This window comes from Nyctereutes procyonoides, unplaced genomic scaffold (assembly GCF_905146905.1).
Source record: "Nyctereutes procyonoides isolate TBG_1078 unplaced genomic scaffold, NYPRO_anot_genome, whole genome shotgun sequence".
In the NCBI taxonomy this organism is placed as follows: Eukaryota; Metazoa; Chordata; class Mammalia; order Carnivora; family Canidae; genus Nyctereutes; species Nyctereutes procyonoides.
In genome coordinates this window covers 36,088,495-36,210,390 of record NW_026575048.1, presented here as the reverse complement: position 1 = coordinate 36,210,390, position 121,896 = coordinate 36,088,495, and the positions used below count along the sequence as shown (strand labels likewise).

Sequence of the window (121,896 nt, the reverse complement as noted above, 5' to 3'; positions counted from 1 at the left end):
CCACTCAGCCACACACATCTCCTGACAGGTGGTGCAGAGAGACCATGCCTTACAGTAGTCTACCTCGGGGAGAGGAAAAGGAAATTTATATGACTGGCTCCTTCCAGCCTTGTTCCCACTGATCAATTTGCCTTGATCAAAATTTGCTCCCTGTATCAGGCCAGGGAAGTCTGGGGATTTTTTGGTTTCAAGCAAATGACTATAGTGAAAGGCAAGTCTACTGAAACTTCTGAAAGTCTCTGGCTTAGTCCATTGGGGTTGTCATAACTAAAATACCATAAACTGCCTGGCGTATAAACAGCAAACTTTTATTTCTCATAGTTCTGGAGTCTGGGATGCCCAAGATTAGGGTGCTGGCAGGTTCCGTGTCTGGTGACACCTGCTGTCTAGTTCATTGATAGCTGTTTTTTGCTGGGTTCTCACTTGGTGGCAGGGGCCAGGGAGTTCTGTGGGGTCTCTTTTAGAAGTACACTAATCCCACTCATGAAGGCTCCACCATTATGATCTAAGCACCTCCTAAAGACCTCATTTCCTAATACCATCCCATGGGGCATTAAGTTTCAATATACGAATTTTGCTGGGACACAAACATTCAGTCCTCAGCAGCCTCTTTCCTGTTGGAGCGAAGGCTTCTGAGAAAAGGCATTTGAGCTAAACCCTGAAGGCTGACATTCCCAATAAAAGGAAGAGAATGAACCAAGATACCAGGGCCACGAAGTGCAAAACGTGTTTAGGGAATCCCAGAGGACATAAAGTTCCAGCCAACTTTACATTTCTGGTTAAAGAACTTAAACTTTATTTTTTAGGCAATAGGATGCCTAACAATACTTTTAACCTGGAGATACCATGCAATGGGAGATTATAGCTCAAGCAAATTTTCTAGTTTTTGTTAAGTGTGGTATGGTACAGCTGCATCCACAGACACAGAGTGCGGGATAAAGCTGGCTTCTTAACCTGGATCTATGAATCACATGGGGGAAGTGTGTATGAAGCTCAAAAAGTCACGCTACGTTTTAGTAGGAGCCTCCCTAACTTCAACTTTTCAAAGGCTCCGGAACCCAAAAAGTTAAAGTGCACTGGCCTCTAGAGAAAAATCAGCACATCCCTTTCTGCCCCAAGCCTGGAAGTACCTCCTTCCAGTTTGGGGGTCAGGAGGCTGAAGTGAAAGAGGCAGTTCACGCTTGTAATGACACCACCTGGAGAAGATCTGGACGCCAGGAGGGACCCATCACGGTACACACTGCAGCAGAGACGGGAGCCTTCGGAGCTGCGCGCGGCGGCGCCGCGGGAGGTTGCAGCGCCCTGGAAAGCCCGCCCCGCACTCTCTCCCCGCGGCTGCGCAGGCGCTAGGACCGAGGTACTACCGCCGCGCGCCTCCCGCGACGCCCCGCCCCTCCCCTCCCCGCCCCGCCCCGCCCCCGCCCCCGCGCGAGGCAGGACGGGAAGGCTAAGATGGACGCGTTCATTTGAACATCTCGCCTGGGTGGCTTCTCCGCACGCCTGCCTGTCGTTCGCTGTCGCGCCGGCGGCCGCAGTCCATTCTTCCTCCGGAATAGAGGAGGGAGAGGGAATGAGAAGCTGCGGCGGCCGAGGCGTCCCCGTGACCGGCCCTGCCGCTGCCCTCGGGCCCCCTCGGCCCCGCGCCTCCGGGGAGCAGCCGGGGCTCGCCGCGCCTGACGCGTCCCGAGTCACACAGGTGCGGGCCGGGCCCGCAGCGGCCGGTGGTTCCCCGCGTGTCGCGTGATCCGCGCAGCGGCGCCGAGGTGGACCTCCGTGCGGTGACTAGATGGCTGGGAGCCCGGGGGCAGGCCCTGAGCACGCGTTTGCGCCTGGTGGTCCCTGGCCTGCGGACCGGGCTTCCCGGGGGCGGGGGGGCACCTGCCGCGCCGCGCCGCGCCTCGCCGACTTCCTTCCTGAGCCGGACGCGGTGTCCCGTGGGGGCCTCAGCTTCTCGGACAGGATTCTCCGAGGTCCGGGGGCTAGCTTGTTGGTTTCACCCAACCCTAAGGAGGCTGAGGAAGCTCTGCCTTTTTGCGGAGACTCCACGCAAGATGCCTTTCCTGTGCACTTGGGTCTCTCTCTCTCTCTCTCTTTTTTTTTTAAGATTTTATTTATTTATTCATGAGAGAGAGAGAGAGAGTAGCAGAGACACAGGCAGAAGGAGAAGCAGGCTCCATGCAGGGAGCCCAACACGGGACTCGATCCTGGGTCTCCACGATCAATGGGTCTCTTGAAGCAATTTGGTGGTTACTTTGGGCAGGGTCGTTTTTGTTTCTAGTAAACGATGCTGATAACTTGATTTATAGCCTACTTAATGTAATATAGTACTTTTATGTGTAGCTTTTTAATGTTGCCCCTAATAAGTAAACACAAAAATTTGGGGCTGCTATGAAACTCTTTAAAAAAAAATATATTTACTTATTTATTTATTCATGAGAGACATGGAGACAGAGAGAGAGGCAGAGACACAGGCGGAGGGAGAAGCAGGCTCCATGCAGGGAGCCCAACACGGGACTCGATCCTGGGTCTTCTCCAGGATCACACCCCGGGCCTAAGGCAGCGCTAAACCGCTGAGCCCCCCGGGCTGCCCTATGAAAGTCTTCAGTATGTTTTAATCGTACAGAAGAATATTGCGCTGTTAAAATAATCACATAATAATGTAATTTTCTCAAAGTTTTAATAGAATAACATTTCGAAATTGCACAACTGAAGTTGGATAAAGTCGCAAGTTTAATGCTGGCTCTCTTGTTGACTAGGAAATAGGAAGACCAGCAGAGTTTTGTTGTTTTCCTGTAAGTTTTATAAGGCACGTTATTAGTTATGTCCTAAATTCACCTGTTCTCAATTCTGAATTTTAGCAGGAGGAAGTAAGTGCCACCATTTTGACATAACAGTAATCTCAGGAATAATGTTAATTCACAGCAAAATAGCTTCGCAATTCTGGTTGCTGTATAGGAACTTGCTTGGGAACTACAGATGCTTAGAGAGTGCAGCAAGGAAAATGGATGCCAAAATCCCTCACATGAGAAATCACAGTCAAATTTAATTAAACTCTTGTCTGTAGTGCTGATACCAAATGTTTGTTTTGATTTCCATGTTCGAGGATTGCAGTTTAAATGTGATGCCACAAAGCCTATTTCTAATGTAGGTATTGTCTCAGACACAGAACCAGCATCCACCTTATATATCATACGGCAGAGCATCAGAATTTTATTAGCTGTCGATTACTGTATATAGAAATGTTTTGGAGATAAAGGAGCATTTTTCCACCCATAGCTCATCTACTAATGAACTGTATCTTCATAGATTGTACTAATGTAAAGCTAGCAGTCTTTTTTTTTTTTTTTTTTTTTTTTAAAGCTAGCAATCTTAAATTTACTGCCAGCATGACTATTCTGTGGCCAGGGTTATTCATGCATTGGTTCTGGTTTGACCAAAAATTTGGAATTGGTTGTAATTATATGTTTAAATGAATTGAAGTGTCAGAACTGCTGATGACATTTAATGGATTATTCGGTCTTTTGTGGACGGGTCAACTAAAAGCAGTACTCAACTACTGATGAATTAGAAGTAATATTTTTTTGTTTCATTCCAATATGCCATTGATCCTTTAGATATGCTTTTCATGGAATCTGGAATGCCCTTTGATACTATGATTACTTGTATACCTACAATATGATGGAATTATTTGACACTCATCTAAGGATTAATGACTTCTGTAAACTTTTATGATATTTTTATTCTGGTTTTGACTTTAGAAGCTGACCAGAATGTGTTTGAATTCATGCAGAAATAATGTTGATATTTGGAACCCATGTCGAACTTCTATGAAGAAAGGGCAACGATGATTGCAGCCGGGGATTTGCAGGAATTTGTTCCTTTCGGTCGAGACCACTGCAAGCACCACCCTAATGCTTTGAACCTTCAGCTTCGCCAGCTGCAGCCAGCCTCTGAGTTATGGTCTTCTGATGGTGCTGCTGGCTTGGTGGGATCCCTTCAGGAGGTTACAATCCACGAGAAACAGAAGGTTCCATTAAGTTTCCCAGTACATTTTTTGGAACGTAGAGTGATGTGATTTGTTTATAATTTAAGGCTACTCAGATGCATCTGAGAAATGAGTATGATGCAACTTGTAGAGTCAAGATTCTTATTTGGTAATTTCAATCAAGGAAGTAATAACATTGTATTATAGTGTCATAGTTATTTATTTTAGACATGTGTAACTCATGGTGTCATAGTAAGAGTCCAGTTTGGTAGTATGATTATGGTATATTTTAAATCTCCTTCTCTTCATTTAGTATGTAGAGTCCAGATTTCATGTTTTGGGGAGTAGGTGGTAGAGTTAGAAATAGTCCCCGCTGCAAAAGATCTGCATGTTTCTAGAGGAGAAAAAAAATTCTGCACAAGTAGGTAGAGTAGTAATTCTTAAATAGAGGAATGAGATGTAAGTGTGTATCAGAATATCAGTCTTCTTTCCTGCCTTATTCCTTTCTTGTATCCCTTTGGGTTACCAAAATCTCAGGGAAGGGAGGTTCATGTAGTTAGAAATCTAAACCTTTCTTGTTCTCATTCATTTAATGGGTAGGACAAGTGAAGGAAGGTGAATGTACATGCAGTTGTGAAATGGGGAAGTCTGCATTATTACCAGTCATTCCTGCGTATACCTCACTACTCCTTTTCCATCACCCTCACATATACTTAATATACCTTTTTAGTGTCCCGAGTATGTTGGTTTCATTTTTGTATCTATAGATAAGTATAATTTTTGTTTATATTTTCGGCAGAATAATATAGTAACATAAGGCAGTTAATACAGAATTTTTGAGTAAATTCTCGTTCATGAAACCTGTAAGATTTATAATACACACCCACTGTCCGTTAATCAGTGGCACCAAACTTTCTGAGAGTTAGGTTTGGATTGAGTCTTACTCCATAGGCAGAGAGAGAGTAGGAGACTTGTATCTGGATGACTCTTTTACTTAATTAATAAATCTTGTTCCATACTATTGAAAAAGAGAGTGCTTTAACATGTCTTACATATATTAATTTTTAAGGAAAGCTGGCAGTTAAGGAAAGGCGTCAGTGAAATTGGAGAAGAAGTGGATTATGATGAGGAACTCTATGTGGCTGGAAATATGGTGATCTGGAGCAAAGGAAGTAAAAGCCAGGCATTGGCTGTTTATAAAGCGTTTACAGTTGACAGTCCTGTTCAACAGGTGAGTTGGTTTGAATTTTAGCATTTAGTTGACTGTTTAACACTTTTTATAAAAAAAAAGCTTTTGTCTTAGAATTTAACAGAAATGCTGCCTTTAGCCCAGGGTGTGATCCTGGAGACCTGGGATCCAGTCCCATGTCTGGCTCCTTGCATGGAGCCTGCTTCTCCCTCGGCCTGTGTCTCTGCCTCTCTCTCTCCTTGTGTCTCTCATGAATAAGTAAGTAAAATCTTTGGGAAAAAAAAAAAGAAGATAGAACTAACAAGTTAAAAAAAAAATAAACCTAACTCTGTTCTGAAATTGGTAATTAAAGGGAAAAATTAAGCATTTGCCATGCGGTTTTGGAAGATGTGCAGTTCATCTCCAGTTGTAGATGAAACAAGAATGGCCAAAGTTTAATAATTATTGAAACTGGTGGATGAGAATTCATTGCTATTCTGTTTACTTAATATTACATTTGAGATATCTCATAATAAAAAGTTTAAAGAAAAAAACACCATGAGAAAACAATTAGGGGGACAGTCTACGTTCTGGTCTCTTTAAAATGTCAGGGAGAAAGAAAGAAAAGGTGAGGACTGTTGTAGATTAAAAGACTAAAAGGGCATTACCAAATGTAATATTTTTTTGAAACTTGTTAAATGAACTTTGATTGAATCTTGGTTCTAGAAAGTCAGCTAAAAAAGACTTTTTTGGGGGGATATTTGAAAAACTTGCAAATGGACTAGATATTAAGTGATGTTAGAAAGTTATTTTTTTCGGGACACCTGGGTGGCTCAGTGGTTGAGTACCTGCCTTCGGCTCAGGGTGTGATCCTGGAGTCCCAGGATCAAGTCTCACATCGGGCTCTCTGCATGGAGCCTACTTCTCCCTCTGCCTCTCTCTGTGTCTCTCATGAGTAAATAGGTAAAATCTTTTTTTTTTTTTAATTTTTATTTATTTATGATAGTCCTACAGAGAGAGAGAGAGACAGAGACACAGGCAGAGGGAGAAGCAGGCTCCATGCACCGGGAGCCCCACGTGGGACTCGATCCTGGGTCTCCAGGATCGCGCCCTGGGCCAAAGGCAGGCGCCAAACCGCTGCGCCACCCAGGGATCCCTAAATAAGTAAAATCTTAAAAAAAAAAAAAAGTTATTTTTTTCTTAGGATGACAGTTTTGTGGCTATATAGGAAAACATCTTTATTTGCATGATGAAGTGGCTAGGGGTAAAGTGTCATGATAATGTAATTCAAATAGTGCCCCCTCAACCCCACATGTACATAAAATGCATGCACATAAACAGATTGGGAGATTATTAATAACTTAGATTTAGGTGAGACAGATATTAGTGTACTACTTCAACTTTTCTTACTGAGAATTTTCAGAAATGAAAAGTTGAGGGGAAAAAGGAATACATTTATAGTAGTTGAATTAATTGTTAGGCTGTTTACAGGAGATTTTGGAGGCTTTTTGGCTAATGTTAAATTTCTTATTGGGGAACACTGAAATCTTTGTATCTGGACACTGCTTATTATTATTTTTCCATTAACTTTCCTGATGAGCAATATACTCTTTTAACAATTTATTGGGAAAGATAAACTGAATTATTCCAAAACCTGAGGGCATGTGTGAAAGTGTTTCTGTTCAGAAGTGTTAAAGTCACTGATCTCTCTTTTATTTTTTATTTTTTTGGTAAGATTTTATTTATGTATTTGAGAAAGAGAAAGAGCGCAGGCACTTGTGCAAGCTGGGGGAGGGGCAAAGGGAGAGGGAGAGAGAATCTGAAGCAGACTCCATGCTCAGCATGGAGCCCTACATGGGGCTCCGTCTCACGACTCTAACCCTAACCTGAGCTGAAATCAAGAGTTGGACGGACGTTCAACCAGTTGAGCCACCCAGGAACCCTGCCAGTGATCTTTTTGATGATAATTTTTCCATATATAATCCATATGGTTAGTGTAGACGTGAAAAATGGATTTGATGATGTCCAAATAATTCTTTGTTTTGTGTTTCCATCTTAATTTCTCCCAAGAATGTTTGCCTGTTTATTAGATTCCATAGATATGTGGTTAGACATTTTATCTCTTTTCTCTTACCTTCTTTTAAGATTGCTTGTAAATAGGGGTGCCTGGGTGATTCGGTCAGTGAAACATCTGACTTTCAATTTCTACTCAGGTTATGATCTCAGGGTCAACTTGGGAGTTGGGGTCTGCACTGGGTGTGGAGCCTGTTTAAGATTCCCTCCCTCCCTCCCTCTCTTTCTCTCTCTCTCTCTCTCTCTGACCTTCCTCTCCTGCTCTCTTAAAAAAAAGGAAAGAAAAAATAGTTAAAGTGGTAAGTTTTATGTTACATATATTTTACCATAATTTAGAGAAACAGAAATGCCAGTAAATAATTTCAATAAGTAATTGTCAAGCATGCGGATTGAAGTCTAATAACTTTTCCTAGTTTTTATTTTATGAGAGGGGGGCCTTTAAGAAAGGAAAATGTTAGCTTTTCTAAAGTTTTTTTTCTAATGTGAGTCTAATAGTCTGAGAATGATAAGATCATTAGGTAAGTCTGGAGATTATAAAATAGCTTGGTAGTTTTGAACACTTCTGATAACTCTTTAGCTTTCTAAAACTTATTTGCAAACATAGTTTGTCTCTCCTTACAATATTTATTAATTAGTCTAATTTTATTTTATGTTACTCTTTTTTGTTCCCATGGTATGATAAGGAGGTATGGGTATTACCTAGGTGTCATTGTTATTAGTCAGATGCCACTAGTGAATAGGTTATTATTTAGATAAAATTTTCTCAGGTAAATATTTTGTTTTGATTTTAGGCATTGTGGTGTGACTTCATTATATCACAGGATAAGTCTGAGAAGGCCTACAGTAAGTTTTTTTTTTTAATTTTATTTCATCTTACTCCAGATGTTTATCTCTTTGGATTTTGTTGTTGTTCAAAATAAGTAGCCACTAATAATAGTGATTTAGCCTAAGCAGTTTTTTTATGGTACATTAAAGAATTTGTGCTGTTGGGAATTGCAGTTTGTGATTGTTGAAAAATTCTTTTTTTGAAAAAAGAAACAAAAAACCATAAATCTTGTTGTATCCTTTCTTTTCAGGTAGCAATGAAGTAGAAAAATGCATATGTATATTGCAAAGCTCATGTATTAACATGCATAGCATAGAAGGAAAAGATTACATAGCTTCTTTACCTTTTCAGGTAAATTGAGTGTTTTACTGTTTTTGTGTTTAGTTGTATAATATTCTTGAATTAATTGGTTGCAGAAGTATTGCTATCCTTATGCTTTGTAGTAATCAATAATGTCATTTTTATTCAGATAAAGTAACCAAATTTTAACAGCTTTAATTCTTACTGTTTTTCCATCCTTTGCATAAAAAATAAATTTTTTAATGAAGCGAATTATGGAGTTTTTTTTATGAGAGATTTTTTTTTATAAAAAATAAAAAGAAATTGTAATATTAAAGCACAAGACCAAGATTAGTCTTTTTCCTGTTTCTCATCATCTTTTTTATACCTAGTGTTATATTAAAATTTTATCACATTGTCATTTTGGTACTGTTACTAGCCAGTGGCAGGAATTTCTGATTGAATTCTTTCTTAGGTTTGATTTTGTCTTGGACTTTAAAAAAATACAGTTAATGATCACATTGTTTTGTAAAGCTTATTAAATTGGAACAAAATCTAATGTTTTATAGTTTCCTAAGCACATGTTATATAGAGTAATTTCTTTTACTTCTGTTTTTTCTTGTCCTTTACCTGATAGGTTGCAAATGTTTGGCCCACCAAATATGGATTATTGTTTGAACGAAGCAGTTCTACACATGAGGTACCTCCAGGTCCACCCAGGTATTCGTTTTACTCAGTTCAGTATATTATTTGGGCTTTTTTTTGGTGTTGGTTTTGAGGTAAAATTACCTAAAAGTTCAGGATGATGGGGGCATCTGGGCGGCTCAGTGGTTGAGGGTCTGCCTTTGGCTCAGGTCGTGATCCCAGGGTCCTGGGATGGAGATCTGCACTGGGCTCCCTGCGGGGAGCCTGCTATTCCCTCTGCCTATGTCTCTGCTGCTCTCTCTATATCTCTCATGAATAAATAAAAATCTTAAAAAAAAAAAAAAGTTCAAGGTGATGATAATTTCCATGCTAACAGCATAGATAAATGCCTTTTTCTCTTATCTTAATATTGTATATTTATGAGCTCTACTTCTGTTTTGGCATTTAATTATCTACTGCTTCCTTCTCCCTTCCATAGTAAAATTAAACCAGCACATACTGAAGGATAAAAAAGACTCTGTTATTAAAACTGTCATTGTTTCATTGTGTTATTTTGGGCAAGTTATTAGAGCTTTCTTAGCTTTAGTTTCCTTATCTGTTACAAAAGTACTATCATTAACTTCTTGGATTTATGCAAAGATTAAATGAGCTAATGCACATAATCTTTGATGTAGGACTTAGTACATATCAGGTGCACAATAAATGGTAGATGCTTATTGGTGGCATGTTTACCTTGTCTCCCTAATAAATTGTGAGCTTACTGAAGGGCAGTAACATACATTACCTGTCATAGTCTGCTGCAAGTAGTAGACACTGGTTTTAAAAATTTGCTTATAGATTTTAATCTTTCTGTGTTTAGGTAGAAGACCTATTTTTTTCTCCTTTTTAATCATTCCTTAAAAAAAATGCAGCTTTTTTATTTACTTGAAGTTTTTCTTCCTTTTTTGGGGGTGGGGCACTTTGTAAATGGAGGTAGGACACTAAATTTCTTTCTTAGCTGCCAAAGACACACTGCCACTAAGAGAGGTTTAAAAAAAAGAAAAAAAAGACTGCCTTATGCTTATTACTCCGTTGGTTCTGTAATGTGATGACTGCTGTTTGTAGAGATTTCCTGGGCTATATTGATTTCCTTGTGTGTGTGCATGCATGGAATTACCATGTACAAGAAGAGCGATTTCCAGGAATGAAATAGAAGATACTGTAAAACATTTAGAGGCTTACTTTGTGAGATGGTAGGTTTCTAGTTGCTTGTATATTCCGGAGAAGATACTTCTTTGCAGGAAAAAAGTGCATAATTTGCACACAAGTGGAATGATTCTGTGTTGGTGATCACTGATTGTTTGTTTATTACTAGAGAACCTTTACCCACTATGTTCAGCATGCTGCATCCACTAGATGAAATAACCCCACTTGTTTGTAAATCTGGAAGTAAGTGTATTTTTATAAATTCTTTCATATAAGTTCTTTTTTTTTTTTTGAGTTTAGGAGATGGGAGGAAATGAAGGAGCTTTTTGAAAATTGAGTTGTTTTTTTTTTTAATTGGCTTGTTTTATAGAATAATGTAGTTTGAACATTTTTACTAAAGCAAGAAGTTACTGAATACCAACTATTGAAACAGTATTAACTGTTTTAATAGTTATTCTTTTATTAAAAATAGGGCCTATAATCAATCAGGAATATTGATAGATTTGCTAACTTATCTGTAGATGACTCTTGACTCTATTCCTCAGTAATTTCTTAATAAGTAAATGAATAATACTTAGATGAACTAAAATTGTTTTTTGTTGTTGTTGGAGAAAAAAAGTATAGGTTCATAGACTTCTGTGTAAATTTTAATAATTTTTGCTGTTCATAATAAACTAATTTGCTGAGATGCAGAACTTTTAGTATTAAAAAAACAACAACAACAAAAAAAAAGAACTTTTAGTATTTCCTATGAGTATTTCTAGATGCTTATCTTAAAAAATTTAAATGTGGCCAAATATGATAGGTAATTATAAATAATGAGGACTTGGAAACTGAAAAAAATACTTCTATATATATATTATTATTATTATTATTTTTTACTGGTTTCACTTGTAGAACTTTATTGTAAGCACATATTCTGAAATTCCACTGAGATTTTAATCTTCTGTATCAGGGCTTGGCAAACTGCAGCCCATGGGCTAAATCCAGCCAACAGCTTGTTTTTGTAAGGCTTATGAGCTAAGAATGGTATTTATCTTTTTAAAGAGTTGTAGAAAAAAACATTATGCAACAGTCAGTATGTGGTTCACAAAGCTAAGCTATTTATTCTCTGGCCTTTTACAAAAATGTTTGTTGATAATTCTATATTACATTGGTAATGATTACAGACTACCTAATTACATATGTTAGAGCCTGTGACTGAATGGTGTGAAGCCATTATTGATCATGCTTTTGAATAATAATGATCTCAGGAATTGCTTATTCATAATGTTAAGTAGAATATAAAACTGAATACAGTGTGATTCTAATTTTGTAAAAGCATAAAAAGTATGTATATGTGTAGGAAAAAAACACTACAAGGAATACTCCCTAATATAGTGGATATTTTGAGATGGTTGAATTACAAGTGATTTTTATTCATTTCTTTATAAAATACCTCTCATTTTATAAAATAATTATTGAAAATTAAAAAGTATTTTAACAGACGGAAGCATTTAGGAAGCTGTGAAATAAGGTTATAGATAGAAATCATTTCACGGTACTATAGAAGTAAAAGTTAAACTCATTAGGGAAAACTTATTTTGCATGTATGCTCAGTAAAAGATGTACTGTTCAGCTGTGTTTAAATAGTTATTATAGGGATCCCTGGGTGGCGCAGCGGTTTAGCGCCTGCCTTTGGCCCAGGGCGCGATCCTGGAGACCCGGGATCGAATCCCACGTCAGGCTCCCGGTGCATGGAGCCTGCTTCTCCCTCTGCCTGTGTCTCTGCCTCTCTCTCTCTCTCTCTCTCTCACTGTGTGCCTATCATAAATAAATAAAATTAAAAAAAAATAAATAGTCATTATAGAGGACAGATTCCATAGAGAAGAAAACAGTCAAGAGGTCAAACTTGGCAGAATAGTTGATTGCAGTTTACAGGTCAGCTGTTGGGTAGTCACGGACCTTCTGCCTGTGGCCGATGGGACATTGAGTGAGCATACATCTTTAACATGTAATTGCATGTGTGTGAGATTGAAACTGGTAATGTATTTTTATCTTTATTGTTACGTATCTTGAGGAAGTTGATGCCCAAAGTAAATTTAAAAATTCAGGGTAATTCTATGTTAATGGATTTTGTGTCTTAATTGGCTGAATTTCTCTTTAGGAATTACAGGAAGTCACTTCATAAAGAACTGTTTTAGAAAGTTCATTGTTCAATACCTGATCATTTCTGTTTTATCTTTAAAGGTCTTTTTGGTTCATCAAGGGTGCAATATGTTGTAGATCATGCAATGAAAATTGTTTTTCTCAACACTGACCCCTCCATTATAATGACCTATGACACTGTTCAAAGTTTGCATTCTGTGTGGGCTCTCCGGAGAGTCAAAACAGAGGTAAGGATAAAGGCAAGTCACATCTTAGTAGGAAAGGATAGCTAACACTGAAAACTTTCACATGTGTTTGGGAGAATCATTTGTGAAATGCATTGAGCTTTATAGGAAAAAGGAAATATTGTGTCTTTAATAACTGGCTTCTACCCTGAATTCTCACCAGGAAATTACCCTTTTAATCTAATTATTGCCTTTTTTTCCCCCCTTCTCATCATTTTGACTTAAGGAAGAGAATGTTGTCTTAAAGTTCTCTGAACAGGGGGGAACCCCACAGAATGTGGCCAGTAGTAGCTCCCTCACAGCACACCTCAGAAGCCTCTCCAAAGGAGATTCTCCCGTGGCTTCACCTTTCCAGAATTACTCCTCCATTCACAGTCAGAGTCGCTCGACCTCCTCACCCAGTCTACACTCTCGTTCACCTTCTATTTCCAACATGGCAGCTCTAAGGTGGGAATTAAGTGTGGAAGTGTTTCCTTGTTTTAACAGGATCTCCCAAGAAAGAAATACCTTCTTTTCAAACTTTCTCTTATTGTTACGAAAGATTTATGATCTCTGTTGACAGCTCTTGGGTATTTTTTTACAGAAAATAGCAATTATCCCAGTTGTGTTACTTTTACTAAGTAAAAGCTAGTTTTTTTTTTTTTTTTTAAATGAGTCCTATTTAGAAGCTGGCTGTGCTTGCTGTAAGATTGGTTGCCTCATTACCACTAAATGGCAGCAGTTTGATGAATATTAATTGCAAAAATATTTTGGTTTTTCTTTTCTTCTTTCTTTCTTTCTTTCTTTCTTTCTTTCTTTCTTTCTTTCTTTCTTTTTTATTTGCATTAGCTTTTTCATTTTTATTAGTGTATACCTGGTAATATGGGGACATAGTTTTATTGGTATGTATGTATCTGGATATATAAGAATATAGTTTGGACCTTTTGGAATAATAAAAACAATTCATGTTCTGAGGCAGAAAATGAACTAATTTTCAGTTTTAAAAGTAAAGGATGAATTCTAACAACAATTTTAAATCTTTGGAACGTAATAAAGCACATTAGCGTGAACCATTTAAGTAGTTTTTCCCTTAAAAAAAAATACTTCTGACTGGGATTATGCCATGAATGCACTTGGTACCTAGAGTTTTAGAAATTGTGATTGCAAAATATGTTCCATCAGTCTGCCTTGTTAATTGTGATGCCCTTTCTCTGTTTGTTTTGCAGTCGTGCTCATTCTCCTGCCTTAGGAGTGCACTCTTTTTCAGGGGTGCAGAGGTTCAACCTTTCAAGCCATAATCAGTCTCCAAAGAGACATAGTATTTCCCACTCTCCAAATAGCTCTAATGGCTCCTTCCTTGCACCAGAAACAGAGCCAATTGTTCCTGAACTTTGTATTGACCATTTATGGACAGAAACGATTACTAATATAAGGTTTGGGATATATATTTTTATATTCGAAGAAAAATGTGGGTAAAAGTCTTAGAAAATATTTAGTGTTTTACTTAAGGTTTCCTTTTAATCTTTTAATATAACTGATTATATAAAAACATAAATATTAAGGCTACCTTAGTTTCAATAGAGGATATTAATGATATTAAAGTGATTATAAAAGTATTCTCTTATCATTTCTTATTTCTTCCTTAGTAGTAAAAATCTCTCAGATTTGAGGTGTTTGATGTTTTAGGGAGAAACAACTAATTTCTGTATATTAAGAAACTTGGGATTTTATAGTATTTTTAAAAAGTTTTATCTTTATGTTAGTTGAGTGTCAGCTGTTTTTGGGAAATGCAGCTCAGATCTCTGTTCTGTGTGGCCTTTCTCCTATTATTTTCTCTTTGATCATTCATTAATTCAGCCAATTCCAGTGTGTGTGCTAGTGGCTGTGGGTTAATAGGTGTTCCTCTCCTGAAAAAGAGACAGCTGAAGGATGGTGACACAGAGGCACTGCCTACTTTACTGATAGGGCCTTGGGAAGATGAATAGGTATTTGTTGGGGAATAAAGGGAAGAAGGGCACAGTGGGCAGGGCGATCAGAAGTTCAGAAGTATGAGTATGTAATATGTGCAAATACTCTCTGCTTATGCTGGAAGGAAGGGCAAGGTTTGAGAAAGGGGAGGCTTGAGAGAAAGATTGCCCTTTAGGGCTGCTGTATATGATAAGGGTTGTTAAGAAGGTGCTTTATATGTATGGGTCATAAATTCAGAGGAAAGAGCAGAGCAATAAATGTGGGAGTTGTTGGCTTATAAGTGGTGATTTGGGCAAGAGAGGTAGATTGGAAGTCAAAGAGTGTGTAGATGTTGGTTTCCTGGAAGGCCTCTGGATGAGTTTGCAGTTGGCAGAGGTTCCAGTAACGTAGCATTATATAGTAATCATGTGCACGTGTGATGTATAGGACTTTTCCTAAGGAGAGGGTTTTAACATTCATTAGATTCTCATAGGGGATCTGAGTCCTCCAAATAATTGATCTGGTGGTTGTGAGTCAGAAGAGTGCTAGAGACTAAAGTCTTGGAAACTTACGATTTTGGGGGTAAAAAGGGAAAAAGAGACAAAGCTGGAGAGGTCAAGTGGGAGAAGCAACAGAAGTGTCATGGAACACTGGAAAAGAGAGCCTTTCAAAAAGAAAGCTGCCAGTATTACCAGGTGCTGATGGGGGTGGCACTAAGCGATGAGCTCAGGGAGGTGGTACGTAGGTGGCAGTGAGTTCACTGGTGACCTTGGCCAGAGCACTTGGAGAGGGGCTGTGAAGTGGAATGGGGTGGAAGAAGTGAATGGGGGAATGAGGAAGTGAACATTGACATACAGATTATCTTAAGGATTGCCTTTGAATGGGGATGAGGAAACAAACTAGAGGGAGTCTCAGGGTCAAGGGAGAATTTTCTTGCTGAATTACATTAGAGAAAATTAGTCTTTGAGACTAAATATCTTGGCATGTATCTCTAAAATGTAAGAACATCTTACTAACCACAAGGCCATTTTTATACCTAGCCAGTTAACAGTACTTTATATCATTTATTATTCATCTTCATATTTTAAGATTTTTATCTTAATATGAGAGAGTAGGCTGCAAGGACTATATCCAAAGTAGGGAAAGCATTGAAAATACAGGAGAAAGGAAATGACTGATAGAACCAGGAACCAGAAAGGAGCACAAGTGGAGAAATTAGCCTTGGGGAGAAAGATGAAAGGCAGTGATGGTTATTAGATACATAGGGAAGAGGTTGGGCTCAAGTCCAGTTTTCTCTGTGATGCAGAAAGCAAATGTATGTTGTTAGGGGATAGGTATAGTTGGAGGAAAGTAAAGCTGTGAATACAGTGTTGAAGTAGCTTCTCTGTTTTTGTTCTCATAAATAAAAATTACCTATATTTAAAAATCATTTGTCTTTAAATATTTCTTGCTAAATTGAATATATTGCAGATCCTTATTTTACAGAATTATTGTCTTCTGTACCACTCCAGAAGGAAATCTTTGGAAATTAGAGATATGATTTCCAAAAAGAGGGATGAAGTAGAGCCTAATCTGAGAGAGAGACGTTGGTTAGGTTAGGGTGGAGGTGATGTTATAAGAAATGTGACCCCTTACACCCTTTAAGGGATAGGAATTCAGGTTTGCAGCTTTAGCGGTAGGTAACTTTAATTATATGGAATTAAAAAGATCATTGATAATGATTAAACTTATAATATATTCCCAGAAAAGCTGTGAAATGGACTCAGAATCAAAGAACTAGAAGGAATCTTAGAGATCAGGAAGTCCCAATCTTAGAAGTGTTGTGGGGTCTTCAGTGTTACTGCTTGGCCCAAGTAGTTTTAAGATTTCTTGCAAGATATTTTCATCAGTAGTTAACGATGGCAGATTTTGGAACCAATGTTGACAGTTATTTTATTAATGTATCTACTACAGAGAGAAAAATTCACAGGCCTCAAAAGTGTTTATTACATCTGACCTATGTGGGCAGAAGTTTTTGTGCTTTTTAGTGGAGTCTGAACTCCAGTTACGGTAAGTGCGTGCATATACTTCCCCTGATTCTTTGTAAATAAACTTAGGGCTGCTTATTCTTTTTTTCTTTTTTTGACTTAAGTAGCTTTATTGAAGTAATTTACATACCAAAAAATTAACATGTTTTAAGTGTATAGTTAAATGATTTTAGTAAAATTACAGAGTTAATGCAACCATCAGTACAATCTGGTTTTATAACTTTTCTATCCTAAAAAGATCCCTTGTGTTTGATTTACAGTCAGTCTCTCTTCTGATTTCCAGCCTCAGGTAGCCACTCTGTAGGTTTTCTGCATAGTATATTTGCCTTTTCTGGTGGTTTTATGGAATCATACAAAATGTAGTTTTTTTGTGGCTAGTTTCTTTCACTTAGCATAATGTTTTTTTAGGATCCACCATGTTGTAACATGTATGAATATTTTATTTCTCTTGCAGTGTAGTAGTCCATTATGTAGATACATACATCACTTTATATGTTTATCCATTCATCTGTTGATGGACATTTGGTTTATTTCCACTTTTTGACTATTGTGAATTATGGCCCTGTGAACACTGGAGCAGAAGTCTTTTGTCTGAATATACATGATTACTTTTTTCTTGAGATATCTGGTAGTGGAATTGTTGTGTTGAACACTAAATTCATGTTTAATTTTTTAAGAAATTGCCAAACTTTTCCAAATAGGCTGCATCCTTTTATATTCCCACCAGAAATCTGTGAGGGTTCCAGTTTCTTTATTGTGTTGTCATCTCTTTGTAGCTATTTCTAGTGGATATGAATTTGCATTTCCCTAATGATTAAGATGTTGAGCATCTTTTCATGTTTTTATTGGCCATTTATCTTTTTAGGTAAAAATGTGAATTAAGATCTTTTGTCCACTTATTTACCTTTTTATTTTGAAATAATTTTAAAACATAGGCAGTTGCAAAATAGTGGGGGGGGGGAGTCCTTTGTACCATGCACTGTTTATCCCCCGAGGTAACATCTTATATAATTATAGTACATTATCAAAACATGGAAATTGACATAAGTAGAATCCACATACCTTATTCAGATTTCATCAGTTTTACGTGTACTCATTTGTGTTTTTATATGATTCTATGAGGTTTTCTCACATGTAGATTTCTGCTAACATAATAGTCAAGATACAGAACTTCTTTATTACCTCAAAGATGTCCCTCATGCTACTCCTTTGTAGTTCTATACATACATACCTACCCACCCTCATCCCTAACCCCTAGCGACCACTAATCTGTTCTCCATTTCTATGATTTTGTCATTTGAAAATGTTACATAAATGGAATCATAACAGGATGTAACCTTTCAAAATTGGCTTTTCCCAGTCAGCATAATACCTTTGAGATCACTGTAAGTTGTTGCACATATCAGTAGTTTGTTTCTCTTTTTATTTTAAAATTTAGCTGTGTAAAGTTTCAAGAGAGTAATGATAAAACTCAGCTCATCTTTGGCTCCATCACCAATATACATGCAAAGGATGCAGCGCCAGTGGAGGTAAATGCAAGCATATTTCTTGAAAAGTTGAAAATTACTATGTTTTATGATTTGCACAGATTGGCAAATAAAATTTTTGTTACTCTCAGAAAATAGATACCATGCTGGTCCTTGAAGGCAGTGGAAACCTGGTGCTGTACACAGGAGTGGTTCGGGTAAGTAACAAATAGCATTTCATCCTTTTGTAGGACCACTTCCTTGATGATTATTTTTTAATGTTAATTTAGTTTAATATTAGTGACCACCTGGCTGTAGGATTTAGCAGATTTCTCTAAGAGTTGAAAATGAAGTCTCCAATTAAGGTTGGTCCCAATGTGGAAACCTAAGACACACCGCTATTATGGATTGGTGCTATGAATCTGGCACAGATGGGGAACCATAATGAGTATAGGTAGATTATTAAAAAAAAAAAGATTAAAAATAATTTAACCTGAAGTTTTATAAATAATGTAGTTTTGAAATTGATGTATGGGTAGCTTTGTTAGGTCTCCAAAAGTTGTAAAATTTCATTAAATGTGTAATATATTGGCCATATATATATATATATATATTTCTTTTTTTTTTAAGATTTATTTATTTGTTTAGGATAGACATAGAGAGAGAGAGAGGCAGAGACACAGGAGGAGGGAGAAGCAGGCTTCATGCTGGGAGCCCGATGCGGGACTTGATCCTGGGACTCCAGGGTTGCGCCCTGGGCCAAAGGCAGGCGCTAAACTGCTGAGACACCCAGGGATCCCCAGCCATATATATTTTTTAACAGTTGTGAAATTTGCATACATAATTACGTAAATTTTAAAGATTTAAACTATGAAATTTAAATACACACATACGCACACATAATTTGAAGGCTAATGGAGTGCCCCTTCCTATGACTACTGTCCAGATTAAGACCTAGAACATTGCCAGTGTCTTTATAGTCTGCAGAGTGTTGTTTCCTTACTGCATCCTCATCTCCTTGCCTCCCCCTGGATAGACACAATTCTGACTTTTTTTGCAGTAAATCTTTTTTGCAATGTACAACATGTTTTACTGAGAAGTAAATTGTTTAGTTTTCCTTAAATTTGAATTTTTATATAAAGGAAATCATACCATCTAGTCTTTTCCAGATGTCATTATTTTCTTCAACATTATTACTATTTTTAGATTTACCTATGTCCACATGTAGCTGTTTACTCATTCACTGTTATACAGTAGTCTATTGTATGGTTATACCAAACTTTTACTGTTTTGTCATCACTGGGGGTATGTATTTTGCTTCTGGTATTTCCTCTAGTAACACTTTAAAAAAAATTCTTACACGTGTCTCTTAACCTTCAGAGTATATGCATATTCAACTTGGCCATGGGCCAAATTGTCCTCCAAGGTGTAGGTTGTACCAGTTTACAATATCTCCCCTTACTCCTTATCTCCAGCAGAGTATGAGAGTTCTGAGTACTGCTTTACATTCTTGTGAATCTATATTACTATTTATTTTTTCTTCTTTTTCTCCCCCCAAATTGGTGCCTCTTTAAAGCCAGGTGAGAATGGAATTCTAGGCACCCCACTTGGCCTTTGCTGACATGACTGAGAGATGGGACACAGTTGTTCCCATGGTGTTTGTCTGGAGTAGGTTGCTTACTGATCAAAGTTTTTTATCTTGTTAGGCTATTCCTTTCCTGACTTTTTTGGCCAAGGAGAGCAGTATTTCTGGGGCCTATTTTTTTTTTTTTTGTTTGTTTTTTTGTCTGCTCTCTTAATGAGATTGTGGTCTGACCCAACTTTTGTGCTACCCAGAGGCCAGCCTGAGAACTGAATGGTGTTACAGATCAGTATTTAGTTCTCAGATCTTTTACTGTGTCATTGTTGGTCAGTTTCACACATGGCTCACTCAGAGGCCTGCCCAGGATTTTTTTTTTTTTTTAAATTTTTATTTATTTATGATAGTCCCACAGAGAGAGAGAGGCGCAGAGACACAGGCAGAGGGAGAAGCAGGCTCCATGCACCGGGAGCCCGACGTGGGATTCGATCCCGGGTCTCCAGGATCACGCCCTAGGCCAAAGGCAGGCGCCAAACCGCTGCGCCACCCAGGGATCCCTGCCCAGGATTTTATACACATATTTAAGAAATCCTTTTCTCTACTTACTTCCTTTCTATTCTTCATCTCACTCCCTAAATGGGACAGGGAGGGCTTACTGCCTTGTTATTGCATGGTGGGGGTGGAACACAGTACTCCACCAATAATTTCTGTAGAGGTTAGAAGGGGAGAGGTATGCTGCCTTATTGTTGTAGAGTAAGGATGAAAGACAGTGTTCCTCCCCCTTCATAGTTTTTGTACACCATTGGGAGGTTTAGAGGCACTGCCTCTTGGCAATGAAAACAGCAACACTCTGTCCATAGTCTTTGTACCTGCAGTGCCTGATGAGGGGAGGAGATACCACCTAGTTACTGCAGGGCAGCTGTGCAAAACAAGCTTGGCCCACAGTCCCTATGCTCAGGGAGGGATGCCACCTACTTCTCAAAAGGGGAATGATAGAACTCTGTCTGTAGTTTCCAGACTATAGCTCCAGAGGAAACTGAGGACTATGGCTTTTTTTTTCTTAGTGTTTCCTGGAATGGGGCAGGTATGGTGAAGATGTCTGTCTTGCTTGGTTCCTCTTTTTCTGACACTTTGTCTAAAAAGAACAAGGTTTCCGGGGCATCTGAGTGGCTCAGTTGGTTAAGTGCCTGCCTTTGGCTCAGATCATGATCTCAGGGCCCTGGGATCAAGCCCTGCATCAGGCTCCCTCCTCCTCAGGGAGCCTGCTTCTCTCTCTCTCCTGGCTGCTGCTCTCCCTGTTTGTGCTTATGTGCACACGTGCACACATTTTCCCTCTCTTTCTCTGTCAAAGAAAAAAAGAAGAGCAGAGTTTCTCTTGGTTTGTACCTGTGGCCATTTCTGGGTTGCAGGCCCTTTGAGAGCTCAAGGCCTGTTACGGAAAAGTGAAAGAAACAAAAAGACCTAGGGAATTCATCATAGGTTCATTCTTGGTTCTCGTGTCCCTAGCCAGTGTCTTCTTTTCCTCACCTTTCAGAGTCTTGCATTGCATTATAAAATCTGTACAGATTCTATTGTAAATAGTGGGAGGAATAGAATGAGATGTATTTACTCCATATTTTTGTTAACTGGAGGTCTCTAGCTTTTTAAGAACTTTATATATACTGGTTTTCTCTCTCATTTTGTTTTCTTTCTTTTTTAATTTTTTTAAATTATTTATTTATGATAGTCACACACAGAGAGAGAGAGAGAGGCAGAGACAAGGCAGAGACATAGGCAGAGGGAGAAGCAGGCTCCATGCACTGGGAGCCCGACGTGGGATTCGATCCCGGGTCTCCAGGATCGCGCCCTGGGCCAAAGGCAGGCGCCAAACCGCTGCGCCACCCAGGGATCCCCTCATTTTGTTTTCTAATCCTGAGGATTTTATTTGGGTACCTTTTGTAATTTTATTAGCTTTTGGGTAGTATATGGACATAAATATGGATTTTGTTAGAATTTCACTTGAGTTCTGAGTATTTCCTTTGAGTCTTCTCGGGAGTTTTCAGCTTGTGTGGGTGTGAACCTTTGTTGTGTTTCTCCTGAAAACCCCACAGATAGCCAAAATAAGGGGTGGTTAGCATGGGTTGTCAACTCACTCTTTTTATTTTTTTTATTTTTTTTTTTAATTTTTTTGATTTTTTATTTATTTATGATAGTCACAGAGAGAGAGAGAGAGAGAGAGAGAGAGAGAGAGAGAGAGAGGCAGAGACACAGGCAGAGGGAGAAGCAGGCTCCATGCACCGGGAGCCCGATGTGGGATTCGATCCCGGGTCTCCAGGATCGCGCCCTGGGCCAAAGGCAGGCGCCAAACCGCTCTGCCACCCAGGGATCCCTCAACTCACTCTTTTAATGAAGAATTTATATAAAGTTTCTTGAGGAAGAAATATTTGAGAGTTTATGAGGGAAGAAGGCAGATTATAAGCTCAAGAGTAGTTTGGATTATATTGGGATTTAATTTCTGGAGCATCAGTCAGTCTCATTTATTTTTTTTTTTTTTAGCCCCGTGAAGGTAATTGATGTTCATTCTCTCTGGAGATATTGTTAACAAGATTGTTGCTTATAGTCTCTGAAAGCTTAATGTCTCTGCTGTTTATACCACTAATATGGTAGGAAAACGCATGATACATGGAATTTTGTGACTGTATTAGCATTCACCTACTTTCCTGCCAGAAATAAGTCTTTAGTAATGAAGAGAAGGAATCAAACCAAGAGAAATTATACCAAGACATTTGTAGTTGGATGGTTGGAATTAATAAAATGTTAATTCTTTTCGTTTTTTAGATGTGTTTGGAATATTTCAAAGCTTATTTAAAATTTGGAATATCAAAAGAAATTAATGCTTATGTGCTATAACATTTTATTTAAGGTTATGATGTATTAAAGCCAATATTTTTTTTCTGCATCTTTGTATTGCTTAAAGGTGGGAAAGGTTTTTATTCCTGGACTGCCAGCTCCTTCCCTGACAATGTCTAACACGATGCCTCGGCCCAGCACTCCACTTGACAGTGTCAGTACTCCTAAACCTCTTAGTAAACTACTTGGATCCTTGGATGAGGTGAGTAATGAATTAGGTATTGTCAAAAAAATTAGAGACTCTTTTTTTTTTTAATTTTTTTTAGATTTTATTTATTTGAGATAGCAAGCAAGAGGATAGAGAACATGAGCAGTGGGGAGGGGCAGAGCAAGAAGCAGGCTCTCCATTGAACCAGGAGGCCAATGTGGGGCTCCATCCCAGGACCCTGGGATCATGACCCGAGCCGAAGGCAGACCTTAATCAACTAAGCCATCAGGGGACCCCAAAATTAGAGACTCTTTTTTTTTTTTTTTTTTAAAGAAAGATTTTATTTATTCACTAGAGACACAGAGAGAAAGAGGCAGAGACACAGGCAGAGGGAGAAGCAGGCTCCACACAGGAAGCCCGATGTGGGACTCTATCTCGGGTTTCCAGGATCATGTTCTGGGCTGAAGGTGGCACTAAACCACTGAGCCACCCAGGCTGCCCCTAGAAACTCTTAAGCATAGGAAACAAAAGGAAGATTGGTGGAGGGGAGGGGGGTTGGGGTGGTTGGGAACCTGGGTGATGGACTTAAAGAGGGCACATAATATAATGAGCACTGGGTATTATATAAGATTGATGAATCACTAAACTCTTTCTGAAATTAATAATGTATTATATGTTAATTTAATTTAAATAAAGAAATAAAAAATAAAGTAAGTAAAATTTTAAAAATGTACTAGTGTTTTAAAGAAGTTTGGTTCAAATATTAGTTCTTCCCATGGTTAACTCTTTTCTGTTTTAAAAATGACAGAGTTGGGGGATTGCTGGGTGGCTCAGCGGTTTGGTGCCTGCCTTTGGCCCAGGGTGTGATCCTGGGGTTCCGGGATCGAGTCCCATGTTGGGCTCCCGGCATGGAGCCTGCTTCTCCCTCCTCCTGTGTCTCTGCCTCTCTCTCTGTCTATAATAAACAAACAAATAAATAAATATTAAAAAAATTACAGAGTTGGAAGTTAGCTAATACTTGTAGGGTATACATATTTTCAAAACAAATAGTTCAGTGAACGTATTGACCTCCCTTGTGATGCGTAAGGTATTACAGAGATGAGAATGATACATTCTTTTTCATCTAGGAACTTCCTAATTGATTTGGGTGGAACAGATGTATTGTCTACATGAGAAGTTATAATTTAAGATAGACTATTAAGACTTACGAATGAGGAACAGAGAGTACCACAGCAGATCCACTGATAGGAAGATATATCCTGATGGGTTGATGTAGCAGAACCAGAGGCTCATGTCTGAAGGGCTTGTCTGACTTGGTGTAGACCTTCAGGATAGTAGGCTGTCTGTAGATAGAAAGGGGGATTTGGGGCAGAGAGGAATCACATGGGAAATAGGTGTGAAAGCAGGTAAGTACAGAACATTTCTTACACATATTTATATTTCCATTTTGTAGCATATAAGACTCAAGGTTGTGGAGTGAATGAACGCTTGTAAAAGTACAAGTAGCCTGTTGGGTGGGACAGGGCAGGGAATCGGTGACAATATCTTGTTTTTGAATGTTTTCTATGTGCTAGGCACTATTCCAAGTGTTTCATTTGTATTAACTCATTTAATCCCTTAGAATGGCTTTGTTGGGAAGATACTGCTTCCCATTTTATGAATGGGTACATGGAGGTATAAGAAGGTTGCTTGTATAAAGTCATATAGCTAGTAAGTGTTAGAGCTGGGATTTATACTCTTACTAACATGTTCTTAAAGGCAGAGAGGATGAAAAGGTTTTTATTCTAAATGCTATCAACAGAACATTACAGGATTTTGAGGTTGGAGTTACAAATGGTAGGCTCTGTGTTTTATTTATTTTTTAAAGATTTATTTATTTATTCATGAGAGACACAGAGAGAAAGAGAGGCAGAGACACAGGCAGAGGGAGAAGCAGGCTCCATGCAGGGAGCTTGACATGGGACTTGATCCCGGGTCCCCAGGATCACACCTCAGGCTGCAGGTGGCGCTAATAAGCCGCTGTGCCACCGGGGCCGCTCAGGCTCTGTGTTTTAGATGTATATCTTGGGACTTAGACCTAAGAGATTCCAAGTGTTTTCTGTGTTAATTCAAGAGATGCGAAGGGGATCTGAGTTATGGCAACAAATTGGAAAGGAGGGGAATGACACGAGAGGTCTGGAGAATTGGAAATGGCAGAGTCTGTAGCTGATTGGTTTTGTGCTGTGCTGGGAGAAAGAAGTGTGGGTAACAAGGCTCAGAGTTCTCTGAGCAAGCTAGGTGGATACCCATGCATACCAAGTTAGGAATCCTGGAGAAAAGAGTTCTGTATTTGAGACATTTGAATGCAGATGTTGAGGGGAAGTTGAAAGTGGAGATTGGTGCAAGCAGTTGATTGTATTGATCAATGTCTAGGCCCTGGTTTTATTTTTTAAATATGTGCAGCATTGAGTTCTTTCCCTTTAAGTCAGGACATTTGAAGAACTTTCAAATGGGAGCTGGAGAAGTGTCAGGGTTTTGTGTAATTTGGAAGAATTTTTGTGCTTTAAAATGGAAAATGGAAAAAAAAAAAGTAAAATGGTTCCTAACTTTTTTAGAATTCCATTAACCCAGGACTGGTAGCCACGGGATCACAAGATTATAGTATTACACATTGGCCAGTGGCTTTCTATGCTTCTGGTTGATTATGCAACTAAGATTCAGGACCAGTGGAGCTCAGTTTTTTGTGGCATCTGTGGGAGGAGAAGCTAAAACATAATAAATAATCTTATACTTGATGGGCTGGCAATGTCGACAAGATATTTACTTAAGAGATGCCCTATAATTTGAATTTGGGAATACAGAAAGAGTCAGTGGTTAGGACTGGATCTAAAACTGGAAGCATCTACATGTAAATAGTAACTAAGACCATTTAAGTTTTTTGTTTGCATATCTACAGTCAAGCACGTAAATGTTCTCATGTTTTCAGAACATAACAATTGCCTATAGGGGAAATACCACTATGTGCTTATCTTAATCTTGTTTCTTTTCTTTCTCATTACTCTCCTTTCTCTGGGGTCTTAAGATCCTTGAGTCATCTCTACCTTGGCTGCCTCAAGTTATAGTTTATGTGTCTAGCTCTGTAAGATTGCCGGAAGTCTTCTTCTTCTTAACGGTGGCTTTCCTTGTACACTCAGTGTATCCGTGTTCCCTTCCAAATCCCCATCAAATATTGCACATGCCAAGACCAGGAAAAGCAGTGTAAGAATTTCCGGCCACCTCCCTATGACGCCCTTCTTTCTTTCCTAGATCTTGGCCCCTCGGGTTTAGGTTGTTCCATGGCTTTCCAGTGCTATTGATCAGAGGTTTTGCTATATTACTGGCCTCTTCTAGTTGCTTTAGGTGAGGGTCTTGGTCTGCTGTAAGGTACTTCATCACATCCAGAGAAGAATGATTAAATCATTACGTACAGTTGTTAGATTATGTACAAAAAGAGATTTCTTTAACCATAATTCATCAAAAAATATTTCATATGTGTTGTATATATGACTTTTTACAGGTGGTTCTGTTCTCCCCAGTTCCAGAACTGAGGGATTCTTCAAAACTTCATGATTCTCTCTATAATGAGGATTGTACCTTTCAGCAGCTTGGAACTTATATTCATTCTATAAGAGACCCTGTCTGTAACAGAGTAACTCTGGTACGTATATTTATTTTTAAAAGATAAGGTAGTTCTCTAAGAAATATGACTATCAAATTTGTCAGAAAGCAGAATTTTGTCTGAAAAATGAAAAATAGTTTTCATGATGTTTAAAATCTCTTGCAATGTGTCATTTTTTGGGTACTATTTTACTTTAGAAAAATTTTTAAAAAGATTTTATTAATTTGAGAGAGAGAGCAGCGTGCCAGCACAAACAAAAGGGAAGGGTAGAGGGAAAGGGAGAAGCAAGCTCCCTGCTGAACAGAGTCCAACATGGAGCTCCATCCCAGGACCCCGGGACTATGACTTGAGCCAAAGCAGATGCTTAACTGGCTGAGCCACCTAGGCGCCCCCTAATTCTGCTTAACTTTTCTACAGTTGCTTTATTATTAAAAAATTACTGAAAACAAATCTTGTTACAGTTGAATTTCATATTGACAGGATTTTTGTCTTTTCATTAGAAGTTGATCTTTTTTTAGTGCTGGTGACTCTTCGTGTCTGTATGAAAATTAGACATTCATTAAAACAACTTCTGGAAATTTTTTTTAAATAAGCACATTTATAGTTTCTGAAATTTGAAAGTATTTACTTCCAGTTGAAAAATAATTGTTTTTCATTTATTTTATTGAATTTTGCTTTGACAGTCTTGTAAAGCATAGCCATTTTTAAGACATTCAAAGACTTAAAATGCACAAATTCTGTTTACTTGCTCTTGTTTATTTCCATTCTTTTCCTTAGGAATTGAGTAATGGGTCCATGGTTAGGATCACTATTCCTGAAATTGCCACCTCTGAATTAGGTATGATTGAGGTCAGACCTCACTTCCATTTATTCTCAGATTGTTAAGATTTGTGCTATTTGCTGATTTACAGTAGTAATTGGGATTTTAAAAAATCTGTTGTATTTGAAGCCATGGGATTGCAGAGAGGCTGTGAAGAGCTGGGGAGCTCTTTTTATTGTCTACTCCATGTGTGCTCAAAGGCTAGGGGTATACTTGGAAGATATGCTAGTTCTGTTTCCCTGAGATATCTTATGTTGAAGAATGCTGTGCGGTGAGATCATAATATATGGACATGCCTCTTGCAAGAAAATCTGAGAAACAAGGAAGCCTACGCAACTAAAATAGTTTTTGGCATATGTGATGGGTTTTAATCATACAATGAATCTCTCAATTGTTAGATAAATTGAGAAATTAACATAATTGCCTTAATTGAATAAAACTTAATATTGCAGCCAAAATACAATCAGGTGTATTTCAATAAAATTAGAGTCTGCTGAAATTATTGAAACAATTTGGGAAATACTAGGTGGAAAATATTTCTGAATAGAGAATAGTAAAGAAAACTTTAATTTGAAAAGATTTGTCAACAATTGTAGTAAGTTAAGAATGTATAAGGAAATTCACAAATCTATTTGTTTCAAAATCTAAGTGGCAAAGCAAAGCATTGGTAGATTATGTGATTTCTGGAATTTGATAAGTAGGGTAGAATGACTTTTCCATTTTAGGAAATATCTTTCTTGGTGTGGTAAAATGATGCTGTGAGTAGGTATAGAGATACCTTGCTTTTCTAAAAGGTGTTTAGCCAATAATTTCAAAGCCATGTACCTTAGAAGTATAAGCCTGAACAAAATATATAAAAACAAATAATGGATTAAATAAAATAAATGAAAACGGAAAAAAGTCTTACTCTCATCAAATAGAAGTCACATAAATTTCTGTCCTTTATGTATAAAGCATTCCTCGGCCCCTCAAGCAGTATCTGGTTTACACTTATTTTGGATTCAATCATGACAAACTTGGTTTTTTAGTTTTCTAACATTTATTCTATTTGACTCTAATCTTTGCTATATGTGTACACACATAGCAAATTGATGAGAGAAAGGATGTGCTGCTGAGGATGGGCCTGGTGACAGTGGCAGTGGGAAGGGAAGAAGAGAATCCTCCAAAGAGAAGATGTGAGAATACAAAAACATTTTAGTTTGGGACCACTTACTATAAAAAGCAGACCCAGGCCTCTTTAGGACAGTAGCCTGACAGTGTAGCTCTGTGACTGCTATTTCTACAATGGCACTGAGTCATTAAGGAAGGTAACAGTTATGTAGTATTGGCTGATCCATTTGAGACAAGAGCATGTAAAACATTTATATGGTGTCAGAAATAAGAAGTGAATGGTGTCAGAAATAAAAAGTGAATGGTGTCAGAAATAAAAGTTGTAAAATTTTAGTTAACAGGAATGTTAACTCACTGAGAACATCTTTTAGCAATAGTTAAGCATTTGCTATTTGAGGTTGCATATATTGAATATTACATATTTACTGAAGTATTTCAGCAGTATTTTGTATGAATTTATTCATGTAGGCATTGTATATTTTTGATAGAATGACCTTTAGTTTATTGTCCAAACTAGAATATTTTTGAGAGTAAAATGGGATGCTAATAGTAATTGCTGGAGCAGTGGGTATAAATCAGTTCTATCTCAGGTAAGGTGGACTATGGGTTGTCTTATTTCTGATCCAGAATCAATGAGTGGAAACCTGCCTGAGACCTCCTACAAGCCGTGTTGAATTCAGTAGTGGTTTAAGTTTCAAATGATCGGCAGGGAATGCTTGCATCCTCCTGGCTCCGTAATGATAGTTCTCTTTTCAGAGTAAATGGCCTTTACACAGAAGTTAGAAAATCTTTCTTATTAAAAGGGGAAAAATGGAAATATGGGAAGCATACTAAAATTAATCTTTGCTTTTAATAGTGCAAACATGTTTGCAAGCAATTAAGTTTATCCTGCCAAAGGAAATAGCTGTTCAGATGCTTGTTAAGTGGTACAGTGTCCACAGTGCTCCAGGAGGACCCAGTTATCATTCCGAATGGAATTTATTTGTGACTTGTCTCATGAACATGATGGGTTATAACACAGACCGCTTAGCATGGACCCGAAATGTAAGTACATATAATTTCTTTTTTCTGAGTTATTCTTGTGTTACCAATGTAATGTTTGCATAATTGGTAGTACAGTATTTAGAGTATATAATGGATCAGTTTACTGAAAGGTATACCTTAATCAACAAAATGATACAATACTAAGGCTTATTCTATCTCTATGGTAAATCACATGTCATTTAATATTTAATAATAACATTTTACTACTAATTATAATAATTGAGTTTTATAACATGGGAAAGCATGTTTTGATTATAATTTCTCATTTCATCTTTGTAAAATGACTGCAGGTTATGCTAGGATTAGTAGTAATCATCTTGGTTTTATTAATGAAGAAAATGAGTCACAGAGAGATCACAGACTGGTAACTTGCTCAAAACAGGGCCTAGACTAGGTCTTCTGATTGATGGCTTACTGTTGTTCTCTTCAGCCCAGACTGTTTTCGCACACAAATTACTTGGTCTGTGGGGAGGAAGGTTTGATTTGAGGGCGATTTAGAGGGCTTTAGCCTAAGTATCTACTCTGCTAATGATGCAGAGGTATATTCCTAACCCTCCACTCCAGAAGCTTTCTTAGAGGTCCTTAACAAGTGATTTACAAAACCAGCAGAGTAGTGTCTTAAGTATTGGTGATTCCTTTTGGCTCTAGAGATGACTCCCAGGGCAACCTTGCTTGGGTCACTCTGAAGAAATTCCTCTAGAATACACTTAACGTTTGTCTGGGTAATTCAGCTGTACCTGTCTGTACATTTTAGTCTTATACTAGCAAATCCATTTAAAAAATCATTTTTTTCTTCATTATGAACATACGTGCTTACCGTGGAAAATCTTGAAAATGGAAGAATTAAGAAGAAAATACTACTACTCAGATAACCACTCTGAGCATCTTTATATTGCCTTTTAGATTAACACGATGTAAATGAAAAGTTCCAATATTACTAAAAATTCTTAGGAAAAAACCCCTCATTTTATCATCTTCATAATAGGCTGTCATGTGATTTTATCATTAACCAACTGCTAATAATAGACCATTATTATTATATATTATATAAAAATGTTAAATCACTCTCACTTTTTCTAATTAGGAATAACTTGAAGGAAGGCTCTAGTCATTTCCTAAGAATATAACCTTAGAAGAGGTATTATTAGGTCAAGTAATTTTCAGAAAGGGTTTCCTGTTGACATTCTCACCGGCTTCATTTAGAAGTGCCCACTTCACTACAATGTTAATTTGTGGTTTGGTGAACCTTTGGAAATTAGACATTTTTCTTTTCTTTTTTTTTTTTTTTTAAGATTTTATTTATTCATGAGAGACACAAGAGATAGAGAGGCAGAGAGAGACACAGGCAGAGGGAGAAGCAGGCTCTATGCAGGGAGCCTGATGTGGGACTTGATTCCGGGAATCCAGGATCACACCCTGCGCCAAAGGCAGATGCTCGACCACTGAGCCATCCAGGCGTCTCATTTTTTCTTATTCCTAAGTAAATGGGAGCGGTTTTTTCATATTCTCATTGTTTGTTTGTTTATTTATGTACGTATGTACGTATGTAGGCAGGCTCCATACCCAACATAGGGCTTGAACTCATGACCCTGAGATTAAGAGTTGGATGCTCTACTGAATGAGTGAGTCAGGAGCCCCACTCGTTGGTCATTTATAGTTGCTATTTTTTGACTTGCATTTCCTGTCCTTGTCTATGTTTCATTCTTTTCTCTGCCAGCAACCAAAGTAATCCTGTCTGACAAAGTCAGATCATGTCTCTGTTCAGAGTCCTCCAGTATCTTCCCTTCCCAGAGTAAAAGCCAGAAACCTGCAAGGTGCCATGTGACCCATCCCTGTCTTACCTTTCTCATCTTATCTCCTCATCCCTGCCTTGCTCACATTGTTCCTAGCTGTCCTCCTTCCGTTTCTCTTCTAGGAACACACCAGGCATGTTCCTGCCTCAGGGTCTTTGCACTTGCTATTTATTAACTCTGGAGGAAAAGCCTTCCCCTAGATAAGAGAAGCTTAGGCCTTTTTCAGATAGCACCTCAGTGCAGCATGCACTGTTCATTCCAGTGGAATTGTTACCTCTTCCCATGCTTTTTATCCCCTTTACCTGTTTTATTTTTCTTTTTGTGTAATTAAATATACAGCATTATATCTAAGCATGAATTTTTGTTTAGTTTTGTTTTCTATCCCTAGGCCCTACAGTAGTGCTTGGCATAGATGGATGTTCAGTGAATTTGTTGAATGAACACCCTTTTGCATCTGAATGAGATATTATTTTAAGAATTTGTGTTGATCATATGAAAGCATTTCCCTCTGAAATTTCCTTGAGAAAAACCTTCCTGGGAAAATAGAGATAATTTTATAAAATTTTAAACAGTTGCATGAAAGCTACTTTATTCCATATTTTCCCATTCTTCATTTAAATATGAAGAAATTGAGCCTTATTAGAAACTAAGGATTTCTATAATGCTTCAGCTTTTTGCAGTTTGTGTGTTATTCTGCTGTGGAACTTGCTGATGAATACAGGTTGTTGTGCTCCATTCTCTAGCAGAGATCCAGGGCCCTCTTAGGTTTTCATATTATGGGGAAGACTGAGCAGCCACCATTTTTTCTTTTGTAAAATGTGGCTCTCTTACTTATTTATTGGATAATAGTTTTAAAAGAAGGAATGAGGAAATCAGTCCTGAGGCTGAGTTGCTTTTACATTTATTTATAGAACTGCATAATAAATCTCTTGCTATACTTTGGTTCCTACATCAAAGCTCAGGATGAAATGGTCTTCAGTGGCAAATGATTTTCATTTTGTTTTCTTCAAATATATCCTTTTTTGGTTTTCATTTAAATGGGTAGAGAGGGCGCCTGGGTGGCTCAGTGGTTGAGTGTCTGCCTTTGGCTCAGGTCATGATCCTGGGGTCTTGGGATCAAGTCCCACATTGGGCTCAAGTCCCACACAGGTGTGTGATGCCAGGCTTTTCAGATTTGCATCAGGCAGGGTAGTTTCTCTCACGGAATTGACAGTCTCAGGAGAAGGCAGGTAAGTATTTTATATCAGGTTGTGATAAAGGTCAGGGATCTACAAAAGCATATAAGAGGGTTGGGTAGCTTGCAGAATATTAAAATAATGAAAATAAGATAGATCCATATATGCCACAAAGAGTATCTGTATCAGATAATTTCTGTTGTTTTTCGTAACTCCAGGTCTTATAAATGTGATAGCCATAGCAGGAACATTCTTTATGACATTTAGAATGTGTGTGAGAGAGAATGTGTATATATAGGCATGTTAGCATGTGCTAAATTTTGGTTGAAGGTAAAATAGCTAACAAATGGATTTGTTGCTTTGATTGTACTCTTGTCATTTTCTTTTTTGATAGTATTGTGTGTGAACTGGACTGTGTTTTCTTTGAATGCTTCACAAGAAAACCTTTTCTCTTGATCAGTTTTAAAATTACTCAGTTCTAAAAACTACTTTATTCCATTTTACATTTAATATTTAAATATGACATTTAAATATTCAGCACATTAAAATTACTTTTTTGCTATGTTTACTTTTTTTTTTTTTAAAGATTTTATTTATTTATTCATGAGAGAGAAAGAGAAGCAGAGACACAGGCAGAAGGAGAAGCAGGCTCCATGCAGGGAGCCCGACGTGGGACTTGATCCCGGGTCTCTAGGATCATGCCCTGGGCCAAGGCAGTGCTAAACCGCCGAGCCACCCGGGCTGCCCTATGTTTAGTTTTTATATAGAAATCAACTTTCTTTTTTTTTTTTTTTAATTTTTAAAAATTATTTATTCATGATAGTCATAGAGAGAGGAGAGAGAGGTAGAGACACAGGCAGAGGGAGAAGCGGGCTCCGTGCCGGGAGCCCAATGCGGGACTCGATCCTGGGACTCCGGGATTGCGCCCTGGGCCAAAGGCAGGCGCTAAACCGCTGAGCCACCCAGGCATCCCAGAAATCAACTTTCATATGAGTGAGATTGATTGATAAATATGTAAGTTTTATAAAAACTTTATTATATTATAAATAAAGCGTAGGAAAGTAGCCATTGCCATTCATGGACTTATGGTTGATTAATTGTTAGTTTAGTGCCCATGTGAAGTAGCAGAGGCGGCAAAGGTGATGCAGGGGGAAACTGAATAAGATTAGTTAGGATAGGCTAATTATAATGGAAAATCCTCAAAAGATGTAATGACTCACACAATAAAAATGTAGGTCTTCCTCATGTAACAGTACTTAGGAGGTAAACAGGCTGCACAGTTATTACAGATCCAGGCTGATGGAGCATCTGCCATCTTCAACATGAGGCTTCAAAGATTACCCTGGGGTTGACTCCATCCAGTCAGGTACAAAGGAGAAAGAGATTGAAGGAGCACACACATGAGTTTTTCATGAACAGGGCATGGAAGTGGTAACATCTACTTTCATTTATAGTCACACTGTCATAGAGCCGTACATAACTCAGAGGGAGGCAGGGATATAAAGCCTGGCTGTGGGTCCAGGAGAAAGAGGAGAACTCTTTGAAGAGTAGCTATCGGTCTCTGTCATAGAATTGTTAGCCTGTCTACTAGAGTCTATTATGTAAACTCTACATAAATGTCTACTTGGTTCTGACATTTGGCTAACATTGGGTTGTACTTAGTGTATTTGGGATATGGCTAATGGTTCTTGTTTTACTAAAGTAGTGGCGATCTGTGTCATCACAGAAGTCAGGAAGGAAAGGAAACCACCATTCCAGTGCCTGTGAGCCAAGGCACTGTACTAGGTGCTTTCCATATATGATTTCATTTCTTCTTCACAGTGACCTGAGAAGAAAAGTATTCCTACCATATTTTCCAGATGAAAAAATGAGTGTTGGTGACTTACCTTAGTTTCGGTAATTGATGGAACTGATACCTGAATTCTTTAAGTTGACCAGTTGACTGATAAATTTATATGATTTTGTCTTTTTTGGGATTGTCTTTCAGTTTGACTTTGAGGGATCACTTTCCCCAGTCATTGCACCCAAAAAAGCGAGGCCTTCTGAGACAGGATCTGATGATGTAAGCATTATTATTTCTTGCTACTATAAATTAATTTGTGGTGCTTGTACTAGAGTCTGCAGAAGTGGTACCCTTGTTGATTTGTATTTCTAACATCCTTTATTTTAATACTGAATAGTATTTATTTTGAAAGTTGGATGTGTTATGTTTTTTGTGGTTATTTATTTACTTTTGTCTTTAATAATCATTTAAAAATTACTGAATATACATAATGCTGCATGATTTGAGTTTGGATGATAGATGTTTTATTGCTAATTAATCCTCTGGTTTTAGGTTCTCAATCATATTAGATTCTATGGGTATATTCTTAAGGAGTTCAAAGAAATTTTTAAAAATTGAGGTATAATTTACATAAATGAAATGCTCAAGATCTGAAGTTTATAGTTTGATCAAACACTTAGGTAACCCACACCCCAAAACACAAAACCTATCCATTATTCCATAAAATTTCCACGTGCCATTTTTAATCATTTCTTCCTTCCCTTCCTCTGTTCTTGAAGCAGTCATTGATTTCAGTTCTATAACTATATGTTATTTTTGCCTGTTGTAGAACTTGTTATATATGAAATAATGTGGTACAGAATTGTTCGTATAAGGTTTCTTTGATTTAGCTTGTTTTTGAGATTCATCCCAGGCATTGCAGATGTCAGCAGTTTGTGCCTTTTATTGCTGAGTAGGATGAATATACTATAGTTTGTTTATACATTTTTCTGCTGATGGATACGATACCTATGCCATTTCCATTATTTTACTATTATGAATAAAGCTGCCATCCGTATTCAGTGACAAGTGTTTGTGGACATATATTTTCATTTGCGTAAATACCTAGCAGTGAAATTGTTAGGTCATTGCTGGTTCACAAACTCATTGTACTACCTTACACTCTGACCAGTGATATATGAGAGTTCCTCTTGTTCATTTTGGCCAGCATTAGCTGTTGTCAATCTTTTTCATTTAAATCATTTGAGTTTGTATAAAGTAGTTACTCTTAGGTTTTAATTTGCCTTTTCCTCATGACTAATGATATTAGACACTTCTTTATGTGCTTATTAGCTACTTACGTATCTTTTTGTCAAGTTTCTGCTCAAACCTTTTACAGTTTTTTATTTTTATTTAATTTTTATTTTTATATTTTTTAAAGATTTTATTTATTTATTCATGAGAGACACACACACACACACAGAGAGAGAGGCAGAAACACAGGCAGAGGGAGAAGCAGGCTCCATGCAGGGAGCCTGACGTGGGACTCAATCCCGGGTCTCCAGGATCACACCCTGGGCTGAAGGCGGTGCTAAACTGCTGAGCCACCCGGGCTGCCCACCTTTTACAATTTTTTAATTGGATTTTTAAAAATACTCCTTGAACTACAGAAGTTCTTTATATACTCTGAGTATGAGTTCTTTGTTGTATGTTTTCTCTTAGTATATGGCTTAATAGTCTCTTGATGAACAGATTTTTAAAAATTTTAGTTACTCTTCTTGCCAATGTTTTATGGTTTGTTTTTTCTTTATCTGTTCCAAGAGATTTTAAGTTAGAATAACACACTAGTAAACCTTTCAAAAGTGTTAGAAAATTCCAAGACCTGAAAATAGCGTAAACCATATTCTCTCAATACAATACAGTAAATCAAAACAGAAGCCAAAACAGACTCAATACTTGGAAAATGGAGGACAATCAGTGTGAATATAAAATTCAGTTGATGATTAGATTGTAATTGCTAGCCCCAGCATCTTATAAACATAGATAAATGTACTAACTAGATACAAGTAGACTTTTCTCCTTACCAAAACACAGATAAATATATTAGTCACTAAACTTGCCCATCTATACTTATGACCTGTTATTCTTTACTTTTGGCTTAATAAGATATCACCTAGGATAATTTTAGTTTTCTTTCTCATTCTCTCTATAAGTAGTTGGATTCTTCCCCCAATCTTTTTCCTAATAGGGCATAAGTAAAATTTTTCAAATGGGTTTTGAAGTGGTTTATCTTAGTGTCTATTGTTGGCATCTGGAAATTGCCTAGCTAATTTGATATGGGGATCTGATTTTTAGGTATTGTGATTGTTTTTTCAACTTAATGTGAAAATGAAACTTAAATTGTTCTAATGATGACATTACAAGGGGGCATTATTTAAAAAATTAATATCTTCTTTATTTTTCTCAGGACTGGGAGTATTTACTAAATTCAGACTACCACCAGAATGTTGAGTCTCATCTTTTGAATAGATCTTTATGTTTAAGTCCTTTGGAAGTTTCACAAATGAAGGATGAGGATTTTTCACAGAATCTCATTCTGGATTCTTCTACACTTCTTTTTACTCATATACCTGCAATATTTTTTGTTCTTCACCTTATCTATGAGGAGCTTAAGTTGAATACTCTAATGGGAGAAGGAATTCGTTCACTTGTTGGCCTTCTTGTTCAGTTGGCAAGGTAAATCTTGTTTGTAGACTAGTAACTACCAAGAAGTCCTTAGATGACCTGATCTCAGCCATGAATATCATATAGGAACCTTGTAAATAAATTTATGAACTCTACCTTTTCAGAAAATCAGAATATTTTCTATAAATCACAGAAATGTTTGAAGGTACTGGCTATATAAAGGCCTTGTGGGCTGTTATGGGGTTCTTAATCTTTGTCCTAAGATCAGTGGGAAGTCACAGAAGTGTGTTAAACAACGGTGGTGACCAACCTTCTCAGCTCTTCATTTTGACAAGGTGACTTGGCTGTGCTATTGCGAAAGTTCTGTAACACCTACTGTTTTGCAGTAATACCTAAATTCAAAGAGGAGGTATAGTTAACATAATCATAGTTTACATATATGAATTGTAGCTATTATGATCCCTGTATTAATGATGATGAAACTTATCTAAGTTTGTTTCTATGAACATGAGTAGTATTTGCTAGCTGAGGATTCTTTTTGCTGTGTTTTTGTTGTCTCAATCTGTCGTTGTCTCTGCCTTTGAGGCTTTTTTAGTGTATCCAGAGTAAGAATCTGTTTGGCCCTGAATTCTGAAGGTCATATTTAGGTGTTGTTTCAGCCTTTATTGAGCCTTAGTGATAAAGAAAATTGAATTTGAATTAAAATGTCAACCACTGAATTAAGATTGTAGAACATTTTCTAATTTCTGTGATCTTCCTCAAGACTTAAATTCTCTTCTGAGGTGTGACCATTTTAATTGATGATCAGTTTCTCTTATGACAAATCATTACTGTCATGAAAATTCTTTTGTTACGAAATGACTTCCAAACTCTAATCATTATGGCTTTCTGAAATTCCATTTTTTAGGTATTTTTTTAGGTATTACGTGTTTTAAGGTATTAACACATATATCTTATTTAATTTTTAAAACTTCTGAGTGAGTGAATAGAAATTTTCCTATTTTCTAGAAGAAAATACTGAGGTTCATAGAGATAACTTGCTGAAGATCACAAAACTAACAAATAATAGAGGAGAAACTAGTTTTAACCCCATAAAATTTATCTAGCAAAAGGAGTTTGGGTTGCCCAATAGGGCACTTCAAGGTCCAAAAATAGAATAAAAAGATTCTAGATTTGATGATCTTTTTTCTTAAAAGTTTAAATTGAAAAATTGAACCGATGAATCCTAATTTTGTGAGGGAAATGCTTTAATACTTACGATTTCTTTTTTATATGCTCTTACTGTTTTAGGGATTTAAAATTGGAACCTTACGTAGATCATTACTATAGAGATTTCCCAACACTTGTCAGAACTACTGGACAAGTGTGCACAATTGATCAAGGTACGTGTTTGTGCCATTAAAAATTTTCTTTTTCTTTTTCTTTTTCTTTAAGATTTCATTTATTCATGAGAGACACAGATAGAGAGGGCAGTGACATAGGCAGAGGGAGAAGCAGGCTCCCTGTGGGGAGCCCGATGTGGGACTCAATCCTAGGACCTCAGGATCACGACCTGAGCCAAAGGCAAATGCTCAACCACTGAGCTACCCATGCTGTCCATTAAAGATTTTCTAAACAGTGAGTGACATTTGGTTGTATCTTTCTTGGTGAATAGCACTGTATTTCTTACCTTTAGTCTCTAAGTTGGAAGTGGTTTCTTTCCACCGGTAGATTTCAGTTTGTAGTGTTTGCTCTCTGACTTATAGTAAGAGATAACATTAACTTCTTCAGTGTGTGGGAAAAATTTTACCCATCCCCAAGTGCTAAGGATGCTTTCTTCTAGACCTGTCTGATAGTAGCTAACAACTATGTATTATTTAAATTAATTTATATAGAAAATTCAAGTTTACATTTCAGGTAGTAAATAGCCACATGGGGCAGTAGTTGCCATATTGGATAGTTCAGGTATAGAACATTTCGATCACCACTCTACGGCCTTAGACCTTGAGCTACAGGAACTCAGGGTCAGGGCCCAATGGTTAGAGGAGAGTCCTAGATGTCTCTTGTTTTCTTGCCTTTAGGATTAGGGCAGTATTTTGGTTAGATTCTTTATATGGCTTGAGTACAAGAATTTGCTAAATTTCCATCCAGGATGGATAAAATAGTAGTCATTTAGATGCTACATATTATAATATAGTTTGTTATTTTCTGTGGCAAAAAACATGAAGCATTTTGAAGAAAAATGTTACTCTGATTGTTTCCAAATGGTAGACAATGATCATTTTCCCTTTAGAATAAAATGGCATTGCGGGATGCCTGTGTGGCTCAGTTGAGCATTCAACTCTTGATCTTAGCTCAGGTCTTGAGCTCATGATCATGAGTTCAAGCCCCATGGTGGGCTCTGTGCTGGTCATGGAGCCTACTTAAAAAAAAAAGATTAAAACAGTAGTATCTTAATGTATTCTTGTGTTTTTATAAATGTGTATCTAATTCTAAAGGTCAAACAGGATTTATGCATCATCCATCATTTTTTACTCCTGAGCCACCAAGTATTTATCAGTGGGTGAGTTCTTGTCTGAAGGGTGAAGGAATGCCGCCCTATCCTTACCTTCCTGGAATCTGTGAAAGAAGCAGACTTGTAGTATTGGTATGTATTGTCTACCTTGTTTATTTTTTTCTTTTTAAAGCTTCATTTTAAAAATTCTGCCAAAAAATTAACTTCGTTTTGTGTACATTTCTGTGAATTTCAACAAATGTATAGATTCATGTAATTACCACCATAATTAGGCCACAGAACAGTTCCATCCCCCCACAAGCTTTTGTGATTCTTACAGATTGTTGCCTGTGTCAGCAGTTTGTTGTATTTAATTGCCGAGGGCTAGTCAGTTATGGGGATGTTTCATATTGGTTACCCATTCACCCTTTGAAGATATTTGGACTCATTCCAGTTTTTAGCAATTATCAATACAGCCCCTATAAACATTCATGCCCTAGGTTTTTGTGTGAATGTAAATTTCATTTCTCAATGGTAGATACTCAGAGGTGAGATTGATGGTCATGTAAGTATTTTTCAGAGCGGCCATACCATTTTACATTCTCACAATCACTTGTGAGAGTTCTGATTTCTCTACATCCTTTCAGTGTTTGGTGTGGTCATGGTTTTTAATTTTTGCCATTTCTGTTAGATATGTAGTATCTTGCGGTTTTAATTTGCATTTCTTTAATGGCCAATGAGTTCTAGATAGGAGGTTTTGTCAGCTATGTGGATTGTAAATATTTTCTTCTGGTTTGTAGCTGTCATGTCTCATTCTCTTAATATTTCTTCTGCAGAACAAAAATGTTTAATTTTGTTGAAGCCAGTTTATCCATTTTTTCCTTTATGCATAGTACTTTTGGTGTCTAGGAATTCATTAACTTCAGGTCACAATTAGGGTCTCCTCTGTTTTTTCACAGAAGTTTTATAGTTTTTGCTTTATACTTAGATGTATAATCTATTTGTGTGTGTATATGTATACACATATGTATAATACATTGTATATATATAAATATATATATATTTATAAGATGTGAGGTTTAGGTTGAGGTTCTTACTGTATTTGGATGTCCAGTTCTTTTAACACCATTTGTGAGAAGACTCTCCTTTCTCTCTTGCTTTTGCACTTTTCTCAAAAATTAATTTGCCACATTTTTGCGGGCCTATTTCTAGACTATTGTAGTACATTAATCCATATTGCTGTCCATACTGTGTTGATTACTGTAGCTGTATAGTAAGTCTTAAAATTGGTTAGTGTGATGACTCCTTTTGTTACTCTTCATTTTCAAAATTGTTTTAGCTATTTTGGTTCCTTTGCCTTTTCATTTAAATTTTATAATCAGCATGTCTATAGCTACAAAAAAATTCTTCTTGAAATTTTTTCCCTAAAGAAACACATCTTTCTTATTTTAAAAAATTAGTTAATTTTGAATAGTTAATACGTGTCTGAGGTCAAGACTTCAAATAGAACCAAAGGACTTTGGTAAAGGTGAGTTCCTTCATGCTCCCATTTCTTGGTCCCTTCTCCCAGGAGCAGGCAGCTTACAGGTCCTTTGTGTATCTTTCCAGAGATGAGGCCTTCCCAGGCTTATCGGAGAACCTCATGCTTTTATCTCCTCCACAAATATCATTGGATTGTAAATATGTTTATAACCACATGTCTTTTCCTTTATTATGTATTCTGCTTTGCTTCATGTTGAGAAAGGTTTCAGAGTCCCCTGTGGCTCTGAAACAGATATGTAGAATAGTCATTCTGCTTTTTTAAAAAAAATGATGGTAAAATATGCATAATATTATTTTAACTATTTTTAAGAATACAGTTAATTCAGTGGCATTAAATACATTCACAAAAATATCAAGAGCAGGTTTGTCCCAGAATATTCACATCCCTTGATGCTTGTGTCGAAACATTTAAGTGAAATCACCTAGTATATTGGTCCTGCCCTACTCTGCTTGGGGGTTGGGATCGGGAGAGACTTGGTGTAGTATCTAGCCACACGGAGGAATCAGAAATATGAATATACCAAGTTGGTCAGCCTCCCAACTTAAATTTTATTAGTCAACTTGTAGATATTCATATTATGACTTTTCTTAGTTAGATATGATGTCAGCTAGGTTCAGGAGTATGTCATTTGTTATATTGGTTTGGAATTTAGGATTTTTAAGATGCTCCAGCATAGTAAAATTTTAATAGAATCGTTTTACCTTCTTAAAAAAAAAAAAAAAAAGCTACTGCAGGGTCAGCTCTTGGTAGTAGTAGCAAGGAGCAAATATTCAAATGAGAACTTTGAGGGGAGAAAGGTGTGAGTTAGGGTTCACCTAACCAGATACAATCCAAGTGTCTATCAGTTTATGAATAGAGAGAGTTTGGTACATCTGTGTAATGGAATACTACTCAGAAATAAAGAGAAACAAATCACTGATACATGCCGTAAGGTGAATGAGTCTCAGAGGCTTGCTGAGTTAAACAAGTAGGACACAGAAGATTACATATTTTAAGATTCCATTTATTTGACATTGTAGTATAGGCAAAACTATGGGGAAAGAAAATAGGTGGGTTGTTTCCTGTGCTAGGTGAAGGAGGAGTGGGGTGACTACAGAGGGTATCAGGGAACTTTTTGGTATGATGGAAGTGTTCTATATCATGATTGTAGTAGTGGTTATATTATTATATGATCTTTGTCAAAACTCAGAGCTGTACATGTAAAATGGATGAATTTTCCTATATGTAATTATGTCTCATTTGTTTAAAAAATAATGTTAATTTTCTTCTTTTGCAGAGTATTGCACTCTACATACTTGGTAATGAGAGCTCTGTTTCTGAGGAATCCTCACAGTATTTATCAAGAATAACTATAGGTAAGTGAGTGTAATAATGTTAGGTTTCCCAAAACAATTTTTTTCCCCCAAAACAAATTTTTATGAATGTTGATATCAGAATTGAAATTAAAAAATGAAAAATTTCCTAAGAGTTTGCTTTAGAGGCCATGTCTTGCCTCATTTTAGAGGTTACCTTTTGTACTGTTACAGGCTGTAGTCCGTAGCTGATTTTCAGAGACCAGTACTTCAGATCTAACAAATTTTATTTTTCATTGTATGTAAAAGGACTATTTTATAGCCTCAGGGAAGTTATTACACTTTCCAGCCTACCAGAGGACTGCTTATTTTGTTTTTTAGGAGTTGTTCGTTAATGAATTTTTATTTCCAAATGTCTTCTACATGTGATATGTTTTCTTTGTGAAGATAACTATTAAAATAAAATTTCATAAAAAAAATAAATAAAATTTCATTTTGTTGCCTTTTAGCCCCCCAAAAGTCACAAGCAGAACAAGAAGAAAACAGGTGACTTTTATTCAGATTGCGCTTGTATATTAAAAATATAAAACACTATTATGTTTACTGTTTCATAACTTCATGTTTTATTCCCTCATAGGTTCAGTTTCAGGCATTCTACATCAGTTTCTAGTCTAGCTGAACGATTAGTTGTCTGGATGACGAATGTAGGTAAGATAGTCCTTGTTACTTTTTTCGTGTCTTTGAGATGCTGGTGAGAACCACCTGCTTCGTCCATTGGTCCTGTTTCCTCACAGTCAGCTAGAACAGAGAGGCAGAAAAGGAGCTCTCACTCTGTGAAAGGTCCTGCAGGACCAAGATCATGGCCCATCAAGCCACACTTCCTTTCCCTGTCACACCTTCCATATCATAATGCTGGCATACCAGCTTTTTATCTCTTGGCAGGTAAGAAATGTTTATTTGCTCTGCAGACTGGCCTCTTCAAAATGGAGACCTATAATCACTCCATGTTCAAACTTGAAGCCATTGTAATACTTCGGTATCAGAAGGGAGTATGGCTGGCAAAATCTAAAAGTAATTATACAGACCCTTCAGGGAATGCTTTTGAAGGATCTAAGCTAGTGATTTAGACTCCAAGATGAGGATGTAGCTGGGAAAGGGGAAGGGGAGGAGGAAAGGAGTTCCTTATTCTTTTGCCAAAGCCAGTGCTTTTAGGCTTTAAACGGAGTAAGACACTAAAGACTATTTTTTTTTTTGAAAGTAAAAGACTAAAAAATTTTTTTTTAAATTTTGGATATGAAGATACAAAAAATGATAGTATTATGTAATAGTATGTTACAAAGTAATAGTTTGATGAATGTGGTGTAATGAATGGTATAATGAATTTGGATTTCCAAATTCTTATTTAAGGAATATTCTAAATGATTTAGTTTTTTGCTTTTTTTTTTATATGCTCCCTTGAAAATTACAATAATTGTCATATAGTATTGCAGGTAGGACACTTCTGCTGAAAAATATTAGATGAGTTCTGTCCATTGGTATGTCATATAATATTTAATAAAAGTGTTATTCTCATATAAGGAAATGTTTTTACCTCAATAATTCATCAACTTTCGATATTAAATAATAGAAAATCATTATAGGAAAATAAATTTTAATTTATTTGAGATTTGAAAAATTTTAAATATGAAGTATGGTATAATACAACATAATGTATAAAATATATGTTTAGAGAATAATAATAAAGTGAAACATTTTTGTGTACTAGTCACCTACCATTAGTAATAGAACATTTCTAGTGTACTAGAAGGCTCTGCATCTCTGCTCCGGGTGATAATCTTCCTCTCATATACCGTATTGCTACAGGTACTCTTGGCCCTACCTAAATTTTGTATTATCTCCTTTCTTTCGTAGTTTTATCATCTTCATATATTGGTTGGTGTTATATGTCTTTGAACTTCATATAAATGGATATAGATATAAATTATTTTTTTCACTCCATCCATGTTGATTCCTCTAGCAGTAGGTTATTCATTTTCAGTGCTGCATACTCCATTGTTTGACTACAGCACCATTTATTTATCCATTCTATTTGATGATAGCAGTGGGGCTGCTTCCTCCCTTCCCTTTTTGTCATAGTGAAAATATTCACTACTGAATATTTTAATACTTATGTCCTGGTGCACATGTGCACAAGTTTCTGTGTGGCCATTAATGGGCCACAGAGGGGGACCTATCTGTACATGTCACATGTTTTCCAAAGTGATGATACTACCACCAGCTGTGGGTGGGGATTACTGTTGCTCCATTTAGTTGCCAACATCTGCTATTGATTTGCTTTAATATTTATCAAGTGAGTGTGAAATTATATTTTTAGTAGTTTTAATTTGAACTTTCATAATCACTTTTCATATGTTTATTGCCCATTTGTGTTTCCACTTTGGGAAATGTCTTTTTGTCCCTCCTGTCTTTACAATTGGGTCGTTTCCCTTTTTCTTAAGGTTTTTAGGAATTCTTTTAAAGGGGCCTTTTATACTAATGCTTGATGGCAAGACACTAGTCTGGTAGTAAGATGAATAAAATTGATTTCTTTTTTGTCAGGATAGATGTCGATTAACTTTAGTTAGGATAATTGGGACAGTGGCAGGTCTGAATGAGAAATTTTCTCCCTTTCATTACAAGGTTTCACTTTAAGAGACTTGGAAACTCTCCCCTTTGGAATTGCTCTTCCTATCAGAGATGCAATTTACCACTGTCGAGAACAGCCTGCTTCAGACTGGCCAGAAGCTGTCTGTCTCCTGATAGGACGTCAAGATCTTTCCAAGCAGGCCTGCGAAGGAAACTTACCCAAAGGGAAATCTGTGAGTGTCAACATAGAAAGTTCAAAGTTTAGCTTTAGTCTCAAAATCAAAGTAGAACTACTCGTTTTTCTCTTGTCTTTTTACAAGTATATATGTTTGTCTTTTGTATGCCATATGGAGTTTATAATTGTGCAGGTCTTCTCCTTCATAAGTTGAACATGGGAACAAGGTTTGTGAAGGCTCTGCCTTGCTTAGATTTCTTTCTTTGAGTCAGGATAAGTGCTGAGTCAGTAGATCCACTACCATGACTCTTTCTCTACTTGTATCATATTGGTAATTAACTACTTTGTAACTATTACATAGAAAAAAGGAGAGTACATACATCCTCAATTTGAATATCTAGCTCTATTCTCTTTTATACATTTTTGATGTGTTGAATTTCTTGAATTTAACTTTTTTTTTTTTTTTAAGATTTTATTTATTTATTCATGAGAGACACACACAGAGAGAGGCAAAGACACAGGCAGAGGGAGAAGCAGGGAGCCTGATGTGGGACTCGATCCCCAGATCCGGAATCATGCCCTGAGCTGAAGGCAGACGCTCAACCGCTGAGCCACCCAGACTGCCCGAATTTAACTTTTTAAATAGGTATAGATATATTTGTTTAATCATAGAAAACTAAAGCCCCAGGAAAGAATTTTTTTTGGGAACTGGAATGGGGGATACTAAAGCTGTTTAGAAGATGTCTTAGGGGGCAGCCTGGGTGGCTCAGTGGTTTAACGCTGCCTTCAGCCCAGGGCGTGATCCTGGAGACCCGGGATTGAGTTCCATGTCAGGCTCCCTGCATGGAGCCTGCTGCTCCCTCTGCCTGTGTCTCTGCGTATCTCTCTCTCTCTCTCTCTGTCACTCATAAATAAATAAATAAAATCTTAAAAAAAAAAAAAAACAGATGTCTTAGGTTATTTGTCCTGAAATTCTATCCTTTGCCAGTCTTCCTCTGCTTTTATGAAGAATGGGTTCTAAGAAGCCTACAAATAGAAAATGAAATGCATCATTATTCTCTAATTATCTCTCTTTTAATATTAGCCTCTTTTAAAACTTAAAAATGGAGTTTTAACTACTTTTTCTAGAACTGTTTAACTTAAAAAAATATAAATGGTAGCACTGCATTACTGTAAGGATCATAGAGGATTCAGGGATGACTTTCCCACTCCTAGTGACTCTTGTACTTTTTTTGAGAGCAAGCCAGCAGGGGTGGGGGTGGGGTGAGCAGGAAGAGAGGGAGAGAGAGAGAGAGAAAATCCTGAACAAGCTCTGCCCAATACGATGAAGCTGATCTCACAACCCTGAGGTCATGACTTGAGCCTAAATCAAGAGTTGGATGCCTAGCCAACTGAGCCACCCAGGTGCCCTGCTTGTGGTTAGTTTTTATATTCCCCAAGAGAACAGCACAAATTTGCCTTATCTCATATCAGCTTTGAACCAACACATATCAATCAAAATATTGTAACTTTGTAATCCATATTAGGATTTAGGCTATTAATGCTTCTTCGGAGCTCCAAAGTCTATATCAAAATTTTATTCCTAACATCATAATTGCCTACTGGATCTGTGAGAGAAGCAGTTTCCGTGGGACCTCATCTCCAGCAGGATTGGCCCAGCACATCTCTCTTAACCCATACTCATATAATAGTTGAATTAGTGTTTGTCCTACTTTAAACAGAAAACCTTTTTTTTAATGCTAATAATATGATTATACTTTGCTTTACCAAGATAAATTTTAGCATGTAGACCTCATTTCTTACAATGAGTGAGAGCAGTTGAACATTAGCACTAAAACCAAATGGTATTGATAATCTTTGATCTGTATTTATTTATTTATTTTTTAAGATATTTATTTATTCATGGGAGGTATAGAGAGAGAGGCAGAGACACAGGCAGAGGGAGAAGCAGGCTCCATGCAGGAAGCCCAATGTGGGACTCGATCCTGGACTCCAGGACCATGCCTTGGGCCGAGGGCAGGGGCTAAACCCCTGAGCCACACAGGGATCCCATTTGATCTGTATTTAGATGTCATTTTAAGTAATTCTAATCTAAATTCAGTTTGTTCAGTTGTTTGAGGCTACCATTTAATTTTATTTAAGGCTACCTTTTATGACTCATCTAAATTCAGTTTATCAGCTATTTGGATCTATACTTTATAGCTAACTCATACGGGAGAATAGTTTCTTTTAAAGTTAGATATTCCATAGGAACCATATGAATATTTATGAACTAAATAAGAGGGTAAGTCATTATCTGCTATCATTATTTTTAGGCTTCTACATTATGTTATGAAACTTTGGCGTTTTAATCTTTTGTTAAAGGAGTGTAAAATTCTTTCCAGGGTGCCTGGATGGCTCAGTCAGGTAAGAATCTGCCTTCAGCTCAGGTCATGATCTCAGTGTCTTGGGACTGAGTCCCACATAGGGCTCCCTGCTCCAGTCTGCTTCTCCTTCTGCTTCTCCCCCCACTTGTTCTCAGTCTCTTTCTCACATAAATAAAACCTATAAAAAAAAGAGTATAAAGTTCTTGAGGAAATGAGAAGATTTCATGCTACTCACATCTAGGTTGCAGTGTGATTGAATTATTTGGATGGGGAAAGCTCATAGAAAACACATGTTGAGCTTCTGAGGACAATGATAATCAAGGGATTAAACCTCTTAATTTGTTTTGCTGCAGTTGCTTTCTGATTAAGAAATTTTTAAGACATCTTTATTTAAAAACAAGGTGAAAATTGATCATGGTCCATTTAAAGTATTAAAGGAAGAAAATATTGTTCAACTTCCTCCAATCTGTGACATATATCCTTCCAGGTTGTTTTTTTTATGCTTATATTGATCGAATATAATATTTATGTTTGTGTAGGTTCTTTAGTGATAGTGAATGGGTTTCATATTCTGCTTGCAGTTATTTGTTACCTTTTTATGATATTTAGGATACAGTTAGATTTTTATAATTTATTTAGAATGTTTCTCTCAATGGAATCAGCTTTCTGATTATTGTTCTGAATTTAATGTTTTTCCGTTGGCTCAGTAATTTTCCCAAGTGGGCAATATAATTGTACTTTTAAAAAAGACTTCTAGATTAGAGTCCTAGGATACACTGTGAACCTGAAACAGCCTTGCTTTAGAATACATATATTCTCTGTATGATAGAGTCACAGTACATCATCCTGTATATTCTACTGATCAATAAGTGCGTGGTGATTGGTTTTTAAATTATTATTACAACCAAGTCTGTTACTCAGGTGCTCTCATCAGATGTTCCTTCAGGAACAGAAACTGAGGAGGAAGATGATGGAATGAATGACATGAATCAGGAGGTTATGTCGTTAATATGGAGTGAAGATTTAAGAGTGCAGGACGTGCGAAGGCTTCTTCAAAGTGCACATCCCGTCCGTGTCAATGTTGTACAGTACCCAGAACTTAGTGACCATGAGTTCATTGAGGAAAAAGAAAACAGGTGAAGGAAACACGTTGTTGTCTCTTGTCAGTGTTTTTTAACTCTAAAAACCCTAAAAAAGTAGTACAGAGTTAAAAGTACCATGTATTTTAAGTTTTTATCCAACCTCAGTAAACCATACTTTTTTTTCATAATGTTTTGGCATTTGATAACTTAAGAGTATCTGATGACATAAGTGACCCTACTCCTCTTGAATTACAGTTGTGTGCTATTTAGAAAATATGACTCAGACTATTTTGCTTAGTTACCTTAAGAATTTACATCAAAGCAAAACACTGAGCTCATTCTTCTGTATTTTGATGAGGAAAAAAATGTGTGTATATATATATAAATGTTTTAGTATAGTTTCAACTTGATATCAGTATTTTTTTCTGATATTATAGGGAATACACTATAAGTCTTCTCTATTACCACTTTCTAACATATGTTATATCCCTTGATAATTGTAATATTCAGTAGTAACCATCTCATGAGATTCTAGAGTTGTTGTCTTAGGACAGTTCAATTTATATTTGAAAATTCTCTCCTGTCCTGTTACCTGTCTTGTCTCTGTCACCTGTTACTTTCCACTACTATTTTCTGGTTCTCCTTGCTTTGCTCACAGTAGTCCTGCTTTAAGAGGAAGGAGCATCCACACATAGACACAGGGTGCCGAAGATCTGAGTTAGTCCTAATCTGCCTCACTGTTTCCTCTTCCATGTGTACCTAGGTGTTTGTCACCTATAGCTGAGGAGGCTGAGGGACAGAGAAGTTGTGTGGGAGCATAGTGGCTAGCATGGGCTCTGGAGCCTTTCTTGGCCACTGGATGTCTTGGGATGAATTACTTAACTTCTTGCTGCCTCAGTTGTCTCAACTATAACAATAGGCATAATTATAGCATTCATACCTCATATGGTTGCTCTGTGTGTAGAGTGAGTTATATCTATCTAGTGTTTAGGCCACTGCCCAGTACGTAGTAAAGCTCAGTGCATTAGCCATGATCATTAACTGAGCTTATCGATTCTATGATGCTAGTTTAGTTTTTCTGTTTTGTTTTTATCTTTATAATCATTGATGTCTCAGATAGAAGGGATTACAGTATTATTGTTTTCAACAGTTTTGTGGATTATGTTTAAAGTTTCTGCTTAAAAGTTCTTTGGGATGTGGCCTTGGATTTTTTCTGATTCTAAATTAACATGGGGCAGTGTTCCTGAAGAATCTTGGGACAGCAGATTTTTCTCACCAAAAAAACTAGAAAAGCAGCTGTATGTATAGTTAGGGAGAGAATGTGCTTATAAATAGTTTTGTCTGCAGAGAAAATGTTAGCCTCTGATGGGATATTTCTGTGTCTTCAGGCATAAATTCTGTTAAGTGTTTTCCTGATTTTAACTGCCCCTATTTCTACAATTTGTTTGATTTTGCTTTAAGTGGCTACATGGAATGTGATTTAACATAGAAAAAAGTTAAGAGTAGTGTACTAGTTTCAAAATATGGCCCATAGAAGCCATTTTAACCCTGAATATAGCAACTTATTGTATTATTAATCCTATAAATCTTAGTTATTATGTAAGTGAAACTAATTATTTTTCCCCTGGAGATACCAGGAACTTGTCACCTCCAGTATAGGGACTTACTTTCCTTTCTTGTGTACAGGTCACATAGGTGGCACTCCTGAGACAAAATGAGGAAATGTAAACGTAGTTATTTTCCTTTGAGCCTGTTAGCATCAGAATGGAATTTTTTTTTTAAGATTTATTTATTTATTTTTATTTGTGATAGACAGAGAGAGAGAGAGAGAAAGAGGCAGAGACACAGGAGGAGGGAGAAGCAGGCTCCATGCCGGGAGCCCGACTCAGGACTCAATCCCGGGACTCCAGGATTGCGCCCTGGGCCAAAGGCAGGCGCCAAACTGCTGAGCCACCCAGGGATGGCTCTGGGGGGCCAGAATGGAATTTTAGATTTTTTCTTTTTGGTTGCCAAGGGAAAATTAGCTTGGTTTATAGACCAGTTGGTTTTCACTCAAAGCAAATATGAAACAAAAGAAAGGAAATGTATCTCTCCCTTAGAGTTTCTAAGGGGAACAAGAATAAAAGTGAGAATAACCATGTTTGGATGATTCATCCACATCTTTGTGTGAATTTACTCTGATGTGATTTCATCTTACATAGAAGTTCTTCTTTTGGAATACTTAACTATGGATTGCATTCCAGTTTTTCTTTTGCTTACAAATTTTTTACATGTTGGTTTTGATTTTAATTATAGATTGCTCCAGTTGTGTCAGCGAACTATGGCCCTCCCAGTAGGACGAGGAATGTTTACCCTATTTTCATACCATCCTGTTCCAACGGAACCACTGCCTATTCCTAAATTGAATTTGACTGGTATGTTAAATTCTGGTCTCAGTGAGAAAGGAAAATGATTAAGTATATTTTTAGTGAAGTTATTGAATTAGCTAAAGCCAAAGAAATGTTCTTTCTATCCCCAGTGATTTCACATATCAACCACTCTAGCAGTTGTCAAAGCTCAAATAGCAAATCAAACTAAATATTGTGGGAAATAGCATGTAGCCCATTACTAAATTTGCTTATAATGAGACCATTTCATGATATGGAAAGGCACTTGGGAAAGTTTAGAAAGATATTGATGATGGTGAGATTACTGAACTTTAGTCTTAAAGTATAATATGTAAAAATTTTGTATCTTAATGTGTCTTGTTATATGTTATTACTATCATCCTCATTCAGAAACAAAAAAAAACTAAGCATAAAGAAAAAATGCTCATGTATAATATAGTAGTCCTGTTTGCTAGAGTGTTAGCGTTTTGGTATATATGGTTCTCAGTTTTATTTTTCTAGTTTGTAATATTATATATTCTCAGGAAAATTAAATCTGTTTTAGACATTGTTTTTAAATTTACTGTAGAGTGAGCATCCTTTCATATCTAGTACACATAGATACACAATTATATTATGTATATGTGTAGGTAGGTATTGTGTACAGATATTTTTATCCAATAACTTAATTTTTTTTTGATGTATTTTACACAAATAATTGTAAAATAGTTTATGTAAAGAATCTGATTTTGTTGGAAATTATCAGTTTTTTTGCTATTATAACCATGCTGTCAGAGTATAGTTATTTAGGTTAGTTGCTTTAGAACTCCTAGGACAGCAAGATTTTAAGACTTTGATGTAACATACATTCATATTACCTTTCTGATTGGTTGTGTGGATTTTTACTTCTGTGAGATCTAAGTGTGCTCATTTCCTAGTATTGATTTCAATGGGTTTTATAGTGCATGTTCACCTGATGCTTGTGTGAATATGTTCTAAAGGTGACAGTTGTGTGCAATTGAAATTATTGAAAATCCCTGAAGTATAATATGTGTGGTTTTACTTGTACGAAATGTACATATCATACACACAGTCATGTATAGTAGAATATAATATATCAGTATAATTCCACAATGTCTTAAGTTTCATAATTTAAAAAAATCCAGGGTCCCACTCAGGTATGTGGAGAGCATATACTTTTAATAACATATGGAAAATGAGATCACATTTCATCTCCAAATTATACCTATTCTGGAGCACTAATCTTATTTAGAGACAGAAGAAGCAGAGTTACCTTCAGTATTTGAATGGTTCTCTCCCAGAGATGAAGCAGTGTGGCAAATCTGAATAATAACTGAGTCTTCATGGTGAAAGGGGCATAGAGGTGTTCATTCTGTTAGTCTTTCAACTGTTAAAAGGTTTTTGTTTAAAGAATTTGAGTTAAAAAGAAAAGAACCTCATGTAAAACTGGCAAATGTTAAAATGTATTAAGTTTGGGCAGTGATACGTGGATGGGTATTAAATATATATGAATCACTTTTTTTTCCTTGAATACATTTAGTTAAATTTGCATATTCAGAATGTGTTTCTGACATGAGTCCAAACTTTTATTCTTTTAGCCATTCTGGTAAGCTCCCCTCCAAAAAACTGTTATTATCTTATTTTAATAATAAATTAATTTAGGACAAGATACTTTCTTAAAATAGCTCCTTAACTTGCACTGGTATTAGTACTTTTGTATGTTATTCTTATTGAAGAAAATTTGCTTTACCCTTTGCCAGTCATTTTCTCTTGTGTAAATACTCTTGTTTTATGCATATGATGAATTGTTTTAGAAAGTTCACTTGTTCTTTCATTATTAATTTCTGCCTTTTTAGAAGTTAAAAGTACACCTCATGAACTTGTCACCCAGTGTGACGTTGTCATATACCAGCATTTGAGTTAGCTCGTAGGTACACAAAGCATATGGTAAAAGCAAATATATTTTACTTTGTGTGTGAGTATGTGCATACACACTCTAATTAAGACATTGTGGATCTATCTGAAATTTATTTTACATAATTTCAGAACTCCTTTAAAACCATATTTTCAAAATAAAATAAAATAAAATAAAACCATATTTTCAAACTTGTGAACTGTATAATTTTATGCAATATTTATAGAATAGTTATTTTAATATTCATCTATGACCTGATATAGTTAATACAGAGCATTAAAAATATAAAAAGAATTTGGTAGTTGCCTGTACACAGTGGAGATCCAAAAGAGAACTAAAAGACTCGGGAAAAGGAATTCACAGAGCATGTAGAATCATGAACATTTAATTAACAGTGTTCTGACAGAAGTTGACCATAAAACTTAATTTAGCAAATACTCTTTATGGTTCACTGGGTAACTCAGGTCTATAAAATGATGCCTTTTTTTTTTAATAGGGTTTTCTGAATGCAATTTGGCATTTTTAACAAGGGCATATAAGTACTTATACAGAGGGAGAAACACATATAGTAAGAGAGCAAATTTATAAAGGTCCTCATCTCATTTTACAGTGTATTTTTCATTAATGTCCAGAGACAACTGTAGGATGGCATTTATGAAATTCACATCAGTGTCATCAGTTACAGGTTGAAATTTATTATTCATATAGTTTAACTGTGATGTTAATCTTCACTTTATATTAATAAGCTTACTTCTGTGTGAAAGAAAGGTTTCGAAGTAGTGGGTATCCTAGTCAGATCTGTATAAAGTTAAATTAGTATCAGTTATCTTATAGCCCCATGTATTTTAGCAAAAAGGAAAATGAATTATTTTATCTTAAAATTTTTTTTATTTTAACATTTTATTTGATTATTGTTGATGTACAACGTTACATTAGTTTCAGGTATACAGCATAGTGATTCAGTAACTCTGCATGTTATGCTCACCACAAGTATAGCTACTGTCTGTCACCATGCAGTGACTGTATTTCTAGTGCTGTACCTTTTATTTCTATAACTAACTTGTTCCATAACTGGAAGCCCGTATTTCCCACTCTCCTTTATCCATCACCTTACTCTTTCTTTTCTCTGGTGATCATCAGCTTATTCTCTGCATTCCTAGGCCTGATACTGTTCTTTGTTTACTCTTTTCTTTTGTTTATTAGATTCTACATATAAATGGGATCATATGATAATTGTCTTTCTCTGACTTATTTCACTTAGCATAACATCCTCTAGGTTCATCCACGTTGTTTTAAATGGCAAGATCTCATCATTTCTAGCAACTGAATAATATTCCTGTGTGTGTGTTTGCGTGCGCGCGTGCGCACACTACATCGTTATTCATTCAGCTGTTGATGAATGTTTGGGCTGTTTTCCTATAGGCTCTTGTAAATAATGGTACAGTAAACATAGAGTGAATGTATCTTTTCAAATTAATGCTTTTGTTTTTGGAGGGTAAATAACCAGTAGTGGAATTATTGGATCAACTGGTATTTCTGTTTTTAAAATTTTGAGGATCCTCCATACTGTTTTCTACAGTGACTGTACCAATTTATATTCTCACCAACAATACGAGGGTTACTTTTTTCCCCCACATCTTCACTAACATTAGTTAATTCTTGTCTTATTGATTCTAGCCATTCTGACAGGTATAAGGTGGTATTTCATTGTGATTTTGATTTGCATTTCCCTAATGATGAGTGATGTTGAGCATCTTCTCATATCTGTTAGCTATCTGTATGTCTTCTTTGGAAAAATGTCTATTCAGGTCCTCTTCCCGTTTATAATTAGGATTTTTTTTAATGTTCAGTCATATAAATTCTTTATATATTTCGGATATTAATCCCTTATTAGATATATGATTTTCAGATATCTTCTCCCATTCAACAGGTTTCTTTTTTGTTTTGTTGATGGTTTGGATTCCTTTGCTTTGCAAAAGCATTTTATTTTGATGTGATCCCAGTAGTTTATTTTTGCTTTTGTTTCCCCTGCTTGAGGAGACTTAGCTAGAAACACATTGCTTTGGCCTGTGTCAGAGAAATTACTGCCTATGTTCTCTTCTAGGAGTTTTTTGGTTTCAGTTCTCACATGTAGATCTTTAATCCATCTGGAGTTTACTTTTGTATATAGTGTAAGAAAGTTGTCCAGATTCAGACAAATGAATTATTTTATATGTGCTGCCGAAGCAAGCATCAGACAATGACTTATTTTGAACGGGGCTTTTCCACTTTGCATCAGATTTAATGCACATGTATTAAACTCTAAGTACTCATTGTAACCTAATATCATTCCAATTATTATGGGGTTAAGGGTTTCGAATGTAGAAAAACTAATCTCTATTCTTAAAAATATAAATTGAATAATTTTGGATTTATGAATTATTCTCTCAATTTTAAATTTGTTTGCCTGAATAGGACGAGCCCCGCCTCGGAACACAACAGTAGACCTTAACAGTGGAAACATTGATGTGCCTCCTAACATGACAAGCTGGGCCAGCTTCCACAATGGTGTGGCTGCTGGCCTGAAGATAGCACCTGCCTCCCAGATCGACTCAGCTTGGATTGTTTACAATAAGCCCAAGCATGCTGAGTTAGCCAATGAATATGCTGGCTTTCTCATGGCTCTGGGTCTGAATGGGCATCTTACCAAGCTGGCTACTCTCAATATACATGACTACTTGACCAAGGTGAGACTCCCAGCTCCTGGCAGTGTGCCTCATTCTGGGTCACTACAGTAGCTCCTAATTGTTCTGTTTGTTTTTCCTTCTTCATTCTTGTACCCCTCAATCCATTCTTCCCATAGCAGGTAGAGTAATCTTTCTAAAGTATATATGGGAATATATCACTTCTCTGGTCAAAACTGTTTAAAGAAGTACTTCATTGTTCTTGATACACATTCTGCATATGTGATCCCACTTACTTGTCCAACCTTACTTTGTACCACTCAGCTCCTTGTTACCCACACACCAACCACAGGGACTGGCCATTTTAGCTCCTTGGCAAACCACATTCTTCCACTTCAGAGTTTGGCAAACCAAACTTTCTTGGCATAAACTCTTCTACCTTTATTCCATAAAAATTCACCACTTAAAATATACAATGCAGTAGTTTTTAGTGTGTTCAAAGAGTTGTGGATCTATTACTGCTGTTACATTTATTTTTTTTATTTTTTAAAGATTTATTTATTTATGATAGACATAGAGAGAGAGAGGCAGAGACACAGGAGGAGGGAGAAGCAGGGTCCATGCCGGGAGCCCGACGTGGGACTCAATCCCGGGACTCCAGGATTGCGCCCTGGGCCAAAGGCAGGCGCTAAACCGCTGAGCCACCCAGGGATCCCCCACTGCTGTTACATTTAGAACATTTTTATCAGTCCATAAAGGACCCTCATAGCAGTAGCAGTCGCCCTCCATTCCCTCTTCCTGCAGCCCCTAGCTACCACAGATCTCGTTTCTGTCTCTGTAGATTTGCTGAATTGGGCCTTTCATATAAATGGAATCCTTCAGTAGGTGGTCTTTTATGACTGGCTTCTTTCTCTTATCATAATGTTTTTACAGTTTGTTTATATTGTTTCATGTATCAGCACTTTATGCCTTTATATTGCTGAATAGATATTTTATTGTGTGGATATACTGTGTTTATCCATTCATCAGTTGGTGGATAGCTGGGTTATTTCTACTCTTTAACTGCTATGAACAGTGCTGCTATAAACATGTATGTTTTTGTGTGGACGTATGTTTTCATTTCTCTTGGGTGTATTTCTAGGAGTAGAATTGCTGGGTCGTATGGTAGCTGTTTAAATTTCTGAGGAACTACCAAACTTTCTAGAGAGGCTGTAACCTTTTTACAATCCCACCAGCAATACATAAGGATTCTAGTTTTTCCAGATTCTTACCAACATTTATCTGTCTTTTTAATTATACTCATTCTAGTAGGTGTGAAGTAATATCTCGTTGTTTTGGTTTGCAATTTCCCTGATGGCTAATGATGTTGAGGACCTTTCATGTGCTCATAGGCCATTTGTAAGTCTTCTTTGGAGAAATGTCTATTCAGATCCTTTGTTTATTTTAAAATTGGGCTATCTTACTGAGTTGTATTCTTTGTATACTGGATACGAAGTCCATTAACAGATAAAGGATTTGCAGAAATTTCTGCCATTTGGGTTATCTTTCACTTTCTGATGGTATCTTTGAAGCACAAAAGTTTTTAATTTTAATGAAGTCCAGTTCATTTATTTTTTTCTTTAATTGTTATGCTTTGGTGTCATATCTCATTGCCTAACCCATGGTCCTAATCCATTAACACCTGTGTTTTCTTCTAGGAGTTTTATAGTTTTAGCTCTTATATTTAGTTCTGTGGTCCACTTAGAGTTCATTTTTGTGAGTGATGTAAGAAAGTGGCCCAGCTTTATTCTTTTGCATGTGGCCTACAATTATCACAGCACCATTTTCTGAAGACTGTTTTGTTCCCATTGAATTGTCTTGGCACTCTGTGGTCACTTGGCCATTATTGTGAGGGTTTATTTCTGGATCACATCAGAGCCATTTACATGTTTCTCTCATCTGACCTCATTTTCTCCTACTTTCTAAAGCTGAGTGCCTCCTTTTCTACCACTTTCCTGGCTAATTTATATTAATCCTTGAGGTCCTATTATATAGGTTTTACTTCTTAGAAGAGTCCTAATAATTCTTCAGCTCCTCCTAATCAAAATAAGGCTTTTTAAAAAATACTGCTTTGTATTATTTTATATTTTTTCAATATATTGCTTTTCAATAATATATTTGTGTATTTTTACTTCAACATTTTTTCCCCATTGGGGGTCTAGCATCGTGAAAGTAAGGACTGTGTCTGTTTAGTTTGCTGTTGTATTCTTGGGGCTTCTCACTGTGCCTGTCAAGAGTGCTTCCTGAAAGTACTGGCAGGCAGTACTTTATTTAAGACTATGTATTTATTTGGTAGTGACTGATATTTCATTCTGCTTTCTACCTTAGGGTCACGAAATGACAAGCATTGGACTGCTCCTTGGTGTTTCTGCTGCTAAACTAGGCACCATGGATATGTCAATTACTCGGCTTCTTAGCATTCACATTCCTGCCCTCTTACCTCCAACATCCACAGAGCTTGATGTTCCTCACAATGTCCAAGTGGCTGCAGTGGTTGGCATTGGCCTTGTATATCAGGGAACAGCTCATAGGCATACTGCAGAAGTCCTCTTGGCTGAAATAGGTATGGCAATTATAGTACTGTGTCTTTGTCAGCATAGATTGCCCACTCCATAAGAACCAAAGTAAAAATGGTAATAAAATTAAGGAAAAACAGTAGCTTTTGTTAGAATGTGCTGACCCATATAAAAAAGATGGTATAAGTAATATTTTCCAAGGCTGATACTAGTGAGCAGATTATTAATCTGCACGTTTATTTGGCCAGCCCATTGTTGAGCTCCAGAGATCCCATTTAATGAGGTAGGCTGTGGTCTTTTTCTTTTTTTTTTGTAAGATTTTATTTATTTATTCATGAGAGACATAGACACAGACACACACAGGCAGAGAAATAGGCAGAGGGAGAAGCAGGCTCCCTCATGGAGCCCAATGTGGGACTTGATCCCTGACCCTGGGATTACGACCTGAGCCAGAGGCAGACTCTCAGCCACTGAGCCACCCAGGCGTCCCATCCTGTGGTCTTAATTATACGTGAGAGTGCTATTTATCCTGCTTTGTCTTTACTAGGCAATATCTAGCAGTGATCTGCACTTGAAATGCAAAGTTGAGTATTTTGATCCTAGAAATGGTGTTCATTCTGTTGGACAGTAGTACTTCCAAGAGAAAGGAAGTGATTGACCCTTGCTTTTCCTCCTTTACGTGCTGGTGGGTATGTTGGTAATGAAATGGATTTTCTCTGTTTTTAATGGAGCCTAAACCTTTTGGAAATGTGTCTTCTGTATTATCTTTTTCTGACAATTGGAAATGCTTTTGGCATTATTATGTTCATTAATTTAGATATATAGTTCCTTGCTTTGTTCAATCCTACTCAGGATCTTTCCTACATATATTTCAGGATGTATTGTTGAAGATATATTTTTCTTTAGAATGATTGTTAATTAGCTATTGCCACAATAATGCTACATAACAAATAGCCACAAAATTGGCCTAGCATCTCAGCTTTAGGCTGTAGATCTGTGGGTATGCTGCTCCAACTGTACTCCAGATGACTTATTTTTGGCCCACGCTTGTTTTATGGTGATAACAAACGGTCAGGAGGGAGAACCAAATAATAGAAGCACATTTCATGCCATTGCTTACATTATGCCAGCTAAGATCCCAGGCCAAAGCTAGTCATGAGTTCAAGTCCACCATAAGGCTCTTGTCAAGAGTATGGATGTATGTGTGTATGTGTGTGTGTGTGTGTGTGTGTGTACACAATTTTTCACTGTTGAGCAGTGAAAAATTGACACCAACAATATAATCTACTACAGTGTGAAATATTCACAAAACTGAAATTTTTCTATTACCAAGATATGTTATAGCATAAGTTGGTCTAAGAAACATTTATTCAGAAGAAACTCAAGAGTGGCTTTTAAAGCTTGTTCATATGCAAGGTGAATCATAGCACAGCCTTTTCATGTTGTATATGGAGGATTTCATCTAGATTCATATGCGTATACTCTTATGTAATTACAGTCAGAATGTATATATATACTGTTTTTATATTGCCCTTTCCATATATCATTGTCATAAATGTTTTTAAAAATTAATTTCATATTGTGTAATATCTCATTGAATTGGTGTTCTGTAAATTGCTTCTTTTTTAATTTTCAGTTTCTAACTCTTTGCTATTTTTGTGTAATATTGGTTACATTTGTATAATATATGTATTTTTTTAATTCCTTTTTTTCCTGTGGGTAAAATGCCAGGACTATGAAATTTGTCTTTGACAGAGGGCTCTTTATATATAATACATTTTGCTGCCCTAAAGGGTAGAGTTAGAATTAGGGGGTGCTTTTTAAAAGTATGAATTTTATATTAAGCCAGAGTTGTAGGATCCACACACACAAATTCTACCATAATAGAGTTCAGTATCATATAGATTCAAAATAAGTGTCTGAAACATAATACTTAACTTAAAAACTTAGTATCCTTCCTGCCCATTATTAATGTTTGAATATGTGTTTACCATAACTAGTGAGTAGATTGAAAATAGCAAAACAAAAACCAAATGTAAGATTTAAAAATTAAAACATTTTGAGCATTCGTCCCTTTAAATATTTTTTTCTACTTCTTGATAATTTTTTTTGTTTTTCTCTAAATAAAACCCAAAGTTTCACAGTGTCTAAAAGTCACTGCTTTCAAATTAGTACATTCAGAGAACCATTTGGGGCTTTATTTTGTTGTAAACCAATTGTTGTGAATACCATTTGTGATAATGTCCTATCTTTCTAGTGGGGCTGTATAGAATCCATGGATCTTATTAGAAAGCTAATTCTCAAACATACAATAGAAGGCCTGCTTGAACTGTGTTATTTTCTGTTTTACAGGACGGCCCCCTGGTCCTGAAATGGAATATTGCACTGATAGAGAGTCCTACTCTTTAGCTGCTGGCTTGGCCCTGGGAATGGTTTGCTTGGGGGTAAGTACTCTCTGAAACTTCAGATGCTTCATTTATGACATTTGCATGTTGAGACAAATGATATTAACATTTAACTCTGAATACCACTCTACCTCACTATGACTTAACCTGATTCTCAGCTTTTTTTCTTTCCTGGATATTCTTCAAAGTGCTAGAATTGTAGTGAAGAGTGGGGCTTTGAGATTTTTATCCCCTTGGCTTAGAAGTCAGAGTTCATAAATGAACCTAGGGAATGAAATATTTTTTTTTTTGTTTTTTTTTTGGAAATGAAATATCTTGAAGAATTTAAGATATGAGATGAAGTGATAGCCCCCCAGACAGGAAAAAGAAGACTGTGAGAATGTATGTATGATGGGGAGCTTTAAGTGTCTATAGTAGTTGCTAGAGATAAACCATGACCTTCTTTTGGCACCCCGGTATTCACTGGGATCTCAGAATGTTGCCATACTGTTTGCTTTATGAAAGAATGCACTACCACCTTGATCCATCTTAACCGTATCCATGAGACATAGTATAGAATTATCATAATTCATTATGAATTGAATTAACATTTCATTAAATGACTGTGTCACCTGGAATGTGGGTTCCTTGAGAGCCACCAATACAGTGTTAACACTGAAACTAAATTGTATAAAGAAAGTTCACCATCTGTTAGGTTTTTGATTCTTTGCATTTGACACATGAACTAAAGAGGCAGATGGTGCAATGGAAAAGTAGCACACTGGGAATTGGGATCTTGATTTGCTCCTGACCAGTGAGTCCTATCCATTAAGTGTTGTTTAGTGGTTAAGCAACTCCATGGATTGTTTTATATCCTTGTTTATAGCCAACTCTGCTGGTTATTAGCTTTGTTACCTTGGGCTTTGTGTGTGTGCCTTACTTTCCTCATCTAAAATAGTAGCTATTTGGTAGAATTATATTAGGTAAATTAATCCACGTTAAACAGACAAGTACTAGAAACAGTAAGTGTTCAATAAGTTTATTATTATAGTTATTGTTGCTGAAATACTTCATAGGCACAATAATGAAAGAACTCAGGTGTTTATAGTTCAGGTTTCATTTGCATACCTAATATTTTCTTTTATTGTTAGTATAATTAACTGTATTTTGAAGCCTTTATTTGTGAAATAAAAGTTTTAACTTGAACATATATGTATTGTAATTCATTTTTTTTTTAAGATTTATTTTTTATTTTAGAAAGAGAGTGTGCAAGACCAGGGTAGGGAGGAGCAGAGGTAGAAGAAGAGAGAGAGAATCTCAAGCAGGCTGCCCACTGAGCATGGAGCCTGACGCAGGGCTTGATCTCATAACTGAGATCATGACCTGAGTGGATGCTCAACCTATTGAGCCACTCGGGTACCTCTAAGTAATTCTTAGTGTGAATAATTAAGAACTTGTTTGAATATTAAGTCTTGGGTAATAGTTATTTTAATTTAAAAAACCCAAAATACCTTGCTTTGAAGTTAGTTCATTCTTTTGTCATGGGTATTGTGAATCTTATTCCATAAGCTTTCCTTTTTACATGTTTGCTATTTCATTTTCCAGCATGGCAGTAATTTGATAGGTATGTCTGATCTCAATGTGCCTGAGCAGCTTTATCAGTACATGGTTGGAGGTCATAGGCGCTTTCAAGCAGGAATGCATAGGGAGAAGCATAAATCTCCAAGTTATCAAATCAAAGTAAGTCCAAAATAAAGCCAACAAATCAAAATTCTGGAAGTTAAGTCAATGTGAAAGTAGTTTTCTTACCAACGTTTGTAAATCTGTTAATTTTAAGCATAGGCTAGTATTTAGAAAAACTTGTAACAATTCAGAATTCTTTTACATGAATAAACTTTTTCTTTTAAATAGGAAGGAGATACCATAAATGTGGACGTAACTTGTCCAGGTGCCACTCTAGCTTTGGCTATGATCTACTTAAAAACCAATAACAGGTATCACATCCCCTGACTCTATCCCTTGCCATGATAGTATGACTTCGTTTTTGACATCAGTAGTAAAACTAAATTATCTGAATGTGTTTATTTTCCTTATACTAGATTAACCTGATTTTGATTCTCTTCAGTACTATAGGTTATATAGATTTTTTCTAGAAACAATGTTTTACTATTTTATTTTTTGGCAATGTAATTGCCAAATTTAATTTATTTTTTATAGTTGATGTCACTGACAATTAAAAAATGCTCAAATTCTTTTTTATTAACTATGCGTGTTGTTTCAGGATTGGTTAAGCCAGAAACACTTAGCATTATTCTATTCTTGGTTACCATTTACAAAAATGATTTCTACTTAGTTCAAGAACTTTCCTAATAATCTCACCATCTTCCTTCCCAATTCCCAATAATTATTGCTGGACACTTGAAACTAGACTTTTCTAGAATAAACTGGTGTTTATTTTATATTTTACATGGAAGAGTAAGTTGGGTAGGAGACATTAAGCCATGTTTTAAATGTGAAGCCTTTTAAGTTAAAAAATATTCTAAGGTTCAAGAAATTTTTCAGTATTGTAAATTTCTACTATTAGAAAAAGTGAATAGATGCAAAATTAACAAGTGGTTAAAAACAGGTATTCATCTATTTTGATGAATATGTATGTCAATGTTTTCTTGGTAATGGAGATATTTCTGTGAACAAAACAAAAAATATCTTTTTTCATAAAGCTTATGTCATAGTAGGATAGACATTCATACATATTAAATACTGTATTAGAGGATATAAAGTACAATAGAAAGCAAATAGGGTAGTGGAGGGAATGGGGATAAGTGTTTTGAAACCTGTCTTGGGATTCCTGATTATTCTCTCCTTGAGCAATAATGCTTATTGGTATCCTCCACCAACAGATCCATTGCAGATTGGCTTCGAGCTCCTGACACCATGTATTTGCTGGATTTTGTGAAACCAGAATTTCTCTTACTTAGGGTATGGTACTTTGTAATTTTTTATTTCTTGCTAACATGAGGAATCTATTGTGTTTTTCAAGTTAGCTTGTGAATATTAATGTTTCTACAAGGGAACCTTTTACTATTAATCCATTATCTAGTTGTAATTGGTAGTATTCTTTTGAAATTTCCCGGATGTAACTTGTAGGAATGCCAGGAAGCATAACCATGTTGCTATATAATACCTGGAGTTGATATTTCAACTTCTTGCATTATTCAACAAGCAGTAAGTGGCTGGGTCTTCATTACTGCCTTATTTTACATTCTTTATCAAGGATGCAGCATTACTATTAAGAGTATAATTAATGACAATAACTATTTGACATAATTACCTACATTTTTCCCTTTATTCTTTAATTTTAAGCTTGTATGTTTTTAGCATTTGAAAGCCTTTAGGTTATATAGACAGTGCTAAGATTCTTCTCTTTGATGAAGCAATTTTTAAAAGTCCTCTAAACTTTGATAACAATCAGCTCAATTTTAGGGTATTTTTTTGTGTTAGAAATCTTAATCTGCAATTTATTTTAATATGAATTTAGCTTAGGTTGATATTATGTACTGTATTTTTCAAAATTGCTGTCAGTTGGGAACTGATTTTTACCTTTTAATACTACCATTTTTATAAAATCTGTGAACTTCGCCTGCTCTAATTAATTTTGTCTGTTACATTTTTAAGACACTTGCTCGATGCCTGATTCTGTGGGATGATATTTTACCAAATTCCAAGTGGGTTGATAGCAATGTTCCTCAGGTGAGTATGTATAATAAATATTGTTATACCTTTAAGAGCATAAGGTACGATTTCTTGTGGGATTTTCCAAAACCCTATAAAATACTTTTTTAAACAAAGGCAATATTGATGATTTATAATATGTCTTGAAAACAGGAACTTTGAGTTTGAGATTGCTGATCACAGTCTTCCCTTTTGGCCCCAGATCCTGAGAAATTGTAGTATTAAAAATTAAATATACCAAAGTACCCTAACAAGGTATTTTTGACATTTTTATCCTTATTAAGCTCAGATTTATTTTAAGATACTATTTTATTTTGTGACAAGTTTAGATCTCATATATATTAACTGGTTTTAATTACTTTATAGCCTATTTATTTAATAAGCCAAATAGTTAAAAATAAGCAGACGCTTTTTTAAAACTCCAGATCAAATATTGTAACTAAATATTGCCCTTGCAATCAGCTGTCCATGTCTGGTGGTTTCAGGTCCTTTTTCCTTATGAAATAAATCTGTTTATCCTTGAGAACACTGTAGTGTTTCATCCAATATTTTAATAAGAAAAATTTCAAAATAAAGGTTGAAAGAACTTTATACAACACTCATATCACCAGTTGGATTCTGCAGTTAATATTTTACTATGTAAACTTGTTTAATCATACATTCATTTATTCTCTATCTAATCCATCATTTTTTGATGAATTTCAAAGATAGTTGCAGACAGTAGTATACTTTTCCTTAAATATTTTGACATATTTCCATAAATATTTGGCATATGTATCATTAACTAGAATTCAGTATTTACATTTTCTTTTAAGATAAAATTTATATATGATGAAATCCACAAGTTTTAAATGCACTATTTGATAAGATTTGACTAATGCATATGCTCATGTAAACAAAACTCTATCAAAATGGCCAGAAGTGGGCAGTCCGGGTGGCTCAGTGGTTTAGCACCGCATTCAGCCCAGGGCCTGATCCTGGAGAGCCGGGATCGAGTCCCACGTCAGGCTCCCTCCATGGAGCCTGCTTCTTCCTCTGCCTGTGTCTCTGCCTCTCTCTGTGTCTCTCATGAATAAATAAAATCTTAAAAAAAAAGGCCAGAAGTGCACTCCTTCCATGTCCCCCTCCATCTATACTCATCCCCCACTCCCAAGGCAGCTTATTTTCTGAAAATAAATTAGTTTGCCTTTTGTAGAACTTTGTATTCATGGGATCACATACAGTATATATCCTTTCATATAAGACTTCTTTCACTCACCATGATTTTGAGATATCGAGTGTATCAGTAGCTCATCCTTTTTAAGTAGTATTCCATTCTTTGAATAGTCCACAGCTTCTATTTCCATTGTCTTTTGTTGGATACCTGGGTTGGTTTCAAGTTTTAACTATTATGAATCAAACTACCATAAATACCTGACACAGATATTTTTGTGGATTTATATTTTAATTTCTTTTGAGTAAATATTTAGGATTGAAATCTACTTAGAGTAGTTATGTTTAGTTTGATAAAAACTGATAAACCTTTTTCCAAAGAGTTTATACCATTTTACTCTTTGACCAACAATTTATAAAAATCTAACTGCTGCATATTTTGTCAGTATTTGGTGATGTTAGTCTTCAATTTTAGCTCTGCTGGTAAATATGTAATGATACCTTACTGTTGTTTCACTTTGCACATTCTGTCACTCCTTTCTCAAAAATTAGATGACTGATAAATAAGGGTTTATTTCTGGGCTGTCTGTTCTGTTTCTCTTTAATCTGTTTGCTGATCCTTATGCCTGTATGAAACTGCCTTGATAACTATAGCTAAATGACGAGTCTTGAAGTCAAATAGTGCATATCTTCCAATTTTGTTCTTTCTCATGATTTTTTGCATACTCTAGGTCCTTTGCATTTTGTGTAAAATTTAGAATCATTTCATCCTTACTGATTTAAAAGTCTGGTGAATGTAAGTGAAATTGTGTTAAGTCTATAGATAAATATATGGAAGATAGATACGTAAGGACTGAGTCTTCTAATCCAAGAATATAGAAACTATTTAGGTCTTTTAAAATTTTTCTGAGAAAGGTAAAGGTCTTGAGCAGTTTTTACTGTGTACATTCCTAAGTATTTTATGTTCTTTCATTCTATATTAAGTGGAATCTTTATGTAGAATTTCATTTTCCAGTTGCTTGCTGGTATACAATTGATATTAAATAGAAAATTGATATTTGTATGTTAACTTTTTGACCTTTGACATTTAAATGCATGTATTCGTTCTTATAGTTGTTTTGTAGATTCTGTGGGATTTTCCATGTAAATACTCATGTTTTCTTTAACATGATTTTACTTTTTCATTTTTATGCCTTTTATTTCTATTATTTTAACTTAGTGAAATGGCTAGGATCTTAAGTAGATTGTTGAATAAAATTGAGAGTGAGCATTCTTACTTTGCTCCTAGTCATAGATGAAAAGTGTTCGATATTTCACGAGTAAGTATTTTTCACTATAAATGTCCTTTATTAGGTGTTGAGGAAGTTTCCTTCTATTTTTAATTTTTTTTAAAATTTTTATTTATTTATGATAGAGAGAGAGAGAGAGAGAGAGAGAGAGAGAGAGAGAGGCGCAGAGACATAGGTAGAGGGAGAAGCAGGCTCCATGTACCAGGAGCCCGATGTAGGATTCGATCCTGGGTCTCTAGGATCGCGCCCTGGGCCAAAGGCAGGCGCCAAACCGCTGCGCCACCCAGGGATCCCTATTTTTAATTTTTAAAGAAGTTTTACCATGAATGGATGATGAGTTTTACTAAATGCTTTTTCTATATTTAGCATTTTTCTACATTTTCTGATATAGATAGATTTTCTCTTTTATTATGGCAGATTGCATTGATTGGATTTTGTATATGTGCTGCCAAAGTAAGCACTGCATTGATTGAATTTTGAACCAGCAGAAAAACACTGTATTCCTAGGATAAATCCAACCTGATCCTTGTTTATTATTATTATTATTTTTATATATTGCTTCATCTACTTTGGTAATAAGTGAGAAGTCTTGAATCTCTTTATGTATGATTCTAATCTGTAATTCTACTTTTTTAAGAAATATTTTTGTAAGATTTTGATAGTAGGGTTATGTTGGCTTCATAAAATGAGCTGAGCCTATTTTATCCGGTTTTCTGAAAGAATTTTAATATTGATGTTATTTTTTCTTAAATTTAATGTTTAATGTTTCACTATTGAAACTAGTTCAGGTGTTTTTGTAGGGCAAGTCATGTAATTTGTTTTGCAAATTTGTAATTTTGGTAACGTAGTTGATTTCTTTAATAGGTAAGTGCTATTCATACTTGTGGTTTAATATTTTGTTAGTTTTGTTTTTCAAGAAATTTAGTTCAGCTAAGTTGGATTTGTAATAAAGTTCATACTACATCAGTATGTATGAGAGAGAGAGAAAGAGAGGCAGAGACATAGGCAGAGAGAGAAACAGGCTCCTTTTAATGTCATTGGGATCTATACAGATAACCTCTTCCATTCTTCATAGTAATAAATTCTTTATTGGTCTAACTAATTCATTTTGATCATGTTTTTAAAGAAGAAATGCTTGCTTTTCATTTTTTTCTGTTAACTGTTTTCATTTAACTAATTTCTGTGCTTACCTTTAATGTTTTTTTTCTTCTATTTTTTTGGGTTGACTTTGCTTCATTTTTCTAGATTCTTATTGTAGGAGCTTAGATCATTGCTTCATAGACTTTCCTTTTCTACCTGTAAAGCAATAAATTTCCTTATATGTATTGCTTTAGCTGCATCTACAAATTTCGGTATACGCTTTTTTTTTTTTATCATTTAGTTGAAATATTTTCTAGTATCCCTGTAATTTGTTCTTGACTCATGGATTTCTTTAGAAATGGTTTTTTTTTAAAAAAAGATTTTATTTGTTTATTCATGAGAGACACACACATACACAGAGAGAGAGAGAGAGAGAAAGAGGCAGAGACATAGGCAGAGGGAGAAGCAGGCTCCAAACAGGGAGCCCAGTGTGGGACTCAATTCCGGGACTGCAGGATCACACCCTGAGGCGAAGGCAGATGCTTAACCGCTGAGCCACCCAGGTGTCCTGGAAATGGGATTTTTAATATCCAACCATGTGGGTTTATTCTGACTTCCTTATGATTAATTTTGTTCAAATTTAATTTCATTGTGGTTTTATTGAAACTTGTTTTATGACCCAGCACATAACCTTCTTGTTAAATATTGTGTATACACATAAAAAGAATGTGTACTCTGCAGTGGCTAGATGTAATATTTTATATACTTGAATTCTTTAAGATAGTGGTAATATTTAGACCATTTGCGTTTTTACTAATTTTTAACTAGTCTTTATGAACTTACTAAGAGAAGGATGTTGAGATCTCTTAGTATGATTGTAGAATTATCTGTTTTACTCCATTTCTTTAAATTTTGTTTCACATATGATGAAACTCTTACTAGGTTTATGGACATTTTTGATTTTTTAATGTTTCTATTGAATTGACCATTTTACCATTATTAACTGGCCACCTTTTTCTCTGATAATATTCTTTCTCTTGAAGGAAATTTTTCTTATTTAATGATAACATAGTCACTCTAGCCTTTTCTGTTTGTTTCTATTTTCTTTTTTTTGTTTCTGTTTTCATGATCTACCCATTTCTGCCCATTTGTTTTGCAACCTATTTGTGTCTCTATTCAAGATGCATATTTTAATGACAGCATATAGTTGGATCTTGTGTTTTATCCATTCTGGTAATTTTTGCCTTTTTTTTTTTTAAAGAACTTTATTTATTTATTTATTTATTTGAAAAGGAGGGAGAGGGAAGGGGAAGAAGGAAAAAAGAAGGGAGGGAAGGGACAGAGGGAGAGGGAGAGAGAATCTTAAGCAGGGCCCAGTGTAGAGCCTGATGTCAGGCTTGATCTCAGGACCCTGGGATCATGACCTGAGCTGAAAACGAGAGTCAGATGCTTAAGCTACGGAGCCACCCAGGCACCCCAATTTTTGCCCTATTAATTGAAATTTTTAGCTTTCTTTGACATTTATATCTTCTGAGATTTTATTATATCTCATTATCTCCATTTATGTTTTTAAGGATTCATGTTTCCCTCTGATGACATTTTTTTCAGGCTAAAGAAGTTTCTATAGCTTTTCTTACAAAGCAGATTTACTGGCAGTGAAGTCTGTTTATTTTCTTTTAGCTGAGAATGTCTTAATTTGAAATTTGTTTTGAATGGTTATTTTTGCTAGATATGGAAATCTGGGTTGATAAGTGTTTTGGAGCATGCCAAAAACACTCCAAGGTTTGGTAATTCACTAGAAGGACTCAGGACTTAGCATATAGTCATACTCAGATGATACAATACAGTGAAGGAAAACAAATGAAAATTAGCAATTGAAAAGTTGGGTGCAGAGAAGTCTAGAGAAAACTGGGCCCAGACTTCCAAGAGTCTTCTCCCAGTAGTCACATGAGACACAGTTCTTCCAGCATCAAATTGTGACAGCATATGTGAAGTGTCATTAATGAGGAAGCTCACTAAAGACTAAGTGCTCAAGATTTTTATTGAGGGCTGGTCATATAGACATCCTCTGCCTACCATGAAGCAGACTCTTAGAAGATAGCTCGTGTCAGTGTAACCCACATTTTGTACAAATAGTTGAGACACAGGAAGCCTCTTGTCATTTAGGGAAAGTTTTTTTTACAAGTGTCAGGTTCTCTTTGCCATTCAAGTTTCCAGATGCCAACCAAGGGCCAGCCTTGCAAGCAGGTCTTTCTATGGGTAGCAGTCTCAGGCCTGCTAGATGAACTGTTTACTGCACAACAACAAAACAGTTTTTTTTCTGAGCTCTTAACAGATGTTCCTTGTTTTTTGTTTTCCATTATTTCTGGTGAGAAGTCATTGAATTTTTACCTGCATTTATTGTGTCATTTCTTTAGCTGATTTGAAGATTTTTCTTTTTATATGTGGTTTTCAGCAGTTGATTATGATGTATTTAGTTGTGGTTTTCTTTGTATTATTAAGGAACTTTTTGAATCTGTAAGTTTATGTCTCACATTAATTTTATATCTTCCAACATTTTTTTTCTCCCTCATTCTCTCTTTTCTCCTATTCTTAGACTCCGATTATTTATTTGTTAAAGCCTTTGGAAATCATCCTAGAACTCCTGTTGTCTTCTGTTCTTTTTTTCCTCTGTGTTGTGCAGATTGCTTAACTTCTGTTGATCTATCTTTGTGTTCACTGACTTTTTTGGGCATTTCTATTTTTTCCTATTAAGTCTATGATGTGAATTTTATTTTTATTTTATTTTATTTTTCTCATCAAAGTTTTTATTTATTCATGAGAGACACACAGAGAGAGGCAGAGACCTAGGCAGAGGGAGAAGCAGGCTCCCTGCAGGAAGCCAGATGCAGGACTTGATCCCAGGACCTCGGGATCATGACCTGAGCTGAAGGCAGACACTCAACCACTGAGCCACCCAGGTGCCCCCATGAAGTGAATTTTGAGTTTCATTTACTTCTTAGTTGCAAATTTTACATTTAAAAAAATAATTTCTACTTTTTCTGATGAGATTTTTGTCCTTTTTATTTGTTATGAGCATATTGTTCTTCATATCTTTCTAGTTACAAGAGCTTCTTTAAAATCCTTCTAATGTCAACACTGTGGTCATTTCAGGACTGTTTTATATTGTCTTCTAAGAATAGGTTTCATTTTCTTATTTGTTCTTATGTTAATAATTTTGAATTGTATCTTAGTCATTGTGAATGTTGTCTTTTGAAGATTCTGGATTCTGTTGTATTCCTCAAAGAAGTATTGATACGGGTGTGTATGTGTGTGTTATGTATACACAAATACATTTTGTTTAAAGCAGACAAATAATTTATTTGGAATCAAATGTCAAACCCTGTCTTTTGGGTGCTAACTCTAATCTCAGTTTAGTTCTTTTATTCTGTGGGCTCCTGGAGTCTGCCCTGCTCACATGTGATTCACATGTTAGGCAGACATTTTCACACAATTAATGCACAGAATTTGTGATTTGCCCTCTGTAGCTCTCTCCTTTATAGTATTCCATTCTCACCTTCTAGTGGCCATGGTTTCCTAAGCCCTGTATTCTGTTTGATTCATGCCAGAAGGACCATGGATTTTTTTTTAATTTTTATTTATTTATGATAGTCACACAGAGAGAGAGAGAGAGAGAGGCAGAGACACAGGCAGAGGGAGAAGCAGGCTCCATGCACCGGGAGCCCAACGGGGGATTCGATCCCGGTTCTCCAGGATCGCGCCCTGGGCCAAAGGCAGGCGCTAAACCGCTGCGCCACCCAGGGATCCCCCAGGACCATGGATTTTTAATTGGAGTTTTAGCTGCCCTTTATAGCAGAGTAGGACCTGCCCTCAGGCCAGAAGCCATGAAAAAGGAAACTTACTCTCTGGTTTTCTGGTCTTCCACGTGTTACCTCTCCTCTAGAAACTGCTTACTTTTGTTTAATATCTAGTGCCATTAGGTCAGGGATTGGGGAACTAGCCCACCTGTTTTTATAAATAAAGTTTTATCGTAACAAGCCATGTCATTCATTTACTTATTATGTATAGCTGCTGTTGTGTTACAATAGCAGAAATCAGGAGTTACTTTAGAAATGATATGGTTAAAAAAAAAACGATATAGTCTACAACTCAGGAATGTTTACTCTTTGGCCCTTTAAAGACAAGTTTGCTGACCCTTGCCATGATAGTTTGTTTTTTTTATTTCCCCCAGAATTCATATTTCTTTGTAAGAGAGTCAGTCTGATAGTTTATTTTTACTCCTAGATTTATTTTTATTTGTTTGATTCTTCTGAATCAAATTTTTGATTCTGAAGTAGAACTCCTAAATTTATTTTTGATTCTTCCAGTTTGTTAACCACTAATTTGAAACAGGAAGAGTTGTTTTAATGGACTCAGCCATTTGTCACCAAAATTTTAACTCCCAGCACATCTGGATGTCAGAAATGTCAGTTCTTTCAGAAAATGCTCCTTAAAATATATATTGTAGGATAAAATTATGCTTTTTCCTTCCATTTCTTCTTTCAGTACGTATTTGTTGATCTTCTGTAAATGACCTCTGTAAATGCTAAACTCTAGGCTACATTTAACATGCATCTGACATGTAGGCTGTCCTCAAGAAACTCTAGTAAATTTACTAAGTTTAGTTTACAAAGTTAAACATGGACACAAATAATTGTATTCCAGAACAGAAAGTGTGAAAATCCGTGTCAGAGTTCTCTTTTTAATTTTGTAGAAATGTGATCCTTGGGCTTTTAATATAATTGCTTTTTTAGAAAGTTATCTTTCTGATATTTCTTTTGCTTCAGACCTAATATTTTAAAATTTGGCCTTGTTTACTTCAAGGATCCCCAAATGCATGTAACAAATTCATTCTTCTATTCATTGATATTTCCTATTACTCTCCACTTTTTCCCTAGTTTTACCCACTCATTAATTCTGTAGCGCAGGGCACCTTGTAGGAAACAACCTAGTGTCCAAAGAGGTATTAAAAAGGTTACTTTTATTTTTTTATTTTTTTTAATTTTTATTTATTTATGATAGTCACAGAGAGAGAGAGAGAGAGGCAGAGACATAGGCAGAGGGAGAAGCAGGCTCCATGCACCGGGAGCCCGACGTGGGACTCGATCCCGGGTCTCCAGGATCGCGCCCTGGGCCAAAGGCAGGCGCCAAACCGCTGCGCCACCCAGGGATCCCTAAAAAGGTTACTTTTGAAATGGCTTTTTTGTTTGTTTGGACTTAAGGCGCATCTAAAATAACAAATAATGTCTTCAAAGCACTTTTTTTTTCATTATAAGCTTTAATATACAATCTTATGTTATGCTCTTAGGCAGTGCTGTACTGTGAGTTGTTCAAGTGTTGCCCTCAGATTATGGATGGGCACAGTGTGCTATTTTTGTTTATTATCAGTATATCTGTACACCCATTAGATTATGAACTCCTCAAAGTCAGCTAGAGCTACTGTTAGACCATCACAATGTACTCTTAATTGAAAGAAGACAGATTGTCCAGAGTCACCCAACTATTAAGAGGTGAAGAAAAAGTGAAACTAGCTAATAGGACTTCATATCTTAAGCATTTTCCATTATACCCTGTTCAAGGCAGAGGAGTTTGGTGGTCTTTTCATGTTCACTTCCTGTGTGGCTTACCTTGCCCTTAAAGGGTTGTATTTCTCCTTTGATTACTCCTTACAATTTTGATTTTTTTTTTAAACTTTAGGAGACCATAGGAAAGATGACAAGGACCATATTGAGGAAGGTTTCTCCCTCTCCTCCTCCAGTTATTTTGAAGTTCTTAGTGATGGTTTTAATGGCTTATGATCAAGTATAGTGTTACAATACACAGTTAATGATATGGTGATGATACCAACCAACATTTAAGATTTAGTATGTAGCAGACATTAATTTTAAGAGCTTTGAGTAGATTGAGTCTTCTAATTCTCACAGGAACCCTTAAGGGTGGGGATATCTTTGTGCTCATTTCTCAGATGAGACACAGCAGTCAAGAAAATTGCCTGAGGGGGTGCTTGAGTGGCTCAGTTGGTTAAGCATCTGCCTTTCAGTCAGGTCATGATCCCAGGACCCTAGATTGAGCCCTGCAACTGGCTCCCTGCACAACAGGGGGTCTCCCCCCACCCCCTGCAGCTCCCTCTGCCTTTGCTCCTGTGCACATGCACTTTTTCAAATAAAATCTTTTAAAAAACCAAAAAGAAAATTGCCCATGGTCACAGAGCTAGTGTGGGCCTTGCTGAACCTAGGCCTTAACCTCTAGGGCACATGCTCTTTTGAAGCCAGAGGAGCTTATAATTGCCTGTTGTCAAAATAGAAATATTCCATTCCGGGATCCCTGGGTGGCGCAGCGGTTTGGCGCCTGCCTTTGGCCCAGGGCGCGGTCCTGGAGACCCGGGATCGAGTCCCATGTCGGGCTTCCGGTGCATGGAGCCTGCTTCTCCCTCTGCCTGTGTCTCTGCCTCTCTCTATATATGTCTCTCATGCATAAATAAATAAAATATTTAAAAAAAAAAAAGAAATATTCCATTCCTATATGATGTTATAATACTATATAACTTATGATTAGGTTATCTATGTGTATATAAATTATTCGCTTTGGAGTTATATCAGTTTCTCAGAATGTCATTCAATTTCTGAGTAAATAACATTCAAAATTAAAAATAAAGTCTGGAGAGGAAGGAAGGAAGAAAGATGGACGTAGTTCTCAGCCTGTATTACACAGCCAGCATAATTGCTTACCTCATTGAGATTATCAAAGAGAAGGTATTTCAAGTTTTTGGTTTGGTGATGTTCAGTACATAAGATTATATCATTTAGAATAGAATATTTATTGGTTTATTATTGAAAGCATCCTGAAATGTTACTCTCCTAAAGAGTCTTCTAAAAAATTAAAGAATGATTTTTAAAATTTAAAGTTAATTAAATGATTTAAGTGGATAATTTAAATCTTATTTAAATTTGATAAAGCTTTGCTTACTTATTTACACTATAAGGAAAGGGATGTGTTTCTAAACAGTAGTTACAGATTAACGTATTGACAATTTAGTTTAGCTTGGGTAATTTAGTGACTAATCTTACTCTGGTAGGCATAAGGCTAGAAATCCCTCATGAATAAAAAGTATATGTCTCTGATGAGAGTTCTTTCCAGTTGCTTTTTTCCCCCTTCCCCACTGCTTTCCCGTATCCTTGCCCCAGCTCTATTCTACAATCATCTTTGTATTTCAGTTCACTAGTGTGAAATATTATCACCCTGTTATTGACTCAGAATATACTTCAGTCCTCCAGTTCATACATATTCAGTTCTGTTCAGCTATTGTTGAGCCCATCTTAGATTTGAAATTGGATTGCATTCAATGTGATTAAAATATATGTATTTGAATGAAATGGCTTATGTAATTATGGCCGTGGAAAGCTGTATGTTCTTTTTCGTTTTCTTTCTTTCTTTTTTTAATGAGGGAGCTTGTGAGGAGGAGCAGAGAGAGAATCTTAAGTAGGCTCCACACCTAGTCTGGAGCCCTATATGGGGCTTGATCTCATTACACTGAGATCATGACCTAAACCAAAATCCAGAGTTGGATGCTTAACCAGCTGAGCCACCAAAGTGCCCCAAAAGCAGAATGTTATTTTTCAAATCATTTAATATTTGTAACTTGAATATTAATATCCAGATATTCTTACTTTCTGTCTTGACAGATTATAAGAGAAAATAGTATCTCTCTCAGTGAAATTGAATTGCCTTGCTCAGAGGATTTGAATTTGGAAACTTTGTCGTAAGTCATGAAATATATATATTTCAAGTGAACTAGCGTAGCATCTCATAAATAAATAGAAGTATACTTTGGTAAAAGTACTGTCCTTGATTTAAATAATTCTGAATCCCCCATGTTTCTAATCATTACTTATCAGATGCTTACAGAGTTGATTTTTATTTTTGTTTAGGTCACTGAAGTGTAGAGCTCTTGCCCTCAAAAAACAGTATCAGAGATTTAGCTTGTACATATTCCTCTTTTATCCTTTTCATTAAAAAAGATGGCAGTTATTTTTAAAAATTATCTTCTTTGCTGTGTGTGAAACATGCAGTCAAGAGGCATACTTTATCAACGAGGGCTGCATGATCCTGCTGAAGAAATCTGCTGATTGAGTAGAGGCACAATTGAGCATTCCCAAAAGAATATAAACTAGTTTAGAGAACGGGAATATTTATTATTTATACCCTAAGAAAAGTAATAATGAATTTTTAAAGCCAAATAATGGTAGTATTAAATTTCTTATAATCTGTTTTCAGGCAAGCCCATGTCTACATAATTGCAGGAGCCTGTTTGTCTCTGGGTTTTCGATTTGCTGGCTCAGAAAACTTATCAGCCTTTAACTGTTTGGTAAGAAGTATTATTAGTTTATTCTCTTTTTTAACAAAGCGTTGATACACATCTTTTAACTTCAATTTGTTTTTCTTTTGTTTTCCAGCATAAGTTTGCAAAAGATTTTATGACTTATTTGTCTGCACCTAATGCTTCTGTAGTAAGTCTTTTTATGATCATTTTTCTTGGGAATAAAATTGAACTTGAAGAAAATTCACTGATAATTCAGTTACTTATGTGTTGTTAAATATCTCTGCAATTTGAGTTTAGAATGGGAGATTTGAAGTTTTGGCTCATCTTTGTATTTGTGTTCTGGGGTACTAATTAGGTGAAAGTATACTGACCCGTGAAAATCTCTAATTCTTGTGATAGCAAAAACCATATCCTTCATGAAATGTCATACTCTATGCCATTCTGTCGCAGGACTGAATATTGGTAACTGCTCTTTAAAACATTAGCGCTTAAAAAAAAAAAGAATTAGCACTTAGTAGAACTGCAATTCCTTTTGAGGCATTGCTACTCTACTGACAGGAGATTATAAGATTTTATTTCCTAATGAAAACCACACAGATTTGTGCAACATTATATATAATATGAGAAAACTGAAAAATCAAAAAGTCTGAAAGTAATTAGGTAAATTTGATTATGGTATATCTGTGTGTTGTTATACAATAGAGCTATCAAATCTTGTGCTGTAGGAATTTTTCCTGAGTGAAGATTGTTTACGTATGATAGATTTTAAAAAGTTAAAAATATCATGTATAGTAATATCCCAATTTCACTTGAAAAGAGATTCATTAGATACAGGAAAATATTTGGGGGAAGGCCAAAATGTTTATGGCAGTTCTCTTTGGGTGTTAGTATCCCAAGGCATTGTTATTTCCATTGTTATGCTTTATTTTTTGAATTTTCTACATTGAACTTAAATTTCATAATCAGAATTTTTTTAGAGCTTTTTAAGAATTATAAATATTTGTAGTCTAATGCTGGCCAATTTAATTTTGATAATAAATGTAATGCAGTAGTTGTAGTATGTCATCTTTTTGCATTTCCAGACAGGTCCTTACAACCTAGAAACCTGCCTGAGTGTGGTGCTGCTGTCTCTTGCCATGGTAATGGCTGGCTCGGGGAATCTGAAAGTTTTGCAGCTTTGTCGCTTCTTACACATGAAAACAGGTGGTGAAATGAACTATGGTTTCCACTTAGCCCATCATATGGCCCTTGGACTTCTCTTTCTGGGAGGAGGAAGGTAAATGAATATATATTTTTTTCTTCAATGAAGAGATCTCACGAACAACATCTGTAAGAGTGATTTATTTTGGTTTGAAGATACTTACAAATTTTTTTTTTTTTTGGGGTATACTTACAATTTTTTGATCCTGACTAGCTGTTGGCATATCAAGGAACATTATTACTCTTTAAAAGGGCTTTTTTTTTTAATTTTTATTTTTTTATTTTTATTTATGATAGTCACAGAGAGAGAGAGAGAGGCAGAGACACAGGCAGAGGAAGAAGCAGGCTCCATGTACCGGGAGCCCGATGTGGGATTCGAACCCGGGTCTCCAGGATCGCGCCCTGGGCCAAAGGCAGGCGCCAAACCGCTGCGCCACCCAGGGATCCCTTTAAAAGGGCTTTTTAAAAATAGTTTAAACATCAATTTATGCCTTACTTAGTAGACTTACCATCCTCGCTCTGTATTTGTAGAAGAGTCAGTACTTAGTTCTTCAGGGCATTGCCCCTTGTTCCCCACTGTTTAATGATTGCCCTTCTACTGAACTGCTCTCTCATAAAGGTTATGGACACTATTAGTCATCAAGTCCTATGAGAGTTTCTTAGTTTTCCCTTCTTTTTTTTTTTTTTTTTTTAAGATTTTATTTATTTATTCATGAGAGAGAGAGAGGCAGAGACACAGGCAGAGGGAGAAGCAGTCTCCACGCAGGGAGCCTGACGTGGGACTCGATCCCAGGTCTTCAAGATCAGGCCCTGGGCTGAAGGTGGCGCTAAACTGCTGAGCCCCCCAGGCTGCCCCGGTTTTCCCTTCTTTGGTCTCTTTCCAACATCTGTCATTCCTGACCACTTCATCTTTTTATGACTTCCCTGTAGACTACTATGTAGATCAAGATAGAACTCAGAATACCTCTCTCTACCCCTGCTATGCCTCTCCTGTTAGCTATTACTTCACTTCTACCCAAAGATAATCACTGTTTAGTCTCCTAACACCTTGGACTGGCTTTGCCTGTTTTTGAAATTCAAATGGAATCATACACTGTGTATTATTTCATACTTACAGTTGACCCTTGACCAATATGGGTTTGAACTGTGCAGGTCCACTTACACACGATTGTTTTGGTTAAATAGTACAGTGCTGTAGATATATTTTTTCTTCCTTATGATTTTCCTAGTACTTCTTTTCTGTATCTCACTTTATTATAAGAGTACAGCACATAGTACACATAACATACAAAATATATGTGTATCTACTGTTTATGTTATCAGGAAGGCTTCCAGTCAATAGTCGGCTAATAGTTTAGCTTTGGGGAAGTTTAAGGACTTTTGACTATGCAGGGTGATTGGTACCTCTAACCCTCACATTGTGCAGGGGTTAATTGTACTTCTTTAACTCAAAATTATTTGTGAGATTCATCTGTGTTGCATGTAGCAGTGATGTATTCATGTTTCTGTGCTGTTAAATTCCATTGTATGATTATACCACATTTATCATCTACTCTGCTCTTAACAGATGTGTTGTTTCTAGTTTAGGGCTATTATGAATATTCTTTTTTTTTTTAACTTTAAAGATTTTATTTATTTGAGAGAGAGATGGCATGTGCACACAAGTAGGGGGAGGGGCAAAGGGCGAGGGAGAACATGACTCCCCACTGAGCAGGGAACTCGAGATTGGGCTCAATCTTAAGGACCCTAAGATCATGACCTGAATCGAAGTCAGATGCTGAGCTGACTGAGCCACCCAGGCACCATTGTTATGAATATTCTTATGCATATCTTTGATTTTGTTGTATATAGATCTATGAGTGTATTTTATGAGCATATATGTATGCCTAACTTCATAGATAATGCCATCAGTGCTCCTGATATACCCATTAGTGTTGTGTGACGCTCCAGTTACTCCCCATCCTTTTCAACACTGGTTTTATTGTTAGTCTTTTTAATTTTAGCCATCTGGTAGTAGTTGTGGTTTTAATTTCCATTTCTCTGAATAATGATATTTAGCACCTTTTATATCTTTAATGGCTAACTGGAAATCTCCTTTCGTGATGTCTAAGTTTCCTGCTACCCATTTTCATATTGGCTTACTTGTTTAAAAATTTGGTTTGTAAAAAAAAAAAAAAATTTGGTTTGTGATAATATGCACATAACCTAAAATTTATCTTCTTAACCATTTCTGAATGTGCAATTCAGTAGTAGTAAGTGTATTCACCAATCTCCAGAATTCTCCCTTGCAGAATAGAAGTTTTGTTTCCTTTAAAAAGCACCTCCTTGTTGCCACCTTCCACCAGCCCTTAACAGCTCTGTTATACTACTGTTTCTGTTAATCTGACTATCCTATATTCATTTATCGGCACTGAGGGGGGCACTTGACGGGATGAGCACTGGGTGTGATTCTGTGTGTTGGCAAATTGAACACCAATAACAAAAAATTTATTATTAAAAAAAAATAAAAAAATAAAAAACACCTCCTTGTTGCCGCCTTCTGCCAGCCCTTAATAGCCACTGTTATACTACTGTTTTTGTTAATCTGACTATCCTATATTCATTTATCATTATGATCCTGAACCATTTGTCACTCTTAATGTGTTGTACTTATTTTCTCTTGCTCAGTGGTTCACCTTTTAACTCTCAATGGTATCTTTTGATGAATAGTTATTTACATTTTTATTTTATGATTTGTACTTTTTTGTCCTTCTGATGAAATATTTCCTTACCCCCCCCAAATGAAGATATTTTATTTTCAACAAGTTTTAACTTTTTCACTCATATTTGGATATAAAATATACCTGTACCTGATTTTTCTATATGATTTTTTGATAACTGATGCCTCACTATTATTGAAAAGTTCATCTTTTCTCCATTGTTCTGCGATACCATTTTATTATAAATTAAGCGTCTGTATACAACATATATTTATTTCTGGGCTGTTACTATATTCAGCTGGTCTATTTTTCTGTGTTTGCACCAATACCATAGTCTCAATGATTATAGTTTTATAATAAGTCTTGATATCAGGTAGAATAAATCTTCCAAATTGGGATTTTTTTCTGTTTTTGTTCTTTGAATTTTTATATAAATATTGGAGTTTATGATTTTCCATCCTAAATAACCTCATAAAATATCAGTCATAATTGCATTGAGTCTATGTATTGGTTTGGGAGGAACTGAAATGTTATATAATACTGAGTTTTTCTTTTTTTTTTTTTTTTTTTTTTTTAAATTTATTTATTTATGATAGTCACAGAGAGAGAGAGAGAGGCAGAGACACAGGCAGAGGGAGAAGCAGGCTCCATGCACCGGGAGCCCGATATGGGACTCGATCCCGGGTCTCCAGGATCGCGCCTGGGCCAAAGGCAGGCGCCAAACCGCTGCGCCACCCAGGGATCCCTGAGTTTTTCAATCTATGAATGTGGTGTATCCTTTCATTTATTTAGCTTTAGTGTGTGTGACCTTCATCAACTGGTAAAATTTTTACAAGTCATATCGGTTTATTTTTCTCTCTTCTATAAGACTGACTTAAACATTGGAGCCCACTTTTCTAGAAGGATAAAAGGTAGAGATTATCAGAATGGTGTATATTTCCTTTTTAACAGGTTTTGTAGAATTGTTCTTTCTTTAATTGTTTAGAATTAAGAATGATTAAAGAAATCTTATATTAAAATTCTTATTTTATAATTTTTGAGAATTTATTTTCCTTTCTAAATAAACCCCTTTATCTCTTTTTTACTTTATTCATTCTTTTTTTTTAATTTTAATTTTGTTATACTCTTATTCAATATTTTGTTTCACACTGTGACCCTACTTGCTCTGCTTTCATATTGAGTAGATTCTCTCCCACTGTGCTGCCACTTTTCTAATGATTCTTGATCTTTAAATGATTATGCATACTTTGTGACAACATTTAAATTTCTCATTGCATATCCACATCCTATGTTTAATCTCAAAATTTTTTAACATTAATATCTAATGTTTATCTTTGGATTTTGGCTTTGTCAAAACGGTAAAGAGAAAATGGCCTATTTTAAGCCTATGTCAGAGTAGGTATATTTTCTTACTTAGATTTTGAAATCTCTTCTTCCTAATTCATTAAATAGGTGTATATGTGATAAATGCTAAGTTCTTGAGGACATATATCTGTATATAATAAAACAAATATTTATATTGATTATCTACAACAATGGTTTTATATGATACCCGGTCTCATCTTTTTTTTTTTTAATTTTTAATTTTTTTATTTATTTATGATAGTCACACACAGAGAGAGAGAGAGAGAGGCAGAGACACAGGCAGAGGGAGAAGCAGGCTCCACGCACTGGGAGCCCGATGTGGGATTCGATCCAGGGTCTCCAGGATCGCGCCCTGGGCCAAAGGCAGGCGCCAAACCGCTGTGCCACCCAGGGATCCCGATGTTTCGGTCTCATCTTTATTTCAAAATATTTCTAAGAAAAACTAGAATTTTAGAGTAATCTCCTGTTTGCCATGTAGAGTTTGAGCAACATTAAAATATAAGGAAAATCTCAAAAGATTTTATTAAGAGTATGTGGCCTTTATAAAAATAAGTTTATCACATTGATTAGAAAAAAAGCTGTTTGTACTTGGAGGGATAGTTGTTTATACATTAACTATTTATGAAAACTTTTACCTTTTTCATTTAGTCCATCATTCTGAGGAGATGCTCAGGCTTTACAGAAACAGAAAAAAAAAATTGAGATACCCAGTCACAAACCCTGTATTTTTAGAAGTGAGGTTTATTATTGTCTAAGGAAGTATGTGTAGAACTGGAGAAGAAGTGGTGTCCTTCATACATGATTTTTTTCAATATCTGTCATCTCTAGGATTACATTCATGGTCCTCACTACTGTGGTATTTTAGGTTAAAAACTCATGTTTATTTTTTTTTAATTTTTTTATTTATTTATGATAGTCAGAGAGAGAGAGAGAGAGAGAGAGAGAGAGGCAGAAACACAGGCAGAGGGAGAAGCAGGCTCCATGTACCGGGAGCCCGACGTGGGATTTGATCCCGGGTCTCCAGGATCGCGCCCTGGGCCAAAGGCAGGGATCCCTGGGCCAAAGGCTGCGCCACCCAGGGATCCCAAAACTCATGTTTATTAAGTCAAGTTTTGAAAGTTAACATCTGTGAGATGTTCCTTTCACTTTTAATAGTAGATGATCTTGAAATGGCTTAAGGACTCACTGGAAAGTGAAATGTTGACAGCATTGACACTCTTGTATCTATCAAGGCATTTTATAAGTGAGCCTTGCCACAGTACCCCAATTTCCTGATTCTCGGGAAGGCCTTGGACGTTTGCACAGTATAATTAATAATGTCTTTCTCAGGCAGCCTGGGTGGCTCAGCAGTTTAGCGCCGCTTTCGGCCCAGGGTGTGATCCTGGAGACCCGAGATCGAGTCCCATGTCGGGCTTCCTGCATGGAGTCTGCTTCTCCCTCTGCCTGTGTCTGTGCCTGTCTTTCTCTCTGTGTCTCTCATGAATAAATAAATAAAATCTTAAAAAAAAAAATAATGTCTTTCTCTCTGCATTTGGTTCACAGGTACTCTCTGAGTACATCAAATTCTTCCATTGCTGCCCTCCTCTGTGCCCTTTACCCGCACTTCCCAGCTCACAGCACTGACAACCGGTGAGTCTAGTGATTCTTTCCTCAATGTGATCTTTTGTAAGCTCTCCAAAAGGGGGTAATTTGATTGTTCTTTGGTTCCATGGACTCATTTCCAAATTAGTTTATTTTCTTCTTGGACTTAGTTCTCTTTCTGACTAAGCCTTTGAAAATGTTTCTCTTAAGTATTAGACCAAAAGAGAACTTTGTACATCTGATGGATGGATTCATCAGTCTTCCACCATTTTTCAATCAGTAGAACTGCTGTTAACCCAGAAGTGGGCCAAACAAGGTTATCTTTAGGGAAAAGTTCATCAAACAAAAGATAGTAGCCAACAGAAGCAAGACATTATGTTTTATAGTATAATTGTTTAATTCCTAGAGAGAAATTGGTCTGATTTAGTGGCAGTGTCTATATGAATTCCTTTTTTCCCTCTTTTACATGAATGTTGAGAAGTTTTATATAAATGAAATAGAAGGGACACAAAAAACAAAATGCAGCAAAGAATCAAAGGCAACTTAGAAGTGGCAGTGAGCCATTCACTGTCAGATATGTAGGAAAGGTGTGAGAATACAGAAGCTCTGCTTTGAGAGCATGAAGAGCCATCAGCACTGCAGTCTCCCTGGCAGTTTTAGGCATAGTTGATTTCTGCTGCATGTGGAGGAGGGGAGAAAATAGCACCTTATTATTCCCATGACATCTGAGATGACCAGTGTGTTCAATTCATTATCCAAGAGAAGCATCAGGAGTTGGAGCCACTGACTGTAGTAATTAAGCTGTCACGCTCTAGTAGCTTAAAATAGTAATAATAAACGGAAGTTGTTGTTTTACAAAAGTGGACTGACTGACATCCGAACTCTGATGATAGGCAGACAAGCATATTCCTGTTAAATTAATGCAACTCTGACAAGTGGTCTCTTGTTTGTCAGTTTAGGAAAGACTTTTTGAGTTGTTATTGGTGGTTAGGGTACAACAGAGAGCCACACTCCTATATTGCTGGGAGAATCATTTGGTTTAGCTATTTTAAACAAAGCAATTTGATTTTAAGCACCAAGAACCTTTATGTAACTGATAAATACCGTTTTTTTTTTCCTGGCTTTGATTGATTTTAATTATTTTTTTAAACAACATCTACACCTTTATTTATTTTTCAGTAAGGTTAAATCCTTGAGGGGTACAGTATCATACAGATTCTGTGCGCAATGACTTTAGCAGGAAGGCTGCTTCAGAATTTGGCACGAATCATGCCATTGTTTCTTCCACGAGTTACTTTTCTCCCAGATTACCCTGGTTTTGTTCACTTTGCCACCAGGAGTCACTGTGTTGTTCTTTGCTTTGTATATATAAGCATATCCCTTCCCTAGGGAGAATTCAGTTTCATTTCAAGCATAAACACTTTGAATTTTAAGAAGAGCCGTGTGCTCCCTATGGTTTCAGAGACCCTGCTTATAGTCAACAAAAATGGCCTTGGACAACAGCCTTCTAGACACATTTGTCATTTTAGGAGTCCTGTACTCAGTAGGCTCCACTTACTTGCACCTGGAGTTCAGCAGCAAGAGCTCCCCTCTGCTTTAATTCTAATCAATTTATAGGAAAGGGAAGGTTTGGATGGGAAGAGGAACTCTACTGCTGTTACTAAAATTTAAAAAGAAAACTTTGAACTCTCATTTTATCCTTTTATAGCATCCTATAATGTAAAAGCTTTTTTGTGTCTAAATGCTAAAATATAAATTTTTTTGAAAACCCAGAAAAGCACACACACAGAAAAATATAATCTTACCCATTAGTTTTTTGTGTCCTGGATTCCAAGTGTGTATATTTGTGTAAAAGTATGTATCTGTAGAATAGCTTTCCTTCTCTCTCTCCCTACCAGCCCTTGAGCCAAATAAACAAATAGCTAGAAGTAAGTTCCTTGGAAGGTAAATAGATGCCTGTGTGCGGTATTAAAGGATTATCTGAGAACTGATTTTATAAGGGATGAATTTTTCAGTAAATATTTTCATGTTAGGATAATTTTTTACTTCATCTGTAAAACCTCTTAAATGTGAAATTTCAAATAAGGAATTTTAGGATCAAGGCATATATCTTACGATTTTTTAAAGAGAATCATTCCATTTGTTTTTAATTGAATCTCATCTTCCTTTAGGATTGCTGTCATGGGAAGATAGCAACCCGAACTTCTGTCATGGGTCAGTGTGTCAGCAGCAGCAGATTGTAGAGCTCACGCTGTCGTCACCTATTTATTACCTCCTCTCTGTGTTTTCTGCCAATAGGTATCATCTACAGGCTCTGCGGCACCTGTATGTACTGGCTGCAGAACCAAGGCTTCTAGTGCCTGTGGATGTGGATACAAACATGCCCTGCTATGCCCTCTTAGAGGTTACCTATAAGGTAATTCTTTGTTCCTTTCATTTATTTGTAATTTTATTACCACTCATACGTCTTTGCAGGTCAAAATATTTTTAAAAATGCTGTCCTTTAAGATAACAGAGTGAATTAATCTCATCAAAATTGAAGCTTCTAAAGTTTTTGTACATCCTGCCAGCCATTTGGGCTCATTTATAGTCTATGGAGGTAATATTTTAGAGATCAGCAGTTGCTCTTTTGTTCCTAGAGCCTATTGTTTGAAAATGTCCTTGTTCGACCTCAAACATGTGGAGGTTAAGGACCATCCTGCTAAAAGATAAAGGGGTCAACCAGGAAATTAAGGAAGAATTAAAAAGATTCATGGAAACTAATGAGAATGAAGATACAACTGTTCAAAATCTTTGGGATGCAGCAAAAGCAGTCCTGAGGGGGAAATACATCGCAATACAAGCATCCATTCAAAAACTGGAAAGAACTCAAATACAAAAGCTAACCTTACACATAAAGGAGCTAGAGAAAAAACAGCAAATCGACCCGACACCCAGCAGAAGAAGAGAGTTAATTAAAATTCGAGCAGAACTCAACGAAATTGAGACCAGAAGAACTGTGGAACAGATCAATAGAACCAGGAGTTGGTTCTTTGAAAGAATTAATAAGATAGATAAACCATTAGCCAACCTTATTAAAAAGAAGAGAGAGAAGACTCAAATTAATAAAATCATGAATGAGAAAGGAGAGATCACTACCAACACCAAGGAAATACAAACGATTTTAAAAACATATTATGAACAGCTATACCCCAATAAATTTGGCAATCTAGAAGAAATGGACGCATTCCTGGAAAGCCACAAACTACCAAAACTGGAACAGGAAGAAATAGAAAACCTGAACAGGCCAATAACCAGGGAGGAAATTGAAGCAATCATCAAAAATCTCCCAAGACACAAGAGTCCAGGGCCAGATGGCTTCCCAGGGGAATTCTATCAAACGTTTAAAGAAGAAATCATACCTATTCTACTAAAGCTGTTTGGAAAGATAGAAAGAGAAGAAGTACTTCCAAATTCATTCTATGAGGCCAGCATCACCTTAATTCCAAAACCAGACAAAGACCCCACCAAAAAGGAGAATTGCAGACCAATATCCCTGATGAACATGGATGCAAAAATTCTCAACAAGATACTAGCCAATAGGATCCAACAACACATTAAGAAAATTATTCACCATGACCAAGTAGGATTTATCCCCGGGACACAAGGCTGGTTCAACACTCGTAAAACAATCAATGTGATTCATCATATCAGCAAGAGAAAAACCAAGAACCATATGATCCTCTCATTAGATGCAGAGAAAGCATTTGACAAAATACAGCATCCATTCCTGATCAAAACTCTTCAGAGTATAGGGATAGAGGGAACTTTCCTCGACATCTTAAAAGCCATCTACGAAAAGCCCACAGCAAATATCATTCTCAATGGGGAAGCACTGGGAGCCTTTCCCCTAAGATCAGGAACAAGACAAGAATGTCCACTCTCACCACTGCTATTCAACATAGTATTGGAAGTCCTAGCCTCAGCAATTAGACAACAAAAAGACATTAAAGGCATTCAAATTGGCAAAGAAGAAGTCAAACTCTCCCTCTTTGCCGATGACATGATACTCTACATAGAAAACCCAAAAGCCTCCACCCCAAGATTGCTAGAACTCATACAGCAATTTGGTAGCGTGGCAGGATACAAAATCAATGCCCAGAAATCAATGGCATTCCTATACACTAACAATGAGACTGAAGAAAGAGAAATTAAGGAGTCAATCCCATTTACAATTGCACCCAAAAGCATAAGATACCTAGGAATCAACCTAACCAAAGAGGTAAAGGATCTATATCCTAAAAACTATAGAACACTTCTGAAAGAAATTGAGGAAGACACAAAGAGATGGAAAAATATTCCATGCTCATGGATTGGCAGAATTAATATTGTGAAAATGTCAATGTTACCCAGGGCAATTTACACGTTTAATGCAATCCCTATCAAAATACCATGGACTTTCTTCAGAGAGTTAGAACAAATTATTTTAAGATTTGTGTGGAATCTGAAAAGACCCCGAATAGCCAGGGGAATTTTAAAAAAAACCATATCTGGTGGCATCACAATGCCAGATTTCAGGTTGTACTACAAAGCTGTGATCATCAAGACAGTGTGGTACTGGCACAAAAACAGACACATAGATCAATGGAACAGAACAGAGAACCCAGAAGTGGACCCTGAACTTTATGGTCAACTAATATTCGATAAAGGAGGAAAGACTATCCACTGGAAGAAAGACAGTCTCTTCAATAAATGGTGCTGGGAAAATTGGACATCTGCATGCAGAAGAATGAAACTAGACCACTCTCTTGCACCATACACAAAGATAAACTCAAAATGGATGAAAGATCTAAATGTGAGACAAGATTCCATCAAAATCCTAGAGGAGAACACAGGCAACACCCTTTTTGAACTTGGCCACAGTAACTTCTTGCAAGATACATCCAGGAAAGCAAAAGAAACAAAAGCAAAAATGAACTATTGGGACTTCATCAAGATAAGAGGGTTTTGCACAGCAAAGGATACAGTCAACAAAACTCAAAGACAACCTACAGAATGGGAGAAGATATTTGCAAATAACATATCAGATAAAGGGCTAGTTTCCAAAATTTATAAAGAACTTATTAAACTCAACAGCAAAGAAACAAACAATCCAATCATGAAATGGGCAAAAGACATGAAGAGAAATCTCACAGAGGAAGACATGGACATGGCCAACATACACATGAGAAAATGCTCTGCATCACTTGCCATCAGGGAAATACAAATCAAAACCACAATGAGATACCACCTCACACCAGTAAGAATGGGGAAAATTAACAAGGCAGGAAACAACAAATGTTGGAGAGGATGTGGAGAAAAGGGAACACTCTTACGCTGTTGGTGGGAATGTGAACTGGTGCAGCCACTCTGGAAAACTGTGTGGAGGTTCCTCAAAGAGTTAAAAATAGACCTGCCCTACGACCCAGCAATTGCACTGTTAGGGATTTACCCCAAAGATTCAGATGCAATGAAACGCCGGGACACCTGCACCCCGATGTTTCTAGCAGCCATGTCCACAATAGCCAAACTGTGGAAGGAGCCTCGGTGTCCACCGAAAGATGAATGGATAAAGAAGATGTGGTTTATGTATACAATGGAATATTACTCAGCCATTAGAAACGACAAATACCCACCATTTGCTTCAACGTGGATGGAACTGGAGGGTATTATGTTGAGTGAAGTAAGTCAATCGGAGAAGGACAAACAGTGTATGTTCTCATTTATTTGGGGAATATGAATAATAGTGAAAGGGAATATAAGGGAAGGGAGAAGAAATGCGTGGGAAATATCAGAAAGGGAGACAGAACATAAAGACTCCTAACTGGGAAACGAACTAGGGGTGGTGGAAGGGGAGGAGGGCGGGGGGTGGGGGTGAATGGGTGACGGGCACTGAGGGGGACACTTGACGGGATGAGCACTGGGTGTTATTCTGTATGTTGGTAAATTGAACACCAATAAAAATTAATTTATTAAAAAAAATAAATAAATAAAATACCCTAAAAAAAAGAAAATGTCCTTGTTCATTAAAGTGTTCTTAAGAATGAGTTAGAACTACTCTTAGATTTGTTTGTAGAATGCTTTAAGACATATATTTGATGAGAGATCTTTGATTTTGATGCACAGATTATAAGTCATATATCCTTCATTTATTCAGAATATTAAGTACTTTCTGTGTATCAAAACTATGCAGAGGCTCTGGGGTACAAAATTACATCGTTGTATTCCTTAAGGACCTCTTGTCCATTGGGTAGCCAGGCATGGATGTAGTAAGAATAGAGTGTGGGGGTATGTATAGAATGCAGGGGGAGCAGAGGAGATAGGCCCCATCCAGCTGTTGAAGGTTGGGGAAGTTGTGACGGTAGACACAGTGTTTGGGCTAAGATTTGCAAGCTGAGTGAGGGCACATTCCCAGAAGACGATATGTGCAAAAACCCAGAGGCCTCAGAAGTGCAGATGTTTTGTACTGCTAGCATGTGAGGTAAAAGGCTTGAAGTGGGTATAAGGTGATGCAGGCCCTTCAAAAGAATGTAGACTTGGCCCTTTAAGACTTGATACCAGAGAACATTTTATGCCTTTTGACAATCTGTGTAGAAACTGTTGGGAGAAGTATAGAGTAGAGATGTTTCTTCTTTGTAGCTTCCCCTAATGAATTGTGGCTGTTCTTGTACATTTGTAAAGGGTACTCAGTGGTATGAACAAACCAAAGAAGAATTGATGGCTCCTACCCTTCTTCCAGAACTCCATCTTTTAAAGCAGGTGAGTGGAATGTGGTTTAGGGAGATCAGTGGAAGAGGTAAATTCAGCCAGAACAGTATAGCATCAAAGGTAACTAAGTAAAAGTCTATTCATTCTCTGTGTTCTATAGGAGATAGGAAAGCAACCCTTGGAGAAATTGTCATGAGAAACAGAGAAGGTCTTTACTTGGTGATCTTTACTGATGGGTTAGATGGCCACAGAGCTTGATTCACATACATTTTTGTCTGGAAGTGGAGCTTGTTAACTTTTCAGTGTTTCTTTCCAGCTCAGTTATTTTTATTTCCTCTGAGAAACTTGGGTTTTGTTTTGTCAAACTAGCACTTTTTTTTAGCGTTGGATTGATTGTGTTCACATTTATCTTGGCAGATTAAAGTTAAAGGCCCACGATACTGGGAACTGCTCATAGATTTAAGCAAGGGAACACAACACTTGAAGTAAGTATATTGAATTTTTTAGATATATCTGTGAAGGGAATAGAAGTATATGGGAAAGTAGAAATTGCAGATTATTGTCTAGAGTGGTTCCTTGTTACCCTTTTATCTCATGCAGGGCAGTAGAGTATATATTGAATAAAGTGGTCTATAACTTTGAAATGGAGTTTTTATTAGAAAATGAGTTTTAGTTTATTTTTTTATTTTTTATTTTTTTAAAGATTTTATTTATTTATGATAGACATAGAGAGAGAGAGACAGGCAGAGACACAGGCAGAGGGAGAAGCAGGCTCCATGCCGGGAGCCTGACGTGGGACCTGATCCTGGGGCTCCAGGATCGCGGCCTGGGCCAAAGGCAGGTGCTAAACCACTGAGCCACCCAGGGATCCCCTGAGTTTTAGTTTAGGAAACAAACCCTAGGGCAGCCCCGGTGGCACAGTGGTTTAGTGCCACCTGCAGCCCAGGGCGTGATCCTGGAGACCCTGGATCGAGTACCACGTCGGGCTCTCTGCATGGAGGCTGCTTCTCCCTCTGCCTGTGTCTCTGCCTCTCTCTCTCTCTGCATCTCTATGAATAAATAAATAATAAAATCTTTAAAAAAAAAAGAAACAAACCCTATTATATATTTTTTATAAATATGGTTATATTTATATAAATATATAAATATAGTTATATTCATTGAGTAACTTGAAGTGACATAAGTTGGTACAATAATGGAATTGTCTGTTGGAGCAATAATGAAAGATCTTCAGTGTAAGAAAGTAAGGCTGGAAAAAAAAGGGAGTAAGGCTGCTTTGTATGTCCTTTTATTAAGGGAGCTTTATAACAATTGATGTTTGTCAGACCACATTTTTTGCATGTTTTTTCATTGTTTTGTTGGATTGTTCTCATAAATTTAAGGTTATGGTAGATTGCTTTTGAGTGGAAATAGTCATATGCAAGTAATTACTGTAATGAACAGTGTTAATTTTATATTTTGAGTAGTGTGTAAATTAAATCTTTAAATTTCCAGAAAGTTTAACAAGCCCATAAGAAATTTTATAGTTTGGTCCCAATTTATATTTTCCTTAAACTATTTATATGATAGCTGTTTTCTGTATTGTTCTCTTTAGATTTGCCGCATCATTTTTATTTTTTATGCTGCACGCCAATCAATAGATATTTAGTACCTCCAGTGGGTAGATAAAGGGAATGTGAAGAAGTGTTAGATAAAATATTGCCTGTTAAGAGTACACTTGAACAGACAGTGCCTTTTTACTTAGCAAGTTCTGTGAACCCAAAAAGAGTAGAGCTTTATTTTGGCTTTCTCATAGGGATTGATTTAATTTTAGGTACAGTAAATAATTGTATACCTTACTGGAAAATGATAAAGACTTTATCTGATGTGAGCATGATGTTGGGAGGCACTGTGTTTCCACCTGAGAACTACAAATAATATCTCATATAAAATTTATTCTTGTTTTTTTTTTTTTTTTTTTTTTAGATCAATCCTTTCTAAGGATGGAGTTCTGTATGTTAAGCTCAGAGCAGGTCAGCTCTCCTATAAGGAAGATCCAATGGGGTGGCAAAGTTTGTTGGCCCAGACTGTTGCTAACAGGAACTCTGAAGCTCGGGCTTTCAAGGTAGTATTGATTGGTTAAAAAGTGAAGGATGTGATGGACTAATTTATAAATCCCATTAGCCCACTGGAGCATGTACTTCTGTATAACATTTATGATACCGTTTAGGTGAACCTACTCTCTCTCATCACTGCAGATTATAAAGACTGAATGGCCTAGGATCTGTTTGTTGTTTTATGTTGCAAATATAATAAAATATGAGTCATCTGCCAGGACTGTAAGGATGATTTACATTTAGCAGCAGGGACAGTATATCTTAACTCTATAAAAATGTTTTTAATATTTTTACTTATTAATCTTTAAATCTGTTAAGATTTGCTTAATTCGTAGCAGAAATAAAAAAGATTTTTGCAAGGTAGCATTAATTAATTACATTAATAAACACTCATATTTGTTGCTTAAATCTTGGTAAGGATGAAATGATGACAGATTTATCAGTTTGCTTTACTATTTTCATAGTACTTGACTGCTAACACAAGAGTATTTATTTATTTATTTATTTATTTATTTATTTATTTTAAGATTTTATTTATTTATTCATGAGAAACAGAGAGAGGAGAGAGAGGCAGAGACAAAGGCAGAGGGAGAAGCAGGCTCCATGCAATAAGCCCAACATGGGACTCGATTCCAGGTCTCCAGGATCATGCCCTGGGCGGAAGGTGGCGCTAAACCGCTGAGCCACCCGGGCTGCCCCCACAAGAGTATTTATTTATTTTTTTTTTTAATTTTTATTTATTTTATGATAGTCACACACACAGAGAGAGAGAGGCAGAGACACAGGCAGAGGGAGAAGCAGGCTCCATGCACCGGGAGCCCGACGTGGGATTTGATCCGGGGTCTCCAGAATCGCGCCCTGGGCCAAAGGCAGGCGCTAAACTGCTGCGCCACCCAGGGATCCCCCCACAAGAGTATTTAGGATGGAAAAGTAGTTGCAGTTAGAGTGTATGAAACAATCTCATTCCCATCGCGGTCAGTATATATTTTACTGCTCCTCACTCTAGAACTCAAGTTTCCCACACGAGAAATGTGTTCCATAAACTAACATTAAAATTTCTTAGTTTAGGGCAGCCCCGGTGGCTCTGCAGTTTAGCGCCGCCTTCAGCCCAGGGCGTGATCCTGGAGACCCGGGATCGAGTCCCACGTCAGGCTCCCTGCATGGAGCCTGCTTCTCCCTCTGCCTGTGTCTCTGCCTCTCTCTCTGTGTCTCTAATAAATAAATAAAATCTTAAAAAACATTTTCTTAGTTTAAGTACAGTTTTCAGAAATTCCATGAGCAAATGTGCTCCTGCTGAAGATACACCAAGTGGCAAAGTAGTTAGGACCTGTAGGGGGTAGTGGTAGAGGCAAAAATGTGGCCAGTGGACTGGCTAAGTGGTGGCCAGAGAACTGAATTAACATCCTTTATTTTTCCACATTAGGAGATAGTATTTATTTTAATTTAACTCACTTTTCATTTTAGACCAGTTACTTATGGCTGAGCCTTTTATAATAGTTCCCAGGGTTTAAATAGATGTAGTTGAACATCAGTGAATTTTGTTTGGCAGTATTTGATAGGTTGTCTGTAAAATGGTTTTGAAGGACTTTTTTTTTTTTAATTTTATTTATTTATTCATATGAGAGAGAGGCAGAGACATAGGCAGAGGGAGAAGCAGGTTCCATGCAGGGAGCCTGATGTGGGACTCTATCCCAGGACCTCAGGATCACACCCTGAGCTGATTGCAGATGCTTAGCCACTGAACCACCAGGCATCTCTTAAAGGACTTGTGGATACGGTTACCTTAACTTAAGCACTGTTACTTGTATGAATTAGAGCCCATCTCAAAGACCCTAATCTAATTTGTAAAGAAAATGAGAAGTTTATACTTGATTTTAAATATTTTTTATTTATTTATTTTTATTTATTTATGACAATCACACAGATAGAGAGAGAGAGGCAGAGACACAGGCAGAGGGAGAAGCAGGCTCCATGCACCGGGAGCCTGACGTGGGACTCGATCCCGGGTCTCCAGGATCGCGCCCTGGGCCAAAGGCAGGCGCCAAACCGCTGCGCCACCCAGGGATCCCTATACTTGATTTTAAATTGGAAAATTATGTAAAGATTAAAAGACATCTCAATTTCCTTTTTGCTGGAATTCAGAAATAAAATATAAACCTCAATGGAAAATGGTCATACTTCTGTATTCCGTATATTCCATATTCCATTTTCTTGAACTTTGTTCTTTTTTTCCCAATTTTTTTTTATTGTGGTAAAATACAAAATTTGCTGTTACAACCCTATAAGTGAAACCCTATAAGTGAATTCAGTAGTATTGTCCATTCATATTGAGCAATTATCACTACCATCCATCTGTAGGACTCTTTCATCTTGTAAAACTGATCATCTGTATCCACTGAAGAGCAACTCCTGTTCCTTCTTCCTCGCAGCCCCAGTGCCCACCATTCTGCTTTCTGTCTCTGAATTTGATTATTCTAGGATCCTCATATAAGTGGGATCATACACTGTTTACCTTTTAATGAGTGGCTTATTTGAGTGGTAGTTTTTATTTTTATTTTTTCCTTACGTTTTCAGTAACAGTTCTTGGTTTCTTGCTTATTTTTCAGTTAGTTAATGAGGGAGAAGGGAAAGCCTTTTGGGAATAAGTTACCTAAGAAAGACCTATTTATTATTGTCCTGATAAATCTGTAGCTCATGTTTGGTTTGTGCAAAAAAGTGTCTTGTAACTTCTCAGCAGAACAGGTTGGTGAAGCTCTAGAAAGTTTGTACAGCCTTGGGCTTTATGGGAACATTGTGTGAACAGAGTGAGGTAGATTTCTTAGAACTGCATATACTACAACTTGAACAATAAGGAAAATAACCTCTAATATTACACTTCTATTTGTTGCTGTTGTTTATTTTTTTAGCCAGAAACAATTTCAGCATTTACTTCTGATCCAGCACTTCTGTCATTTGCTGAATATTTCTGCAAACCAACTGTGAACATGGGTCAGGTGTGTATCACATGTTTTATTCAGCTACCAGACTACAATTTGTTAAATTTATCTGTGGACACCACCAAAAAATCCTGTAATATCCATACCTATTTATGAGGTTAGTGTGACATGCTTTGGGTACATTGCATGATTTTTGCTTGGCAAATACAGATTTTTCATAGTCTAAACTATTAAATTCGGTAACTGCCTATCTTGATAGAAGAAACAACTTAAAATTTCTAAGACATAGATTTTGATAGGTAATATTTTCTTACATGCATTTTTGTACTGATATTTTCAGTGTTTACTGTCTCTTATTTTTACATAATTTTATTATTTGTTTCATCTGTATTTTATAACTTTTTTTTTTCTATTGGTTATAAAGCTGTTCCCTTTAGAATTCAAAAGGTGCCCAACAGATCTTTTATTTACTCCAAAGCTTGGATGTAGGATTTGATATCTGGGAGTGAAAACAAAGAAACTGCATTTTGGCCTATAAGTGTGTATAGCTCTTGGAAAAATTTTTCAACCTCTCCAAAATGCAGTTTCCTTGTTTCTAAAAGTGGGATTATTATAGAAGTTACCTTACGTTGTTGTTTTGAGGGTTAAGGGAGATAATTGTAACCTCTTTAACTTACTGAATCTTGACTACTTATTAGATACTTTGCTCAGTACTTTATGTAATTTTCTTACTGGATTCTGACTTGGAGGGTAGGTACTTTATCATTCCAGGTTTACAGATAAGGAAATTGCCATTCAGCTATCACATGCCTAAGATCACACAGCTAGTAAGGGCTGGGCATGCATTCAAGGCCGCAGGTCTCTGATGAAAGCCCATGCTGTCTTACCCTATATATCATTGACTGTAGAACTTAAGAATGGGTCATAGTAGTTGCTATACAGTCTTGAATTGATTTTGGAATATACATTGATGTGCTACAAAAGTTTCTAATTTTCTACAGAAACAGGAAATTCTGGATCTGTTTTCTTCAGTACTGTATGAATGTGTTACTCAGGAGACCCCAGAGATGTTGCCTGCATACATAGCAATGGATCAGGTATGGTTCCAAAAACAGTCCAATTCTGATTTCATTTATACTGTATTTTAAATAACATACCAACTGTGAGGTAAGGTTCCCCATGTATTCATCTTTTTCATTTCTCTTTTGCTTTTAGAAATTTAAAAAAGGAAACCTTATAAAACTTGAAAGCTCTATATATAACCAAAAAAGCTTAGAATTTATGATGGGAATGCCCCTTGGTGGACTGTCTTACTCCAGGGTTCCTATTCTCCCTTTTTTTCTCTTCCTCTGACTAGCAGAGAAAGAGCATGTTTCCTCCCTTTCTCCTCTAGCATCCTCGGTGGTTTCTTACCTCCTTCCTGCTTCCCTCCTTCCTGGCAGAGATATGCAAATGAGCAGTAAGTGAACAAACAGTGCCCTAATGATGACAGTGATATGAAATTATGCCTGAGTGATTAAGCTTGCAAGAGGTTATAGTATTAGTGTGTAGTGATTTAGCAAGCTGGAGTTCATTTTTAAATTTTTTGTGTTATTGCTGTTTTAAAAGAGCTTAAAAGTGGTAATGCAGAAAATGCTTAACTGCTTCCCTAAAAGATCAGACCAATCCATTCACTTTAGTAATACGTATGACTTTTTAATAGTATCATGCCTTTCAGACTCAAAATTGCAGTTAAGCTAAGCCAGTAGTTTTCTAACTTGGGTTAAATTTATATGAGGAATCTTAAAAATACAGATCTTCAAATGCCATTTTGTATTATGTACTGAATCAGAATTTCTGGGATGAGTTCCAGGTCTGTGATTTTAAACAGTTCTTTAAATGAATGTGATATGATGAATTCACAGATAAGCATGTGGGGCTCAGTGATTAAAGCCAAAGGAAGTTACCTCTAATGACAAAATAATCTCTATTGAAAAGTAGGAAAGTGACATTATTAAGTAATGTTCTTAATTAAAAGGCAATTTCTAATATGACCTGATAGGCCCAGAATAGCATTATTGTCTGGTATCCATCCACATTTTTTAATTAGAAAGTATGATTATGTGATGTTCACACTGACACTACTTCTCATAGGGACTCTATGTAGCAGCCAAGTATTGAGTTGTATTTTTCTTTTTTGGCTGAAAGTGTTCCCATTTTATGCTCTGAACCTTTATCCCTTCACAATCATGGGCAATTGTCTACAGAACATCCTTGCTAGTTGCAGCCATGGTGACTTTGCAGATGGGTCCCAAGAGCATTATTATCAGTAGTATTGTTTTGCCTCCTGCCTCTGGGATCTCTGGCCAAGTCATTGTACTCCACTTGAGTTTCTGAGAGGTAACTGACAGTAGACCTAGCAGGTCTTCATTTTTCAGAGCCACTGAGCCAAGAATGACCTCATTTGCTTTTGTTGCTTTTATCCAAAAGCTATATATGTGGCAACCATATTAAAGAGAATGGACATGCATCTGCACCCAGCAGAGGGCTTCTCTGTGGGGCTGACTGCATCAAAACATGGAATGGATTCCTCTCTGCACTTTATTGATCTATGAGGCATATTTAAAAAATACTCTATTATACAACTCTGAGGAAGAGACCATTGGAGCAATTTCATTGTTTTAATAAGTGGATTGCTGTTCCTTTTGTCTCTTAAAGGCTATGAGAAGACTAGGAAGAAGAGAAATGTCTGAGACATCTGAGCTTTGGCAGATAAAGTTGGTGTTAGAGTTTTTCAGCTCCAGGAGCCATCAGGAGCGACTGCAGAACCACCCTAAGCGAGGACTCTTTATGAATTCTGAGTTCCTCCCTGTTGTAAAATGCACTATTGATAATACTCTGGACCAGTGGCTACAAGGTAATAATAGCATTGTGTCTGGTGCTTTTTATTAAAAAAAAAAGTATTTATTTATTTTATTATTATTTTTAAGATTTTATTTATTTATTCATGAGAGACACAGAGAGAGAGAGGCGCAGAGGCAGAGGCAAAGGGAGAGGCAGGCCCTGTGGGACTTGATCCCGGGTCTCCAGGACCACGCCCTGGGCTGAAGGCAGTGCTAAACTGCCGAGCCACTTGGGCTGCCCCCTAAAATTCTTTATTTAAATTCAATTTAGTTAACATATAGTGTATTATTAGTTTGAGGGGTAGAATTAGTGATTCATCAGTTGCATGTAACACCCAGTGCTCATTATATCACATGCCCTCCTTAATGCCCATCACCCAATTTTACCCCATCCCTCAACCTACCTCCCCTCCAGCAACCCTGTTTGTTTCCTAGATTTAAGCGTTTCTTATGATTTGTCTCCCTGTTTTCATCTTATTTTATTTTTCCTTTCCTTCCTGTATGCTCATTTGTTTTGTTTTTTAAATTCAACATATGAGTGATATCATATGGTATTTGTCTTTCTCTGACTGACTTATTTTGCTTAGCATAATACTCTCCAGTTCCACCACGTCGTTGCAGATGGCAAGATTTCATTCTTTTTGATGGCTGAGTAGTATTCTGTGGTGGTGGTGGTGTGTATACACACACGCACACCCTCCACATGCATACATACCACATCTTCTTTATCCATACATTCTGTTGATGAACATCTGGGCTTGATGAACATCAAGGCCATATTTTGGCTGTTGTGGACATTGCTGCTGTAAACATTGGGGTGCATGTGCCCCTTCAAATCAGTATGTTTGTATCCTTTGGAAAAATATCTAGTAGTGTAGCTGCTGGGTCGTAGGGCAGTTCTTTTTTTAACTTCTCTAGGAACTTCCATATTTTTCAGAGTGGTGCTTTTAAGATACACTGGGACTCAGGGTTTTCTCTTGTAGCATTTTTTTTAATTGCTAAGCAAGGTAAATCTGAATATAAGCTAGAATGGCTATAGATGTAAATGTTTCAGTTAGATGAATTGGACTCTATTTACTTCAGCTTCTTTAAAAAATACACTTTGCTTCATACACCATAAGGATGTATATATACATATATTTGTACATATTTATTTATTTTTTTTTAATTTTTATTTATTTATGATGGTCACCGAGAGAGAGAGAGAGAGAGAGGGGCAGAGACATAGGCAGAGGGAGAAACAGGCTCCACGCACCGGGAGCCCGATGTGGGACTCGATCCCGGGTCTCCAGGATCGCGCCCTGGGCCAAAGGCAGGCACCAAACCGCTGCGCCACCCAGGGATCCCATATTTGTACATATTTATTTTTTTTTCTTTTTTTTTTTTTTAATTTTTTTATTTATTTATTATAGTCACAGAGAGAGAGAGAGAGAGAGGCAGAGACACAGGCAGAGGGAGAAGCAGGCTCCATGCACCGGGAGCCTGATGTGGGATTCGATCCCGGGTCTCCAGAATCGCGCCCCGGGCCAAAGGCAGGCGCCAAACCGCTGCGCCACCCAGGGATCCCATATTTGTACATATTTAAAATATACATATACACGTATTTTTAAATACCACTTAACACTTAGGAACTTGTTTTATCTTTTTTAGCATTCGATCCTGTTTCCTTTCCAATGCCTCTCTCTGCTGTTTCTTAGGGATGTGGCCTGTCACCTAGCTGTGAGGTCATTGGCTGTTTTCTTCCCTTTTTTGTACCCCCACATTGTGTACACTGAAAACTTGATGTGCGCTTAGAGTAAATGTTTGTTTTACCAGCTCTATGAGTTAGTTGGTGGGAACCTAGGACATCACGTAACAGTGGCTTGGAAGTACAGACTTGTGATTGCAGGGGAAATGTGAAATTACTCCTAATAGTGTAGCAGTAATTATGCCTCATGTGAGGCAAGTGATGATTTTTTAAATCTTTTGATTTTTTAAAACCTGTAAATAGTAACAATTCTTGATGTCCTAAAGCTGTTAGTAGCCAGTAAAACCTGCGTTTGAATATAATTAACGTAAAAACTATCTACTGTAATATTAGGGAATACATTTCTGAAAAAAAAAAATGTAAACCAGATTGTGAGGTTTACATGGAAAGCAGCAATTTCAAACTCCTAGTATTTGGTTAACACCTTCCATTAGAATTCAGAAGATTATATAATTTCCAAATTTTTAAAAATCTCATTTTTTCTCATTTTTTGGGAAAAATACAAGTTATTACATAGGTTTTGATATTTTGTTTGTATTCAGCTCAGCATTTGATTATCTGTGGCACACCTTTCATGTTGATAAGAAGTATGTCATTAAACCTTTGCAGAATCTCTGGTTTGCACATTTCATATCAGTAATGAAACTTTGGCAGTGACTAGAGCAGTCTTTAGTGACCTGAATTGCTTTTTTTCTTACTGCTCTTTAGGGCATTTGGTAGTTTACAACATTGCTCTTTACCAAATTTGACTTGCTACTATAATTGCCAGAAATGTACATTTATTTTTTAGTGAAGAGCCATCACTTTTAAATTGAGGTAAAATTTATTCCAATTTTGCATTGGTTTCAGTATAATGCATTATATATTAGTTTCAGGTGTACAACATCATAATTTGATATTTGTATATATAGCAAAGTGATCACCATAGTAAACCTAGTTAACCATCTATCACCGTACATTTGACTCCTTTACCTATTTACCTACCTCCAGCCCCTGTGATAACCACCACTCTGTTCTCTATGAGTTTTGGTTTTTAGGTTCCACATATACATAAAATCATACAGTATTTGTCTTTGTCTGTCTGACTTCACTTAGTATACCCTCAAGGCCCATCCATGTTATTGCAAATGACAAGCATTCTTTAATATCGCAGAGTAGTATTCCATTGTGTATATATATGATATCTTTATTCCTTCATCCATTGATAGACACTTAGGTTGTTTCCATATTTTGACTGTGGTAAATAAGGCTGCAACTAACTGAATATGTTTTTGGTTTAGTGTTTTTGTTTTCTTTGGATAGATATCCAGCAGTAGAATTGCTGGATCATATTGTAGATCCATTTTTAATTTTTTGAGGAACCTCCATACTGTTTTTCATAGCTGTTGTATCAGTTTGCATTGCCACCAACAATGCAAGACAGTTCCCTTTTCTCCACATTCTTTACAACCCTTGTTATTTCCTGCCTATTTAATAATAGCCATTGCAGCAGGTGTGAGGTGATATCTCATGTGGTTTTGATTTGCATTTCTCTGATAATTGGTGATGTTGAACATCTTTCATGAGTCTGTTGGCCATCTCTGTGTCTTCTTTGCTAAAAGTGTCTATTTGGAGTCCCTGCACATTTTAAAAAATTCTTTATTATTTTAGAGAAAGCATGTGTGAATAGGGGGAGGGGCAGAGGGAGAGAGAGACAATCTCAAGCTGACTCCCCACTGAGTGTGGAGCCCCATGTGGAGTTTGATCTCATGACCCTGAAGTCATGATTTGAGCTGAAATCAAGAGTCAGATGCTTAACTGACTGAGTCACCCAGGAGCCCCTCTCTGCACATTTTTGAATTGGGGTTTTTGTTGTTTTTTAGTTGTTTGAGTTTTTAAAATATATTTTGGGTATTAACTCCCTATTGGATATATGATTTGCAGAATTTGTTTTCATTTAGTAGGTTGCCTTTTCATTTTGTTGATGGTTTCCTTTGTGTGCAGAAGCTTTTTAGTTTGATGTAGTCCCACTTATTTAATTTTGCTTTTGTTGCCTTTGTTTTTGGAGTCAATTCCAAAAATTCAACACTAAGGAATGTCAAGGATCTTACTGCCGAGGTTTTCTTCTCAGAGTTATGGTTTCAGGTCTCACAATCAGGTTGTTAATCCACTTTAATTTTTTGTGTGTAGTCTTAAGATGGTCTAGTTTCATTCTTTTGCATGTGGCTGTCCAATTTTCCTATCCCTATTTATTGAAGAAACTGTCCTTTCCTCATTGCATTTTCTTGACTCCATTGTTATAGGTGTGTGTTTATTCCTGGGCTCTTTGTTCTTTTCCATTGATCTATGTGCATTTATACTGATACCAACTATTTGGCTACTATAGCTTTGTAGTATAATTTGAAATCTTTCCAGTTTGGATGCCTTTTATTTCTTTTTCTTGCCTAGTTGCTGTGGCTGGGACTTCCACTACTATGTTGAATGAAAATGGCAAGAGTGGGCATCCTTGTCTTGTTCTTTATTTTAAAAGAAAGAAAAGCTGTTAGCTTCTTTTTTTTTTTTTAAGATTTTATTTATTTATTCATCAGAGAGAGAGAGAGAGAGGCAGAGACACAGGCAGAGAGAGAAGCAGGCTCCATGCTGGGAACCTGATGTGGGACTCGATTCTGGGTCTCCAGGATCACACTCTGGGCTGAAGGCGGCGCTAAACCGCTGAGCCATCTGGGCTGCCCTGCTTCTCATAGTTGAGTATGATGTTATCTAATGACTTTGTCATATATGGCCTTTATTATGTTGAAGTACATTTCTTCTGTAGTTGCTTTGTTGATTGAGTGTTTTTATCATAAATGGATATTGAATTTTGTTAAATGCCTTTTCTGTACCTATTGAGACAATCATGTGATTTTTATCCTTTGTTTTGTTATTGTGCTGTATCACTTTGATTTGCAGATGTTGAATCATCCTTGCGTTCCTAGATTAAATCCCACTTGGTTGTGGTGTATGTGTTATCCTTTTAAAGTATTATGTTTTGTTGTTGTTGTTTTGAGTAACTAAAAAAGAATTTGAAGGCAAGAGGATGCAAGCAGTATAAAAATCAAAAGCTTAACCAGCTTTCACTGACTTTTCTTTCTCTGCTTGTCAAATGGGGATTGGATTTTACTTGTACATTTTCTGAGAGTCCTGAACTGCTCATGGACTCCTTTATACAAGGTGAAGCTATGGGGCAGATTCCTTAAGAGACTCCTTAAGAGACATTTTGGGAGAACTCTCATCCGGCAGAAGTGTTGTTCATGTTTCCTACTTTTTCCCCTTCTGCTTCATGTATACTACAAAATAGTCATTGCATGCAATGGTAAGCCCAGCAATTTGTAAAAAGAAGCTCTGGGAGTCCACTTTGCCATCTCGGCTCTGGTCCTGGTCCTTCGTTATTTTGTCCACAGCCAGAGGGTCTTCTTGTTTTTCTGAAAATCTGGGAACTCTTTTTTCCATGAGTACTCTCAGGTCCACCTTTGTTAAGTAGCTTTTATCCCCAGCAAACTTGTAAGACATGAAGATCACGGTTTCCATGGTATGTCCCATTTGAGACTGCATTTTGGTGAGGTCTTTTGAAACCTTGGCCAGAGGTACAGTGGGGACCCCTTTTGATATATTGTTGAATTCAGTTTGCTAATATTTTGTTGAGGATTTTTGGATCTATGTTCATCAAGGATATTGTTGTGTCTGTAATTTTTGTGTGTGTGTGTGTGTGGTGTCTTTTTTTGATGTTAAGGTTAATACTAGCCTTGTAAAATGAGTTTGGAAGCATTCTCTTCTCCAGGTTTTGGAAAGTGTTTGAGAAAGATACATGTTGAATTTTCTTTGAATGTTTGGTAGAATTCACCAGTGAAGCCATTGGTCTTGAACTTTTGCCTATTGGGAGGTTTTAGATTACTAATTCAGTCTCTTTACTAGTAATCAGTCTATTCAGATTTTCTATTTCTTCATGTTTCAGTCTTAGAAGACATATGTTTCTAGGACTTTGCTCTATCCATTTCTTCTAGATTGTATAATTTGTTGGTGTGTAGTTGTTCATACTAGTCTCATAAGATTGTTTTTTGTTTTGTTTTGTTTTGTTTTGTTTTTGGTATCAGTTGTAATTTTCTTCTCCCTGTTCTCATGGGGCTGTTAAATATACTGCTATCCCTCCCTAGAACTTTTTCTTTCCTTCTCTGCCTACTCAACTTATATTCATTTTTACAGCCTCAATTTAACTGCCCCTTTCTCATAGGCCTTCTAAGACCACACCACTTCAAGCAACATTCCTGCCATTTTTATTTCTTCCTTCTCTCCTCTTCCCCTCCCTTAGCTTTACTTTATGTATTAGAATGCCTTAGTCTACTGGTAATAGAGAGCCTAACTCAACCTGGCTTTTTTTGTTGTTGTTTTGTTTTGTTTTGTTTTGTTTTTTCAACCTGGCTTAATCAGGACACATATAAGCTTACATTATTGGAAGGCTGCTAGTAAGGTGGTCTAAGGGTCATCTTATTTTAGTGCCTTCAACTCCAGTTCCTCTGAGGTTCCATTATTTATACTCTGTGCCATGGCTTTATCCTCAGAGTGCTTTTTCTCATGGTAATAAAATGGCTGTTCCTTGCCTCAATTTCAGCATTCTGCAGAGGAAGAATAGAGTTGCTTCTAGGAGCTTTGCCATAACAATGAGGAAATCTCTTTCTTAAAAGCTTCTCACAAATATGTTGTCAAGCATATTCTCATGTCTCTGTTTTTTATTTATTTATTTATTTATTCATGAGAAACAGAGAGAGAGAGGCAGAGACATAGGCAGAGGGAGAAGCAGGCTCCATGCTGGGAGCCCAGTATGGGACTCGATCCAGCCTTCCAGAATCATGCCCTGAGCTAAAGGCAGACGCCCAACCACTGAGCCACCCAGGCATCCCAATGACTCTGGTTTGAATTGGAATTCATGCACATTCCTCAGTCAGTCCTTGTGGCAGAGAATGTCTGTTACTGAATAGGTTAGGTCTGTCAGTTCCTGAACCAATCACACTGTTGAGAATGGGATTGCCCTGATTGTCCTGGACCAGTGGTTCTCAAAGTGTGGTCTCTGGAGCAGCAGCAACATCACCTGAGAACTTCTTAGAAATGTAATTTTCCTGACCCCATCCAAAAAATTTTGGGGATGAGGCCCACTCATCTGTTTTAATCAACCCTGTCAGGTGATTCAGATGCACCTTAAAGTTTGAGGAAGTCTGGCTAATAGTAATTAGGATCCAGTTCTGGAGCTGAAGTTAGTCCACTCAAATGTTATATACTGCAGAGAAGAAGGATCATAAAATGGATATTTGGAAAGACAGCCTTAGTGACCACTATCCTTGTATAGCACTCATCACAATTTCTAATTATGCATTTGTTTGTGTAATGTCTCTGTTCCTTACAACACGTTATACTCTGTGGTGACAGTCTGGTTTTCCACTGTAGCCCTAATTCCCAGCATCGTACCTGTCTAGTGTATGTTAAGTGCTTAATGAGTTCTGGATGAGAACTTCATTTCCATTTGTGTATTTCTCTCACAGCTGGGGGTGATGTGTGTGTGCACACCTACCTCAGTGGACAGCCCTTTGAGGAATCTCAGCTGAGCATGCTGGCTTGTTTCCTTGTCTACCACTCAGTACCAGCTCCATGGCACCTGCCATCTATAGGACTAGAAGGTAATTATTGATCTAAGTCCTCTTCAGTACCTGTATTATTGACTCACTTATTTTTTAAGTATCTTGGTAGGAGGTAATTCTAGTGAGTTAGGTGTTGGTTTTCATTCGTGTTTGGGTGTTATTGTTGAGAACTTTTTCTCAAAACATCTGAACTTTATACATCCGTAAACTTATTTACATTCAGGAAAGGATGGGTTCTTCAGAGAGCCCCAAGCACCAGTAAATACTAATAAATTAAATATTTATATTATTTTTCTTTCTTAATTTTTATTAAAGTTATTTTTATCTTTATTTTCTGGGTTTTTAGTTTGGATGTTTCTTTTTAATCAGATAATCGTAATTTCCAATATTATAAGGTTTTAAGATGACCAGGTACCTGATTTTGTGTGAATTTGAATGTTTTTGTAATACAGAGTTTGAAATATTAGCACTTCACTGTATTTTTCAGAATATGTAATCAGATATGGAGTTTTCCCAGTAACCTGAATCAAAATATAATTCTAAGCACTTTTATTATTATCACTTTCAAATTTCTGCTTATCAACTGAGATTCAAAATGGCTTTTAAGAAGAGGAAAGATTGTTCCATTTAATCATTTAAAATTTAATAACATTTAATTTATTGCTGTTTTGAAAACCTCAGATAAAAATGTACTATCTAGAGACTTCTAGTTATAGACATGATGGAATTGCTTATATTGGACTGACTCTCCCACAAAAACAAATATAAAAATTTGACAGACTACATAAAACAGCTCTTTAAAGAAATTGGTAGCAACCATGCTGGCCAGACTTGATTGAGGCCACAGTCCCCACAAGAAGGGAAGCATAGTGAGGAAACTCAATATTTACTCTGGCTTTCTCCCAAAGGCATTTGCTAGTTCATAGCACAAGAAGTAGAGTCCCAGCAAAAGGCAGTAGTGCTGCTGTGCAGGGTAGCCAGAGTTTGGGTTAACAATTGCCTGAGAATCTAGAACTTGAGCTAAATCCAAAGTAGGATGGAGAATAGAGTAAAACTGGGATGTACTCAAAACTCAAAAACCTGGAAGTACTCATTTCTTGAGACACATACCAAATCTTAACCTATATGTGCATAGGATAAGACTCCAAGAAATCTAGCAAAAGCCAAGAGACTAAAAATGTAGGCAAATATTTCAACAACATAATGCCAAGGAAACAAAGGGTAGAGTTCCAGGGCTGCCAAAGTAAAGTGGCTCTGACAAACATCCCAGCCATCTGATGAAACCACAGCAGGACCAAGCCCTAGGAGTAAAGTAAAAAGTGAAACAGAAGACCTAAAGTTAGCCTCAAGCAGAACAAAGGAAATCTGTCTGCATTCTACCTGCCTTATAACCTTCTTAGGAGGAATAAAGTATATGCTGAACCTTTATAGTTTTTAATACATAGTATTTGGTGTTGAATAAAAAATTATAACAAAAAAGGTAACAGAAACTGACTTATATGTGATCTAGATACTGTAATTACTAGATTTGGACTTAAAATAGCTGTAATATTTCCAATAAATTAGATGAAAAGATAATTTCACCAAAAATCTAGAATCAGTAAAAGTTAAATGGGAATTCTAGAACTGAAAAATATAACTGAAATTAAGAATTCAGCATATGGATTAAGTAGTGTATCAGACATTTAGCACCTGCCTTCAGCTCGGGGCGTGATCTTGGAGACCCGGGATTATTAAGTCCTGCGTCAAGCTCCCTGGAGGGAGCCTGCTTCTTCCTCTGCCTGTGTCTCTGCCTCTCTCTCTCTCTCTCTCTCTCTCTCTCTGTGTGTGTGTGTGTGTCTCTCATGAATAAATAAATAAAATCTGATTTCCCCAGTGTATAATCTTGGGAGATCCCAGGCTATGGGGAGGAAGCGAGAACCTAAGTGGAGCCTGGGAGACTTCTTGAGTTGAGGTGATGAAGCTGAGAGTACAGGGAGACCAGAGGAGCTAGAGTTTTACAGGATGAAATGCTAGAGAGGAGAGAGCTACACAGAGAGAGAATGCCAGACATCTGCATAAGTTCCCCCTCAGCTCTCAGTAGAGTACTTACTGGTCAGCACATGCATGTGAAGAAACTGTTTGTGGCTAGGGGAGGAACTGTCTACATGGATTAGAGGACACATTACCAGTTGTTTATACAGGTTCAGGAATAGTGCCTCTTCTCACAACTTCATAATTTAAGGGGCCTTAGATACTCAGAATGGTCTTGCTTTAGTAATGGGAAATACTTAGCTCTAGACTAAATAGACCTGAGTGTATTCTGGTCCCACCTTACAAAGCTCAAAAGTGTGGCACAAAAGCATGAAATTGTTTTTCAAGAAATGTAATTCTAGAATAAAGCCCAAGAACATAGAAATACAGAAATATCTGGCACCCAACAAGGTAAATTCACAGTATCTGTTATACAAAGAAATAGGAAAATAGAACCTATAGATGAGATGAAAAATCAATTAAAACTGATCTGGAATTGACATAGATGTTCAATTAGCAGACAAGGACATTAAGACCATTCTTATAACTATTCTGTACTTCAGAACATTAAGACATATAGAAGATGTAAAATACTATAATTGAACTTTCTGAGATGAAGAGTACACTGAATGGGAATAATGGGCAGATTAGACATTCCATAATAAAAAGTTACCAAGTGTGAAGACATAGCAATAGAAACTGTCCAAAATTAAATGCAAAAGTACAAGAAGGAAAAAGGAACAGAGCATTAATGAAATAAGCTTTGAAAAGGACCCAATTTACATGTGTTTGGAGTCTCTGAAGAAGAGAGAATCCCTGGAGAACTGAGGGGGGAGGGACACAACAGAAAAAATATTTGAAGAAATAATGGCTGGAAATTTTCCAAATTTGATGAAAACAGTAAATCCCACAGATTGAAAAATTCAGTGAATCCCAAGCATGAGAAATATGATTAAAGTTACATTAAGGCACATCATAACCAGATTGCCCAAAACTGGTGGTAAAAAAAAAAAAAGGCCTTAAAAGCAGCTAGAGGAAAAAAGACATGCTACACACAGATAAAAAGAGTAACTTTGTATTTCTTGCAGGAAGCAAGGTAAGTGATAGATTAGTGGAGTAGAGGATGCAAAGGAAAATTAAAATGTCTTAGAATTTTATACCCAGCAAAAATATCTTTTAAAACAGTCATGAAATAAAGCCTTTTCCAGACTCACAAAAGCTGACAAAATTCATTACCAGCAGACCCACACTATTGGAAATGTTGTCTATTAAGTCCTTTGGGCAGAGGGAAATAATGTTAGATGGAGATAGGGGCTACACAAAGGCATGCACAATATTGGAAATGGTAATGACATGGGTTTATTTATGCAAGGCTTCTTTTAAAAATACTTTTTTAAAGACCATTGATGGAATGAAAATAATAACAATGTACTATGGAGTTTATAAAACATGAAAACTGTAAAGTATGGAATGGTAGTTCAAAGGCTGGGAAGGGAGAAATGGAAGTGCTGTTGGAAGGCCCTTATGCTAGGGGATCCCTGGGTGGCTCAGCGGTTTAACGCCTGCCTTCGGCTCTGGGCATGATCCTGGAGTCCTGGGATTGAGTCCCACATTGGGCTCCCGTCATGGAGCCTGCTTCTCCCTCTGCCTATGGCTCTGCCTCTCTCTCTCTCTCTCTCTCTGTGTGTGTGTGTGTGTGTCTCTCATGAATAAATAAATAAAATCTTAAAAAAAAAAGGCAGGCCCTTATGCTAATATGTGAGGTGGTATAATCTCATTTGAAGGTAATCTTTGATAATTTAAAGGTGTATGCTGGAAGTCATAAAGCAATTACTAAGAAGACAGAGTCAGAACATACTGCGACAAAGGAGCTATAGTGGAAGCATAAAAAGTCATAAAAAGTAATCCAAAAGAGACAGAAAAAGAGGACAATGGGGAAAAGAGCACAAATGGAACAAATGGAAAACAAAGATCAAGATGATACCTTTCACCCTAACCATTTTAGTGTCACGTTGAATGTCAGTGGTCTGTTAGATTCCATAGTGCATTAGTATGTTGAAGTTGTTTCATATCTTCCTGGATGTTTTTATTCTATGTGCTTGAGTTTTAGCAAGGTCTGGGGAACACCATAGATTATCAGTTAAATAGGAAACTTGTTTTAATTTCTGCTGAGGTTTATTAAACATTTAATTCAGCTGACTGGCAGAGCCCAATCAATCAAAGGAAATAGGAGAAATAGTTTTCTCCCTTATATTCTGTGTAGCACAACTCTTTCTTGTGTTAGTCATGCCTTAATCAGCCACTTGATCATATTGATCTGTCCATCTTCATGAGCTCCTGTGATCCTGTCCCCTCTGTTGTCTGCAGGTCTGCTAGGATGCTTGCTGTGGCCTAGAGTTGCAGGAACTTTATATACATATATGTTGAGGCTAGGAGAGAGGGAGTAGTGAACTGCTGCATGTAGTGGGATGGAGGCAAAATGGAAGATGATGCTTAATAGGAGTTTGAGGTTATATACCTCCTACTTCCTTTAGAGCAGTGGTTCTTAACCTTGGCTGTGCATCAGAATCACCCAGGCAGCCTTCACACTCCAGATGTCCAGGTTGTACTCTATATGAATTACATTGGAATATCTGTGGGACCAGAGTTGAGAACCTTTGCTTCTTAGAGGGTGGGGCAATAGATTAATGTCCATGTATTTAAGCCTATGTTCTTTTCTTGGGTACATATTGGGGTATATAGATTAGGGTAATTGAAAGTAGATGGGCACATTTATTAATTCTATTTAAGTAATATATAATTAAATATTAATAGTTTCAGATGTCACAGGTCACTTTCTGAAGTACAAAATGGATACATTTACATTTTTATGTCATTTTACTGTACATTTGGGAAATTCATAGATTAAATGTTATCTTTGGGGAATTGTTTTCAAAGGGAAGAATGTCATCTTTAAATGTGATTGCGTGTCTGAAGCTTCCATGAAAGGGGTGTGCAACTGAATTTATTTACAAGAGTGACTTTTTCCCCCCATTTCCATTTCTTTAGGGAGCACAAGCTTTGCTGAACTCCTCTTCAAATTTAAACAACTGAAAATGCCAGTGCGAGCTTTGCTAAGATTGGCTCCTTTACTTCTTGGAAATCCACAGCCAATGGTTATGTGATCATGTCTGTTGGTAAACCTACCCTGAAACGTGACTTCTGCACAAAAACATGACCAAACAACAAAGCTAAAGAAACATTTATAAATTTTATAATATAACTAGGGGGAAAATAAGCTGCACAAACCTCAATGTATTTTAAAATTTAAGTGTTTTAAATATTCCAGAGGCCCTGTTGCTGTCAGCATTAACATTATATGATATATAAAAGTGAGTTAAAATTTACTTTTGTAAATAAAGTTTTTTGGTTTGTTTTCAAAACTCTTGATTATTTTAGTTTGGGATTCAGAGAATAGAGCAGTAGGCACTAGGGTGGAAATTCATTTAAAAATCTTTCAACTGTGGTGATTCAGATAAAGTGATTATGTTCAAGTTTGCAAGGTTTTTAAAGAAACTCTGTCATCAAGTTTTACTCTCCACAGCAAGAAAATGGCTTTTAGCATCTCCTAACATGTCACAGTTTTCCAGTCTAAAATTAGTGTGTACTTTCTGTGATGGTGCCAGGCCTCCTCCAGTCACCTTAAGTGGGAAGACACTTATACCCTAATGAAGAATTGCTCAACGTGAAGCCTGTTGTAAATAGAGGAAATATGCAATTTCCATTATAGAGAGGTATTCAGAAATAGCATTTAAAAATAAATTGCATTTCCACTCAAGATTTAGAGAATGAACATCTGTATCAAGAGTTTTAGACTAAGTAATGATGAAAGATAATCACATAGAGGTGCCTCCAGCTTCAGGTCTCCCATACAGGAAGAAGAAAACTCCCTGCTATCCAGATTCTGACATATGCCCTGTGTTACCTGAATGGCCAGTGGGACCCTAAACGGGTAGAAGCAGCAAGATTCATTCAGTCATTCCACATTTCCACATCCTGAATTTTGCTCTTTAGTTTTAAAGGTAAAAATCAAATAGAAATGTTTCCATTGAGATTTTGGCAAAAACCTATGTGGCAATTGCTTCTGCAGGGTGGGCTTGCATTTACAAGGCACACTTCTGGAGGCAACTCATTCTCTCTAGACTCAATATTCCATCTGCATGCTTGCCTCAAGCACTTGCTCTTGCATATAGAACATAGGCAAGATGTGGCTGATTGGGAGGGCGAAATGTGTTTCCCTTTCACACTTAGCTAGCTTTTCTTATAGTTAAGACTAAAAGAAAACAATTAAAATGGTAGATTACAGAAATTCCATTTGAATCAAGATTTAAAGAACTCAGTATCTAGGCAACTGTTGGTATCTTCAGTCTCAGTTGTTATAATTTGTATTCTTTTTTCTGAAGGATGACTTGAGAGGGTATTCTGGGCAGCCGTATGAGTAGACATGCTAGAATCATCAAAGAAATGAATGCCATCTATTTATGTGTTCTGGTAGCTATCACCATTCAGAATATTTCAGCCTCCTCAAGGTTAAGACAAGAGCTGGAGAAGTGCATCTGGTTCCTAAGGGTTTTGGCCCAGAAGTGGCATGTGCCACTTCCAGTTACAGCCTATTGGCAGGAAGTAGTCACCTTGATCTGCCTCCTGTGACTCTTCCATGTGTCCACGAAGGGGAGGAGAACCAGATGCTGCTGAGTACTGGTTACTTAATGTCACAGTATGGTTCCCAGCTTACTCATAATTACCCACATTCATCCTTTCTACTTACCCAGATATAAATGCTTCCATAGGTTGGACATAATTAAGGAAATAGTTACACACACATGCATACTAAGAGAGATTATTGCCTCTCTGTTGGGGCCTGACATCTGTGCTCCTCCCTCGAGTAAGAGGTCCTGTAAAGAGTGAAGGCATGAACTTGTGGGTAGCTCTGAGGCACGGACACCAGACCCTAGTAGGAGTGTCCATTGAGTTAAGCTCTACAGAGCTTCCCTCGGTGCTGCCAAGTCTTGAGTAAGGCTACTTTTTACCATTTGTCTAAAAATCAGCTGACTTCACAGTTAAGAGATCTTCTGACAGCCCAGAGGAAGTACGCAGGAAGGGTCCTCTCATCTCTGAGCTTGATGATCCATGTACAGACCTACTTGGTGTGGGAGGCCGGTGTGCCTGTATGGCAGATGGGTCGGAGCTTGGGCAGAAAAACGAGCTTGGGAACCAGGATTCTGAGTAGAAGCCAGAACATGTGGAACCAAGGCAGGAATTGCCAGAGGAATGGATTTGTGTTGATTCTGAGGAAGGCCATGTCAAAGTCCAGTCTGAGGGACAGGAATAGGCCAAAGTCCGGAGATGATGTTGGGAGCTGGGTGAAACTGGAAGGTCATGGCCAATTTGAGATCCTAACCAGGGAGACTTTGTTGCCTCCTGCATATAAAGTTGGGGGCTTGGCTTATGGGTTCTTCTATCCTTATACTGCATTTTGTAGAAAATGCCTAGCCATATAAAGATCTCTTCTGATTCAGCTATGGGGGAGGGGACAGGATTTGGTCACCCCTCTGTGCTCAGTGTCTGCAGTTTTCAACCAGCAGTGGAAGGAAGCAGAGGAGAGGTGGAGGGGCTATTTAGAGAGAGTACGCAGGCTGGAGGCCTCTGTTACCACTTAGCAACCACCCTGCAGATACCCATGTGGTTTACAAAGGTTCCCAGGTGACTGGCTTTTCCTGTTTCCAAGGGCCAGCTCGGTTTCCCCAACCCTGAAATACATCAGTTGCTTCTCATTAGTCACCTGTGGGAAAGTCTTTTTTGCTAAATTGAAAGAAAAGCTTCTAAAACCATATCCTTAATTCTTGCCTGTGGATAAGGATGGACTTGCCTGTTAGCATCCTGTTGCTTTGCTCCATGTTATGTGCTTGAGTGAAATGGAGGCCAGGATGGAGAGCAGGGGTTGCCCAGATGGCAAGACCTTCATTCTTCAGGCGCTACATAAAAGGTCAGCACTGGAAGATCTTTCTACCCCTCTTTCCACAACTGAGCTCCCTGAGGCTCAGGGAAGGAGGTGGCTGGCCCAAGGTTGCACTGCTCCCGTCCCAAGCCTGGGCTGTCAGACCATACTGCTCTAACTCCTGAACCTGGGTCATTACTGCCTCTCCTCTTAGTGTTGAGAAAGAGCCAGAGTGACATTGCACTTGGCAGTTTGTGGATCCTTTCTTTCTCTGTGCATCTTTAGAAAAACCAAGGCCTTTGTGTTATTTCTTGGAATTAGATTGAGTTAGTCTGTGTGCTGCTTTCTTGGTCATGGAACTACCATCTTAGTTTAAAATGGTTCTTTTAGCTAAAAATATTTCTTCTATTCTGTGGTACATTCTAACATGAAATAGGAAATTTAGAAAAAAATTTATACTAGGTTCAATAAACTCAGTGAAAATCTGTAAGTAACTGCATGTTAATAATTTCCACTGCTTTTACTCCAATACATAGGTATGAAATCTGTTGCCTTGTCTCTGTAGTTAATGGATCTGTCTCTGTCTTTCACGTATGCTGCCTTGTGGGGCTATAGTCTAGCCATGGAGTTCCAGAACCCAGATGTGTTAGATCATGATCCTGGTAATCATATCACTGGGGGGACTTATCACAGGGACAGTGTTTAGAAGCTGGTTAGTGCCACTCATGTTCTTTCATTTGTCTTATGTTCATATTTGTGCATATTTTTCATTGAATCAAGACTGTTTTGTTCACTTACTGTGTACCATTCCAGAGATTAAGAAGATAGTCTCATCAACTGGAAATGTAGGGAAATGTACACAGCTCTTCAACAATTGAAGAACCATTAGCAAATGCATTGTAATTGCTTCCCTAGCTGCATCACTCTGCCCGGGTAAGATCTAGATGAGATGAGCACCAGCCCCTGCTTGATGAGATGTCTGCAAAACCCCGGGGTGGGCAGTGGGGTTGCTGTCTTGTGTCATCTTGCTCCAAACGCCCTCTCTGCTTCTCTAGTTAATTTGTGGGTCATCTCACTGTGCCCTCTTCATTGGCTGGTTGTCAACTCAGTGTCTTTACTACCTCCTCTTCTCTTTGCTCCCCCTCCAGCTGTTTCCTGTGTGGGGCCAGGTAAGTGTGTGCCACTGTGAGGAGCTGGTGAGAGATGCCCACTCGAGGCTTGGAGGTGGAAGAGGTGGCCAAGCTGTTGCTGTCCGTCACTGGTCCCAGGCAGACACAAGGGCAAATGGTGCTCACCTAGCTGTAAGAAGCCAGTACCAGCTGTGACAGGTGCCCCCACCCCTGGCTTCTGTAGTTTTGCAGAGGCTTCTCAGTCCTTTCCTCCCCAAAGATTTCCATCTATTTCCCTTATCCACACCCTTTCTGTTTGGGTTCCTGAGAAAACCTTGTGCTGCTGCATGGGATGCAGTGACCCAGGTATGAACTTAGCCCCATCCCCAAGTCCCATAAAAGCCACATATCACCACTTGGTCTCCCCTGGTTTTGCTCATGGACTTCCCAGTCACTTGGCTATCTCTTGAGCTCCTGATGCTGTTCACTTTCCTTCTCCATTATCAAACCCTCGGGTGTGCTTTGACACTCTTAAGATTTTGTGGTAATCCTGCAATCCATGTGCCAACTCATCTGGATGGCACCAACCTCAAGTCTCAGTGGCAGTGACACTCCCCGCCTCCCCGCCCCCTGCCCCGAGTGGCCTTGAGTTTCTCCCTAACACACTGAGAGGACTCACTAGAGGAGGAACGAATGCATGGTCTTTATCAGCTGAGTAACTGGAACGATGTGGGTTGGCCCTGTTTTGTGCCAGACTTCCTTTGACGGAGTCACTAGATACATGAGTGAGGAGAGAAACAACCTCTTAGCTTGTTTCTACCTTGGCCTTCTGGGGCTGCAAGGACGACGTGTCATAGACAGTAAATACTATGATTATTTGCAACTGGAAAGTTCCGGAGGACTAAAGAAGAAAATGCTAAGCCCTCCTGGGATAGAGAGGGTTAAACAGCAACTTTATTGCTTCCTGAAAGGAGTCAACTTTTTACAAGACTGGCTATTCTGTCTATGCCTGACTGAGAGAGGTTCCTGGGAACCTTGTCATCATAAGCAATTTCATGGCAAAATCAGGCATTTCTGTGGGAAAAAAAGTGGCAAAGAGCTAAACAGTTTCTGATAACTGCAATTATTGTCCAATTAGATTTCTTATCTAAAATAGCTATATATATCTATATATCAGTATACCTATATATCCATCCATCCATCCATCCATCCATCCATCCATCCATCCATCTGTTGGGAGTGCTGTAAAATCTATGAGCATCACTGAGCAGATCGAGCTGTGTGGACCAACCCAGGCCTGTGGATATGTCTGTAATGTTGGGCACCTACCCTCAAAATCTTGCCCCCATCCCAAGTGTCCTTCCTAGTCTTTGAAGGGTTTTGCACCTGAGTGTTCCTTCCCTTGGTATCCCTATGACAATCCCTACTGTCATTTGAGGGCATTTGCATGGTGTACCATGAGCTCTCATGTTATTGTTAGTACCTCTGAATGATTTAAGGATAATCTCACAGAGAGCTGGGTTTTGCTTTGTGAATCAACCAGAAAATCTTTGAATAGAGAGTTTAGATTTATTAATGCAAATGATATGACTGATCTCAGTTGAGTCTCATTTTTTATATTGTTTCTATATTATATTTCTACTCTTTCTTATATTTACCTTGTGTCTTTATTTGGTGTTTGCTCTCTTAAAATTTGCCCTTTCTTTGGCATTCACATTTAACACTAATATCCTCATAGGATTCTTCTAGTCGTCCATGCCCCCCACCAACGGCCTTGTGTCTGACCTCCATGGCATCCTGGGATCGCCCCACCTGCCCCCCAGGCAGCCATTCATGACCCTCTCCCTGTTTCCCTCTCTTCTCATTTTGAAAGTTGAAAGTTGGGTCATTTCTATGATGTCAGAACATACACAATGGCACAGGAATCCCCCCTCTTATTCTCACTCTTGTTTCAGCCTTAGATCCACATGTCATCACACTCAGTACCTTCTGCTCATCTGCTGGCTGGACTTTCCCACCGTCTCTTCATTCAGTTGTAGTAGATTGTTGGGAAGGGTTCCAGGGACAATTGTCCCCAAGATGCTGATTGTCCTGAATGGACTGGCCACATCCTGTATCCTCTGTCCTCATGTGTTTCTCCTCTTCCTGTCTCCTCTTTTCCTCACCATCTTCTAGCTGCTTCTGTGGCCTCTTCCTTCAGGTTCCTCCTCCTCAGTGATCCAGGCCTCTGTCCTTTCTCTGCCTGTTCTCTGTCTCTGCAGAGGCTTCTGCTCTGGTCTCTTGGCTTCTTTGGTCCCCCCACTCCCACCCCCGGCTCCATGTTACCCTACCCTCCTGGATTATCCAGGGGGCAGGGCCTTTACTGGCTGACACCCGTAAGAAGGTTGGGGGGCATTGTGCTATTTGGGCTGCCATAGTCCTGGCTGTCCCTGCACCCTCCCTTCCTGCAGGTCTGAGGAAAGCTGGAGGCCCAGTACTGTCCCTCTGGGGCTCTGGGAGCCTGGGAAGGGAGCAGCAGCTTGGTATTGGGGTAGGGGGAGGCAGGGGATGGGCAGGCGGGTGCTACAAGGAAAGAAAGCGGGATCAGAGCAGAAGGCAAACCTTACCATAGGTGTGTAAGGGAAAGAGACTCCAGCAAAATCAGCTGCCGCCCTCATTGCTTGTAGAAGTGACCAGACCCAAGAGCAGCCCCTGTTAACCAGGATTTCTCTCTCTCTCTCTTTTTTTATTGTGATAATGCTGTTTTCTTTGGAATTTGAGATTTGGGGCATGTACAGTAGTTGTTGGTCCTCAAATAAGAAGCCTGTGGATGAATTAAACTTTATCCCAAACATGGTTATCACAGAGCACACTTGACCTTTTTTTCTTCTATGGTCAGAATAGGCTCGGTCACACCCTGCAAAGAGGCGGGGGTGGCTCAGTTCACAAGATTATTCTGGTACGGCTAAGGGTTCCTTCTGCATTTCACTGAAAGTCTCCCTCAACTTCAAGTAGACCGAATTACAGAAACCAAATTTAAACGGAAAAAAAAAAAAAACAACACCCACATTCTAAAGAGTATGATGCTGGTCAAGTGGTCGTTTTCTCTAACTGTGTCATCTGTTAGGTACTTCCTCACAGTTCTCCAGGTGCTTGTGTTCTTTTGTGCCCCAGTGATCTGATTTTGCAGAGACCAGGAGCACTAGGAGCTTCTGTCTGTGACGAGACCCTGACACATCCTGCAGGGACCTAGCTACTAAGCTTGCTTCATGTGGGAGCAAAACACATACTGCTTTTGATGACATGTTGGAATTAATGTCTCTTTCCTCCCAAGAGCCACCAGGGTAACAGCCCCCTTTCCAGAAAGGGTGACTTCAGTGTCTTCCATTTATTTGTTTAAAATTTTCAACTCAGATCAAAACCCTACAGAGGTTTTCATTACTTAGATCTGCATTTCCAAGAGTTTTCCTAAAAATGTTTTTGATTTGCAAATTGGGATCTTGTGTTACATACATAATTCCATAATCAAATTCATTTGGGGAATTTTGATACAAACACAGGTAATTAAGTTCTTTATCATGGGAGTTCTTGGAGCCCTTACTATGCTAATATGCTTGAAGGGATGCTGTATTGCTTCTTCTTTATGCCCACCAGCCCAGGAGGTGCCTACCCAGCATGGGGGTGGGGGATGTCCAACCCTGCGGAGCCCCAGGGTACCTACACTCACCTGGACCACCTGCAGCCCCCACTCTGTTTCCTGGGGACCTAGGGGGCACATTGGCGCGCCCGACTCCAGACCCAGTGATGTGGGTTCTGTGCCTGAATCTGAAAGGGAAACAAAGCAACATGAGTACCTGGAGGACGGGCCCAGCTCCACCACTTCTGGGGTGTGCCCCCTGGCCCTCATCTCCAACAGACCTCCTCACACAACTCAGGAGTGACCCAGGCTCGGTGCCCCATTGCATGGAAAAATTCCACCTTCAACTTCAGGAACTCCTTGTAGAGGTCTGGCCAGTGTTCCCTGCCCAGTAGGAACTGGAAGATGCTCCGTTTGGATGTGGGGTTGTCCTCCTCCATGTCGGAGGCAATGTAGCTGCCATGGGAAAAGACAGGAAGTTTGTCAGGCTCCAGTGATGGTTGGCAGCCTCAGGCAGCGCAATGGGGAGAGGCTGCACTGGTCACATGGGAACACCCAGTGCCCAGGGCAGTCTATCCAAGAGGGAGGGTCTGGGAAGCTCTATCTGCAGAGAGCCCGGGTCCAGAAGGTCAGCAAGACCATCCTTAGGACTAAGCCTGTGGGGCTTACACTATGCCTGGCCCAGGCCAAGGTTCTGGCTGCCGGCCATCTCCCTGGGACTTCTTCCCTCAGGTCACTCGGTCTCTCTCTGAGCAGCAAGTGATGTTTACTGGCTACTTTCATAGTCTTAGGACCTTACCTATTGCCTTCCCCTCCCCAATGACCGTGTGACCCCTGAAGGCCTTGTCTGCTCTGTAGTCAAGAGGAACAACTACTTGGGACCTTCAGGCTCACGGGCATGACCAAGCCATCCCGATGGGGTAATGAGGCCATGGGATGGGGAGGTGGTGGTTTGGGGCAGAACTGAGAGCAAGTCCCCAAGGAGGCACTCACAGGGCCAGGAAAAAGTGGATCCTGTTGTAGAGGTGTCCAGGCAGCCCAACACGGCCGAAGTACTCCACCACCATGGAGAGCAGATACTGTGTGGACACGGAAGGCAGGTGAGAGGTGAATGGAAGGGGCGAGTGTGTCCCACATGGTCCCATCCAATGGCCACAGTGGGAACCCCTCAGGGTGGGCTGTGCTGAAAAGAGGAACTGACAGGAGGCCAGGAGAAGATGCCCAAGGGAAGGGCAGGCCACAGGAGGCCAGGAGAAGATGCCCAAGGGAAGGGCAGGCCATGGACGGTGTGTCCTTTCCTTCTCCGCCCCTGAGAGCAGGTCTCTCCAGGGCTTCTCCCGAATGAGCAGGAATCTGGTTCTCTGTTCCTGCTCCCATGGGATGGTGACTGCGGACCCCTCGGTCCCTCATCATTTTTGTGCTGCAGATACCTTATCAGACACTTTGAGGAAAATGTCAGCTTCCAAGAAGCTCTGGATAACAGGATCCTCTGCAAAGGAAGGGAGAAGTGATGAGGGCCTTGGAACAGCCCTTCTGGGAGAAGAGAGCGAAGGGCTGTGGGACATTCCAGAGGGAAGGAAGAAAGTTGGAGCCTCCCCAAGTTCCTTTGTCTCCAGGAAATGGAGGCAGCCTCCTTTCTGCCAGGAGGGTTGTGAGTCTTAATGTTACTAATAGCTGCAATTCCTTCCAGTGAGGCTCTGAGTTTCAGCTGTGGGGCGTGGATTTCACTTTTGTAATATAAACTTCCTCATGAAGGGCAGGGATGCATCTGTTGATCACAGAGATGTGGTCCTGCTCTCAAAGCTTAACACATTTGCCCCAAGCCAGGAGCTTAGATGTGGCCATGGGTCTCTGTGACACGGCATCCTTGTCACTTTATCATGCTGTGACCATGCAGAGCTTCCTACTGCCTCTGATGAACTGAGTACCCTGAGCCTGTGGCAGATCACAACTCCTGGGCATCCTGCCCTCTCTCTCCTGGATCCCCTCACTTCCTGCAGATAATGACCTGGCCTCCCCTGCCCTCAGCAGGCTTGTCTGGGATTAGAATTGTCCCCTGGAGGTACCATTTTCCAGGGGTGCCCTGAGAATGCAGGGTGCTAACTGTGGCTCCTTGCCTGGGACAATGACACTGCACACCAGGAAGGATAGGATCATTTCATCCTCCTCCACCCTTCTCCAGTCAGTCTGGCTCTCTGCAGTAGAACTTTCTCTGATGATGAAAGCATTCTAGATCTGCACTGTTCAGTATGGTAGCCATTAGCTATGTGTGGCTACTGCACACTTGAAATGTGGCTGTTGCTGAAAAACTGATTTTAAAAACCTTATTTGATTCATTTAAAATTAAATAATAGCTACATGTGGCTAAAGAATGCTGTATTGGACAATGTGATCTCAATGTTGTCCCCAAACCTGTCACACTCAATCCTGCCACTGGTCCCGATGGCACCTTCTTTTACAGACATTCCCTAAGCACCCTATTCTGAAGAGTTCCCTTGTCTTTGCTCAAGCTCCATCTCCAAGCATCATTGCCTTTGAAAAACATTACTTCTCTGCATTTGTCACTGGCTGAGAGCAACTTATTTCTGTATGAGTTTGTTTTTCTGTCTCCTCCCACCTTGAACAGCAAGATCTACGTTGTCTTTTCATTACTAATCTCTAAAATCTTAATTCGTGGGAATACATCAATGTATCTCAGTAGGCAGAGGCTGCACCCCTTGGTTTGTTATGAAATGTCTTGACAGTTGAGCTCTCTCCACTGTAGCCTCCTCCCTATCTCTCCAAGAACTTGTCTCAAAGAGGAAGAACCTTCCAGCCACCCAGCAGAAGCAGGGTCACTCTGTGTCTGTGCCTCCTGGACGCCTTACAGCTTAGACCCCAGGGGGAGGTTTGGGCATGATCCCAGAGCCACTGCTTCCAACATGATTCTCAGCACGGCGAGGTCCTGTAATGCTCCATCAGCTCAGAGCACACACCCAGAAGTCGGTAGAATGCTTCTTGGTCTTCAGGGCGGTAACTTGGTCTTCTCCTCTTATTCAACCTGAGTTTCATTCCTTCAACATGATCAACAGTCCATATGTTTTTCTTCTGTCCCCTCTTCTTCCAGGACCTCAGCTCAGAGAGAGTTTCTGAGGCAGTGGAGTTGGAGGTCAGGGTGCTACTCTCCTGCACAGCTGTAGAAACAAAAGATTCCAAGTAAGCATGGATGTGATCCACCTGAGAAATGTAGTTCTTTCCTTGCAACTCACTCTGAACACTGGACCTGGACCTAGTCTTGGGAAGACAAGATGACAAGTGGTCACTCTATAGTAACACTCTGTGCCGGGAAGCAGACACATACCTGCCTTGACATCCATTGATTTCCTCTTCTTCTCGCCTCTCATTCTCCTGACTTTCTGCTCAGAGACAGCCTCTGAAGAGGCAGAACTGGAGGCTAGAGGGCTCCTATTCCTATTCCGTGGAGCTGCAGGGAAACAGGAAGGACCCTGTGTCATCATGGTGGGAGAACCCACCTGGGAAATGCTAGGCTCTTCCTTTCCCACTTGCCTTGAGAATTTTGCATATGACATCTGGAGGGGTAAGAGAATGACCATCACCCCTTTGCACTTGTCTGTAAAAGAGGGTAGGAACGGAGTTATTATTTCCCTTTCTTTGCCAGGCAAAAGCTGCTCTCCTGTGCATCTTTCCATGGACCATTCTGCCTGGAGGATACCCCTATAGAGACAGATGTAAACTTCTCTCGTCATAGATGTCTTTGATAGTCACCAAAGTGAACGGGATAGTGACCTCCCTATCTCACCCTGAAAACCCTTTCCCTTGCCCATGAAGACCCAAACACATGAGAGTCAAGAGTAGGAAGAAGTAATGTTGGAACCATGATGTTCTGTAAACTTCAGGCAGAGACTGTGGGTAGAAGCTAGATGACCACACATACCTGCCTTCCCTTCCATGCACACTCTTTTCTTCTGACTCTTCTTTGCAGGTCCTGTTGACTTCGAGCAATCTCTGAGGCAGCTGATGTGGAGCCCAGAGAGATCCTGTCTTCTCTATGTATGCGAAAATGGAAGGGACTCAACCTAATTCTGGCTGGACCACTTCTATTTGCTTAACCTACTCCTCATAAAACCTAATAGTAATTAAAATGGCAAAAATAGACAGTTATTGATTGCTTATTGAACTTCCAATATTGATCAATGCATAAAGAATGACTTCATTCAATTCTTACAATGATCTATGAGGTAAGGTAAGGTGTATAACTTAGATGATTTATAGATGCAGAAATAGCAACTTGTCTAGGATCTGTTCCTTAACTGTGGCTAGTGCACTTTGGATTTGGGATTAAGACTTGTATCTGGCCAGTGCTCAAGGAGAGAATGGCCAGGAGCAGTGAGAATTGAGCCTCAGTAACCTTTCTATGAGCGCTAAGCTGGATGGCTTTACATAATCGGTCTAGTACAGGAACGAGTGACACTCACCCAGAGTTCACTTCCTGTCTGTTTCAGGATCTAGGCCCCTCACACTTACCCGGAGCACAGCCTCAGAATAGTGTGAGAAGAACACTGACTATAGCCAGGTCTTTGGGAACAAATGGTTTCCGAGATTCCGGAGCCCTTGACACAAGTCACTGATGACATCACA

The 121,896-nt window shown here is 37.6% G+C and overlaps 2 protein-coding genes across 4 annotated transcripts; one reads left to right on the top strand and one right to left on the bottom strand.

Annotated features, from left to right (window-relative positions):
* The first annotated feature begins 1,453 nt into the window (after positions 1-1,453).
* ANAPC1 (anaphase promoting complex subunit 1) lies at positions 1,454-109,942 on the top strand. 3 transcript variants are annotated; one of them, XM_055327481.1, is made up of 48 exons: positions 1,454-1,696; positions 3,791-4,027; positions 5,055-5,216; positions 8,018-8,069; positions 8,303-8,403; positions 8,969-9,051; positions 10,331-10,404; positions 12,391-12,536; positions 12,760-12,980; positions 13,739-13,945; positions 16,413-16,508; positions 17,925-18,015; positions 18,105-18,170; positions 22,488-22,622; positions 26,104-26,244; positions 26,983-27,043; positions 28,992-29,179; positions 34,135-34,209; positions 36,377-36,645; positions 37,885-37,976; positions 39,072-39,220; positions 41,887-41,965; positions 42,412-42,448; positions 42,540-42,610; positions 44,582-44,760; positions 47,990-48,204; positions 50,446-50,564; positions 54,907-55,178; positions 57,483-57,717; positions 60,023-60,114; positions 61,660-61,794; positions 61,966-62,048; positions 62,955-63,033; positions 63,730-63,804; positions 75,029-75,105; positions 75,621-75,711; positions 75,800-75,853; positions 76,749-76,942; positions 82,473-82,559; positions 84,810-84,927; positions 89,211-89,288; positions 89,655-89,722; positions 91,203-91,341; positions 94,240-94,326; positions 95,271-95,366; positions 96,967-97,165; positions 104,448-104,582; positions 109,605-109,942. In XM_055327481.1, the coding sequence occupies exons 2-48, from the start codon at positions 3,815-3,817 to the stop codon at positions 109,718-109,720; spliced, it is 5,832 nt and encodes a 1,943-aa protein (XP_055183456.1). In that variant the 5' UTR covers positions 1,454-1,696; positions 3,791-3,814; the 3' UTR covers positions 109,721-109,942. The 3 variants fall into 3 exon arrangements, with proteins under 3 accessions (XP_055183456.1, XP_055183454.1, XP_055183455.1); XM_055327479.1 differs by having other exon boundaries at positions 47,978-48,204; XM_055327480.1 differs by lacking the exon at positions 1,454-1,696 and adding an exon at positions 2,758-2,792 and having other exon boundaries at positions 47,978-48,204.
* Positions 102,175-102,468, bottom strand: LOC129511034 (protein S100-A10-like). The gene has a single exon (XM_055327482.1). It carries the CDS (start codon positions 102,466-102,468, stop codon positions 102,175-102,177), a length of 294 nt encoding a protein of 97 aa, XP_055183457.1.
* Positions 109,943-121,896: the final 11,954 nt, after the last annotated feature.

Coding starts and splice junctions, on each gene's coding strand:
- ANAPC1 (XM_055327479.1), top strand. CDS start 3,815: ATGTCGAACTTCTATGAAGAAAGGGCAACGATGATTGCAGCCGGGGAT. Junction 9,052..10,330: donor GTACCTCCAGGTCCACCCAG/GTATTCGTTTTA, acceptor GTTTATTACTAG/AGAACCTTTACCCACTATGT. Junction 41,966..42,411: donor TTTATCAAGAATAACTATAG/GTAAGTGAGTGT, acceptor GTTGCCTTTTAG/CCCCCCAAAAGTCACAAGCA.
- LOC129511034 (XM_055327482.1), bottom strand. CDS start 102,468: ATGCAGTCTCAAATGGGACATACCATGGAAACCGTGATCTTCATGTCT.